Source organism: Lipophrys pholis (assembly GCF_963383615.2).
Source record: "Lipophrys pholis genome assembly, chromosome: 3".
NCBI lineage: Eukaryota > Metazoa > Chordata > Actinopteri > Blenniiformes > Blenniidae > Lipophrys > Lipophrys pholis.
Window position 1 is genome coordinate 3009373 of NC_137627.1, and position 144179 is coordinate 3153551.

A 144179-nucleotide genomic window follows, 5' to 3' on the forward strand; every position below is an offset into this window, starting at 1 on the left:
ACATATTCTGGCACTGGCTACGACAGCCTGTCGAGAGATGATTAGCAGGTTGTCTGGCAAGAAGTGACATTTTCAGCCGAACTAATAAGGCAAATGACATTTCCAGGTGAAGCAGTCGACACATCCGCCCGTGAAGCTGCTGAAGGTTATTAGTAGGATTTGACACCACGTAGCACAGGGCATCTAAAAGAAATGTTCGGTGAAATCGTGAGCAATATTTGACAATGAAAGGATTGGTAGAGTGATTAAAGCCATTCAGTTTCCACACTTAAAAAAAAAAAAAAAAAAAGAAAGAAAGAAAATGAAAGCGCACATTGTCGGAGGAGGAGGAGGATAAAAGATCCCAGAACAGAAGATTTAAGCCATGTGCAGAAGCTTGTTTTATAAAAAGCCTAACAAAAAAAAAAAAAAAAAAAAAAAGAAGCCTTTCTACTTGTGTGCTCTCGAGTTCTGGCGTCTCATTTCTTCCCTATAATGATTCCTCCTGGCTTTTTCTTTCAGCCACATTCCGCACTGTGCACCCCCCTACCACTGAACTCAGTCACCCCAGACAGCAAACTGCACCGCCTCTCTGGCCCCACTGTCTTTGACTTTGACTCGTAAGTAAAAGATAACCTTTAACTTGACGAGCCACAGGGGACTCATCTTATAAAAAAAAAAAAAAAAAAAAAAAAAAGGGGGACTTGGTGTGAGTCTTGCAAAGGAGCAGTCAATACTTGTTTGAGCATTCAGCTCTCTTCCTTGCTATTAAATCTTCCCCCCACTATTTGTTCCCACAAAGCTGAATTTCACACCAAAGATTTACGTGCGAGGGGAGAATAATAAAGCAAAGTAATCCACCTGCATTGAAGTTTACCGAGAAGCACTTGAAAGGCGCCGGTTGAGTTCGAAATGTGCCACTCTGTAGGTTTTTCACCTCCCCCAGCGTCCGGGGGAAAATAAATAGTGGGAGCATTTCTTTACAGTGCACAGCAATGTGGGCCAAGTTTTTGGTGTCAGAGCGAAGTGGAAGGGGGGGTGGGGGGGGCAAAGAGAAACGCTTGTGAGCACATAGCTGAGGAATGTGGGCGTGGACTCCTGCCAAAGGCATATGCTATCCTTATGCTCCCCTGGGCTCCACAAGACAAAATGTGGTTAGATGGCTGGGGCCGTGTCAGGACACAGATGTAGTGTGAGGACGTAGTATTATGCCACTGGGTTCATACTCGCTGCTGCTGCTGCTGCTGCTGCTGCTGCCTTCGTGTTTCCCTATTTTACCTCCCCTGCACCTCCACCAGCCTTCGCTTTTCAACTACTTTTTCCTCTTACTGTTGTTTTGAAGTGAAAAGTAGAAGTTGAAGCAAATTGGAAAAAATAAATGAATGCAGTTAATGCATAGCAGGACTGTTGAGTAGGATCACAGGATTCAGAGATTGAACAATTTTAGCAAATAGTGAAATCTGTCATAAAAGTCACCTTCTGGGACTTGTCACACTCTGGTTACGCATTAATATAAAACATTGACATGCAAGAGAGTGATTTTAATGTGCTGTACTTTTAGTGTAAAGTGCAAATAGTAAATGACTTTTTGTGTCTACTGTACTTTACTACATTTTTTTTTACGAGCTATCGTGCAGGCCTGAGCACGCAGGAGGAGGGTGTGTGTGTGTGTGTGTGTGTGTGTGTGTGTGTGTGTGTGTGTGTGTGTGTGTGTGTGTGTGTGTGTGTGTGTGTGTGTGTGTGTGTGTCCCGAGGGCTTTGTCGGTGACACAAATAAGTCTCAGAGAGACTTTGGACCCAAAAGACTTCCACCAAAGGGGTTTGTATGTAACTAGTGTGGGGCCGATGTGGATGACAGAACCCAGGGGCCACCAGCATCGACAGAGCCTGCCTGACTGCTGCATGCTGGGAATTGACCCTGCACAACTCAACATAATATCACTGTGTCAGGCAGTTCATCAATCCACTTGTTTTAACTCCTGTTGAAAAAAAGTCATTGCTGCAACAAAGCATCACAACCGTAGGAAACTAATTGCACACTTGAAAACGATGCTTGTTATCTAGTTCAGCTGAGTTGTCAAAAAGTACTCATTCTTTGCTTAAAGGTAAAAAATTATGCCCTTTTTTTTGTCTTTTTTCCTTTTTTAACCATCAGAGCTGTGCTATGTAGGGTGTCATCATGAAAAATTTGTAACCTGCTTTGGGCCAAAACACCAAAGAACAAATCTTTACGGCATCACTGACACAGAAGGAATTTTTTAGGTTTGCCCCCGTGTCTTCTTGAATGCAAATGAGCAACATCCCGCGGCAACAAGCAGGTTGTGGAAAGTACGCATTGTCGCAGGACGGCGCGGCCCTACATATTTGACCCCGAGCCAATTATCGCTGCATCCTGAACCGAGGCCCTGTTTAAACGACAACGTGAAAAAGTGAAAACACAAACAGTTTTGGTTTTTTTTTCATTTTGGGGGTCTGTTTACACGACAACGGTGCTCGTAAAAACGATTAAATGATGCATTATCACTTGAAACGTCGTTGTGTAAAAGGTGCCTGAGGTGAAATCTTGATGTCCTGGATTGAACTCACCTGAGTTAGAGGGGCAGTCTGATGCTAATTGTTTGAAACTTCTGCAAATAGGTTTTGTGGTACATGAATGGAGCAATAACGGCAACGCTTAAAATCCAGTTCAGTGAACCAAAGCGTCATGTGCAGTAGCTCCTTTTGCTGTTAAAGCTAAGAGGACTCTGGTTCAGGTCTTTCTTTGGTAACCCCACATTTTCACTCGGCTCCTTGACCTAAATACCCCTCCACCTCCACTCGGTGCCTCGCCAGGAAGTCAGTGTGATTCCAAAGTCTCCCTTCATTTGCCAGGTTGAGCCCGGCTATTATCTGGTCCAAGTACTGGCTTGATCTGGTAGCTGTAGGTGTCACAACGATTCGTCGCTGGGCATACCCACATTTTTCGAGTGCCCTTCTGGTATTCTCAAGTGCTCAATCTGTGTGTGTGCACATGCATCTTTAAACGGCCAAACTACCACCTTTGGTTTGTCACGGGAGGTTTTTCTCTGAGCTCTGGCAGCAACTCCCTGTAATTCCTCATATGGTGAGACCAAGCGTTATCTCAATTACCTACTGAGCGGCGCTTCCTGAAATCCTACGTGTGGTCAGTTGTGTCCACCACTTTCCCATGTGCCTTCCTGGTGTCCCTCGTTTTGACTTAAAATAACCATCTGGTTTGCCTGACGCTCTTTGATTTAGTCATATTCCCCCTTTGGTTCTCTCAAGTGCCAGTTTGGTTGCAAATGTTCTTTTAGTAAGACCAAGAAAGCTTCCAGTTGGCAAAAGCACCCATCTGGTAAGACTAAGTATATGTGTCGTCAGTCATAAACTATTGCCAAAGGCATGCCATAACCTCACCATAAAACTTCCCTTGTGCACTATATTTGTAGGCAATTACCACATTTCTAAAAAAAACAACATGTTCATTCCACTGATCAGTCAGAATACGTTGGACTACACCAAAAGTGGATTATTGGCTGTAATCAATATCAATAGTTGAGTCCTTTGCAGTTTGCCTGACAAAATCAATGGCAATAGATGAAGACTATGGTATTCAAGATGAGGAAAGTGCCACTGATTATTGAAATACGTTTGACACAGAGCTCCATCAAGTAATGTACAGTTCTTGTACTAGTGAGTTAAACAGGGTTGTCAAAGTCATTTCAGTTGGTAACTTATAGTCCAAGTGGGCCAGACAAATGTTATATCATTTATTAGATCAGGTGTTCATGTTGGGCAACAGCGTCCCGAGTGAGCAGCCGATGTCACTGCATGACTTACCGCAGCAGTTTGGTTGTTTTTGAAAAGTGCAGTGTGAAAGAGAACGGATTCAAACGAGGGTGTGAACGTTTTCAACATTCTTTGCCCAGTCGAATCGAGTCCCGCTTATCGACTTGATCTTTTATCTTTGAATGTGGGTGTGAGTGTTGGTCCTGTGATGGACAGAATTCCATCCAGGGAGTACTATTATTGTCTATTGTTAAAGTTGCCTCCAACACAATCCCGGTGTAGAAGGTGGGTGGATGGAATAGCTGCTACTTTTATAGAAAACAGTGAGTTTCTACTTATTGTAGCTGGTTTTCAATAGTCGTCAACCCTGTGGATCTATCTTTTGTCCCAACTCATCTACTTCAGAGTCGCCAGGCAGTGAGTCAGATCCCTTGCATCCAATTTGGTTTTTCAACATCATCGTCTTACTTTTCATAACTTTGACATTAGAAACTCTTCACATGTTTGCATTATTCTGGAAAACCTGGATCATCTTCACATGAACCTGCAGCTTCGCAGCTTCGCTTGGAGCCAGGAAACACCACCAACGAAAGAAAGAGAGAGAGAGAATGAGTAAAATAGAAGCAGATGTAGATCCAGTACTTGGGGTTTGATTTGTGTCCTGACTTGACCTCCCTAGCAGCACTGATAAGACACCCATCAGGCATGTAACACACACACATACAAACACATGCCAATCAGATATATGTAGATCTTTTTCATTTTCTTTTTATCTTTATTGTTTCTGACTGTGCTGCTGACCATCACCATGTAATTTATGCTTTGCTGGGACTGATTATCCCCATATGACTTCAGCTTCCAGGTGAGTTACATTCCACATCAGTCTTTGCTCCGTGCAGCCTTTGTACCGTCACACATCCCGGCCCCAGGAACCACTTATGACATTACTTTAGCATCTGTCATCGCAGCGCTGGATATATATAAATCTAGAGTGCTCCATTAATGTGGTGTGATGTCACCAATCTTGGGAAATAGAGGTGAGATTGTGAGCGTTTTTGTTGGAGGCCAAAGTGTGTCAAAGGCAGTTCGCTGACATCTGAACCGAGGTTCATTAAGGGGGTTTTTCTGTCATTCTGTCAAAGCCTCCACCGCTGCGAGCGAAGACGTGAACATTCAGAGAATTCAAAGCATTCATTTCAGACGGTTCGTGGACTGAACTCCGCGGTCCGGTAATATCTCATGACTAACTCAGCAAAGCACAGAAACAATAAGAGCCCTTTCAACTACAGTGGTACCACAGGCGACGGTTACTACAGTCTGTCTTTGTGTTGCTCAAAGCTGTTACTACATGCAACGGCGAGTCTATTTGTGTCTCCTCACTCAGCCTCGCGAAGGCTCGCCCACAGCCATATTCCATGATTTACATGAAAAATGCCCCTCTCCACCCAGCCTGGTTATGTGGTTAGCTGTAACTGGCACGCGACTCATGGTATTTCCTCCTGAATGATAGTAAGAGAGTCACACACCGGCACTCGCAAGAATAAACATGGTCCTGAAAAGCACACAGGATGTAAACATGAAAGTCTCTATGGTAAAATTACAAGAGGACAAAGAGGGAGGGAAGCAAAAGGCATGGACGGAGTGAAAAACATCAACAGAAAAAAAGAAAGAAAGTGAGGTAAGGCAGGTTTTGTTTGTGTAACCTCTTTCAAACGCAGAAATAATGACTGAATAGACCATCAACACTTTTAAAAGACCAGCAAGCAAAAGATACAAAGCAAAAAAATTTAAATGAAATACAGGCAGAAAAATGTTTAATTAAGTAAAAAAAATTAATCAAAGAATTCTGCACTGACTGTTTAATAGACAGGAAGTCAAGACAATAGAGGGAGATAAAGGTGTTTTTTCATGTCACAAAGTCTGTAAAATCAACACTGCACAAACTCTTCTGAACACTCAACTGTTTCCTCAGACTAGGAAATAGGAACGCTCCAACTTATGAACTGGAAAAATACATCAAACTGCTGTCAAGCAGGGATTTTCCCACTCAGAAAGTTGAATGATTCAGAAAACAGAAAGAAACACTAGTGTTTTATTCTTAAAATGTAAATGGTGACAAACAAACCTAAACAATTCTGAAGTGTGTCAAGTCAATTTTGCGTGAAATTACAAAATGAATGCGATAATGTTGTGATGTTCTCTTGCTATATCTATCGAAGTCAGTGAATCATCCAACTCGCACCAATATGTCCAGCCTTGCAATACGAGTTTGAACCACAAGGTGGTGTATTGAGTCACTCATAGAAGCAGCAGGAGGACTATTAAACACTACACTGCCTGAACCGTTTCACCATCATTCACCAACGGACCAAATCTGCACTTCTGCTACTTCTGAGGAAAAAGAAAGTCCAAGGGACCAAAACTGTATTCGGGTTAGGGTTAGGGTTAAGGTTAGGGTTAGGGGGTTAGGGTTAGGGGTTAGGGTTAGGGTTAGGGGGTAAGGGTTAGGGGGTTAGGGTTAGGGTTAGGGTTAGGGTTAGGGTTAGGGTTAGGGTTAGGGGGTTAGGGTTAGGGGGTTAGGGTTAGGGGGTTAGGGTTAGGGGGTAAGGGTTAGGGGAAGGGTTAGGGTTAGGGGGTTAGGGTGTAAGGGTTAGGGTTAGGGTGAGGGTGAGGTAACACACTAACACCCTAACCCTAACCATATTCTGAGTTCAGTTCATTTGTATTTCTGTCCATGACGTGGAATATAACAGATATGGACCAAATGTTGCAGTTCCATTGATTTACAGATAACAAACATATAACAAACATACAGGGTTTATAATGTAAAATACATAGCATATGTAAGAGTAATAAAGTTTATAATGATCACAACAATTTAGGTGTTTAATGACTATATAATATAGATTTCTATGTGATGCAAATATGAGATTAAATAAGTCATTCTTAAAGGGTTAAAACCTTTTTTATTGTAAAAAAAAAAAAACGGGCAAGACCGGAAAAGTTTTGTACTCAATCGTCAGTTATAAAGGAGGTTTCTCGTTTTGTTTGCATTTCAATTTTGATTTTGTAAATATTTTTGAAATATTGGAAAAATATTTATTGACGAGTGACGAAAATGTCAATTATATGTCTGCTGGGATGATCTAACTTTTGTTCCATGAACACAAAACTACCCCAGTGATTGATAGAAACGTAGGTACTTCCTAATGAAGAGAACTTGACCCAATAAATGTCCCATTTCGACATTAGCTGCCTTACAAAAGAAAAGCTGGATTTTTTTCAGAAATAAATTCTAAATAATTCTAAACAGACAGCAGCTGTCCACCTCTGTGCAGACTAAAATATGAAAACCACAGGATGCTGTAACTGTACTTTCCTTGGTTGTAGCTTGCGGTGCGGTACTATTTATTGGTTTGGAACAATAGTAGATGCTTGCATGTTTGAGTTGTAACTTAATTCCCACAAAACCACAAACATTTTCCTCTCTCCCCCCCCCCCCCCCCCCCCTCCCCTCATGAGGGTTGCGAGTGATAGTTTTCCAGAGAAACAGAGAGAAAAAGTTCATCTATGTTAGTGTTGACTGGCCAATCCAAACATTATCTTTTTAGCTTTGTCGTTTTGCAATCTCTCGTTTAATTCATGTAAAAGCGCCAGGTTTAGTTTTATCTGATTAGCCCATAAGTCATGAGTTTCAATGGCGGTGTGTGTGGCACAAAGCGTGAGCTCATTCAGCCGGCCATGCAAATATTCATCAGTGTATTTGATGCTGTGTCCCCGCCACTCATGCGTGTCATAAGGTGTTTCGGGCTTGTTTACGTTTTATCCAGGAACATATCGTTTACCTGAGCCGCTGCCTAATCATATGCATCCAGGGTACATGTGGGCGAGGACCAAGTATCAGCAGGACATTTGAAAACAACACCATCAACAGCGCTCCGAGCAGCTGACAAAAAAACTGATGGCGCGTTCTACTAAAGCAGTGTGTGTGTTTGGAAAAGTCTGGCTCGGACTTGCGGGTGGAGGCTGCTTGTCGTCGCGGCACTAACCGCAGGTTTTCTCTCATCGCCGGGCTGGTTGAAGATTTTATGTTCTGATAAAAGACTCAACAACATCACATGTCTGGTTTTGGGTTTTGACGGGAGCATTTTAACTCCCGAGTTGTTTTGCATTTAAATATAATACAATTACCCAAAACACAGGAACAAAAGCAGGTTTTATTTCAAATTTCAATCTATTGGTTTTCTTTTTTTGTTTAACATTTCTTAGATGAGCTATAATAAGATAATCCTGTTCTACAGTGGAAAAAAATGTTCGAAGATAATACATTTCAATTGTGTGTCCAAAATATGTGAATGTGGGTAGTTCAGGGTCACAAATAGCCATAAACCTGGTTTGATCGGTGACGACTCTTCCTCTTATCACACGTTTGGCTACTTTCCAATGCTAATATTTAGGCTCATCATAAAACTACGAGACTGTGACTTTGGTTACCTTGTGTAGTTAGTATATATCGACGAGCCACAGTTCTTCAAAGTTATGATACCAGTAGAACTACAGACTCTGCAATGATGCTCTAAAGAGACATTTATCAGTCTTACAGGTGAGAGATGAGTGAGTGAGGCAGGAGAGGAGGGAGTGGTGTTGTAGTGAAGACGCCCTAACAAGAGACCGAGGCAAGAGCAACGCCAGAGCATCCCAAGACCAAGACTGTAAGGGGCCGTCACCACGTCAAGACCATGACCCTGAAATTCTCTCAAGACCGCATGCATTAGTGATGAATAGGTATTTGTAAATTAGCAATACTTGGTTAGTTTTATTTAATATCATAAGCAGTTTTATCAGGAGAGGAACTGTGAAGCAGTCATAACAGAGACTGGAGAAGCTGCGCACGGCGTGAGAAAAAGAGTTAAATGGCTGATTAAGTAATTAAATCCAGCGAGCAGACAAAGATTGATGATGAGTTTTAAATATAATGAAATGAATCCCAAAACAATCATAAAACTGAAATGGATCAGGTGCAGCTCGTGACACAATCAGAAGAATACTCTCAGTATCACATGATCTCCCCGTCAATGTTAGTCTGGTTCCTACATCCTGTATAACACGTGTACGAATGTTGTGTTGTAGCTTTTAAACAAGAGACAAAAATCAAAGTCCTCTCTCAGTCCTTTCTCTCCTGCCTCTAAACGTTGTTATGAGGTTAGTCCTTCGTGGCCAAATGTGTGTGTTCTGAGCTCCTCAGTTATTGACTTAGAGAGTTCAGGGAGGAGCTCGTGTCAATAAGCTGGCCTGCCCCATGCTGGCTGCACCATATGGAGGTCTGGTTGTAATTCGTGGGACAGGCCGGGGCATAGTGCCAGGGAATTAGAGAGGCGGGTGGCAGGAGACATTTTAATTTGTGCTGCCATGTGCAAAGGCATGCACCTCTAGCCTGGGTCGGTTCCTGTGATTAGACTCAGCCAGCGTATTCTTAGAAGAGAGGAGGAGCAGAAAAACACGGGGAAATGAAACAAGACCCAGGAAGTGCTATTGATTGCTTGACATGAGCTTTCTCATTACAACAATGTGATGTGGGCGGAGAGGAGCAAAACAAATACTTTAAATATGTCTTTCTTTTGTTGTGGTCGAGTAATCCGAATGTGTCTTTCTCTTGAACACGTCGGTCACCAAACGTTACGGCTACGAGCCCCGGAACACAACAAAAACCTCTTTTTGCATTTATCCTGCGTTTAAATCATCTCAGTCGTTTATTACAAAGAAGCAACAGTTTTCCATTCAAATTAAGGACGATGTTTGTTTATTCGCCATTTTTTGTTTCGTTCATTCTGGAAATCTACTCTGGTTCCCGCTGGAAATCCTTTAAAGGGATCCCGTCATTGTGAGCAGATTTTCTTTTGACAATTAGCATTTATGATGTTTTTCAAACGTTTGCTTCCACGATATCTATGCATGCTTGTATTTGAGATATTTACTAAGATCCTGTGTGAAGCATGCAGCGATTGTGCTTTCGGTTTGTGTACAAACTGGAGAATTCATACCAGTTTTCTTGCATGCACCAGCCTCTGTTTATATGCGAACGATCTGCTGGGAAAGGGATCGTTTTTGAGCTTGAAAGTTGGTAAAACGAAAAGCAGAAAAGATTTGAAAATTAAGAAGTGGTAGGAAATAATAATAATAATAATAATAATAATAATAATAATAATAATAATACTGTGCAAATAAAAGCCATAGAGGGCCAGGCGAGGAAATGCCTCTCACTACAATAACAGCAGCATCTTTGCTGAAGACTGCGAGTTTTTCACACAGTGTGTGCAGCAATATTACATTTATGTTTTTTTTTTTTTAATATATGCACAGACTTTCATAGATAATTTCTTGATTGCTACGGTAGAATATGCATGGCCCATTTAGACGTGTGTAAGGCTGTTTTACAGTTGATGTATTTTATAATAACAACATTACATTAACAGCGTTGATCATGCAGAAGCTACTGATGTAATTCTGAGTGCGGATTTGGTCCGGTGGGATGTGTTGCTGTCTCTTCAGGCGCTCACCGGTAGGGAGCACCTTCTCATCTCCACGGCTACAAACTCCCAGGAAAGGAGCAGAGCGACACATGAGCCGCTCCAGATGAAGACTTTTCTTTCATTGGAAATAAACTACTTGTCTTCATTTAGTTTTGCTGGAACAATCTTTTTTTACTCGAAGAGACTCGAAGTGACAAATGTGACCAAAAATAAACGAAGGGTTTATTACTGCTTTTAATGTTGGTGATAAATGTTACAGTTTCCAGGCTGCCCTCTAAGATGAATAAATCCAAAGTAAAGAAATGCTTCAAAGAAAAATAAAGAGTTTTATTAGGTGTAGACACACTGGTTTGCTTTCAGTGGTCATGTTGGTTTTGCGGTATGTTTAATTTGGGCGAGAAATTGGCAAAGTAAAAAAGTGAAAACGGATGAATCACCTAAAAAACATTAAAAAAAAACTAAACAAAAAAACCCAACCTAAAGCAGGTAAAAGAACTGAGGCAAATGAAACAGCTCAAACAGCTAAAAGAGACCAATGTGCTAAATAGCGAAAATGGCTAAAACTGATATTCTACGTAGTTAAAATGACTAAAGTAGCTATAACACTTCCTATAATAACCAAAGCATTTAAAACGGATAAAATAGTAAAATGGTGTTCGGTAATAAAATGTGAAATTGCAGTTTTAGGCACCATTTGTGCCACGTTTTTGAGTTTTCGACAACATTTTTGAAATGATGTCTGTTTACAGTTCAACGGCAGAAACGCTGGAAATGGTGTTGTTTTCATGTTGGGCCACTAGTGGGAACTGTTGGTTGCTTTTGCAATGAAACCACACACACAAAGAACAATACGTTATAAATAAGCTTTCCACCGTGACGTGGAGACGGAGCCGGAGCATTTTCAGAAAGTTTCGCTTTACCCCGTTTCCCTGGAGACAAAGTCGGAGCGTTTTCGAAAAGTTCCAACTTGTGAGTCATCTTACAAACGTTGTGTTTTCAGTGACTCTGAGCACCGTTGTCGGGTAAATGGACGCACAGAACACAACTAAATGTTTCCGTTTTTCACATGAAAATGCTGCCGTGTAAACCAGCCCATAGGTTTGGCATTAAATTCAATAAATACAACATAAACTACAGTTTTAGTAAATGTAGCAAAACTCTGTAAGTTAATGTTGAAGGTTAGATGTGTTTTGTGCGTCCAGATGATTTCCATTGGGTCAAAATATCTATTTAGTATGTGAATGTTAGCAGAAGTATTTCATATCATTTGTTCCCAGTATATACCCATTATATATTATAGATCTGCAGCATTGATATGAGTCCGATACTTTAAGGAGAGCTGCTCTGTGATGTTTGTATCCCTCCACTTTGCTGTGAGCTGCGATTCCTCCTCAGTAATCCTGCGTCTCTATCAGATTCACTGGAGATTTATCAGGTATAAAGCCGGAGGAATTCCTCTGTTTCCATGGCGGTGGGATTATGGGATACGACGGTGATGGTGAGGTGGTTTCAGACCTTGGTGTAAGAAATGGCCTTGCTCTCGTTACAGAGCTGGAGGGAGGAGAGCAATTACCACTTTGAGTCCCGCAGGAGGACAGCAGCAACTCTAAAGGGTCTTGTTAGCTGAGTGATAGATACACTGTATGTACTGGTGGCAGCTCGTCGTCACTCCGAGAGACAGAAGGATGACGCTCTCCTTTCCTGGTCCTCAACGTCGCATTAGAAAATCAATAAGTTCAGATAAGATAGGATATAATAAGCTGCATTGATAAGTAATATAATTATTATTGCTAATAATATAGCATAAATAAATTGACAGAGTTGGATGGATATAGAATATAATATTCTCTTTTAAGTTATTAATTAATTAATACAGTATACATACAGGAAATATTAAAGGGCAATGCATTTGACGAATATAAAGTAATACTGTAACGCAGCAGCAAAGTTGCTTTATCATATAAAATAATATATCTTCAAACTTACCTAAATGTCAAAACAGCTCCTGTTAAGTGAAAGGCAATAGTGAGTATTCACATAAATATAGATCAGTAATAATAAAAACAAAGTAATAAATTTGACTATTGATTGTCAGGGAACTTGTCCCTGTATTCCTTCACTGTGGCCCACAAGATAAGATTAAAAATTTTTTTATAAAAAAGCTCAGTTAACCACATCTGAAGCCAAAATCAATTGCGATCACTTGTTGAAAACTGTATAATAAGATAAAATTTACAGTGGAAATCAATAGATGTGTGCAGTATGTTTTGTAAAAATGGATTTAAAGACATTCAATTGGCCTTTTACCTTCAATTTGTATCTCCAACTCTCATAGGTGGTTCAAAAAAATAAAAATAGACGACAATTTGACCCTCTAATAAGCAACAGAATATGTTGATGGTTCCAACCATGATCACAGTTTGTCATCTCTGGACTACAAACTACATTGTGGACAAATTAGGAATAAAGCAAATTAGGCATTCGCTGGAAAAGTCACAGGTGGAAGTGGAGTGAAATTTGTAAATAGAAACATAAATGTGACCTACAGGATGCAAATGCTGAATTAGAGTTGAGTCACTATTAGACACACTCATGTATCATACATCAGTGTTAGTGTTACCCCGGATGAAAAATGTGTGTAGGTTATGTAAGAAAGAGGCTGTGCATGATTTTGTGTGTGTGTGTGTGTGTGTGTGTGTGCGTGTGTGTGTGTGTGTGTGTGTGTGTGTGTGTGTGTGTGTATTCTGTACTAATGACTGCCTTTCCGTGAGCTTAATCAAAGATTTGTACATTTAATTGCTGTCAAGTCAGCGCTCACCACCTGCCACGGCTCGCCGCACGTGTCCAGGCCCTCTCTGGGAGCATTTCCAGCTCCATCTATCATCCTGGGCGGAAGGCTGAGACAACACAGCCTGCTGGGCAACCTGCACTCGGCCGTCCAGCCGGGCCCGGCCAGACCTGCGCAGCGCGGACCCGGAGGGAGGTCCGTCAGCACCTGGGCCCTACAGCTCACAACCATTCCTCACATGATCAAAAACAGACTCGCCTAAAACTAACGCCTATATTTTTGTTGTCTCCTCTCACAAAGACGTTCACATGGCCGTGTTGGAAGTCGGCCATGACACCGGATACATATCGAGGCATGGGAAGTCCTACGAGGGCGCAGTGTGTCTGTAGGCCTCACACTCACTCCCATGCTCGCACTGCCTGTGGGAATCGGTGGTCCGCCTCGTCCCTCAGCGCAGCGCAGCGCAGCGCAGCGCAGCGTGGGTTTCATCTGTTATCAGCCTTTTTTTTCCTTTTTTTTTTTTAACCAGCTGATGCCCGCAGGCGCGTTGTAGCGCAGCCGCACTCAAGCATGACTATCTGTCAGCTAATGCCTCTCACCTTCGGGTTTGCGGGGCCATTACTGTATGCATGACAGACATTATTGGTCCCGGGAGGCTTGAGCCTTCAAGGGCGCCGCCACACAACAGGAGCTCGCGGCATCAAATGGGTTGTGATGGGCAGGGAAGCACAATTATCCAGTTTTAGTAAAGCTTTCATGTTTACATCCCACTCACAACATTCACATCAAGTCATGTTGCTGAGAGAATGTAAATATACACATATTTAACCAACTATTGTAATGAAACAGCCTTAAAACACTCAGCCAAGCTCAGCCAACCCTTAATGTTAGAACTCTTCCCATCTGGAGGTTAGGGGTTCCTCTTTAAGAACCACTAAAGTATCCTCAGATCAGCTAGTTTCCATTTAAATATATATATATATTTTCTGTAGAACACAGTAGTACTAAAAACCAACCTCTTTTCAGTAGAAACCAGAAGCACTATAAAGCTACAAAACAAAAACCAACCAACCAACCCCCTAATAATTACTAGAAACCAACCAGCTAAAACAAAAAAAGACAATCAACCAGCCGACCTACATTTTTTACGAGACCTTTTTTCTTCTTCCCAGAAATCAACCATTTATTATTAGAAACCAACCAACTAACAACCACTCACCACAAACCGACCAACCAACCACTTTTCAGCGACGCTCCCAGGTCCGGACGTGAACTCAGGCCGGCTGTGGCCCGTCGCTCCTTTTCAATCGGCTCTCAGCAAATTGCAAAAGTATAATGGGATAAAATCCACCGCATGAAAACTGCTCTTTGTTGTTCTGAGTTTCGACACTCGATGAAACATGAACAAGAGCTCAGTGGTCGTCGACCTTTTTGAAAGAATAGTTTCTTCCAAGTCTAGTGAGAAACAGGAAGTTAGACACGTCTTTATAACTTCCCGAGTGGCTCAAAGTTCTCAACAAAACAAGGCTGACATGTGAAATTCTGACGGTAGGAAAGAAATGTGGGATAGCACGTGGGCCCAGAAGATTTCAAACCATTTCAGTGATTCACTTCACTTCTATTGAGTGACCCTGCTGTTCTAATAGTTTTTTGTATGTGAAAGAGTTTGGACACCCCTGATCATATATTTGACAATTAAAAAGAAATTATTTGATATATTTTAGATAAGAGTGTAATTTAGAGACTGGTTCAAATCGCTGGAGCAGCAAGACTTTGTCGGAGGAACGTGAAACCGAACCAGACACTCATCACCACCACTGTGGGCCCGAAACCCCAAACTGTCACCTCTGGAACCCACCTTTACACAAGACCATCCCAATGAGGATCATTAAAAGTAAGTAAACTGGGGCAGACTGGGAGAGTGGCAAATATTAGTAACATGTAATAGTGACACATGGTGAGTGAGAGAGGAAAGAAGCTCAGTGTAGACCCTGAACCAGTGTAGACCGTAGACCCTACCCAGTGGATGGTTCCACTGGTTCAGTGTAGACCCTGAACCAGTGGAAGGCATCCAGGAAGAACATCCAAATTCCACATGGGAATAAAGCTCAACTTGAACTGGCTACTCTCCCAATATCAGGCAATGTCAAACTAGAACACCACATCCTACGTTGTACGTTTAGGTTTTTTTCATGTTTTTTCCACACCAGCAATATTCTGGTACTTTCTATTTGGTTGATATGTCATAAAGCTCAGTTTGCTCTCTTTCAGTCTTTTAAAATGAGTGAAATAAAGCTGAGATGTCAGAGGTTGAAACAGTCTCACACACACACGCACGCACGCACGCACGCACGCACGCACGCACGCACACACACACACACACACACACACACACACACACACACACACACACACACACACACACACACACACACACACACACACACACACACTGAAGAGCCGAGGCTCAGGTGTTACAGTGAATCCAATGTTGTACTTATCCTTGAAAGTTTGCTAATTATCCTGTATACTGCTCAGGGCTAGACAGAGGAAAACAGGCCTGACCTGTAAGTTGGGAGTGAATTTGACTGTAAGCCGGCAAGTCTGGACACGGTTTCTCCGCAGCGTGACATCTCCCGGGGCTCCGGCGCTTCATGCAAGGTGCGATCCAGACCTGCTCCCACGGGCGGCTGTGCCAGGGAGCAGGTGGAAGGCTGCGGCTGCCTTTTTGACTCCCAGAGCTCATTAGTGCCGCAGTATTTTCACTGACTGGAGAATGATGGGTCTTGCGACGCCTTCTTATTTCCTGCAAATCATTTTAATCAGGGGATTCTTTTAATGCAGATTCGAGGTTATCAAGAGTTTATGATTGATGGGAAAAGAGGTATGATGGAGCGATTGTTGCTACTTTGAACATTTAATTGCTCGTGAAGTTCCTGATTTTCAAATGATCAAAAGCCTTACCTTTGCATTTTATGAAATTGTTTCCCAATTAACATCTCCTTTGTTTTACTTTAACTATTGAAATAAACTGACTGAGCAAATGTTCCGCTTTCTTAATACGCTGCGATGCATTATTTTAACGTGGTCATCGCTCACTCGTTCATTTTTGAGTTGAACCAGGAGAGAAAATTAAGCAAAGCAAGCACACGTGAGGGTTGACGCAGCATGAAAAAAAAAAGGAGGCTTTGACCATATGGCCTCGCTTCAGGGAATGAAAAAACAAAAAAAACAAAAAAAAAAATACATAAGAGTTCATAATCACTCATATCGTGACAGCAGATGCAATGTGAGTGGTCTAATTCGCTGACTCATGTTCGGGCCACCCACGTATGAGAGCGCCAAGCTAAAATCACACACAGTTTCCACAACAACCATAATTTAAACCTTCAAAACAACTTTTTATTATTATGTTATTATTATTTTTTTTTTATATATATATATATATATATATGACACAGAAGAATGGCATTTAGAAAGTAACGTCTGGACTCAACATGAGCAAACTGGGTTCAGCATAACATCCCTGTTGAGGGTTTTTGAGGTGTTATGAGACGTATGTGATGATTTGGCGCGTTGCTTGTGCAGATGCTGAACTTAGACCGGGGAGAAAAAAAACACAAAACGTCATAAATCACACAGCAGGACGAGTGGAAAAGTGTTTTGTGAAAGCTTGAGCCTCTTCTTGAATTTTATCTGACTTCCTACTGCGATTTCCTATTTCAGGTCAAACGCAGCTTCCGACTTCTTGATCAATCTGGACAATTTGATATGTTGGAGCCAAGATATCACTTAAGAGAAAGTCAAGACCTTTCAGTGCATGAATGGGAGGAAGTGGCTGGAGAGTTTACCCACTAAGCCCAGTCATTCAATCACAACACCCTTTTCTCCGCTTCTGTGCGCTCAGGTTAAATACCAAAGCGTGTTTTTGCTCCGTGTGGATTTGATTTGCTTCTGCGATCCGAAGGTGACCCTCCGCCTCTCCGCCGGGCCCCCGCGGTGAAAACAGGGCCCGATCTGGCCCCGGCCCCAGCGCCCGGCTTGTTGGGACAGCTGCTCTGATGATCGGGGCCCTCGGCAGGTCCCGTGATTCATCCTCTGAGTCAACACCACAGAGTCGAGCTTCCATCTCGATTCGCAGGCGGATTGATGCGTTTAAATGTGTGAATCCTGCATTATTTTCCAAACGTCGAACTTCACCAACATTGTGACTGCCAGTCAGAAAAGTAATGGGATTACTTTACTGGCTGCTGAAAATAGAAAGAGAAAGAAACTTATTTTTAATTCTCTCTCTCTCATTTAGGCCTGTTAGAGTTGTTTTATTGAAGTGCTGCTGTGCCACATTAACTCTTTATAGGGAACACAATGAAATGCCTCCATGGACAATTTCAACCCTGCGCTTTTATGGAAGGATATTTTATAATTTTTCACTTTATTGACTTTGTAAAGTGAGTAATAATGTTATTTTAAGCAAATATTACATCATAAAACTAATTGTAAAGAGTAAAACTGACCAAAATCCCACTTTCAGAATCTACAGCTAAAAAACTAATTGTTGTATGTTTGTGTGGGGACTGACAGCCACAGACAAAACTACTCATGCAGCAAACTATTTGGATTTTATTTAGTATCACAGTGCATAGGAACAAATATTAGTAAAGAAACTGAAGTCCCGTTTACGCGACGTTTCAAGTGAGAATTCATCGTTTTTGTGTTTTCACAGGTCGTTTGCATGCATATGATAATGTTGGGATTGTGTTAGTAAACAGGAGTTTACCGAAATAGTAACAAGTAAGGAAGTGGAAGGGCAGCAGGGGTCAAACACGGTAAATACTTCAGTAACTGTATAATCTTTAAAAAAAAAAAAAAGCGATCAGCTGCAAACAGGTTCTAGTCAAAAGTTGAAATCCTTCGTTTGCTGCGTTTTCTCACAATCAGTCGTGCGTTTGTACCAAATTACTTTACACGGGAAACAATATTCATTATTTCCTTAATTATAAGCGAGCTTCTGTGTGAGCATGCGAGGAGCAGCTGAGTCGGTCCTACAGATGACTCTCATGTGAGCCCGATTACCTCCAAACGGCTCATTTGTCTCTTCGTTTTGTTGTTTTTCTCTTTTTGCCAACGGAGTGGAAATGTTGCTCCTCTGCAGTTTTAGCACAACATCTCTAATAGAAAAAGTGGTTTTCCTTGAATTTTTTTATTTTTATTTTTTCCGACTCATTCATATTACGTGTGCCGCCGAGCCACATCTGGATGTTTCTCGAGCGTTTCTGTATTTGTGGGACCTTGAACCGTTTCTCCAACTCAGTCTCTGGTCGTATGAACAATTAAATCTTTGGAACGAGATAAGCATTGGCCACGTCATATTTCCTAATGACACAAATTGATTTAGATAAACCAAACAAAAAACTGCATTAACATTAACTGCCGTCTTAGTTGATCTTTTTCGCAGCAGCGTCGCCCCTCAACCACTGAGGAGGCTCATGGAAAGGCTCCCCGGGGGGGGGGATTCGATTGGCTGCTATTTATAGGACTTCATCCCTTTATACAGTCTTTCATGCTTCTGGATCGTCCCTCGCTGTGCACCGCTGCAGAAAACATCACATTAAAGTGCCTCCTAAAACGATGTATAATGTGTAAAAAAAATTAATAAATAAAAAAAATCTATGATTCAGTCTTTAATTCTACACTGCTAAATATTATATTTCAAAACCATGGTGACGAATTTAAACTTAACTTGACCGAGAAAAAGAGGAAAATTTAATATTTCTACTTAATCGGTTGGCATTTTGATTCAGAAAAATATATGACGATGATGATGATATCTGAAGTCTACCAATCGTTACAGAGCAAAGAGTACTTTTATGTATTGTTCCATCTCTATTTTTGGAAAAGAGGTTTTCATTTAGCCTCCAGTGGCAGAAATACATCGACACTGCATGAATCAGTCAGTCAAACTTTACGCCACAAAGACCTTCAGAGCGGGTGAGGTATTAAAACATGTTATTAACAGATCCTTTAAGTTACTTCCCTACTTTAATATGTTCACTTTTACTTTACCTCATTTTATTGTCCTTTTCATCCTAAGTGCTCGTATCTTATTCTATTTTTGCTCATTTCAGTTTGACCTTGTTTTTTCTTGTTTAGTAATGGCGTTTCTCTATCTTTATCTTTCCTAAATTTCAAATCAACATCTTTTTAAAAGCAGCGTGTTACGATAGACTATCAGCCATGTTTTTGTCTTTCTTTGCATATTTTGTTTAATGCGTGAATACGAGCACACTGGAAAAATAAAGCAGCCTTCTTCAAAATAAGAGCAAAGCCAAGTTGTCTCGCCTGTATCATTCACACATGAGCTCATGTTGGTTATAAATATACATTTTTGATACCATCTTTTCCATTTTTGTCTGCTATTTTCTTTCTTCCGTCCTTAATTTGTGCTGCGAGCATCGTATTGATCTTTCAGTGAAACAATCTTAAATGTGAGTGAACTCCTTAAAAAGACTAATCTGACCTCGTTTCTGAATGTGTTTGTTTTGGGACACAATTAAACCACAAAGGCCACTGACAGTCGAGGTTAAAGTGGGAGAACGGCCTTTCTGGACATGATAACTTTCTTGCAAACGGCGCTTTAAATCGTCCACAAATACAATTTTCATCATTGAAATCAAGCGTCGGTCTTAAAAGAGTCCGATCCAGCAGGCGTCACAGTTTTGTGAACATAAAGGGAACAAAACAAAAATATTCTTTCATTTTTGAATTCTAAAAAGCTGTTTTGTTTTTTGCATGAAAAAAAACAACTTTAACAGCTTCTGGTCGGCTTGTTCTCCAGTTGAAACTGGTAATAGAGTTTCAGTCCAGAAAACCTTAGTGAAATAATTTTAGAGAAAAGTAATTAAAAATGGAATTTCTACGATGTAAACTGCACGGTGACAAGAAATATAGATGAAAATAAACATTTGAGTTCTCGTGCAATCTGACTGTTTTCAACAAAGTGTGTTGAGTGTTTCATGTCCCATCACGTTATCCAATAACCATAATTATTTTCCACCATAATCAGAAAAACAAGCTTCTGTTACCATTGTTGTGGTTATTAGGTGACACTGCGGACCGCCATGGGGGATGAGGGGGATGATGACATCATCGTTTTACCACAGATCCTCTTTGCCGTGGACACCTCACAGTGTCGGGGTTTTAGAATTTCCCCACTCTGGGACCCCGTGTTAACTTAAACATTTTTTTCCAGGTTTCTAAAACTCCGCCTCGCGTGGATGATTGGCCAAAAACGGCTCGTTTACGTGAGCCGGCGTTCCCGTGTGGACGGTCCCCTAAAATGCTTCAAAGTTCAATCTAGCTAATGTCGTGGTAGATTTTCTTGTCGTGTATTTTGGGCCGAGGTCAAAAATGCGTGTGATGAAACTTTCCGAAGCGGGGCGTCGGCGCTCACGCCCACGTGATGAGCGGACAGAACCAGGTTTCCAGTGTTTGTGACGCGGGTCGTCCTGGTTTCCGCTCTTCGTCGTCTCCCAGCCAGTACTCTCCCTCGCCAGACTGGCGTGCAAAGTGTGTGGGCTGCGACGGATTAATGACGTCAGGCCAGCAGTTGGGTCGCGGCCACTCCCAGCCGGAGCATAAAGCCCGTAATCACAAATCCACCGTCAGCGGGCCGATACCAGTTCACTACTGCTAAACGTTATTGTTGTGAGTTGTAGGGCCGGTGACTCATCCTTTCCGTTGACATCTCGCTCATTCAGCCGCGGCTGATGAGAAGGAGCGGCTTTTTGCTGACACACATTCCCACAGACATTACTCCATCCAACCACGTCCAACTGTCAGTTTGGACTCAGAACTGGCAATGTTTAAATTTAATGAGCTAATTAAAACTATATGATATAAGGTTTAAGAAAGTAAGGTATATTTATAATCTAAAGAAAGTGAAAAGTGGTTGGTTGTTTGGGATAAAAAGTAGTTGAGTGTTTTGTTTTTGTTAAACGTGGTTAGTTTCTGGTGAGAACAGTTTGGCTGATTGGCTGGAAGGTTTCTAATGGAGTGGCTGGTTGGTTGAGTTCTAGTGAAAATAGGCTGATTGGTTGCTGATGAAAACTAGTTTATTGACTTCTTGTTGAGCAATGTTGGATTCTCACGATAAGAGGTTGGTTTATTGGCTGTGATGTGAGAAGTAGTGATTGGTTGGTCACTGATCAAATGCAGTTATTTGATTATTATTCCTGTTAAAAGTAGTTTTCGTGCAATAAGAGGTCAGTTGGTTTCTAATAAAGTGGTCTGTTGATTTAAAGTAAAAAAATATATATGTTGACTAATTTTAGTGAAAAGTGATTGTTTGGTGGGTTCGACTGGAAAATGGATGGTTGGGTGATTTCTAGTGAAAAGTGGGTTGTTTGTTGGTTCTCATAAAATTCAGTTTGTTTCTACTAAAATCTGGTTGGTTGGGCCACGAAATGGTGTAACGACCTTATAGAAGGAAGGTTGTGGTGTTGAATCTGGGGGGAGGGAAACACCCCATTGTTGGTTGGTTTTTATTTAGAAAATGTAGGTGACATAATATTAATAATAGTAATTAAATTTATGTGAAATGTAGAACTCCCTTCGCTGCATCTTTTCTGTATTACTTCCTCACATTATATAGACTTTTTTTCTTTCTATCTTGGTTTTCTCGCTTTCCTTTGAGTGCTTATACATATCGCATAGTCCAACTACTACTCTTGTCCTTCTTTTCTTGACCATGGTCATCATATTGTCTGCGTCGTGAACGAAATATCAAACTCCTCTCTATGTACAAATGAAGTAACTTAATGCGAGCAAACTTCAAGTCTTGCTTTAGAATCCTCTATAAGACGCTTTTACTTTTTGGAGACTTAAGTTTGATAAGATATTCTGGTCAGAAGAAACATGGTCAATTAAAGATTTTTACGAGGTTTTTTTTCCTCCTTTGGACACTGTGAGCAAGGTGACCTGAACACACGCGACCTGACGTGTGACGGCTTGGTGAGATCAATACAGTAAAAATGACACGCTTCACCTTTAAGATGGATCTGCTGTCATAGGAAACTTGTGATTTTCTCCCTGGCTAAACTTTCTTAGTGACTGTGTGTGTGTGTGTGTGTGTGTGTGTGTGTGTGTGTGTGTGTGTGTGTGTGTGTGTGTGTGTGTGTGTGTGTGTGTACACTATGGGGAGTCAGCATACAGGCTCATTTCACGTGGTTCGAAAGGTGAGGGGCTATTAGGGGAAAGGTTGAGCGTGGGACTTCTGCTCCGGGTTACTCAGTAACTATGGGGCTCTGTCCTTCCCTTCTCCGGCCTCTCTACTGCTGCTGGACCCCCCCCCCCCCCCCCCCCCCCCCCCCACCATCACCTTTCTCTCTCTCTCTCTGTAGGACACACACACACACACACACACACACACACACACACACACGCACACGCACACGCACACGCACACAGCAGCTGTATCTGTGTGTTCGCTCCGTCGACGTTTTGGTTTCGGTAAAAAGCGAAATGAAGAAACCGTTTCAGTTCTCAAACTCGTTTCCACGTCGGAAAGCTCAATGGAAAAATTTGCACAAAAACATATCAAAACGTGAAGTTGTTAAAAGTGTTAAAGATACAAAAAGATGCATTATCAGATAAATAAATTGAAATTATGCAAAAAATAAATAAATAAATTCAAATGTACTGCGATTTTGCAGTATTTATGGGCCATTGAAACTTGTGACGTTTTGAATTGCCGCAGCTAAAGATCAAAATCAAACGTGTTTGCGCATTTTAGTGGTCCGGATCGGTATAATAGTACACAGAGTATATACATGATTAAAATGTCGATGATTTAGTGAAACCAAACAATTACTACAGGAACTGACTACAATCTCAACATAAAACCAATTTGAATGAAACCTAAAGAGCCTGAGCTCAGCTGCTTCTCTGTTTGCACGTGTATGTGAGTCTGAAAGTCTTTTCATTATTGATATATACTGTATTATAGGTTGTTTTAAATCATGCATTTTCCTCAAATTGGGAATATTGGTGGGAGACTGCAAAGCAATAACCAACACAGCCGCAACGCTGAGAAGGACATATAGAAGAATCTTTGGAGCGGAGAACAGAGAGGACGATTTAGAAGCAAGAGAAAACCAGATTTCATCAGAGTTGTGCTCTTCAAACCTAGACTGTAATTTCATTTATTTTTAGAAGCATGATACAACTTAATGACTCAGGCACGACTCAAGTTTCATCCGTTTTGTATTCAGGAAAATTTAGGTTACTCAAAGCTGTTGGGAGGTTTTAAGTAACGTGGAAAAACAAAGAAAAAATACCGGAGACCAACTTTTTTTATAAGTCGACTGAACGTAAACAGATTAAAGTGTTAATGGGCAACACATTAATGTAATGAGAATAATTCCTATGTAAAATACATCCACCCCATATTCTGTACATGTCCACACTTATAGGCACCGTGTGCATATTTTTCTATTAAATTGTATTTTTATCTGCTTTTTTTTTTTTTAGTTCCTGCTATGTGTGCTTCTTTCTCTGTATTATCCTGCTGTACCACTGCAAATTTCTCCACATGCGAGATAAATAAAGGATATCTTATCTTATCTTATCTTATCTTATCTAAATGCACTCGATCACTGTGGCATTCACGAGATTTGAGAAGCAAACTGCAGAAAAACAGGAAAATATTCCAGTCCTATTTATGGATAATTCCATTATTGGTTCAAGTTATCACATTTTCAAAATAGTCTTTTTTTTTTAAAGTTATTTCACTGATGTCCCAACTTATTAAATTACTGGCAAATTTTCCATTTAAAAAGATTTTCCATGTTAAAGAGAACAATATATTAAACACTTTCTAGAGCAAAGTGCCGCTCCGTTGGAGGAGTGGTGGTCTCCCAACTGAGAGGTTGCTGGTTCAATTCAAAATCTGCATCTATTCACGCATCAAAGTGTCCCTGAGCAAGACACTGAACCCCAAATTGCTTCCAGTGGATGGATTGAGCACCTTGCATGGCAGCAGCCTCTTGGTGTGGTTAACAGTGTAAAGACTTTTGGGGATTGCTCAAGTGCTGGGGAAAAAAAAAAAAAAAAAAAAGCCTCACTGAGTAAATGTCCCAGTGGAGCTCGTACATCATTGGGAGCCACTTGAGGCTTGATGCATTGCCCAAAGACACTTCAAATCAAACCGCCAAGTTTCGGACTGGAGGACAAACTGTGGGGTTTCAAGAGATTAAAGTCAAGGACCGCAGATGTAAAGCATAGTTGAGCCTGCGTAAATGGGTTGTCAGTAACGTCCAAGTACGTTGAAGCAGCAAGAGAACGATGGACGGGGACGATAAAGACTCCGATGACTGGATGAACCCGCCTGCTTCAATTCTCCACCATCAAAACACAGCAGTGTGTACATGCTGCCACGGCTGCTCCTCACAGCCCTGTTTGTTTACCGTCCCTGAGCACATGAAAGTGGGTCGACTGGCTCTGTGGCCATGACCCCCGTGGCAAGAGCACCCCCCCCCCCCCCCCCCCCCCCACCCACCCCCCCGGTCATTCATGTAATCACTGTCTTCTCCACATAAACACATGCACTATTCCTCCATGCCTTTAGGGGACATCGCACTGACTCACATTCCTTTTCTGTCGACTTTCTCAACCCTCACTCAGCCCAACGCCTAACCTTAGATGTCTCCACCAAACGATGACCCGGGTCCCCACGGGCCAGTGTGCGATCAAGTTGACACGTCCCCTACCAAGAACAAGGCCGGTCCCACTCTCACACGGAGCCTGGCCCAGTTCTGTTGCCTCAGGATGCGAGTCACGGGACCGTGCTTTGAAGAAGCACAGCATGGCCGCATGTGGGCCAGTGAGAGCGAAGACACTGTTCTCTTGTGTGAGTAATGATTGACAGCATGTTGCATTACTCACTGCGGCATTAGTCATGGTAAATTTGTTACATGTCCTTGTTCTCTATTCTGTGAGTGTGAATAGGTCGGTCTGTCTCTCAGGTTCATGGATCTGTTGGAAAAAAACTAAACAACACAAAAAAAACAAACCTGCTGATCTCTAAAGTTCTGGACCAGTGTTTTTCCTCTTTAACACATTCATCTCATTTCATGTCTGTCATGTGAGGAATGTCGGCACGAAGAAACAAAAAGAGAAAATCCAACAATAACAGGGAAAATCCGATCATTAGTGCAGAATCTGGAAATGGCTGAAGGTGCTTGCGTCGAGTCCGGGACTCGGTACAGACTGTTCATACCAGCAAAGCAAACATGTTTCTGCTGGGAGGAAGAGCTTACACAATGAAGTATCGCAGCCACACGCAATACTGTACAAGCATTCTGGGGCACCATCGGGGGGTCCAACCTTTTCTAACAGCGCGAGGGCAAAGCAGCGCCGTCATTGGCTGATCTGGGTCCGGAGCCAGCCAGTCAGCTCTGCGCTCTCCCTCTCACCCCACAACTATCCAAACACGGCGCCGGTTGGCGTCTCTGATATGCTTTGTTTATCGGGCCACCTGGACATGCATCTGGTCAGCCAGGGAGTACGCCTGTCAATAGCAGCGCCAGATGGATGTGCATTAATAACTGTGTGTGTCAGATATCACAAGCGAGCGAAAAGCGCCGACTTCTGTGGGAGTTCTGAAGTTGGTGGAGCCGTGTGATGCCGAGCGCAGTGAATGAAATCCTGATTAGGGTAACGGGGACGGCAGACAATCAGAAAGGAAAATTAATTCCTAATTACTGTGCACTCCAGTTTCAGGTCAGTACTTCACAGTGTTCCCCTTCCTGTGCTAATAGAGAAATTACATAACAGCCTCAAAAGAGAGGACAGTTTTGACATAACGTAAACTCTCAAAATGATGAAAGAAATGCGGAGGAATAATTACGAGCCGTATTGATACGAAGCAGGAGATATTTCAGTTTCATAAAAAGAGGAAGGTCTGTAGCCCCTGTGCTTGAAGTTTGGGCACAATGCATGAAGAGCACGTTACATAACTCATGTCTTTATTCTAATGGGCCTAATAAGAGATGTGAGGAGAGAGCAGGATGGGAGGCTCAATTCGTACCAAGAATTCAGCTGACGTGACGAGATCCAGAAAGAAATCATATTCCAAATATTGAGTGAGATAACGTTGAACATTATAACTGATAAATTACATTTCGGGGTACAAGCTCGTGCCCTCTGGCAGAATATTAGCATTCAAAATCTGAGAGTACGGCACCCAGTGGAAAAAGAAGAACTGAATACAAATAAATGACACATTAACACGAGACAGCTTATAACGCGCTTACCGGGTAGTTTAGCCTCACAAAGTCCATTATCTCACTATGTCACTGATTTCCAAACAGCTTCCTCTCAGATGGGGTGTTATCTGTAGAGATACAGCGGTAGATCGACTAGACGGTCGGTGAAGGTGTGACATCCGTATGGTGGTGTTACACCAAAACAAATATGTCAAAAATAAAGTTGACGTGTTGGTTAAATGGTAGTTAGGATTGTCGCATTGGTTTGATTAAACATATCAGGTTGATGGTGACGATTAAACAAAAAAAATGGAGGATTACTTTTTTATATACGAACTAAATAATCCATCATTCATCACATTTTCAATAAAGTAAAAGAATAAATAAAATACTTCATTCTAATTGTTCAATCAATTAGATATCTTAGTATATCTCATGTTTTATGATGAAGTAGTTGTGTTTATATGTTCAGGTGATTTGATTATGGATTAGGATGAAAACAAAAACCTTTATGGAGATTTAATGAGCGATACTCATACTAAATACTAAATGGATTAGACATATGTTGAGCTTTTGCCCCGATTTAAGAGTCCCTAAAGTACTTTACAGTCTTAATCACATTCACACACCATTGGGAGAAATATTGGTTTCAGTGTCTTGCTCGAGGACGTGTGGAGACGCAGAATCGAACCTGCAACATTCTGATCGAGAGACGAGTTCAGAGAAGTAAAATAAGCTGCAGCTTCTTTTGTCTCAGTTTCTTTTTTCTTTAGTTTTTAAACCTGAATAATTTCACTGTATTATGAAGTCGCAAACGGAAAACAATACAAGTGCACAAGAAGAATTACACAGTTTTGGTTCTCGCATGATTTCTAGAAATTTTTTTTATAGCCGAGGAAATGTTTTCTTTAGCTCCCTGTGGTTATTCAAAGCGGTTCCAGAACTACAGATATTTTGGTCATTAGAATACAAAGTGGAATATTAGCATGAGCGAAACATAATCAGACTTGTACCAGAGGGCAGGACGACCACTTCCAACTTTCTCCCAGAAAGTGTCCGTTCAGTCACAACCTTTTAAAAGCAGTAAGTCAATGCAACGTGCATCATTAACGTCGTCTTTAACTCCAATGGCTTTTCGTCCCGCTCACTCGAGGTCAAGACGTACGCGACCAGCAGGACTCCCTGCATACCAATTTCATACATGAATCAGTCGTTCAGATTCAATAAGACGTGAAAAAACACTCCTCAAGAGATTTTGCAAAAAGTATTGATCAGAGAGCATCTCACTGCCGCTGCAAACCTCCAGCATGTGAATCTCCCTCAAGCGCTCAGCTGGACTCAGATCTTTTGACCGCGGAGGTCGTTCGAGTTCAGAGAATCGATTTTTATACTCAACTCGTCTGAGGTGATTCAAGCTTTGTGGCGCGAGGCTGAATGAAGCCTTTAGAAAGCGGTATGCATTAACCAGAAGCTGTACTTAATGCTGGTTTATACGACTGAAGATAAAGGCTAAAGAATGGAACGTATTTCATGATGGTTTCAGTTCAGGTAGAATGTGGGACTGTGAGATTTGTGTTACTGCAACTCGGCAGAGAGAAAGCGAGCTGTTTTCATGTTGTAATCAGTTACTGTGTTTCTGCTAAAAGTACTGACAATGTAGTAACGAGCTTCTTGATAACACGGTATAATGCTGAGAATTGCATTATGCCTTGAAGACTCTGCGTCTTCCAAATAACAGTGCTCTTTCTCTTGCCCATATTACACACCGACTGTGACCTGTTTATTTCTTCCTTTATTTTAGCAGAACATGAGCGGTTTCCATCAGCAGAGTCACAGAAGAGGAAGTTCGTCATTTTCCAGTTGATTTGCGAGCTTCTGACTTCTGCTCTGAGTCACTCAGGTGTGACATGATCACTTAAACCAGGGGTGTCAAACATAAGGCACGTGGGTCAAATCCAGTCTGCAAGATGCTAAAATCCGGTCCAGAAATACAAACATATTGACATTTTCATCACGTACACTCAGGGCCACAACAAAGACGACCTTTAAAGTTTAAACTTAGAGGTTATTATGGCACTATTTTACAAGTCTGGCCCACTCAAGATGAAACTGGGACGTATGTGGCCCCTGAACTAAAATGTGTTTGACACCTCTGACTTAAACTATTTTAATTAGCTAATCGTATGCTTGGATAATTATTCAGACTTTTCCTTCATATTTCAAATTTTTAATTTACAGACCTTGAATGCAAAATGAATGGAACATAATTTACTGCAGTTCAGTCTGAGAAACGTATTTTCTGCATGTACAATTGTGCAGAACCATTAATTTGTCAGTTAGTTTAAGTACATATCTTGGCAGATATACGTATATCATGAAAAAGACACTTAATGTTTGAAAAAGGTATTTTGGGCCACAGATGTTCACAGATGTTTTATTTTTTTGGGGGAAGCTGCTCTGTTTTGTCTTACGAAGTTGCCAATCATGTAAGAACCTGTTGGAATTTTATTAACCTGAATGAACGGCACTACGTAAATACATAAACCTTTGTTATCACACTGTAGTAATGTAGTAAAGCTCATTTCTTTATCACTAAGAACATTGAATCCAAAGCAAAAAGCAACACTGATTGAGCATTGATAGTCTGCCTACAGATAAAACGTCACAATAACAAGCCAGCAGGTTTTTCAGTATTTGTCCTGAATTGATCCATTTTTAACAGGATCTGATAAAAAAAAATACGGCCTAAAATGCAGTTTACTGGAGCATCAACACGATGACGTGACAGAAAAACCTCACTACGGAGTTACCAACTCTTAATTGCGTTGTTTTTTTTGTGAATGAGGAAGCAGAAAAGGGGATTTCTCAGCCTGGATGTGCTGTAACTTGTGATTTCCAATGTGCCCACAAGTTTCTTTAGGTCCATTTCCTTTCAGAGTTCCTGCTAAGGCAATACCTAAGCCTGAGTTTGTCACCTGTAGTTGTACATTTATCACCGGCCACTGGAGCGCGAGGGGAAGAAAGAAGCCTGAATATTGCCGTTATTATCCTTTAACCTAGATTCCTGCTGGTTTCATGCTTCAGCAGGCAAAAGCTTGTTGTCATATGGAGCGGATGATGGGATGAATGTTTGCCGCCGTGCACACCACTGGCCGCCTCTAAGTGGCGACTCCATCACCTCCCACATCTGCCAACTCATTAATACGGCCTCTGGAAGGACACAGCTTGCACATGCTGACCGGGGCAGGGAACGCGTGCGCTGTGCGTATTCTTACACACAAACAGCGCGTTGTTATTCAGCGATCCCGACTCTGAAACACGGCCGAGTGAAAACACTCGAGAGCCCCGCCTGTGTGCGACCGTAGCCAAGCAGAAACTGGAAGAGAGACTGGGTCTATTTAAAGGCCTTTAAAAACGCTGTCCAGATGCTGAACTTTGTGGTATTCCATTTATTCCCGGTACTCGGTGTCCCGGCCCATGATGTGCAGGGAACATCCGGCGCGCTGGGGAAATCCTGGGACTTTGAGCTGGCACGGCTGCCAAGATCGGGCCCGCTGCCACGAACCTTGATGTCAGATAGCAGAAATGAAATGCTGCCTCTCAGAGCAGAGCGTGTAACAACAGACTGGATCAATATTCACTTATCTGCACTGTTTCACTGGTGTTTTATTAGGAACTGTGTTGGCCGGGTGCTGCCAGATTATCAGTGATATGATATTGTAGTCCTGAGGAAAGAATGAAAACATGTTTAGGATTAACTGTTCTGTGTGTGCCTTGAGAGATAAGTGTGGCTGAGGTTACTTTTACGGTTATTATTATTATTTTTTTACATTTATCTCATTTGGGTCTTTTCAGGTCAGTTCATTTGAGGTTTGTGTGTATTTGAGCTGTTAAAATACTTTATTTCATATCTATTACCCTGAAACCTCAGTAATTCATTCACCATTAATTTAACAGATTTCAACTTAATAAGTCAAAACATTTCTTTTTACATAATGTGAAAAAGTGTAAAAAAACAAAACAACAACCTACTAACTTCTGACTTAGATTCATGTGTTTTTAAACAGACCTCATGCAAAGGTCAAACTCATGGTAAACAACTAAATCCCCCCGCTGTATAGTCTTCCACTTAGTTTACGTGGTCGGTTTTTGTCGTGAAGCCAGCTGAGATGCTCAGACACATTTTCCATTTCATCCCTACAACTCAAAACAGTTTGAGATGAAAATAAACATGACGTTGGTGCCGAAGCTTCTGAGGTTCCCTTTTGGCACAGCGGCTGAATTTCTTTCCTTGACCACTTTTGAAAGTGGAAAAAAGAAAAAAGAAGACCAGCCTTTAAAATTCAGAGTTTCCTTTTGTTTTATATCATTTTCAACATTTCCAACAAAAAAAAGGAAAAGGACTTTGTTTTGTACAATTGTATAACCCAGAAGGGAACATGACATGAAAACAAGCAGAAAGAATGAGACAGATTGTTTCACAAAGAGATGGAGGAAAATAAGTGAGTGCCTGTAGCAACCAGAGCACATGTATCAAATACATGAAGTGTTCTTTGCTCCTGGCAAACATACAGGAGCTCCTCTATACACAGACATGTCTTTCTCCTGGTGTCCCAAATTTCCCCACAGTGAAACCCACTTTTACACTTACTTTTATACACATCGCTCTGCAGAGATTACACGGCCCTTTGAATAAGCTGCAGGCGGTCCGTCGCCGCGGCTCACCTGCCGTCTGCGGCTAAAGTGCCTCTCAGGACAGCAGAGTCTGGACCTGCTGAGGGGATCTGGGCACCAGGTTTTCCGGGTCCTTGTAGGCATTATTGGGGCTGGTCAGAGCGGTGTGAACCTCTTTGTAGGCTCTGCACACCAGCTCTGTGGACTGACGGAAAATCTGCTCCCTGCAAGAAGAGAGGAGTGCTGACTTTCCCCAAAGCACAAGTACACAAGGTGAAGACACTTTCTAAACACATCAATCAGAAAAGCAAAGAGATGTTGTAATGATAGCTTATAAGGAGGTAAAAACAAGTCAGTGTAGGGTGTAGATTTAGCTTATTTTGGCCGAGTGACCACTGCATGCCCCGGCTGTATCAAAACAAAAAGTGACAGGCTGTGGTGCACACTGCCATCTATGGATATGCAGTATAGCATTAAAGCAAAACATACTGATTAAGCATGAGAACAGTAACTCAAATGAATGAATCCACCGCTTTAGAAATATCAGCAACAACTCAAATACGACGCAGGGTTTTTAGTTCCACTTCTGCACAGAATCCTGATCAGCTTCAGTTTCTCATGCAGATCGCTTCGTTTCAGTGCTGCAACAACCGGGCTGATTTATGCACGAGTTAGCAGAAAGAAAATAAACTGGCAGCTATTTTGGTAATTGACTCATTGTGATGCCACACACACGGTGGCTCCAAGTTCTCAAATGTGGTCATTTGCTGTTTAGCTTTGTCTCACATTATAGTAAATTGAATAATTTGGATTTTGAGCTGATGACAGAATGTGTTATCTTCAGATGCGATTTAGACTCTTGGTTACTGTGAAAGTCACTGACTTTAAACATCTAATAAGACATAAGAAAGATAGATAGATAGTAGTAGTAGTAGTAGGAGTCTTTTTGCGTTTACTCTGAAGCCAATTTTTTCACCATCTCAGCGTTGCAGACAACTTTCAAAAAGTAAAGAAAAGTGAGAGACAGCTTGAGTGTGGCTGGGTACAAATGGAGGATGCCACACTTGGAATGACGAGCCCGGTAAGACGCCTCGAGGACACAGTGGGAGCGCCCAGGTTGTATCCCACTCAGGCTCTTGAGGATCCATATTTTTAATTGGTCCATAGAGAACATGGTAGCACAGTGCCGGTGTTATACAACCTTTCTCCTCACCAAGTGCACTAACACAGAATGTGAAACGAATAAGAGTCCAGAATCACATTCCCATTATTTGTGCGCTCCAGGAGAGTTTTCAGAGTGCTGGCGGGTGTTTTTATGTATTTAGGTGAGCGGAGAAGCAGATGTGGGAGAGAGCGAGAAAGAGGGAGAGAAAGACAAAGACGAGGAATGATTTCAGCGAACGAGTGTGAGTGAGAAATGGACCAGAAGCTAATTAATGGCGTCCTGCCCATCAGTCCTCCCATGTCCATTAATAGAGAACATTAACCTGAGGTACAGAGTGCTCCTCAAGGCTGCTGCACTTCCCAGTAAACGTAACTCATAGAGAGAGCTCTCCGATGTTGAGCTAAAAGCATGTGCATTTTCTGATCAGTTAGACAAATACGGGCAGTTCTGCTGACCGTGCTCTCAATGTGTCGCTGGCTTTAGCCATTTAGCATCCAAACTCGGTGTGCATTTACTCGAGTGTTTCGTTTAGAACGCAGTAATGATCGTATTACATCTGGGAAACTAATGAATGTTGAGCACTACTCAGTCAGTGCTATTTTTAATCACTGCGGCCGTGCTCATCAGCCTGGTATTACACCGTGTGATGAAGTAAACATTTAACTTACATGAAGTGTGCGTGCTATTCATTATATGCATCACCAGCGGACAGAAACTCACTTGATGGCTGCACTCAGCAGGAAGTTCAGCTGCGGCATCATGAGCGTGTCGGGTGACGACAGGTATCGATCGAACTGGACCTGTTGTCAGCGTGCCAGAAATGACAGGAGATTATTGACCATTAGGCATGTCACCTCTCTTTATATTTGTAGTGCAACTCACCATCGCTGCTTTCACAGAGGAGCTGTCCATGCTGGGGAGGAGTGACAGAGCACCCTGAGACAAGAAATGTAAAAGAGAAAAAAAAGCATGAAAAGAATCGCTTCTGTTGTGTTTGGTTCAGGGTTATGAGTCTGAACAACGACGACATTCAATCTCAGAAACCAACAAATCTCAGGTAGCCTGGGTTCTTCGCAGCATTAAAAGAAGGTTTCTTTGTGCAATCTGTCCATGTTGACTCATGCAGCTGCTAAAACAGGGACACCGCTCTGTCTGCATGAATGATGCATATAGAAAACAGTGAATTGTTTACAGTGAAGCAAAACAGGATATATGAATCACACTGGGACTAGACAGGATGATATATTCACTGCGTTTGTCACTGTATCAATAAATATTGGATCTCTAAAGCTTTTCATCTCATTCAGATGCTTTAGAACCTGAAAATTACAACAACAAAAAAACCCTTTCAATCTGGAAAACTTAGATCTGATTATTTCAGTGGATAATTTGAGGCAATAAAGTTTTATAGGCATTAAAAATCCACCTGTTTTCATATCACCGAATTTCATCGTGTGTCTCTCGATTTGTGAATGAGATATACGTCCTTCCTAAATCCTGATGTTAACTAGGCAGAGTAAACACAGCACATGTGTTTGTGTATGCAACAGCGGGTATCTTTAAGGCAATTAGCTGTCACTGATTATCCAGAATGGCGACATTAAGTCAAGCTTAAATGCCTAAATTGCCAACATTACAACCAGCAAATACAAGCTGGTGCAAGGTTCAAATCAACGGAGAGAGGTTTTATAGAGATATGGGGCCCATTAACAAACATACTAGGAGCACACAAACTCATCTGCCAGCAGCTAAACCCACGAGCGTGACAGTTTTATTCCCTTTTGTGGCTTCTCACTTCTCCATCTCAAGAGTGAAATATGACAGAGAATCTTACAAAGGCAGCGAAAGTAAACCTGCGAAAGTCTAAACTAAACTGTGGGGATTTCTGTCAGTCATCCACATCTGGCTTTCCGTCAAGTGTGGAGAGCTGCACTTAATCTTTTTTAAACATGAAGACCGAAGACGGGCCACCCGCGGGGAGGGCAGGTCTGCGGGAGAATCCCAGTTTGCGATTGAGGGACAGCAGCAGAAGGGTGTGGTGTGTCCTGAAACGACCCAGCAGTCCAGACTTGCATGCTAAACCTCAAGTGTGGGTCTCAATCAGCTTAGTGGTGTTACAGAGGGGGAGGACGGCTCTCGTGGATCACCTCTCTTATCTGCACAGGCTGCTTTCGAAGAAGTCAATATAGTTTAATGGGCCATGACACAATCTGTCCCTCTCTGCCCTTTTCTCAGGTAAAAATTTCATAGAAATGAAATTATTATGTGTTAAAAAAGAAAAGACAGCGGCCACGTGGTGTGGCTGGGTGCCTTTATGAGTAGGAGTGTTAAGATCTTGTTTGGGTGCTTCCTGTCTGACCTGCTCAGCGCTGTGCTGCTGGACACAGTTGTAAATATAACTCAGTCCGGCTCTGGTCAGCACGTAGGAGGCCTGCTCGTTGATCAGCGTGTCAAGGTGAGCCTCGATCTGAAAAATGTAGGAGAGAGTGGTTTCAAATAGAGTCCGAGCCTGCATTGTGAAACCGGCGGTACTTGTGGTTAATGGAGAATCGCAGTGCTATTGATAACGAAACTTCTGCTGCAGCTCTCATGGAGCTCAATTACAAAAGGTGCGCTAAAAATAGAGGGTTAGATGGAGTGTGTGAGCTGAACAACAATACGTGACGCACTCTCTTTTATGAGGCGGTAAATTAAATCTTTTATTTATTTTTTTTAATAAAAGATTTGGGTAGAATGGGCTTTAATGTAAGGGAACAATGACCTACTTCCCCAAAAAGAATGGAAACTGAGGTTTTACATTAACATTCACAAGAGTTAAAAGACTAAAGTCTGCACGTGAAATACGGTATAAAGATAGATCTAGCAAACTGGATAGACACCTACGTATATTAGAATAATTAATATCTACCTGGAACTCCAGCATCTCAAGCCTCTTGTCGGTGAATTCGAACAGAGCCAGCGTGGTTTTCATGACGTACAGCGAGTTCACCATGTAGGTGGCCATGTCGGCCGTGCCCAGGTTACTGGCTGACACCGTACACAGCTGAAGGAGAGGATCCAAGATGCAAGAAAGCACCTGAGACAGAAAAAGTATGGAAAAACATTATTTAAAAAAAAAAATACCACATAAAATATAAGCAGTTCTCGTCAGGAAAAAGGTCTGAAAAACTCAGTGTGCTATATAGTCTTTACTGTTCCACAGACGGGGTCATTATGGTATAATATTGTTATAAAAGTTACCTGAATAACCACCTCCAGTATGTCGTAATCAATGAGACTGAATCAGACAGTAAAAAAGAAACCTGTGGTGTTCCACAGGGTTCGGTTTTGGGACCAAAATTATTTATACTTCATTTAAATGATAGGGTTATCTTTACAATATCAAATAACTTAAAATGTGTTACATTTGCTAATGGCATAAATGTATTTTGTTCAGGAAATTATATGAAAGAGTTAGTTAGTTATTCCAGAATGAACGATTTTATATTGATATAATGGAATATAGAGGGTATGAAACTAAGTTGTTATGAAGGGTGGTAGATGAAAAACTGTGTTGGAAGCTACACATAGTTTATTAAACAAAACTTATTTTCTTGGTCATTTAAAGTGAACAGTATTTTTTGGTTGTGGTTGTTTTTAAAATGTTTTGAACTATCACCAAAAGAAATACGAAAAAAATCACTCAAAATAATTAGCTCACATGCACAGAGCTGAGGTCTAATCTAATGACACGACAGAAACACGTTGTAATGTAATCCTCACACAAAGTCTTACTATTAAGCCCATTTGATATTCAGACTAACGCAGCGCATACGTTTAACCCTCACATAGTCTTCATAATTTAAACCTTTACAGAATTCTTTAGTGTAAGGGTGTATAACAAATCCCGGATTTCAGATCTACTAAGAATGAAGATGTAGTCTATTCAACATTCATAAAAGATTTATTAACCCATGAAATGCCATCACTGCCATGACAGAAGTCAATTCTAATGATCGATATGGTCTCAGCAGCTCTCTCTCTTTAACCTCTGATTCCTCAGCGTTTCACTCATTTCTCCCTCTCAGAGTGTTAATCAGAGCTTTCTTCCTGCTCTTACTGGTCCTCTAAATCAGCTTCCTCATCCAGATCTGATCAAGAGTCTCTTGCACACCAAGCATCGCTTGTGTGAACAAAATGGCAGCTCCTCCGTCACCTTACAGCCCAAAGTGACTGAAACTTGTGTTGTGTGAACTCATCGCTCATGTGGTCTGTAACAAGCCATTCTCTGACCGCTGAATGACCTCCGTTCTCTATGTGAACACCTTATTTACCCTCCGGTACTGTTGCACTATCTCACTGTCTGAGGATAGTTCTCGACAGTTCTACTTAACTCTCCTATAAAAATACACACATATGTTACCTGTACACAGTTTCAGGATAACCTTAAAAGACAAACACGTTTTATTATTTTCACATAAACAGAATGATACTTGGTGTATTTATATCCTGATCGAAAGTCAAAAGAGGTCAATTCAGTATGTAAAGGTTAACAGAAACAGGTTTTACAACAACAACAACAACAACAACAACAACAAAAATTGTAAAAATTTACATTAATTCTCCCTCTGCTCTCATTCTACAAATGTGTGTTTACCTGAGCAAAGTCTGCCTGCCGGGCATCCAGGGGAACGACAGAGGAGTCGTGTGAAACCAGCACCTCCCTGAGGAGGGAGAGTGTCTGAGTGAGGGAGGCGGTGGGACCCAGGTCGGCGGGCGGGAGTTCCACCTGCTCGGACGGGAGGAAAAGATACACAAACAAGCAGAGTTACAACCCGCAGAAGTTAGTCTGCAGCCTTCACAAATAATATCATCGGAGCAGACATCCCCCCCCAATGAGCAGCATACAATTAATTAAATATCCAACTACTGCTTGCCATCACCCTGAGCCTCAGTTGGGAGAGCTTTAGTAATGAAGAAGGTTTTGATTTCATTGGCCTCAGGACACGCCACACCGAAGTGAGCGCAGCCACCTTTGTCCACCTAATCGAGCAAATTATGAGGAGGCTGTGCTCCTGGCATTAGCTGGAATTGACACCAAAACCTCAGAGGGCCTCCAATCTGATTAACACCGAGCTGCAGGGATAATTCTTGTAACTGCTATTGATCAGGTCACAGCCGGCGCGTAATGTGGAAGGGCTCGCACTCGTGCCGAGGTATATTTGGATGCCAATCTAACTGCACGATAAAGACTCTGGTGTTTTCTTGGCGGCTCGCGTCATTTTGATGCTGCGGTCAGCAAACTGTTTACAAGTAGAAGTGCTTCAGAAATAGCCTTGTTGTCTTTGAGGGTTTAAACTGAGGCCTGAAATACACAATATGTGTTCCCAGGGTGCAATGCTGAACCTCGCTGCACTGTCATTTAAGCGTTTTGATGAAAGAACATTGCGGACCGTCTTTACTTTAAAAACAAGGCGCTTTCCATTCTCCCCCCGCCTCAGTTAAGGGTGTTGTTTTTCCAGCAGTCACTTCCTCACATCTGCACGGGAGGAAACAAATGTGCAGCCACTGAATAGAAATAACGCGACTCATTAAGCACCTTGTCCATGAGTCTGCTAGCGTGAAGGCTCAGGCTGTTGAAGAACATCTTCTTGCTGAGGAGGTGCATTTCCTCGATAGTGATGAGCAAGGACGCGACACTGGTTCCAATGATGGAGCTGCACACAAATCAAAACAGTGGGCATGTCAATGAGGAGGCTCTGTGCACATGATCCAAACAGGAAGCTATTAAGAAACACAAAAAGTAGTTTTCCCCTTCTTGAGCTGTTGTTCACCTGATGGTGTGATGATAGAACTTGAGCAGGTTGGACAGCTTGTAAAGCAGCACCGCACCCGGCTCTGCGACGATGACCTGTTCGATCCGAACCTAAAGGACAGATTGACAAACACAGAGAGATCAGAACACGATACGACACATTATGCAGTGCAAAAGCAGCGGATCGGCTGCTTTTTATTTTTTTAAAAAGTGTAAGTTCTCACTTTCAGAGGCCTGCAGACTCCTTCTGTGATGTGTCCAACCACCTCCTGAATGTTTTCCTCCACACCTGGCACAAAAAAAAATAAAAAGAAAGAAAGAAAAAACACACAGCGGGGTACAATTAGGGATATAATCTGACATTTTCTGATGATTGTCAATAACGTGAGCGAATTAAGGACGGCACAATCTTTCATCAATTGACATATTATACATATGTTTATTCATTTGTCATTAATTATTTCTTATTATCATTTCTTGTGATGCACTTGAGAAAATGTTACGGTCAGGTAGATCTTTGCAGTCATTCTGCAGTTGTCACATGAGGGCGTAGGAGCGACATCACTATTAAATGTGCCATTTTATTAGAGCCGACTTGTCTTCCGTTGCATTTCTTTGTCACCTCTCAGATGTTACATGTCAGATGCACGCACCAACACAGCGCCGTGTGTATCTCACCTTGCAGGGTGACTTGTTTCAGCAGGGCTTCGAGGTGTTCTTTCTCCGAGGCGGTGGCTTGGTGCAGCCATGCCAGCATGTCTCCAACATACCTGAAAGAGTGAGGGAAAAAAAGAAAAAAAAGAAAAAAGATTTTACTTCACTGTGCGTCACCGTGAGGCCAGGTGAGTGTTAGTCCTGCATCCACGGCCACACAGAGACGCAGGGTCATCGTGTTTCAGTCCTCTCACGTGGGAACAACACATATGACTTTTGGTGTTACGTAAAGGTCTAAAACGGCGAGGTTGGGCTTCAATTATCGTGTGTGTACATGTTTATCAGTCAGTGTGAGGACAGTGTGAGAAAAGAACTTGATGTTCTCAGAACTGCTGATGCCTCCTACAAAGTGGAGGTGATTTGGTGTTCCACACACATTGGCTGGTGTTCTGAGAAAGTCTCCTATTTGGCTCCTGGGCACAGGAGGAAGAGGTGAGGAGAACACGACACACCGGCAATCTGTGATCTCCCCGAATTGGGTTTTAAAGTTAAAAGGACTCGGGAAACTAAATTAGATTCATATCCACCTGGGGGATCACAACATGGCCGAGCACAGATGTCACAGTCACACTTTAGAATACCTAACACTCGTGTTTTGAAGATACAGCTGTGTTTTACAGACATTATTTAAGGCTGCGTGTCACGCATGGTGCAAAACGATACTGAAAATGTCTTTTCCAAGTCAAAACTGAGTCGATTGTCAGTTATATAATCTTCGTGAGGAGGAAGGTGGTTGTGTTAGAGACCAACCCAGAATAAGACCAGGACGTCGCTCAATGCTAAAGTTATTGATTGTTAATTCAGGGCACATCAGCCAGTGGCTCACAACTAGTCGGCTTTTTGTTGTTGATGGTGTGAGAGGTATTAGGAATCGCTTTATTTTAGTGGGACGCTAGATTTGTTTTTCATTGAGTTGTCCACAAGAAGCCAGGTCTCTGATGGATGTGAGAATACAGTCTTTTAACTATGGTGGAAATGTGTTTAGAATTTCAAAACAAATGTGCATGGTATATAGAAATAAGTTAAATAGTCTTGTTATTTTATTCGAAATTATGTTTTTGTAAATAAATCTTCTTGTAACTAAGCTTCACCTGTATAATTTGATGTCATAATTACTATATTTCGAATTGTTTTATGACATTTGTGGCAAAGCTTTATGTCTAGATCATATTTGTGTTGTTATTGCAGTGAAATAGTGACAGATTTGTTTCACACTGTTAGAGGCACCCAGAACTGAATCCTAGCTGTCATTGTCACTACTGCTTGATGAATCGGAGCTTTCAATCAATGTTTTCTTTTTTTGGATAAACCATTTGAGATGTATCACTTCTTGAAATTAAAATGAATGTAGAGAGAGAGAGAGAGAGAGAGAGAGAGAGAGAGAGAGAGATGAATGAAATATAAATGACAAGTCATAGTTAAGTCAAGACAAATAATAAATGTGACATTTCTACATGAGAAAGAATGAGGTTGGGGGGAAAAAAAACCTCGATATGTGATTGGCTTATCTATTGTTAAACTGGTTTATTGTTAAAGAAAACAAACCAAAAAAAAAGACAGATGATACAATCCCCTGATTTTAGCACCATCATGTCGAACCCTGAGGCAAAAGTCTAAATCAAAAGAGAAACTGCTGCAAGATTACCAACAAGTCCGAAACATCCTACTGGGTAGAGACCTTGAAGAACCACTATCAAGTGATGTTTCAGTGCTGAAAGGTTTGTAAACCCTCCTATGCTCCGTTTGTATTCAACAGCTTCAGTTGTGGGAACATTTGAAAGAGAAGCAGGTTTAGGTTTTGACAAGTTGAGGATGGAAAAGGAGTATAAAAGTAAAAGTGTTGACTTGATAATAGCAGAATTTACTACTGGACTTGGGTGAACTTGCCACTCTTCCTGAGAGTTTTCTATTTTTAAAAAGATAATTCAGCTCTCATCAATGAACTTAACCACATTGGAGGAGTCATGACAGAAACATCCACGAGATAATTCATTTTGGTGATTTGGAGATTTTGGTTTTACACGATTTGAAAAAAGAAAAAAGAAAAAAAAGTCAACATGAGATTAGAGAATGAAAGCAGTGTGTTACATTAGGATTAGAGATCTACCTCATGGGGTCATGTGAATGCATCTCGATGGGGCGGGGAGTTCCTCCCGGTCCGCCTCGGGTCAGGGCGTCGATGAAACCTCGGACCACAGCGCACCTGCGTGCGCTGCCAAACTCATCCAGGGTGTACCTGACCAAACAAAGGAGGAGGGAGACCACATTCAGCACCCAGAAGCCCGTGGGAAAAGGGAGAGGGAGGCCGCAGTGTTGTTGTGTTGGCTGTGTATTGTGGTCAGTTGCTGGGATCAACAATGGAGGCAGCTTTTCCAAAAGGGAAGAGTCTGAGGTTGTTCAGATGGCGGCAGGCACCGCGACAGACTAAACAGGAGATAGTGCTGATTTAAGCCTGCAGGAATGCTGGTGTGCTCTCCCAGCCTCAACACACGCAGCCAGAACTCGACCTTGGACACCACGAGGAGAGAAACAGGTGCATTTCCAAGAAAAGGACACCGCTCTTTATTTAAATGCATACGATCGTGTGAAACTGCCATTTGTGCTTTTTGACAGAAAGGAAGAGTTGCTATGCAATTATTGGTTCTGGAGAAGAAAAAAGTCCTTTTTCTGTACATAAAAGTATTTGCACATTCAGTGCTTTCAAAAATGTTGAAAGTTCTCCTTTTTCAGTAACAGATGAATAATACCCGAGTACTGGAAATCAATGTTAATGACTCCTACAGTCCAGACTCAGTGTATGGATGGCCTTTGTGTTTCCACAGTTTGTTAAATTGCACAATACAGTTTCCTAATCTTATGTTTTTAACTTAACTAACCTGGCGGTGTTGGAGGGGTCTATTGGTCTATTACTTTATTTTGATTATTGCTGGTGGAAACTGCAGCTTATCGATATCATGATTTTCAATTCATTGAGCAGAATTGAATGAAACTTACAGCTTTTAAGCGTCTGTGTGAATCATTTAGATTTAAAATGTCATAAAAGAATTCTGCCGGTCTGTGTTATGTGTACTTTTTTATTTTTATCCCGTTATTTATTTACTTTCTTCTGACAGCACGGTCACTTCAGGCTGTTCAATAAATCAGACAGCATCTTCGTTTCTTCGTCTCCAGGAATAAAGAGGCACAAGTACGATAACAAGTTCATTTTTTAACCATAGTTTCAATCACACTGACAAACTTATGCGTAGTTTAGATTTATTACGTGTTTTAACGAGTGTGATTTTGGAATAAGCTTGATATTTCATGAGAAACAGGTTGTACCTTCGCTGTTCAAGCTTAATTCCTTCTAGCTTTAGCTTTTGAGTCATAAAAATCTAAAATATAACATCTTAAAGTATTGGAAATATTTCTAAATTCTGAGGTATTTTTTAAGATAAGTTAATAAAAAATTTATTGCATTTCAAAAACAAAATAAATGAAATAATTTACTTTTTAATAACATCCCACTGACTTGAAACCCTTGTCATTATTACTCAACTTTGAATTTAATGCACATCTGCTTGTGAAGTGGCATTTTATAGATGAAAAAGAAAAAAAGAGACTCGAAATAAAAAGAAATATATTTTTTCCCATTTAGATGAATGCGTTTCTGTTTGTGGATTGAGGTTTTTAGGCATTACTTGTAAAGGACGGGTCGATCTTGTAAGGCCTCCATGGCTTTGGTCAACACGGGGCTGATGTCACACGCCTCCTGAGTCAGTCCTCTGCCTTCATCTAGAAACGAACAAATACAGTAACAGAGGTGTTACATCATCAGCTTTTCTTGTCACGCGGCTAAAACGTTTTGAACTATGACATCTGCTGCAAGTGTGCCAGAACATTCTTCAATCAAAGATTCCCACAAGCAACAAGTCCCAGTTTGTTTACAACACAAACAATAGATACACAGCTCCAGGTCTTCCTGACGGTGACTATGATTAGCAAACACACTTTGCTGTTGTTGAACTTACTGTTTATGTTGGGTACATATAATTCAAGTATGACAAGGCCTAATCACTGTTCTTTTTTTTAAGTAAGATTAAACACTCCTTCTCAACATGCATTTTCTTTCCTTGCATGAGGAAAAATTACCCAAACAATGATGTGAAATAACTCCTCTTCTGTCCAAGCAGACAGGAAGTGGCGTTTGTTCTACTCATAACATTAAGTCAAAGTCTGTTTATGACATCTAGAAATTTCTAAAACTAAAGGAAAGCACACAAGCTGAAGGTTGTCACAGATCTGTGACTTGATCTTGTCAAAAAACACACAGTAACATGTTTGCACAGAGAAAACTCCTTCCTTTAATTTTCCTATTTATTTGTTCACTGTACTCCCACCATATAACTTGTGACTTTACTTAAAATCACGTGCATGTATTTCACTTTTGTTTCGTCACTGAACCATACTTGACTGTATTGTTCCGTTTTTAATCGAAAGAGAAAACAAAACTGAAACTTGTGATAAAACCATACAATGACATATAATAACGAAAAGGAGAAGAAAGGCTCTCTCACTGGACCTCGGGAACAGTTCTAAAAAAATATAGATCCAAGTGTCCGAGTCCTAAATGTCTTAAAAAGCTTAGATTTTTTTACTGTTACCATACAAATTTAAACAGATGAAGGTTGTTACTGCTTAATTACACAAATCACTCCGATCTGAACAGCTTATTTTCATTTTGATCTCCGTGACAAAACAGGGAAAGTTCAGTTTTCAGGCATTCTTTGGTGAAAGACGGTCTAAAGATGTTGCTCACATGGATCCATACATATATCCCATATAATAAATTTCTCGGACATGACAGAGCAAAGCTTTGTATTTATTTAAAGAAATAAAGCAACTTTTAAATCATAATTAAAGATAAAAAAAAACAACCCGACAACACACAGAGCTTTCATGAGGGAGGTACATTTCTCCTCACATATCTGGATGTCATGCACTGATACAAAGAGCTGCACTGTGAGGCCCCCGTGTACTCGTGATGGTGTACTGTACTCACTCTGAGCCCAGCGGTAGAGCTGCTCATATGATGTCTCTTGTAACACTGCCATCTGCTCCATGATCTCTAACCTGGGAACATGCACACGAGTCAAGACCGCACATTACATACTCATGACCTGCTGCATAGTGTCAGAGCCCCGCGAGTCACATTAATAACAAACATCCAGGGGTTTTTCTTCCCCAGCTTAGTTATTTTAGGTCAGGGGCCACGCCGGTAAAATAACTACACAACAACCTTTAAATAAGAAAAACTTCGAATACTCCTATTTGATTCTGTGAGACGCAATCATTCTTAAAAAATGCATATTCATAGTAAACCATTTTTAAGGGGGGAAAAAAAGGAGCAATTTCAACTCTATGTCATGTTTAAGGACGCGTTCTACAGCAAAATACTGTGAAATATTCAAAACTCATGTCCTCCACTTGTGGGTTGTGTTTTTTTCTTTTAATTTTCCTGCATTTAGCCATCCAACTACAATTTTTTCTGACGATATAGTGTTTCTCGTCAGGTCGATATTGGCAAACAGCCTGTTGTTTCCTCAGGCTGCACAGAATGCATGAATACATGCATGCATGTTCACCCTCAGGTTATGGCTTTTATGGTCATGCTATCTCGCTAGTCATAAGGCAATTAGTTCTCAGCAACGACTTCTCGTACTTATTTCACTAAAACAGTGAGTTCCCCAATAAATGTATTAGAAGTAGAAGTAAATTCTATTTTAAGAACACTCACATCATACACTGATCCACAGTCGCCTCGTGGGCTAATGTAGAAACTCTGACGGGCTGGTATTGACCCACGGGCTTTATATTTAAAAACCCTGCTTTAATAGGAAGTAGTGCCGTACGCCATATTGCATCTTACCCTGCAGTTTGCTGGTTGGTTCGCAGGAGGATTTTTACATCTTCATGGATGTGCTTCACCCGGCTGAGCGCTTTGAAGAAATCCTTGCAGGACAGGAGGTCACACAAATTAAAGTATTAGGAACAATGTCGAGGTTTTCATGTGACCAACCTCAGTGTTCCTAAGAGATCCGAAGAGCCATACCTGACACAACTACTGTGAAATGCCTTTTCACATAATATAATTACTCGCCATAACAATGCAAGAAGCTTTACCTCATATACTTTAATATTACAAGAAAGAAGGAAGAATCACATCATTCAGATAATATCTTTAATCATGTATTGTATGATTGAAGCTCGTCCCCACCCCACCCACCCCAAAAAACACCCCCAAAAAACTTAAGGTAACCAAATCAGCAAGATTGTAATCAGCACCCGATCCATCCTCCCACTCTACGTGTCAATGGGACCGTTCTTGGAGTGAGTTATTACATAATAATGACAGCGATTACCTCAGTAATGGGCGCATCCCGAGCTGCTCGGAGTGTGGCCATCTCCTCATTAGAAAGCTGGAACTTGGCAAGGAAGGCCTGAGCAACCTGAGCTCTCACCTCCAGACGCTGACTGTCGGAGGAAAGACAGAGACGCTGCAATTCCCTTCACTCCGACACACTTTCAAACAGATTGCAGTTTTCTTAAGTAAATATGTTTGTATTTGGCTTCTGCTCAGCCCAGAATTTGTTTATTCTATCTAAAAGCCCAGGTGGATCTTCAACCCGCACTGCATTTATGTTATTCTTTATTCCTTCATCACTCAGTATTATGGCTGAAGATGTTATAAGAAAAAAAAGTATAAAAAAAACGGTGGAAAATTGAAACAGCCTCATATTAAATGCATGTATTTGATGATTTTAAAATATTACACAAGCTGTCAACAATATGTAATGCTCCCAGTTGTGCAGCAGATGGCAGTCACACTCCTCACATGCTGACCTGAGAATGAGAGCAAGGTGGGACTGACTGGAGATATCATGTGCAGCAGTCAGAGAATAAATATCAGGGTGAGACAAAGAGAGCCGGATAGCGGCCAGGTTTTGTCACTATGAATAACAGCGGCGTGATCACTATCGGTGTCACTGTAAGTGTCCCGACACAATGGTGGCCATGGCAACCGGCCGGGTCAAACAGGGAACTTGGTCACAGGATAGCAGAGCGACAAAGAGTCCTCCCTCTGTCCACATCCCTCCATCCACACCGCCTCATCTATATTCTCCCCCTCCCGGCGGAGACGAGGCCAGATCAGTAAATCACCGGGTTGTTGGGGGAGAGAAAAGGAACCGAGCATTATCTGACAATTGTCTCTCACATGGCTATTACAAGTGTTCGGCCAGCTGAGAGTAAACGGTTATAAAAGTGTTACACGAGTCTATGATTCAGTATTTCTGAGCACAAGCGAGCTTGGCCTCACACGCAGGTCCTGAAGGCTTTTTTTCTCTCCCAATTGGCCAAGTGTGTGCTGTGATTTTGTTGCAACAGGAAACGACAACGGAAAAGCTTGTTGGATTGCATATTTTACAAGATGATATCACAAAAGAGCGGCGTAATCAAAAGTGTAGGTCGGAATAACGATGAAAGTCTTGTAAGTCTGGAGATTCTTGGGAGACAGAAATGCCTTTTGAAGTCCAACCTGCCAGACAATTAACACAACCGCATGCAGGGGGTTTGCATGTTCTTCCTTTGAATCCCCCCCAACAAATCCTACCCTCTAGTCAAACCAGGGTTTGAATCCCACAATCTGTCTGTCCTGTCCTTGTCTCTCTCTCTATCCACTAACCCTGACTGGAACAGTAGAAAGTCCTCACCTCTGAGCCTGGTTCTCAGGGCCAACTGGTCATTTAGGACAGGCTGAGCGCCACCTGGTGTCACCAGAAAGGACTGCAGGCAAAGTATGTTAGAAATTTTTTAAGATTATCTAAAGAAAAATTTTGTCAGTGAATAAAGCCTCCTTCTAAATTGTTATAAATTTTCAGCTTCAGGCTATGTTTTCCTCTGATCCTCTGATGGTTCCTTGGATGGGGCTGGCCCCTCTCTCACAGTGCAGTGTGTATTGCATACAGTAACCTATAAGTGTGTATAATCAGGCTGTGGCTGCATTCATTGAAATCACAGGATTTTTATGTCTAGAGGGGCTTTCAGCCCGAAGACCCACTGAGAGCATCATTTTGAAGCTCAGAGCTGATTGACTGGAGTCAATGTAGACGGTGCGTGACAGAAACGGAGAGAGTCGTAACAAATGCCAGCTTCTGCTGCTCAACCTTTTTATTGGCGCCTATATGGTGTATATGGTATATATCATGTTGCGGCTAAAAAGATATGCACATACTTTACGTTTGATTCAGTGGTGTTGAACTCTGCTGTCACTAGCCCTGAAATAAAGTCTTGCCCCACCAAGTGTTTACATACAGAAATGCCACTGCGAGTTCTGTAGAAAACCTCCACCTCTGAGTCTGGTTCTGCAGGTTTCTTCCTGTTAAAAGATATTTTTTCCTTTCCACCACTGCCTATTCTTGCTAATGTGGAATTGTTGGTTCCCTCTGTAAAGGTGCTTTGAGTTGACTGTGTTGTATTTGGCGCAATGCAAATAAAACTGAATAGAACTGAACTGTACTTGCATGGGTTTCCACCAGGTATGTCATAAGATATGCTTTTAAGGATAACTAGAGGCTCTAACTTGGATAAAAAAGGTATAATTAGTAGATTTTTTTTTTAACTGCCTCAAAAGCACCTTACATTATTAGTCACAATCACACGTGCAGTCACCGAGCAACGAATAGACCAAACTACTGTAAGGAGTTTGCATGTTCCTCCTTTTTGTGTGGGTTTCTCTCTGGTCCTCTAAAACATGTATATCAAAAGCGTTAACTGAGCATAGCATGATCTATACAGTTCACCCCTCCATATGCAGGTTAAAAACACCCAAAACGCATCACGTTACAAAGCCAACCAATACAGAACGACTGACATCCTCCTATAACCACAAGGGCATCTGTAAAATTAATAGGCTATGCTAATGAGGACATTAACTAAAATGTACGACGCATAAATTAAGGAAACAATTTCCACGTGAGCATGCTTGTCTTCACACAACAGATGAGCAATATTAATACCAAATCGGTAAGCCCTCGCTGAGCGAGCAGCCGTGCCGACTCAAGAAAAACGGTTTTATAAGCGGCGCATTTATGCAGCAAGCTCTTAGAAACAGGTAATTGGATCATCTGTTCTACAGTCAAATGGTGGTATAAACATGGACTTTCTATCGTTAGAGGCTGCTGAGTTATTGTCTTCACGAGAGGAGATGAGAGGAGAAGAGAAAGAGGCAACACAAAATCCAAGGCAGCAACAAATGAAATCATAAAAGGGAAGAAGAACAGAGGGATCTAATGAGTTCAACATGAAGGCAGTGCTTGTTTCCAGTGCATGGAATACGTTGAACTTTATTTGGGAGCACGTGGAGATTAAACCTGACTGGCACGTCAAACACACAACACATTCACCTCTGCAAGATAAGAAATGCCCTCAATTTCTCAGATCCGGGCCAAGATTGGCAGACCTGTTTCCCCAGGATGTAAATCACAGCAGAGAGACGAGTCGCACACGCGGCGAGGATCGTAAAGAGAAGGGGGACGTGGGAGCTCCATCGCAGAACAAGGGAGAGCCCGGGAACAGTGCAGCGGCGGGATCGCTTTCCACAGCGCTGTCAGGACATGACACATTCTCCTCCACACTGCAATCACCGAATACCACAGAGAGACAAAATACTCCAGCGAACGCTGCTGTAAAGGCGGGCATGAAGAGAGTGCAGGCAAATAGTTTAGAGGGAAATAAAGTCAGTTATGTAAGCTTTTCATGAATAATCTCCAACAAAAGCTAAATAAAATTAGACTCGGGTTACGTGACGGGATGAAAACAAGCCACGGTGTGTGTGTGTGTGTGTGTGTGTGTGTGTGTGTGTGTGTGTGTGTGTGTGCTCAGATTTCCCAAACAGGCCAATTGATTTTGTCTGTTCAAGCACAGAAATCGTTTAGGCAATATAACACAGCGCAGGCTCATAAACAGCTCTGTCTAACTGAAACACTGAAATTACCCGCGCCTACTTAATTACCTCGCAGAGCAGCGCAAAGTTTATAAAAAGCTGCAAGCTTGTTCACACAGGAGCAGTCGCCACCTTAACTCATTCTGCAGGAAGTTTATTGATCCTCATTATGAAATTCTGAGCAATAAATCCATGAAATCGAAGATTTTTAATATGAAGGCTGAAACAGTTGTGTAGTGGATAGCACTTATGGAACATAAAATATTTGTCAAGTTTGGGAGATTCTAGGTGACATAGGTAAATAGTTTCTGACATTTTAAAACCAAATAAGAAATAAGAAAAGTAGAGTATAAGAGTCACTGCCTCATGAAGAAAGATTAGAGTCCAACCACCAACCAATCATTTCATCAGTTGTAAACCATTACAATCTATTAGGGCCCATTTGGAAGGACTGAAAGCAGATCTGACACAGACTAAGCCACAAGCCGGTGATCATAGAGACCATTCAGTTGTATCAAACATCCACACAAAGGCAAACTCGCAGCCGTATCCTCATTAGCAGCAAGTCGAGCCTTAATAATGCTCAAGTGTCATTTTATCCGGGTTGTCTTTTACACTCTGATGTCCCTGATTGAGCTTTCAAGGATCTCCCCATTATCGTTTTATTCATGTTCTACCGAGAGGCCTCACTGAGTGCTCAAGCCGTTTTATTCTTTACAAAAGCCAGCTAAGTGACACATAAACCTCCATGCTTGATGATTTATTACACAAGTGTCAAAAATGTGGCCTGGGGCCCAAATCTGGCCTGTCGGGGATTTGAATGTGGCCTGGAAGACGACCTTCAGTGGATTTAAATTTGTCCACTGAAGGCAGGGGTGAAACTAAAATGGAGTTTATATCCATGCAGCTTTAAAATTTATCTGCCTTGCTGCTAGAAAAATAGAACTAGTTTAATGAAGCCATGCACAACGAGCTCCTGAAAGCATGTAAACTAAAGAAACTGTGAGGTCTGGGAACCAACAGAATTTAAACCGACTGAAGTCTGAAGAGAATTGTGTTAAATTGGATTTTAGAAAGCTGCTATTTTAAGAAATGTCAAACTTTTCATATTCTATATTCTCATTGTACTTGCATTTCTCAGATTTCTTTTTTTGCATAGGTCAAAAATACCTTCTACAATTTAGCGCAAACTTGACAAATTTAAATTTTTTCATTTGCATTCAATTTGAAGGCTCCTGTTATGTGTGTGTGTGTGTGTGTGTGTGTGTGTGTGTGTGTGTGTGTGTGTGTGTGTGTGTGTGTGTGTGTGTGTGTGTGTGTGTGTGTGTGTGTGTGTGTGTGTGTGTGTGTGTGTGACTGAGAGCATTTGGCATTATTATAGTGTTTTAGCAGATCCAAGATCAGAGATGACGGCCACAGCTTTTCTAGAGGTAATCTGATGAGGGGGCTAAAAAAAAGAGAGTAGTTAAAGGAAACGCAGGTAAATCTTTGTGGTGATGATTTAAAGTGTCTCTAATCCACTTCGGTATGCACCAAGACATTTCTACAGTGGCTCTTGAGCACTTCAGTAACGGCTGGAAAACTCCCCCTTGAGCTCCATCAGGTTTTAAAGTCACGGCGTCAGTGTCAACATCCGTTAGTGTGCGACGCCTCGACTTGTTCAGCAAGACGACATGTCATGCTAATGCAATGATCACACAGAGGAGGACAGGTGCGGGGCATTACATTTCAATTTGGAACAACACACAAGGCTTATAAAGGCAGCAGTGCTCTTGCTGACAGGACCAGCCTCAAAACAAAAGCCTGCAGACAGAGCGGCCGTGTGCACTCTGCACCTAACCCGCTCCACCTCCGCTTCTGCACGCTGTGAGCAAATCGGCTGCCGCTCTCCGTTTCATTACAGTTGACAAATGACACGCCGCTATTGTCAGATAAGACAGCAGTGAGCAGAGGACGGACCGCCACTGTGGAAGGAAAAAGAAACCGGGAGCTTTTGCGGAGCTTTAAAAAACAGGCTGCACAGCCTGAGCAGAGATGCCCTATAAACACAACACGTGAGACCGTCCTGCAAAAGTAGTACGGGTATAATAAGAGCCAAGAAAGGAAAGAAAATTTGAGAGTCTTGGGACTGCAGAGGCTCCAGTGACCTGAAATAGACCTGACCAAAAAGCCCCGGGTGGGGAGGTGTGGTGGGCCGACTGGTCGGTGGCTGAAGGAGGACAGCTTGACTGCACGCTTCCCTTGGCAGCTCTTCTGAGACAAAATTGGTACGGACAAGGTCAAAGCCCAGCGTGCACACACTTCCCAATCTGGCCATGGGGTCATTGTGGTCCTGTGCATGAAAATGTCACACAGACGGACAGCAGGTCTCGACGGGACGTGTGTGCGAGGCCGGTCGGCGGGGCCTTCATAAAAGACCACTTTCCTTCACCCCAAAGCATAAAGCCACATTGTTTTAATACATCGCCGGCACGCGCTCACTGCCGGTCTAATTCCCTGCTCTCACATTCACAGCTCATCTCCTTCCTCTTCAATCTCGCTGCGTGGTCGCCCATGTCACCGTTTTGTCACGGGGGTCCTGAAGCTGAGCCAGAGGACCACACAATTACCGCTGTACATCACAGCTGTCAGCGGCGCCATTCGCCAGAAATCTACATTATCTATATCCTTTATGTCGACTCACAAGGTCACAGAGCACAGAGGTCACATCTGTTACAAATGCTAATCAACCCCTCCCGATCCCATGCCACAACTGGAGCGGGTGTTTCCCTTTCATATTGCTGTCACATCGCGGTGGTCGAATTCATAGATTAACACGACTGATTTTATTGGAAGGACATCAACCGAAAAATATCCACCAGTGCTCCAGAAGCTGTAGATGTCTGTCTACTCTTTGACTCCACACGTCATGGCGAGCTGCATATATCAGCTTTGCATATCGGAAGACTCATTATTGGTGTTGTCAGCACATTTTTAGTGCACACGCTCAAACACGGTGTTACTCCCATTGCCAAACGCTCTCCAGCTGCGAGGTGAGAGAGCGCTGCAGTGTAAATAGGAACTACTTTGATGCATATCATCCCATGGCCAAACAGCGGAGAACACAGCAAATAACACAAATACAGGTCTGTCAATGATGGCTGCCGCCCTCAATCTGCAAATAGACAACCGCAGGAGAAATATTAATCAACCTCATGAATCATTCATCCCTCATCATCAGAAATAAAGATGTACTTTGCCAGCTCCCTCTGCCCCGCGCTAAATCTCTCAAACTTTTATGGACGGGGAGAGCAAGCTTCAAATCATGAGCGCTTTCAATTAAAAGGCTGTTTCAGTTTGTAAAAATGCCTTCGATGATCAGTGGAGCCTTTTTTTTTTTTTTAAAGTTTAACAAGTCAATTGGTTCTATAAATGGGAAATCCCACTTGAGAGATAACTAGAAGAGGCCTGGAGAGCGAGGAAGTGCTACAATACTGAGGGCAGACTGTTTTTCTCAACAACATGTGAGCAATAAATGCTTATCACTCACAAAGAGGGCTTTCTTATTCCCGCGGCAAAGTTTTATTCAAGTGCCGATTGACTGGAAACCTGCCTCATTCTAAAAGGACCAACTTGTGTGGAAATGAGATATGAGCCAGAGATGGTTTCCAGCTTTGTACTGATTAAGATGCTTATCAGTGGCAGGTTTCCAAAATGATTTGTAGCTTGAGAGGAGATAAGAAAAAGCAATAAAGGCTTCCGATTTCTTTTAAATTTTGGGGCGATAATTGAGAACCGAGAGTCTCCGCGAACTTCCTGACATTTCAAAATGTCCATTTAAAGCCTGAACATCTCAGTCTGATCTTATGGTCACCCTTTATATTTCTGTTAAATCAAATCAATCAATTAAATCTGGAATATGACACTTCTAACCCTCTTATGACTGTAATTATAGTGTGAGTGTTTGAATTTAATTTGATTTAATGGCTGTCAAATGGTCAAAGAATGTGTAACGAGTATGCGCCTCAATCACTTTTGCCAAGATAATATTCCTAATCTGGCAAAGATTCAATTTTACTGTGTTTTTGGTCACATGGTGTAAATGTGTGACACTGGTGAGTTTTTTCCCCCTATAATTGAACAATCTCAGGCACCACAGTTAGTGCTCTTGCCTCACAGTGAGAAGGCCCGGGTTCAAATACCAGCCGGGGCTTTCTGCGTGGAGTTTGCATGTTCTTCCTGTGTGTGTGTGGATTTCCTTCTGGTACTTCAGTTTTCTCCTACAGTCAAAAAACATGCACTTGAGATTAATTGGTGACCCTCCATTGCCCCTGTGTGGTTGTCTGTCTCTCAGAGTTTGACGGACTGAAGACCTGTCCAGGGATGGACCGATGGACGTACGGATGGATCTACAGAGGAACCGTGGGTATTGTAACGACTAGTCTACGCAGGACAAAACTGGTTTTGTCTGCATTCTGAGAGTTTCTAGGTTTTCTAGTTATAATAAACAACCTAAGAGTTATACAATAGTTAATGAAGCAACAGGAAAAAGAATTAAAGGGTTAAGAAAATGAAGATGGCAAAACGTCCTTCAACACACATGATCAAGTCCAGTCGAACTGATTCAAAAGCTTTGAGACAAATGACCAAACTAATATCTGAAGTTACAGTCGAGCTTCATCTACTCGTTATTCTACACCACAGTCAATAAAATATCAGCTTTCCAAAACCCACATGTGATTACTGAGTATGTTAGATTGCAGGGACTTTATGTTTAGAAGACATTGTAAGTGCATTAATACACATTCTACATATCTTATAAGGTAACATATTGATCTGACTCTAAGTTGAATATCCAAATACACACAGGATCCTGCGCGACCGTAACACATACATGTCAAGTTAAAACACTTATATATAAACAATAAGAAACAATCACGAATGTTTAGTCAATAACGATCTACTCACTTTTCTCCCTGCAGCTTGTTGGTTTTCACAATAAGGTCTTGGGTTTGTTCTTTTGCAGCCTGGAGATGAAAGGTCACCATTTTTAGGGTATTATGGGGACATTGTATTCTCTGACTAAAATAAAGCATACAACCATCACATTAAATGTGGAGTTAATGTTGATACATTTAGCTCTGTTGAATTGCAGCTCGATTCAGGTTTATTACACGTGCATATTTTTTGCAAACAACAAAAGTTATACCTTCAATCTGTTAGTCATTTCATCACAACATGTGCTCATGGCTTGGACATCTTCATGGACACTTTCCAGCTCCTGTCGAACACGAAATCAGTGTTATAATAGCACCAGGGCTGACAAACTCCAGTTCACAGATAAAAACGGCAATACAGAGGCTACAACAGTGCAGCGTGAAATCAGTGCAGTGTTATGGAAATCATGTTGGTTTGAGTCTTTACGAGCTAACCTTATGTTGGGGTATGATTTAAAAGAGGAAAATTACTCGGAGGAGTGTATTACTGATGATCAAATAAAATACGGACAAAACTTGCTTCCAGGTTGTGAGAGTATAAATATCCCTGCAAAGTACCTGGAAAATATGAAAGACCTCTCATGAGAGAAGATGCATCTCGCTCAATGTTTTACTTACAGAAAAACACAACCAGGAATAGACTTAATGCCCCACAACAAGAAGAGGTCTGGATTCTGTACAAGAAATTCATTTGGTTGATAAATCAACCTAAACTAAAAAGCTATAATAGAATGCATTCTTTCAAAGGTTTAGAAAACTGAAGGAGGATTTGACAAGTGACACCAATTGAGTGAGACACTAAGACCCAAACTGACTTATCTGTGGTTCTGCCATAACAGATAGATATCATTGCTGGCCAACTGGCCTCAAAGCCATGCTGTCAGGGTAAGTTTGTAAAAACATACACACTGCAAGACCTACAGGAGAAGTTGTTGGACATTTGACTGTATTTTGAAAATTAAAAATTAAAAATTGGCTTCATGTTGAGATTGTCATAATTTATCTGGAGTAATTGTTTAGTTTTATGAAAATTCTGACATTGTTATCATGTATACTCCGTGCCACAAGAAAGAAAAAACGTGTGAGTGTTATGTAATTTTTTGAGCCCTGTCAAAGACAAATTTCTGACACCCGTGGGTCAGACAATGAAAATTATATCTATCTATCTATCTATCTATTTATCTATCTATCCTTCTTAAGTAAAGCACTAATTTACCAGTTCAATAAGTTTCCAGAAAACAATTTGTTTGTGTAAGTGATTTTTGTTTATAAAGTGTTTTGTGGGTTTGTAATGTATATCCTTTCATGTTGGGTTTATATATATATATATATATATAAAATCAATAAAAGTTGAAGTTCAATAAGAAGGAAATACTTCTTCATAATGAAGCCACAACGGACTGTTGGTATCACCAACCACTACAGTCTTTCTTTCAAGTTGTACCTCTTTGACTTCTTTAAACATCTGTGCAAACTCCTCGTTGATGGCCAGACTTCTTCTCTCGATGTCACCTCGGAGATTTCTCCTGGTTCGTAAACTGTTCTCAGTGAAGAACTCCGACAGAGCCTTCAGAGCCTCCAGCATATCCTGCAAACACACGTCAGACACAAACAGTCAAGACGAGGTGCTTTCAGAAGAAAACAGGTCACATACACTTGTCACTCACTGTGAATAAACAGGTCACCTTGGATGATCCCCCCCCCACCAAAAAGAATGATGAAAGATGTTCAGCGTCTCAGAAGCAGAAACTATTCTGAGCGCTGACACTGACAGTCCATCACCATAAACTATACGCTACATGCTAACTGTCAAGGAATTACACACTTGATACTGAACCGCTAATTATTTTAATCTAACCGAGCACACTACTGTATCTATATCTTCACCCCATATTCACCCCAGCGAGCGCACAAAGTCAAATTTGCAGGAAACATCTTTATATCTTGTTATTTTCTCTGATCGCCAGTTAGCACGAAGCTAGCCGCTTCCAGCTCACCTTGTCATTGTCAAGTCTCGTCTCCAGGATTTTATTGAGTTTTCTCGACAGCGGATTGTTGGGCTGAGGAGCAGCATTGGAGCTCTGTAAAACAGCAGAGCTGTCAGCGGGATTTTCCACTTTATTGTCAGACATCGTAATAAAAACAAAACGTCCACGTCGACTCTCCCGGAGATGTTGTGGTCCGGGTGGAATTAATGTCCGATCTGATACGAGCAGGTGAACGTCAAATGGTTCCGCTGTGTTGGGTATTTATGTATTTATTGATTTCTAAGCTTTGCTTCAATGAAAACATGTTATTTTACTGTATTGTAAAAGAGTGCACTGTTTCCAAATACTGATGACCATGGTGGTGGAAACATAAAACAAAAATAAATAAACATTTCACGCGCAATCCGGCAAGCGCCTGCTCCAAAGTCTAAATATTTTTTTATTTATTATTTTTGTGATTGTCATTGTACGCTGATATATTTTATGAAGTACTCAAATAGCAATAGCACACCATAAAACATGTTAAAGATAAATTGATCTAAAATGCAACTTTTCCTATGTTATTAGCGCAGTAGATTAACCAGTAGATTATCAGAGGATGATGTTAGAGCCTGATATGTAACAACGGCCCAAAATTTAACAATGATGCAAATTGATATTAAAAAAATATGTAATAAAACCTGAAATGTAACTTATCAATGTTGTAACAAGATGTGGAGCCCAAAACATAAAAAGTTGTTTCATTTTTGGGGATTATTATCACATTATGTTGCAGGCAAAATATTTTTCCCCTAATAGTGTAATAATCAATTTTTATTTTTATTCACATTTGGGTCTCAGCATTTCTGTTACATTATCAACCAGTTATTATAATTTGGGTTGTTGTTACATATCAGGCTCTCACAGATGATAACCTATGTCCTTCAGCTTTCACTCTCATAAGAAATATTCAACGATCCATGAGGAAGAGCAATGCTGCCTTCAAGTGCTATTGGAAATATTCCTTTTTCATTTAAATGGATGGTGACACTGCAAATATCTGATGAGTTTCCATGCTTGCTCATTCAAACCACATATGCATCCCGAATTCATTTATCCCTCGCCTCCTCTACCAACGATCTCCATGTCCTCCTTCACCATCTCGGAGGTCTTCCTCTTCACTTCAAGCCTGCAGCTCCATCTCCAGCATCCTTTCTCCAATGTAACAACTATTTCTCCTCAGCACGTGTTCAAAACATCTAAAGCTGGCTTCTCTAACTTCACCTACAAACTTTTCACCCTTATTTGGCCCTCTAATCTGTTCAGTTCTCATCTTGTCCTCATTTAAACACAAAACCTTTTTGTTGGTAAGGACTTCCAGGGATTCTACTGTGCTCTGCCACATACGCACGTTTGAGTTATTGGTTTGGCATGAGGCCTGGAATAAAGCAGATATGTTTTCTCATTCTTATAAGACTATATATATAATTTTTTTCCTGAAATATAGGGTCTGAAAGAGTTACATAACTCCTTTTGTGAACAGTGTTTTCTGTAAATTTGATTCTTCCATGTGTCACCATTCCCCCCTGTATCTATTAATATTTAGTATTACTTATTCAATTTTTATTTTGTCTTACTGATTTAAATTTTTTTAGCTTCTCTTCGAATTCATTCTATGTGTTGTATTCTGTCCAAAAACAGTCCAAAGAAACATGCACCGCGGGTCCCTGAGCAAGACCCTCGGCCCCCCCAGCTCCTCAGGACACACTTGTGAAAGAGATTATTAATCTCAATGCGGTTCTCCTGAGTAAATAAAGGCTAAACAATAATAATAATAATAATAATAATTCCGTGTGGAGCAACGCTACATATAATTTCTATATGGAATTAATGAAGTATTTACATTATTTTCTATTCTATTCTATTGTATTGAGGTGTAGCGCAGACATGAGGAAGTTTTGATTTTCCGAGCTGTCTCTGAACGCGTCGTGCGTCTATGGGAATGATAGTGGAGGAGTCCGGCCTCTGGGTGGGATCAGTGTGATTGATGGTAACCCCCCCGGGAGTGTTTCGCCTCCTCCCCGCCCCTCTCTCTCTCTCTCGCTCTCTCTCTCTCTCTCCCTCCCTCAGAGGGCAGGAATGTGGAAACCAGAGTCCGCTCCTTCAGCCCTTCAGAGCCGCTCGTTTCTGGGGAGAAATAACCGACCTGGAGCTCCGGTAGACGCGCCGCTGAGGTGGGAGCGATCTGTGGACGCGCACTTTTCTGGATTTACTATCTCGGGTCGATCCTGCTTTTCTTTTCTTTTCATTTTTCCCCCCACTTTCTGCGACTGAGGAAAAGTTTGCACCGAGGCCAAACACAGCTGGAGTCCGCGGATGGAAGCCGCCGCCGCCGTCTCCCAGCATGTAAGCTCCCTGCGCCCGCTCTGTGAAGCGCGTTCCCCGGCCACACTCAGCCAGGACGCCCGGTGCGCTCCTGGAGGAGACTGCTGCTGCTGCTGCTGCTGCTGCTGCAGCAGGGAAACAGTCCCCATTAAATTACACCCTATTTCATGCTCTATAACAAAACACCGCTAGTGGTGTGTGGAGTTTTTATACGATCACGAGCTTATTCTACTTGAAGAATTCTAATAAGAGACTGTCTTCAGAATTAAAGTGAATCGTCTGGAACTGTGCGCAATTATCCACATTTTTCCAACTTGTCGGATTGGTTGTCATTATGTGCACGCATCCCTGTGTTCTTTTAAGTCGTCTTAGTATAATTCTTTAGTATTACTTATGAAATTACTAATTAAGTAGAAGTGACACACAAATGCTTGCTTTACAGTAACGAAGTATTTAAGTATTTACTTGGACTCGCGTGAATGTTTATCCAGGATGAAATGTTCTTGAGTGACGGGGTGGGCTATTAGTTTTCCAGAGGGGCCACATGAGAAATCGGGGTTGCTTCACTTCTGCTCCATATGATCATGTTACTGTATTTTAAAAAAAAAAGTGGTTTTACTATGTTTTAAGATTCCATCTAAGCACTCGTCCTTTTTCTTTAACTTCAGTGGATAAACATTAAAATGTTCTGCAGGGTGATGATTGCGAACTCTGCACATCACCATGAACTTTACAGATGCACGTCTGTACTGAATACAGTCCCAGTTTACATATGCACCATTTTTGATCTGGATTTCTGCAGAATCCATGCTATTAACAGAAAAAAATACACAGCGATTGTTTATATTTCTTTAAGAGTAAATTCACTTTATCAATTTGTCTGAGAAATGTGTTGTTTAAATGTAGATATTTCCAAACAGCTGAAGTGAATGGAAATCCTTCAGTTACAATGGAATTGCATTTCAGCAGTAATAAACTGTCAGTAGTCTTTGAGGAGAGTACTTTTACTTGAGTACATTTACTTGTAATTGAGTCCAATTTCTAAATCTCTTTAATATGTTTCCAGCTCATTGGACTTAAATTGATTATTTTACTTTATTCTGACTGTATTTTGCTAATATTGATGGTCATCATTTATTAACAGTGGTATGAAATGGATTCTCATAAATCCTGCAGATTATTAAATATTCCAAATATCATTATATTTTTATGTTAAGAGACTCAAGGGAAATACATGGAATTAATCATCAGTCCCTAATCATGAACTTTGATTCTTTTGTTTGTACATAACAAATTAAACATGGTTAAAACCTTTCTACTAGATCGAGTTATTACAGAGGGCGTGTCATTGAGTAATACTTTGTTCCTGCATTGTGTTATCTGTCGTTCTCATTGGTGTGTTGGTAGCAGAGGTTGCAAAGTGTAAAAAGAAGTTGTACTCGAGTACGACAAACGTAAAAGTGCAAGTTAAGAGAACTGTCGCTTGAAAATAGTTAAGTAAAAGCACCAGAGCAAGTATTAATGACCTTTTAACAACATTTATTTGGACTTTCAATAGCAGGTATTTGAATTTTTGTACCTGTATGGCAGGGGTGTCAAACACATTTTGCTTCTTGTTCCACATACTGACCAATTTCATCTTTAGTGGGCCGGACTGGTAAAATAGTGCCATAATAAGCTTTCAATTTAAACTTTGAAGGTTAAAGTAGTTAAAGAATATCTACAGTGTTTGAAGCACATTTACAATGAAGTATAAAAAAAAAATACCTCAAATACAAGTGAAAGTAGAAAAAGTAAAAGGTAAAGCTATTGGCTACTGGGGGCATCCGCAGGAGGAACTTATGATTATATAAGTAATGGGAGTGTTTGTAATCCATTACTTCCACCCCCTGGCTAAAGGTGAATACACAGTGACAAAGTGAGATCTTTCGTTCGCGTGTATCTTGTTTTTTTCTTCCCCTGCTTGTTTTAATGTGCGTCTGTTTGCTCTCCTGCTGACAGGGACCCTGAGATACGACGGAGGTGAAGACTGCTGGTGTTAAATGCTCCCCGCCAGGTCTCCTGCAACACAGCAACTGCTCCCATAAACTGCCCTCCAGTTCAGCGACCGTGTGAAACCTCTCCGCAGACTGTTGACTATGGCGTCCAGTCTGACGTGTGCGGGCGTAGTCTGGGCCCTGCTGTCCCTGCTGTGCGCCGCTGCCTCTTGCGTTGGCTTCTTCATGCCCTACTGGCTGCTGGGAACGCAGATGGACAAGCCGGTGTCCTTTGGCACGTTTCGCCGCTGCTCCTACCCGGTGAGGGACGAGGAGCGGCAGGCCACCGTCATGCTGGAGCAGTGCGGCCGCTACGCCTCCTTCCACGGCATCCCGAGCCTGGAGTGGAGGATCTGCACGGTGGTCACGGGGGTGGGCTGCGGCCTCCTCCTGCTGGTGGCGCTCACGGCTCTCATGGGCTGCTGCATCTCCGACCTCATCTCGCGCACCATCGGGCGCGTGGCGGGTGGCATCCAGTTCGTTGGAGGTGAGGGGTTGTTTTTATTTTTATTTTTTTGTCTGTGGCTTGAGAATCTGGACTTTTCAACAGTCGGGTCACTTACTACGATTATGGTTTTTATCCAAAGACCTCACATTCTCTGAAATTCCTCTGATGTTTATAGAGATTACGGGTGTCTGGATGGCTTTAATTAACGTCTCATCAAATTTGTTTCCAGCTCGTGTTCTAACAAAACATTAAAGTAAATTACACAGCAGGGGAAACGAGGAGGGACACGGATCCCGATTCTTATCTTGGTCAACAAACCTGCTGTCAAGCCATTGCTGCCTTTGGTACCGCACAGGAAATGAACCGTCTCCCATTGAGACCTCGCTCGCGACACTTTATACCGTTGGAGTTTAAACCTGTCATTACGAGGAATTTATTCAGATTTAATGACATTAGGATCGTCAGACAATGTGCAACAAGTGTGAGCCTCTGCTTCGTCTTGCAGGATGACGTCACCCTTCAGTTTTGAACCTTTCTGTGTGCGATGGTGTTTAGACGCTCATGTTGGTACATCTGTCTGTGATTTGACGGTGGTACTGTGGGAAGTCCTGGGGGCCGCTGTAATGACTAGGTGCAAACAGGAACGTCCCTCCTTATGTGTATCGATAAATATGGGACAATGCTGTGACTCCACAGCCACACTGAGGGAAACTATTAAAAGCAACATCTTCCTCTATAACCACTTAGTCTGAGTATCAACAGTAGAAACTGTAATCAAGTACTCGGGTTAAGGGAGAGGGGTTTGTTGTGCCAAAGGGAGCCTCATAAATTACTTTTCCTCTGGGACTCCCGTGGTCAGCGGCAGCCTGCCTGCAAAACTCCATTTCTCCGCTTTTATTTTATTTATTTATTTATTTTTAATATTCTCACATCCTAAACCAAGGATGAGCAACTTAATTAATACGAACATCACAAAAGTTTGATCCAAATTATGACCGAGCACTTCTAACACAAGCATGCATCAGGATTAGGGCTCCTAATTCAATAGAAGTTTTGATTTATTACTGTAATTACAGGTTATTTACTATATAAATGATGTTGAAATGTGGTTGTATGGCTTTACTCTTTACACAACCAATAGGAAAATAACTTTTGGCTGGCGGACTGCAGTGGATAGGAATGGGGGCTGATGGTGGGCTGCGGGACGCCAGTTTTCCCATGTTTTCATAACCCATTGAGGAGTTGTGGTGCTGAAGGTTCTGTCAGCGGTTAGAAGAAACATTCACAGCAACGTGCTGGCATCGTGACCTCAGTCTGAAAAAGTAAAGTGTCTCTGTGTGGAGGTTGCATGTTCTCCCTATGGATGTGCTTTTTTTTTTTGTTTTTCTCACCGAGCTACTCCAGTTTCCTCCCACAGTCCACAAACTTCAGCGTTAATTAGTGACTGTAAAGTGGCCTGTGTGAGCATGTGTGTGTTTCTTTGTGTGGGCCATGTGATGCTGCTCCAGCCCCCCCCTGTGACCTTAAGCCGGGTAAAGTGGTTATAAAAAGTGGATGAAAGTGTCCATGTTGTCAATATTTCATGCACGTGGCTTTGTCGTGTGTGGCTCGGGTTCCAAAAGTTTAAGATTGGGCTCATGTATTGTAAATACGTATAAAGGGACATATAATTTGATGAGGGAAAAACAACCTTCAGTGCAAAGCCGAGTCTTATAATACTTTTCCTGTATTTTTGCTCCGACCAGTAATTTTCTTTGCCCGCTCTCGTACGGGCAGCAGACGTCTGGCCTCCATTCATATTCTTTTGTTTGGGGTTTGACTGGTGAGATGATGGAAATGGAAGAAAAAATAAATAATTTGTGCTTATGAACACACCCACAATACACATTCAGAAAGGAACTCACTTTTTTTCCCCTCTTTTTAACGCGGGTTCCGTTCACTCTGCAGCTCAAAACATCTTTTCTTGTTTGTTTGTTTGATGACAGTGAGTGGACTCGCCGCCCAGCACGAGCGTTGTTTACGTGCGCTGTTGGTTTTTTTGCACATGTGCGCACACACACACACACACACACACACACACACACACACACACACACACACACACACACACACACACACACACACACACACACACACACACACACACACACACACACACACACACACACACAGAGGACGTGAGGTCTGAGAAGAGGCTTCATTTGAAGCTGCGAGTTTCTCTGCCCTAGTTTGAGGAGCTGCGGCGCTCCAGCCTCTCATTAACTCAAAGGCCATTGGTTGCGTAGTGTAGCTCACCACTTCGCACTTTACGGTCCTTGTCACTCCAATAACAGCGACGTGACGGAGAAACCGTCTGCAGGCACATTTTTTTTTTTTTTTTAGGAATTATGACAGTGGACCATCACAACATGCCAGGTCTTGGGTGGAAAAGGCTTTAGCAGCACAGGAACATCAGTATTAATGATGTATGCTATGCAGGATGATTACGGTGAAGGCTGGCTGCTTTATTCAGAAATGTGCACTTTCATGTAAGGAAAGCTTCTTTTAATCTCACAGCAACCTCACGCACACAGCTTTACAGCAAGCTGCTATTTTTGGTGATAGGATTAAAAAATAAATAAAAAATTCCTGTCTGTCTTTTTTTTTTTTTTTTTTTTTTTTGAGATTTGTCTCTTTCTTGGAGTCACAAATCCAGGCGTGCAGGAGTTTAAAGGAGAAGGAGGAGGTGGGAGTCAGAGGAGGCAGCGTACAATACAGGGGATGAGATCTTTTTAAGTTGCAGAGCCAAAGGGCAGAGGCGTCTCTGAAGGGCTCGTTGGAAGCAAAGTGGAACGAGCCGTTCAGCGTATTGTCTTCTATCACCTACAACCCAGCGATGCACAATGGAGCAGAAGTAGAGGGAGAAAACCAAAGAAACCAAGGATGCAAATGCTCTTTAATCCCCAAAACTCCCTGTTTCTTTTGACTGATAACCAATAAAACGTATTTCTAGTAAACAAAGATAAAATTGGCACGATAACTCGGAATTAATCAATTACTACAACCGACCTCAATCTTATGACAACAAAAACCCTCAAAGCTTATAATTAATGAAACTTTACAACTGTTTCAGCATTGCTAGGAACGTTGTTTTCAACATGTGAAACTGTTCCAAAATGAAAACATAAAAACGATGTGTTTTCACATTTAAATGGGGTCTTAACTTGGACAATATTGAATATTTGACAGAATTAAAACGGAAAATTAAAGTGGTTCAGTCACGATGCAAAAAAAATAAATAAATCACAGAATGAAAATGCAAAGTAAAGTGCATCACTGTTAATGCAAAAAAAAAAAAAAAAAAAAATATTGTGGGTACTGATTAGAATTAGTGAGGGTTAGTTGTGTTTTTACCTGTTTTGACCTGCAGATGAACTTTATTTCACACTGCAGTCACTTTGTCTTCACCCTCAACTCTAATTTCAACCGTACGTCGCTAACAGAGTGAAACTAAAAATCATCAAAACGACTGTGGTTTATTATAATAGGTAAAAATGTTCATTATTGGACAGGACAACTCATTTGTAGTTGTGTTTGTGTTCGTTTATGGTCATAGCAAGTGTCACATGACTCATTTTTAGGAAGTACGAGAGAAAGAACAACAATTCTAACATTTCTTATAAAAAGAACTATAGAAATTTGAGAAAATGGTCCTTAAGATCAGCGTTTGTTTGACTGAAGCAGAGGAGGAAAAGTGGCGGACAGTTTTTCCAACCTCATGATTTGCCGGCGATGTCGGCGTCGTGCTCCCTTTTTTGTGTGCTTTTGTCTGCTCCTGTTGAAAGCCGCTAATGAAGAGCATCTTGCCAGAGAGGCCAGGGGCATCGGGGCTTCTACTACTTTATATCTTCCTGTAATTTATCTCACTCTCCTGAAACAGATTAAGGCTGAAAGGATTTATCCGTGCTTTATCTCATTAGCTGCAGCCCCGACTGAAAGAGTTTTAACAATAGCTATTATTGTTGACTGTGTTGCTGTTTACCTCTTATAATGCCGTTTTAGTCCCAGTTCACTAAAGGCAAGGTTGTTCCAGAGTTTGTTAATTGCTAATGGCGCAAGCCCAAATTTCCTTGAGGACAAAGAGTTTTTCCGGGTCTCGGTATGAGAGTATGAGACCGTTCTGGCTCATAAATCAAAGCTCTGAGAGCTTCTGCGTCTGCTTACATTCAACAACTGCCTTCGCGGTGGTTTTCTTGTCTTAGTTATGCAGGAGTGCGGCTGCTAAACGGTTGTGGCACAGACGAGAGGTTCAGACATTAAAAGATTCTTGACTTGGATTTGGTTGTTAGGGATTTTGTTTCCTCCCCCCCCTGCAGAGCTTCTCCTTGTCTTTTTGGGGGTTTCAAGCGGAGCTATACGCTGCAGGAGGAAAGCTATTTAACATTTGTTTTCAGCAGACATTTGGTACATTTCCACTTTGCATAATAATTTCCCTCCGAAAAAAGGCGTTTTGAGTTGTCGGACATTTTGATATGTGATTGTCTTGACGGCTGACAGTTTGACGGGCGCTGTGATTGGATCTGGTGCAACAATTCAATCCTGGGGTTTTAGTGAGTTTTTAATGGGGTTTATTTCCAAATGAGATGCTCAGTAGTAGTTTGGGTTAGTGTGTGTGTGTGTGTGTGTGTGTGTGCGTGTGTGTGTTGGGGGGTTGGGGTAAAACGGAGGCAGCTCGAGAGCTTCTGGGATTGCTTGGAAAATCATTGGCACATCACATCACACACTCACAAGACGAGAAAAAAAGAGACAATAAGGGATAGAGGTCAGTTTTCAAAGAGAGTGAGTCTCTTTAGATTGCACGGGCTGCGCCTTCTACAAAGACTGCGGGGATGACATACAAACCTCTCTCAAGATTGCCATAAGTGGGCCGCACACTGCTTAATGCTCTAATTATATGCATTTCATTTAAAGGATAAAACCCACCAGATGTCAACGACTGTAACGACCTCGCAGTGCTCCTGGTGCAGCCTGGGTGAGGCGCACTGATCATGTGAGGCGCACTGAGACTGCTGAAGTGGTTAAAAAAACAGTGTGCCACAAAAGCAATGTCTATTTACTATTTACACATTTTCTGGCACTTTTTTCCAACTCACTCCCCTCCAAATGGGACTTGTGTGTCGCAACCACTTCCCAAAGAACTTCAAATATGTTTTAAAATCTGGAGATATTTGAAAGCGCTCCATCACGGGCTCAGACTGCCTCTCAGGCCAGATCGAATTCAGAGATTTCTGTGATGGCCATGTGCTCTGAATTGGCCCAGAGATTTAGTCTCAGATCTCAAAAAACCCTGTCTGAGACAGTCTAATTCACGCTCTGTGTGACCGGCTTTAAAGGATTACCAGGCTCGGGCTATTTCCCGATGCCAAATGAAACCTTAGCTTACAAGTGAAATCTGAAAATCATTTGAAAACTGGCAGGAAACAAAGCAAATTTGCATGCAAATGTGAAATAGTGTGACCTAGTTTTCTTCACACCTGATGAGAAAGCTTGGCGCTCTGTTTTCTATCATAACAAAGACTAATTAGGTACCGCTGCTGTTTGTGAAATAAGAAAAGATAAAAGGGGGATATGTTGCTATATTATCAACAAAAGCTCAATTACAGCTGGAAAATGTAAGAGATATGCTCTTGGATTCGTGTTCGACACAATATTAATTCAGAAAGATGCACAATAGTAGTTTGAAAGTTTATAATGCTCTTTTTGCTTTGTTTGAGGATGTCAGATCAAATAATAGTGATTTTCCTTCACAAGTCTCCTGAAGGTTTGAAAAGGCAGTGAGGAGCATCTCTGAAGTTGCAGTGTTGGGATCAGTTGTGGATTGATGAAGCGTTGCTCCACGATGACCTCGAGTCTCTGAAAACGTTGGCTTGACCTGCAGTGGATGTCACCCGGACTCGTTTCGTCTCTTGATAAAAAAATGCCAGGAGGTATAGCGACTCAAGGCCGGCGAGGGCGAGCGATATTTCACTGAGAATGCGCTGAACCTCTGCGTCCTTAAAAGTGAAGGTGAAGTTAGAAGACAGGCAATATGATGCATGAGCAGGCAGCGCGTGGAACTCTTCGTGGAGTTTGTTAGGGGCAAGTCTGCAATGTGCAAACGAAGGACTTCTCACGGGCTTCAGACGAGAGGTGGACCTGCGAGGCCCGCCGTGTCCCACAGGGATGGAAGACGGGTTCGGAATTGCTCCACGCAGCGTTTTCACAGCCCCGAGGGAAGGTTGTGGCCAGCAGGTAATCTATACAGTCTAATTTTGTCTGTCATTGTTGGGGGGGGGTTGAATCTCAGAAAACTCTTGCCATCACTGCAAGATGGGCTAAAAGCATTTATTATTGATTAGAGACATTAAATGTCTATTACATTAAATATTAGCCCTGGGTTCTGACAGCTCTTTGATGGAATGAGATCAGAAAAATGTGGGTTTTCACACAGATCTCTGCTTTCTGCTCCCTTGTGAGGTCTTTCAGAGCGAGATGACAAACTTGTAATTTATTTGACATACATTTATCTTTTGACCACTTGCCAAAGTTTGGGGGTTTTATTTTCTTTTTTTTCTTCCTCAAAGCAAAATTGGAGGAATGAGTTGAGCTTCAAATGGACTGGAAGTACAAACAGAATTCAATAGAAGCAGATGAAACCATATTAGGCGAGTTTGTCTGAGCAAAAAGGGGTTTTGTGTGTGTGTGTGTGTGTGTGTGTGTGTGTGTGTGTGTGTGTGTGTGTGTGTGTGTGTGTGTGTGTGTGTGTGTGTGTGTGTGTGTGTGTGTGTGTGTGTGTGTGTGTGTGTTTGTGTGTGTGTTGATGGAGGGAACAATAGGGGGGACGTACTGGCACTCGCGTTGTTTAAAGTTTGTACAGACTTACTGGCCGTGCTGGTTGAATACTTCCCACAGTAGTGCCCACCCAATCTGCAGCTGATCTGAAATATGGAATATTTGGCCGTGCGGCCTTCTGGGAAGGCTTCTCCGTTTCGTTTTCTAGTTGATTGGCCGTGTTTACACCTCTTTGCCTGCTCATTTGCCCACACTGGTGTGGCAAGTTTTCACCATCGCTACGAGTGTGTCGCTTTCTGGATCGGTCCTGCTTTGCTTTGCTTTGCAGTGTTGACCAATCACAAACACACGATCCTGGTCAAGTTGCGTCCAAGACGGTTGATCGATCGCGGGTCTGTCTGCACTTCCTCCGTGGCTCAAGGGGTTTATCAAGGGCATGAGCACCACTGACAAATTTAAAGGCATGTAAATAAATTACAGATGGGCGGCCTTTGTGGCTTCCACAATGTTGCCAAAGGCTATTTGGCACGGTGGCGTGTTGTCCTGTTTGGGAGCCATACCAGCACAGCCAGGAGCTTTGTCCTTGTGTCGGCTCCACCGGCTCCTGCCAGCTGGATCCTGCCCAGTCCCAGACTGTGTGTTTCCACTCCCCTCTCAGCAACGCCACTCGTTTTCAAGAGGTACAACAGAATGAAATCACATCCTCATGAGCTGGGTGAGCTGGGACCCGGGGATGAAGAGCTCATCTTTCCAGTGGGGGGGGGGGGGGGGGGGGGGGGGTGGACGTCTTCTCTGGAACGCTGTCTCGCACTCGACACCCTTTGTTTTATGGTGTCGGTTCACGAGACGTTTCCGGGGTGACGGGTACATATTTCCCGACGTGCCGCGTTATCCTTTTCACTTCCCGAACTTATCAGTATTCCTTCCTCCGCATAGTTCTGCCAGTTAGGTGTGATGATGATGGACTACACTGTCTCGTCTGTCACGTCGGCGTTGCATAAAACTAATGAGATAGCACCGGGCCATATGTTTGAGGAGAAAACGCCAGGACTTCTCACTGTGGACAAGAGCCTTGTGTAATGATGTTTGGAGCAGTGTTTTGCTCCTCGTTGCTTTACGTTTCCAGCCTCTGATGGTTATAAAGTGCTTGTCTCTTCCGTGGGGTTGATTGATCACCTAAAGCACAGACCACTCTCGCACTGTAATACGCTTATTCCGCCTGGAAGCTACATACAGTTCTCGAAACATCCGCTAACACCACCACAAGGGTGTTTGGAGTCGGAGAGCAGTGAAACGTAGCCTGTGTGGACACCATATTCAGTCCATTCGCTTCACTCTTTGCTCTTTCCTCAGGAGGAACTCACTCCTCCCATACTGACTTGCCCCCATTTTCTCATATTTTCTCCAGTGCTCTCTGTATTTAACTCTCTATTTCAAGCTGTTTCACCTTTTCCCCCAACTCTGCTTCATGACCACCCGTCCGTGTCCTCGCCCTCTGTTTTTTACCCCCCATCTCGTCCTCCGCCTCATGGTTACTGTACCCTGCAAGCTGAGAAAAAAATAGATTAGGCCAGCACTCAGTGACCCGAAGAGTGGTCCCGGGCTTTGCTAGAAAGACTGGAAAAAAAAAGAAATGATCTAAAAAAAAAAAAAAAAAAAAGAGTGAGACAGAAACAGAGAGAAAGGGGCGGAAAGCCTAGCATCAACAGGGATTTAGTTCTGTCAAACAGGAAGTCTGGGAAACCAAAGGATAGACGGAAGGGTTATTTCAGCCTATTCCTCCGTTAAGTCGTTGTTTTCGCTGCCATAGTCGCAGTCGTGCTGCACGTCGGGTTGTTGTTTTGTCACAGATTCCCCGTGTCTGCAGTCGCCCACTGAGGACATCACCAACAATCAGGCTTTTATTCGGTTGAGATCAAACTGTTGGTTAATTGGATGATTATAGTGATTTTAAATTATTCTCATAAATTGCTCATTAGTTGATGAGGAATTAAAGGATCAAACCACTTTTCTTTAATTTAATTTAATTTAGCCTTTATCTAACTAGGTAAATCCCATTAAGATCATGACTGATGTCTGTTTGACCAAACGAGTAGCAGCAAAGCCTCACAATGTCTTTTGTGATACGTTAGAATAGAATTACATTTGGGTCACAATAAACGCTGGTCTCTCTTTTTCTTCAGGGGTCATGCAGAAGCCTGGTCTTGTTTTAAAGAAGTTATTTGAATGTATCATGATTAAAAAAAACAAAAAAACTCAACAAAAACATTGAGATCTAATAGAAACACAAACACTCATGCATGAATCTTATTCATTACAGTATATACATTCTTTATTTAGCGTGATTTCTCTTTGAAATGAGTCAAAGACCAGTCTCATGTCAATGTCTGTATTAAAGGATGAAAGAGTTAAATCAGAGCGTGTAGGACACAGAAAAGCTTTGAACTACTTTCTATTATTAGCATGTTGACATGTACACACATGCTAATAATGTTTACGATATTTACCATCTTAGTGTGTCAATATGCAGAAATGTGCTTATTAGCAATTATTATGCAGTGCATATATATATATATATATAAACATATTTTAATGTGTGATGGAACTAGTGGTACTTTTGTGAAATAAACACATAGAATAATTGCTGCAGATCCATTCAGAGGTCATGTTTTCCATCATTTATTGATTTATTTGGCAATGGCAGGGAACAATTGGAAAGCTGTCAGTCGTTTTGACAGATTAGTTAAGGCAGCTTGTTTTTATTGTCACTTACATCTTCGTCCTGCTAATAAAGTGTCAGTATATTGCTCCATTTCAGTGCAACTGAACAGGTCTGTGGCATCATCATAACATGATTTACTAATTACGACAGGGGATCTTCTTCTCCTTCACCTCCTATTCTTCACTGATTATTTTACACTAAAAGGATACCTTTCAATTTGTTTTGATTCAGTAGCAGCGAAATGAATCTATAAACTCTCCTATTTATGAAATATAGACAAAATGTTCTTTCATAACTGAGCCATGACGAACTGGATCCAGCTACAAGCTGTCTGGGTTAAGGAACCTCTTGAGACTTCCTCTATCGAGCAACGTAAGGAATATTGAGTTATTGATGATATGTATAGATTATTTGATAATAATGAAACAAAGAAATCCTGTTCTGGTACTGCTTCTGCATTAACCCTTTACCCTCCTTTCGGAGTAAAAAGACAAAGATTATTTTTCAAACCAGAAATAATGTCTTTGAGTAAAAACACAGATTTTATTTTTAATTCCACAATTTGTGAATTGTCTTTAGTTTAACGCAGAATGTACTGTATATTCATTCTGCATTCTTTGACTTAAACTTACACTCGCACACCTTGCTCTCGAATTCAAACAGTGATAGTTGACCTCGGCCTTCTGTAGCAAGAAGATATCTTTATCCTTTTCCAACAAATCATTGAGTAAGTCCTTAACGTAGACTTTTAATAGTAGAAAAGGCTTCTTTTTCATCGCTATCTCAACTGTGCAGCAGATGTAAGAAACACAAAGTAGAAATGTAGGAGGAGGTGTGTCACGTCATTTTGAACGTGCTAAAGTTTTACTCTTTGAACTACACCGAAGTTTAAAGTACTTTAAATTACTTTATTGGTAATTAAAATTTTAGGATCAGACCGAGTTTCTGAAAAAATACAACTTTTCAAGGGAAAACCCATCTTTTTTGCATTTAACTTTCAGAAAAGTTTTGTGTTTACATGGCAAAGATTTGAAAATGATGTCCGTTTCCACACAAATAGCAGAAACGCTAAAAACAATGCAGTCATCATGCCAGGCCACGAGTTGGTGCTGTTAAATGTTTTTGTAATGAAACCCTGCACACACGCATGCACATCCAGAAGAACTCTTTACTTCGGTTGTGGTGGACCTGCACAGTTGCAGCGAGTCTGAGCGTTTTCAAAAAGTTCCACCTTGGGAGCCCCTTTCAAAAAGTTGCGTTTTAGTGACTCTGATCCTCCAAAATAAAAGTTTAACTTTTTCACGTTGTGAAAACAGGGCCCCAGACTATTTTTTATGAAACTGTCACAAAATCTATCTGGGTTCTTTAAATAGAAGAAAGGTGGATCCGGATTCTTCAAACGGACCTTAAACACCAGACTCGTGGACTAAAGTCTTTGGACCTGATCTGACCCTCTTTGAACTACACCAGGACTCTTTAATCCAGACCCAGACTCTTTCAAATGAACCAGAATTCTTTGAACCAGCAAGACAAACAGCCTGTTAACAGAAGAGGAGCAGCAGACAGAGGAGTCAACACTTATCACATCTTTGCTACTGACACTTAAAACAATGTATAGGTGTAAATGCATGAATCAGTGTTTGGACAGATGCTGAACAGATGGTAGAGGCTCCGCTTTTCTGTGTTACTTGTGACACACCTTGTGGAGGGCGTGTTTGATGTCGGCGCCCTTGCCTGAACAAATACTGAGCAACGCTTTAGTCACGGGAACAAGAATAAGCTCCATCCAGCAGGGATACGTGTGGGAAAAAGGTAAGGAACGGGAAAAAACTAAACAGAACCTGTATCACTACATGTTATGTCAAATTAGGATTGAAGAAGACAGAAAGCCCACGTTTGACCTGTTAGACATCTCTCAGTGAGTCAGAGGCCATGAGTCGCCTGAATAAATGAATAAGTATGGATTGGATGGATTGGGTCTGAGCCCTGTGGGATGAAGCAGTTTGCTCAGTATTCATGCCCTGTTTTACAGTCTCAGAGGCACTGTGCCTTTAACACTACACTTAATTATACCCTGTTCTTCCTAGTGAGGGGAATGTGAGGTCAATTCTTCTTTTGTGCTGCTTTCCCATAGGTCAAACAGCACTCTGCTGAAAAAATAGAATAGATGTATTGAGACAGATTTACAACTAAAACGGCAAGAGCGAGAACGCTGTTTCTGTCAAAGAAATCCTCACTGATTGCCTGTCTTTTGTGTCTTTCCTCCAAAGCACAGGCAGATAGATACATTAGATTGTAAAGTTCTTCATCCAACGAGACAATGCAAACACTCACTTAGGAGCCAATCATTCTGTCCTCTGAGTTGTGGATGTCTCGCTGAATTTGACTGGCTGCTTGCTTTAAAAAAGCCAGGAACCGCACAAAGTGCAGCACGGGAGCGGCAGAGCTCTCGTGGTAGATAATGTGTTGGAAGAGAGCCGCCTCTGTCTCCGCGAGAATTAGATCAGGGTCAGCGTGCTGCTCCGGGAGGAGCCCCCAGCCGGCTGGGAACCGGGGACAGGTGGAGGTGGTGTAAAAAGGCAGCTGCAGATTAGATCAGACGAGAACAAGGGGAGGGCACCTGTGAACTGACATTTGTCTGTCAAGAGTGGTCTGCACTCTGTTCAGGACCTGGTGACAGGAGTAACATGTCAGAAAAAGACTCTTTCTAAGTGTGAATGTGTTGCTTGGTGTATCTCTGTGGGTTTTCCGGAGAGTGCCTCCAGATTAGTCTGGATGTGGCTGAGTGTATTAATGTCCTGTCTGCTGAGGCCCGGCTCTGGCTTTGCTGTCTGCCTTGAGGAATGCTGGGAATCTGGGGTAAATATATTCTCCTGCCCACTCCCACCGTGTCACAATTTTAGTATGAGTGACTTTTAATGAACATACAGGGTTTGAATTGCATAGCCGGTCAAAATCTATATTTACTGTGTGATTGTGAATGATAACAGAGTAAAAGCAGTCTTCCATTGCCTTTTTAGCTTTTATAAATTAAAGGCGACAGGACCGTTGAGTGCTGTTTTTGTTCAGTGATCAATACAAACAACTTTGAAGTGGGAAAAAAATGTGCAATGTGAGCTTTTCTGAAGCCTTTTAAAGAAAAAAATAATCCATCAAGGGCACCTTGGTGTAGTAATAAGCAAAATGTCACTCCTATCATTACCATAAAATGACAACCCTGTAATTGTGCCACAAAAAATCATGTCTCAGGGAATAAAAATGTGCACGCCTCAGTTTTTATAAGGCTGACACAAGCTGAAGAATAATCCCCGTTTTGTGGCCCACAGCTGTACTTGTGTAGCATACTGGGGAGGGTTTAGTGTTTGGGTGGAAGTTAGCTTTGCTTTGACTTCCCAGACTCTCATTCCAGCTGGTCGGCAGCAGTTGGGTGGGCTTTTCTCATTACAGGATCTGGTTTCCACAGCAGCAGGGGGTGCAGAGCCGTCAGGAGAGAGGGAACGAGGGAACAGGGGGAGGGAGAGAGGGTCAACATTTGGAGAAATCTCTGGAGTCTTGTGGCGGCAAGGGGTCCGTTGCTTAAGATAAACAGGCTAAGCTACAAGTTGTTTTCACATTCAAGAAGCCATGCACCACTGTTCTAATGATAGCTTGGCTCCCAAAGTCTATTTTTGCCCTCCTCAGGCTGATTGTCGTCAAGCCTCCACGGTTAAACGGCACCTTGTTCACTGGCCTTCAGGTGAACCCGAAAGAGAGAGGAACAGAAAGAAATCAGCCACAGCAGTGAAGCACAAAACCCAGCATGAAAGAGGTTCACGTCACCCATTTATCCTATCTACCTATCAGATAGAAGCTTCGAGAGTGCTCCTGAAAAATAGCCCCCAAGACAGGAAGTCCATTCATGTCACCGTGCGACAAAGTGGCTGGTTGTGTTTCCAGTCCAAGATGTAACCTTGTAAAAGCAAAACACAAAGTCCGAGGAATGCCCAAAGTAAGCTCCATGTCAGAGGGAGAGTTAGAGGAGGCTATAAACAGGACCGGAGGCTGCTGCAGCCATATTTGTATCTGTTCATGAACGTGAGCCAGAGCTGATGGCCATACATGGGGTTGTCGGGGCAGAGAGACACTGTGCAATTTTGACCGTCCAACATGAAAGACGGACAATTGTGGAAGCGTCTCTTGTCGTGGCTTAAAATCTCGAGTTTCTGGTCCAGTGAGAGGGGATCACAGTGTGGGAAATACTGTGACCTCCTCCTATGACGCACACTATGAGCTCCATCTTCCAACAACCAATAGAAAAGGAGAAGAAAATGACAAGACAATCTGAGCAATTTTCACTCGGAACCAAAACAATATTTAGCAGATTCCTAAGGAGCAAAAATGTTGAACCACGTCAAAAACTTTCCATCTTCTTCCATCCTGAACTTTTTAACTGTTCATGAATGATGGAACAACAGCTCTATAATACACTGGACTTCACCTATATGGCATGTTGAATTCTCAAAGTTCTTCACACTTCATTCACACTCACACACCATGTGGTAATGATATGAATTGAAATAAATTGACTTCTACTTTTGGTGTCTTTGAGATCTCATGTTTAGTCCATCAAATGTTGCTGCATTGCAGAAGCAGTACTGTTCGTTGACTTTGTCATTTTTCTTTGATTTTGTACTTTTAACATCTGCCCTGTGGCCACCAGGTATGAATATTTAAGGCTATCAATACATCGAAATTTTCCAAATAAGCTCAAATTTTGTGATGTAATTGTGATCAGACTCACTTCAAAACCAAAGAAGATGTGTCATTGTGAATACACACAGCATGAATGCAAGCAGAATCTACCTCAGTATGTTTACCTTCACAACATGCACCATATATGTATTTGGTGTTACTTCTACGATTAAAAATTATAGATTTGAGATATATTGTGCAACGATACTTAACAGGAAGTAGCAATAACAATAAAAAAAAAATATACCACACAGTTTCTGTAAGTCTTAAGCTATTATATATTACACAGAGAAAGTTGTTGGAGTAAACTTAACATTAGGAAGATAAATCCAGGACTTGCTTTGACTCGCTGGGTCAGGTGCAGTTTACTAATAGCTGTGTGGTTGTTGGTGGATTCCAATATCAGCAGTGACACCTTATCTCTTCCCTCACCTGTTACAAGAGCTGAGAACATTAGCGAGACAATCTGCCCTCAGTGCCCACTCACTCCTCCTCCTCCTCTTCCTCCTCTCCTGCCCTTTCCATGCACTTTATTACCATTAGTCACATATTCTCTCCTCACTTCCTCCTTCACTCATGTGTATGAATAGAAACAAAATGCCACCAAATGGAAAGGGAAAGTTGAGAGTTCTGCTTCTTTCCAAAGGCATCGTGGGAACAAAGTCAGTGTTTGATCGAGCGGAGGGACTTTAATGTCTGCTCCAGTTCTGGCTCCGGACCGTTCGGATTCCCCTCGGTGTTCCCAGGGCTGACACACCATCTACACCCAGACTCCTATCGCTACCTGAGATTATTACAGGAAGTCTTTTCTTTGGCGTGATATAACATCATCCTGCAATTGAACTCAAAGCTTTTTCATCAAGTATTGGCGCTTTTGCTGGAGCTGGCTCGCGAGTTGATGTCTGTAGCGGGAGGTGGTGTCGATGAATAGAATGATTAAATATGAGTTATTCTCAAGCTTTACACACTCACCAACATAATAAAAAACACCAATCTTCACTGAATAGCTAGCGTCGAGATAATGCAAACACTGACCGTCTGCTTTTGGTTGTGCTTCTCATTTTAAATAAAGCCTCGCACGATGAAGTAATCACAATCCATTCAGAAGCAAAAATGGGATCTGATTTATATTTTTTCTGGCAGTCTGAGCGGCTGTAATATCCAACATCTGTGCAATGTATTGATTCCTCTGACTGCACACCCTAGTGTTGCAGCCCCACGACCTGTATTTCACCATGATTATGTTTGCAAATTGGAAGGGAAGCAGAAAGCTTTTAAGTGAGACAACTAAACACACGGGTGTCACCTGTTAAGGGGAAGCAGAAGGAACCATTTGTAAATATATAAACATCATATGTGCAGCCAAGCCCCTGGGAGGTGGACCTTATTGCTCCTTTTCCAGCAGTATCACTCACATCTACTTATCTCCAGCGCCTCCAGCTAAGACTTGATTATTACTGAATGTGTCACTATCATGACTGTCCTGATAGTGCGACTCTGATGCCAATCCTTTGTTGGTATTTCCCTCAGGGCAACTTCCTTTTCTGCCATCTGTCTCCACACAGGAACATGTGAGTGTAGCATTGAAAAGAAAACTCCACTTGGCTTGTTCACAAAGCACACGTTTGGAGTGCTTATTGTTTTGGGGGGGATTACACAAATTTGAAAAGATTTGGTCGATTGCTTGTCCTCACAGCACTGTTTCAGGGACTGGCCGGACCGATCTGACAGAGGGGCAGCAGGTTCTAGGTCCCTGTTATTTTTCCTAACATCACTGAATCTCTGAGAGCTGCTGGCTCAGGAGGCAAAATCCTCCAAAGCTGTTCTGCTCAACAAGCTTCAGCCTGACCGTGATGTGCTTCACCATCTGACATTTGAAGATAACCACAGAGTAAGCAGCTGGACGGACTGTGGGCGTCTTTTGTGTGTGTGTGTGTTGTTGTTTTTTTTTTACCAGCCTCGTTCATGACCGATACCGAATTGCTCATCATGTGCAAAAAGGGAGATAATAGAAGTCGAGACGTTACAAATGCTTGTGCTTGCTGATAGCACGGGGCAGCCTGTCAGTCACAGTCTGGAGTGGACAAAGTGTCGGTTGTAAGTTTTGATTGATATCCGTCTCTTTGATCTTCCTGCCACAGCAGACAGTCGATCCATGCTTTTCCCATTCCTCCATCACTGTGTTGGCGCTCCACTGTGACCTGGCAATGGTGAGTGTGACCTCAGTCATTCAGTGCTTTGCACTGAGCATCACACAAACACCGTAGTGACACCAAGGTTAGACGGAGAGACATCAGCTTAAGTGACTCCGGCTGCATGCGCAGGCTGTCAATAAAAGCAGAGATGGCTGTGTAGTGTGCAAAGACCCCACAACACCCCGCTGGGTTGCTGCCTGTAAATGTCGATCTCGAGCCTCCGACGGGTCTGAAGCGCTGTGATCAGTTAGTGTCAACTTTCCCAGCCAGAGCGTTTGAAAAGCTCTAGATATACACGGAGTGATTTTATGCTGTCCCTGGCATGAGATGGACAGACGTAGCAGCGAAAAATGAAATGTGCCTGTTCTCATCTGGAGTCTATCTTGTATTTGATTATCTCCGTCAATGTTTTTGTCAAAATATATAATTCAGTATTTTCTCTCACTGTAAAATGCAAATAAATGTCTTGAGCACTTTCAGGCGTTTTTATGTGTCTACAAACAACAGACCTACAGCTGTGCTGGGCTGCCCCGACGTACTGCAGCTCAAACTGGGAGTGTTTGTGAAGCACATTTAGTGAAGAACTGCTGCTACCACTGAAGGCTTCTTACCAGCCAATAGGAATACAGATAAAAAAAACATGCAATGAACAACAGGATATTCACATGACACCCAAATGATTTACAGATGCTGCTGGAAGCAAAATGCAAAATTTCATTGGCATTCTCAGTCTTCGCTTTTTCCATACACATTCATTCTATGAGCACAACTGCTCCATTCCTGGGTCGCCTAAGTTGTTTAACTCCTAACGGCTTGAATGGGGTACATGGATCACAATGTTTTTACCTGAAATTCAATGGAAGTCGACATCATGTGGTCAAATTTGATGTTGCACCCTCGATGTACAAGATCCAGATGTGGCATGTGTTCAACTCATGGGATTACCACAATCGCAGAGTCTGTGCAAAGCTTGAGACATTACTCAACCAGTTCGGAACAACTCAGCACCTGCATGCAGTTCCATTCAATTCTCTTTCTGCATGCACATAAATCCTTCACGTGATTCTTGTACCTCACGACGTCTCCGTGTTGAACATGGATGTTGTACAGGATGTTGTTAATATTCTAGTCGATGCAGTCATCACCTCCAGTTCAGTGGAGTTTGAAACCCACATTTATGAGTTCCACTGTGACATCTGTTAAACGTATGAGATTTCTCAAACTACACTGTCTGTAGAAGACTCACTTCATAATTTGTCCTGTAAGAAAGAGCTAAAAAAACAAAACAATGGAAAAACATGCATACCTACTGGCTGCTGATCTGTGCTGAGCATTTCCTCTTAGATGCAGCAGAACTGTATTTTATATCCTGAAAGATTGGGCCAACTTTTGGATTGAACTGCAGTTCTTGATGAAAGTCAAGACCACTTTCCTGAAGAAATACACGCCACGTTCTTCACTGAATTGGATACGTCTTGGATGTCTGTCTGTTATCTTACTTTCATTTGCAAAAACCTAAAAACAGCGTGGATGTTTACGTCACAAAAAATGTTTAATTAACATCACAACCCTGAATGTATGGATTTTAACATGTTGTTTGTTGGTCTTCTTCAGAAATGAAACGAAAAACCACCGAACCTGCTTGGAATTAACTTTTTTTTTTTTTTTTTAAACTGCTTACATGATTTCTTAGTGCAATTTCCTTTTAAAAGTCGACTTTATAGTCGCAGTGAGTTTTCATGAAAACAGGACTTAAAATGTGTGATTTGCCACGACAGGAAGAACTGTAGAGACAAACAGTGCGAAATGAAATGTCAAAAGGTTTTCTGAGGGAAAACTGACAGCTTATTATTATTTTAAAGAATTGCATTTCCCGTGGGCACGAAGCTTTCATGTACTGGTGTGAATCCCACACTCCCTGTCTCTTCTTCAACCCGGAGGAAAGCTCAGGAAAGACGACAAATGTGTGGCTACTGGCTGATCTGCAGCTTTGTTCTCTCTGTTGCAGAGACACTTACTGGGTGATACTTATTCCAGAGCAGTTTGTTGGTCGGCTACTGGAAACGATGTATAGAGCTCCCCTGGCGACGTACTGTTCGCTTAGCTTGTAAGAAGATGTGTTTATGCTGCACATATGCCACTTTATACATCAAATAAATACACTCTGCGCTTTGCTGATATGTGATGGTAGTGCATAGCCTCCAAAATAAAAGTTCTGGGTATTATAAGCCACAAAGATACATAAAAAAAACAATGTACCACTAGTTGTTATAAACTCATTGGAGCAAGAGTTTTTGATTTTCTCTTGCAGACAAGAAAGAGCTTCCTATCTAGTCAGCAGCTCCGGTGAGGTTTTCACAAACATCCTTTTTCTCAGAAGGCGTCTGAACAAAGCAGCGCTTCAAAAGTCGTACAGACGTATCCGGGTTTTTTTTAAGAGGTTTAAAGTTTTGTTGTCACCCAAGACAAAGCATTCACACGCTCATCCTTCCTCCTGCTTAGCGATGGGCTCTCGGCAGGGTGCTGCTGAGTCAGGGAGACACCTGCCCTGGACCACGGCAATCTGTAATCATGATCAAAGCTCAGCTCCGTCAGCTGGGAGCCTTCCAGTGTCCTTGCTTTGAGCTTTGTTGTTTCCCGCTCGTTCTTCGCCCCCTCAGCGTGCCCTGTGGGCAGTTATGCGCTGGGGCGAGCGGGAGAGGCAGTCGAAACACCGGAGGGTGGAGAAACAAGCAGGCACCAGACCCGGGCGTGTGACAGCATGTCTGCAACACTTATTGATCTGTGTAAGGAGATCTACATTCTCTCCTCAGCTAACAGCCGATCAACGTTTGACGGCGGTGAGCCGGGTTCTGTGTACTCCAAATCTCTCAGACATTTTGGATCTATATTCCTCACATGCAGCACATTGTCTGTCTCTCTAACAGATATTGACCTTCATTTTTGTCTTCTGTCATCTAAAAATCCACCAAAATGATGGATCTTGCAACATGCATTCAGCCACTAAAGCCCCTCGTCCCCACCACTCCCTCTAAACATATCATTCCCTTCTGTCTGAGCTCTTTGTGATAATTACTCCTGTTGTTAGACCTTGAGCTTGAGAAGTAACACCCGACCAAGGGCAAAGCGTTGTGTGCAGAACAGGACTGTGATTCATTGGCATGTATATGGCCGGTTATATATCTTCAAGGAAGAAGTAATAGGTGGGGGTGGTGAAGCGAGCATGGGAAAATGGGCTGCTGTCACTTGAGTGGACGCTAATGTGGTCCGCGCAGCAACGATATGAAGCACTTGGGAACGCGATATGTTATTATTTATGTCCTAATGGCCTAAGCAGTCTTTGTGAAAATCGTCTAGCCTTATGGAGGGGTTTCATAATCAATAAAAGCATATATTAGGGTATACCTTGTTTGCTTCAGCTTTATTGAATGTTGAAGATGAGCTGAGAAAAGTACCTGCAATACAAAAAAGGTGGCATCTTTAGTTTTATACAACGAGGTTAATCATGGTTAATTATTTAGCCAGCGACGGATGCATGTCTCGTTTTTATGACTTCATTGAATTGTTATGAGCTGCTCGGACACCAAATCACACACACTGGCTGCTCCACTTTAAAACAGAGAAAAAACACTCCACCCTCTCCACTTTGTCCGCCATCCAATTGCTTTCTGCAGTTGCATGTCAACTGCGATCCAGACCTAATCTACCAGCCCAATAGTGAGGGACCCACAGGGAGCCCGGGGGGGCCCCGGGCCCGGCACCACTGCCTCATTCGTCTTCGAGACAGGCTACAGGCAGAGACCGGCCCCACGCCGATCCTGCCGTGCTTGCATATGCAGAGGTATGAGGAGATACCGAGGCCCCGAAGCCTTCATCTGGTCACCAGGTGGGCAGCGGAGCGGCGGCCTGTCGCTTCCACCCCACACTCCGCTGACCTGCATGGATATGGAAGTCAGTGAAGATGGCTCTCTTTTTATTTCCCCTTGCGGCATGGCTCCAGGCTCCAGGGAAGGGGCAAGAAGGCGTGACGGTGCTGCTCGCACACTGAGGCGGCGATGAGCAAATAGCTGGGGAAGTTGGTTTTTGCCGGTCTGCGCCGTGTGAGCAGTCTCCCGTCTTCACGTCCGCCTCCAGTTTGGTTTGTAAGCTGCTCACATATCGCCCATAAATGTTTGCTGGAACAACATTTGATATTTTTGTTTCACCCCTGTCGTAAATTTCAGTCATAGTTTGGTCACGTTTGCTGGTTCGAGCAAACAATCAGTTTCACATTTATGCAAACCCATGCAGAGATGCTCTCCACCAGGGTGTTTGCTCTCCATTACATGAAGATTTTAGGAGGACAAAGAACTGTTTGCAAGTCATTTGGGTGCTTGTTTGCTTGTGTTTTGTCGCACAATGCTCTCATTGGACTGTAGTTTAGTGGCTTTCTAGTCTGTTATTGCAGCATTGTGCGACTCAAAATCTTTAGAAGGCACTTTTGCATGGAGCTGGCGCACATTCAAACGAAAGATTTAATTTTTAAAAATTCAAAATGCATTGACGACGAAAGCTTACCGTAAATAGTTTTCCAATTTTCCATTTCAAAGTAAAGCAAATAGAGGGAACGCAGTTCAAACAGCACAATCTTGCTGCTGTTTGTTTGCTGAGACTTTGTGTCTTGCAGCATTCAAGTTCCACCACGCTTGCAGAAGACAGACGGCTGGCCTCATAGTGTGTTGTTTACTCTGGCACTTACTCTCAGAAAGTCTTGCAATTGTGGCAAAATGAATGACATGTTGCCCCCCGACAAACCTGCTGGAGGCAAACTTTGTCCTGTCTTTGCTTCCTCGCAAAGGAAGTCAAACACAGCTTTAACAAACACGACGCTGCACTAAAGGAGACAAACCGTTTAACTCAGATGCTGATTAATCATCTGATCACAAATGAACCAATTTCGACTTTAATTCTGCAGAAAAATAACCCATGAAATAAGCCATTTAAGATAGCAGCTCCTTTTTAAACCCTCCCCTCGCTCATCCCTCCCCACTGAGTAAAGAATACATTAGGGGGGTAATGAAATAAAGGCCTTTAAAGAAAGATTTGAATTGAGTGTCAGTCATGGGGAGACGATCACATTACCGGTTGTCCATTACAATGACTTTCCTTCCCATTAGGAAGTATTATCATCTCTGAAATGTAATTATATTGGAAATGGGCTCACGTCTGTGCTGCTGAGACGGTCAGAAAACGTAAAGAGCTTATTTTGTCTTTCATTTTTGCTGTTTGGGACGGTTGCATGTCGGCATTCAGAGACTTCATCAGATCAGAAAAATACTTCTTTTTTTTTTTTTTTTTTTTGCAGCTCGGCTGTCCTGCCCCACATTTTCTGTGGAGTGCATTTACATGAAAGGAAATTGCCACCTACACTTGCTACCTTTGTGGATATAAATTCTTGAAAACCCCACTGAACATTTCTATATTGAGGGGTAAGTAGAGTCAGATATTGAAGTCAGAGGGTAAAGAGGGTTTTTAATGTGCCTCTTCCTCTCCTCAGCTCTGCTACCTCCACTCATTTCCTCTGCTTTTCAGGGGCTGCTGAAGGTTGTTGGAAGCTGAGGCTGGGGGATGGTTGAGGAAGGGAAAGGGGCTCTGGAGGCCGCCTGTGGAATCTTTGCATACCGCCAGAGAAAGTGGGAGGGATTAAATATTTTTTTTCACCCCCCCCTTCCCCTTTTTTCCCCAGCGAGCATCATAAACTGTGCGGCAGCAGCTGGTGTCAGAGAGAAAGACGGAGTGAGAGGAGCGACGCCCTGCTATCTCACTTACCATCTTCTTTAAATAAAAGCCAGTAAGCACAGAGGGCGGGGGATGACACACACACACACACACACACACACACACACACACACACACACACACACACACACACACACACACACGAGCGGAAGATGTGGCACCCATCCCTACAGCAAATCACCAGATGGAGCAGATCTAAATCAAGTTGCTTCTGCTATAAATACAATGGAAAAACAAGCAGACATGGGGAATAATAAGCAGCAGCATATGCCGTGGTCAACCTCTGTGGCTAGAAAGTAGTGCTGCTCTGCCATGCTTTACATTTCTCCCCTGAATTCATCCACGGAGGCGCTCAGTTTAGCACGCACCGCAGCAGAAGTACCCCGGGCAGCAGGACATGCCAATCAGACCGGCGGCCCCACAAAGAATACAAGTCACATCCAACCAGGTGACAAAACCCCGCATTTATCTTCATGCTCCAGCAACCTGCTCGTATATACTACAAAGGCCTCGGCGCCTTTTTGTTGTGTAATTACATCTTGAACAAGGGGCTAGTTTGCTTAAAAGCTGCTGTGATCACTTAGTTCTCCTCCCACCTCCTACTGGGTATCGTAATCCTGAGATTGGGTGGAGGAGGGTTTTTATTTGTTGGCCCATGAGGATCAATTAAGCCATCAGGAGGAAGAGACAGTAATAAGACATGTAATGGAAGGTCCCTCTTCTTCAGGGAACGCTGTTGAATTCATCACAGACTCATGTTCGCACATTCATCACTGGCACATTACAACTTGTAATCATTCACAGACGTCGGGGACGGAGCTGATATTCTATCACTTCCCGGCATCTCGACACCCGTATCAGTTACACCACAAAGCATTCAATGTACGTTTTGTAAACTGTGCAGCTTGAAGAGATGAGGACAGAACATTTGTCAAATTGCAACATAAAAGCCTCTTTTACATGACGATGTTTCCAGTAACAACGTGAAGTTTTTGCGTTTTCATTTCAGAAAAGTTTCACGTTTACACGGCACTGTTTTGTGAACGATGACAGAAATGGCAGAAATGCTATAAATTATGTAGTTGGCATGTGGTTGGCGCTGGAAACAATTCAGCTATGCAAGATCATATTTGCAAACATCGCCACAAGTAAGCAGCGATTTGCTGGGAGGATGAACCCCTCCCCCCCCTCTCTCTGCCCCCCACTCCTGCTGAATTATTTTATCACAGGGGCTATAAAATCTATCTTCTGCTCACAGTAATTACAGCTACTTCACCAGCAGATCAAACACCAAATAAATGCATAGGCTATCAAAATCCAATTAAAGCGGAGCTGCCAACTCTCTCGTTATGGCGGTGAAACTCAACCCGTTCACGCTCAGCTCTCTTGTTGATGGTTGTTGGCATTCATGGGTAAGACAACCATTATACCAGGCATTAAATTCATCCTAACAAGGTGCAAAGCACCGGTTTCTCCCTCATACGTTAGTTCAGCGAGCCAGAAAATTTGGAAGAATAACATGTTTAATCTATTTCAATTACACATTTTGCACCATTTCTGATCATTTTAGATATTTATAAATTATGTGACTTCCCTCCACAAACCATGAGAGGGAGTTTCCACCATATCACAGTATTGAAATGAATTAGGCTTCTTCTTTGAGGTACAGGAGGTGTCTCATCACAAACGCATCATTTCAGGAAAGTTTCGTTACTTTTCTTCTTCTACTATAACCACGCTGCATTCAGTTCTAATAAGTAGTTTATTAAAAAAACAAAATTTTGGTTTTAAACTGCACATATTCCTCTGAACCGAGCCATTGGTTTATTCCACCCGTTTTACGATGTGACGCTTTTCCATCTGAGTTCAGCCTGCAGTGGAGAGAGGGTGGCACACCGGATGCGTGAAAGTGTGATCATGGGCCACAAACGCTTCATCTTCATATTATAACACATATTCCACATGCCTGTCTGGCCAGCAGGGTTGGGTAAATCTATTTGCAGCTTTCTCCCCAGAGTCGGTTTCATACTTCCTTCCACAAGCTGGTTTCAATCTCACACCGCTGCCACCAAACAGGCACAAAGCTGTGTGTCGCAATGAACTAAAAAGAGAAAGAGATGAAGGTGTTTGATGTTATCACTCAATCCAACTGATAATACACAGCCCAACACCCTGGGTTAAGGTGCTAATGAGCACGTGTGCATGTTGTGTTGCCAAAGTGACGTGCGGTAACAGTTTCATACGAACAGACAAAATACAGTTGCAGTGCACCTTCCAGTTTTTCACTGTTTTGGAATAAATGGTCTGCTGCAGACGCCAAACCGCAGCTTTCACTCTGCTGGCTGCGGCCTGGCGACAATTTGAGCAACTGTGTATAAGAGTTGACAGACAAGTGATTTCCCTCACTCGTGTGTCATTATAAAGCCTCACTGCACCTGACTGGACCACAACGCTCACATGGCCGCCAGCTACTCTCTTCTTTTAATTACAACTTCATCGGCCGTAAACTGGCAGCTTTCTCATGACTCGTACTTCGAAACTGGACAGAAATGAAACTTGTCACAACATGTTCTCACATTGTTTTCCATCAATTAAACACTCATGTCGGTTGGTATATATATATATATATATATATATAAAGACATTAAGACACTAACACTGTCCAATAGACAGCGTGGTTCATGCCATCACAAGTAATATGACAAAAATACCAACTATCTAAATAATTAGCACACCTTATTTCCAAAGAACTGAGAAATGTACAAGTTACCAAGCATGGTCTCTTGTCCATTAACGTAGTGAACATGGCAAAACTGAAACCAAAATAGCACGTTGCAAAGCAACATCACACTGATAGATGTAGGAGCAACTTTTCTCTATTTCAATTCCCTTTTGTGCTTTTAAAAAAAACAACTCTTCCCAATATAGAAAACCAATGTGTCCACTTACATACATGTTCTTCTCTGTGCATAATGTGCATCATTTCCATCTATTAATAAATATGCATTGCTATACAGTGTACATTGACATAGTCCTAGCCTTCACAAACCTGAGAGTACTCATATTATTTATATATTGCTTGATAACATTTTGGTATATTACTGCCTGCGGTACCGCTTAAAAAATTTCTGGTTGGATGCAATCGGCATTTGGCCGATTTTCACATGTGGCAAAGATAACATAATAAATATATATTTGTCAAACAAGGGAAATAAATAGGTCTTGCTAAAGTTAAGAACTATATTAATACATTTACTTTAATTAATAATCAATGCAGCTCTTCGAAAATCTGATGAAATGTTCAATGAATATGCCGTCTTTTCTGTAAGAGATACAGTATATTCTGTTAATCCTGGACACCACATTATCTCTGAGGCCTTAAAGGCAAGCCTGTAGCTTGTAAACATAAGCTCTTTATAATAACACCATTATGCACCAACACGTGTAGGCATGTTAATGAGCGGCTTCTAAGTGTGAAGATTTCCAATAGCCTAATGTATTTTGTTTTTGATGCAATATTTAGACTTTTTTGAGTACTTGTGTCATCTCAGAGGAATTATAACACTCATTGTCTTAATAAACTATCTAACTACCAGTGGTTTGCATGGATCTTTTTACGTGCAAACTATCCTGGAGCCACGTCAATGAACCGACTCTCATGACCTGCAGTCAAATTGTTTACAAAGTAGAAAATATCTGTTTTAAATAGGTTCATGTGTCAAATTTCACTCCAGTATCTTGGTTCAGGAGAAAAAAAGTTGGTTTATTGGTTTGTATACGCCTTCGATTTCAGTGATTTGACCATTTTTAATGTTGATTGCTTGGTATTGTGCTGAGATATTATGGTGACCATTTATTTAAAATTAGGTTTTTAACGGCAAGCCTTCCTCAAGTCACATGTATTCACCACCTATATATCTATAAACACTCACATCAGTTTTTGTCTCTGTTCCTGCCTCACTGGGCTCATGTATCCTTTGCGATGGAGTGTCTTTGGTATCAATCCTCAGGAGGGCGCTGCTCTCAATTAATATCCTAGCCAAACACCAAAGGTGAAGGAAAGGAAAAGCCATCGTAACTAACCTATCAACCACAGCAGGTCGTACTACTGTTCATAATGAGGGACACAATTAGAGGCAACGTTGCTAAACTTCTATTTCTTATCAGCTTTTAATCGCAACGCTGCTTCTACAGTTCCTGGTCGTACTCCACTGTTTGATCCGTACAATTCCAGGATTCAGACTGATGGCTCTTTGCATATCTATATCTAACATAGGGCATAAATGATGCATTTCCATAGTCTGTCCTGCGAAGTGATATCACGAGCAGTGATTTTCCTACCCGGGAGCCTTCAGATTGCACGTATGTCATCCATCAACAGCATCTTTATTTTCGTAATACCTTTCCGTCATCGTCTTGTATATTAATTAGTGGTTACTTGAATTCCTGAAACAGTAATAAGTCCCTATGGTATAACAGATCCCTGAATGGAAACATGGAGAAGCTGGTAGACTCTCGCCGAGCGCTTCCTTCCTCATTGGCCTTGCCATATGGTGTTGGCGGGGGAGTCGGTGCCTGGGGAGGCTGCAGCCGTATGGCAGCAGGAAATACACAGACACAGCAGTAAAGCCAAACAAGACAGTAGAGGAATGCAAGTCTCTGCGCAGCGATTCACACTGCAGACGTGAGTACAGTGTGACAGAGATGAATGATTGAAAGCACGAGAATGGAAAAGGTCAGGAATGACCTTCAGACTGAATTAAGACGAGTGCATCAATTCATTTGCTCTCTGGGAGGACTGACGTCGCCAAACGTCTCTCTCCAGCTGCATCTTTCTCCCCTTTGCCTCCCGATGTCGTAAACATCTTCACAAAGAGCTCAGTGAAGATATGTTTTCCTCTGAAGCTCCGCACGCTGCTCACTGAATTCGGCCTTTTGCCACAATCTCATCAGTGACACTGCGAGTCAGGTCTGCAGTCGTTTGACATTTTAAAGGCATTTCTGTTCCTGTCTCTGTTCAACGCTTGAAAAGAATGATTGTGGGGCATTCAGAGGATTGATGAGGAGCTAAAAGCCCCGGCACGAGCTCGGCTGAGGAATCTGTTAGCGGGAGTGAATGGATGGGTGAGTATGTGGAGGTGGCTCTCCTGTATTCTGTGTGACCTTTTTCAAACAGCTCGGAGGATTTTGGTGCCATCTGTGCCCTCTGGGTACCACTAATCCCATCGCTGCGACACTCAGCAGTAATGGGTACCTTAAACCTTTGCAGCATGCCCCCGATGGCTGGTACACAAACACACACAGGAACACGCTCTTTCCTTTGTAGCTGTTTTCACTGAAATACATGTTATCCATCAACTTTTGCATTTTTCACCACTTCTTGCAGTTCTGCCACGTAGTTCGGGTCAGTTAATGCTCACTCCCTTTTTCTCATGGATGAATTTTGCTGAACGCACAAATTAATTTGCCACAACTGATGCAATGAGTTCTCTGTACTGTATTTTTTACTGTTAAAATTCTAAATTGATGCACAATTGTACTCGGAATGCCATGACTACAATTTAGGCATTTTATATACATTTCTCAAATGAGGTTGAATGCAACCGGCAATGTACAGTATTTATAGTAGTGATGAGCAATACCTTCAATTTAATTTCATGTCTTCTTTAATATAATAGCTGATATCATGCGGACTGATATGATACTGATACAATAATGATAAAACATCAACACAATGATTTAGATGAGATAATTATAAGTTACTGATGCAACAAACAACACAAATACGGTAATGATCCAATACAGTACAAAACTGGTCAAATAATATGACAATGCAAAGGGGACAACAATATAATACAGTTATGATGGCAGAATGATCCCAATATGATAAAGATGAGATACAATAACAATATCTATAGGATACAGTTAAAGAAATATGATAAAGACACGATACCAATACTGAGTCATTAAACCACTAACATACTGTACGATCAAAACGTTGATATTACCAGAAGAGAATCGATCTTAAACAGAAACATTACATATCGGCACGACCAATATTTCCAATATTTAACAATCCTCTCTGATTTCTTGTTGCTGCTTTAACAATTGTCTCTCTGCATCTCATTTCCAGCCAACTCAGATTCTCCAGTATTCTGTTTTTGACTCCGTGGGCTGAACTTTGAAGTACTACCTCCTTCCTAAATAAAAGAGCACTGCCTGAGTTGATCATTTGTTTATTGACTCAGGGATCCCGTCACGTTTATGCCGTGCAGAGGCTCTGAGAGGAATGAGGCCCTTTTCTGTCACGCAGTACTTTGATCCTCGCTGAGAGAAAGCCTATTTTAGCTCTGGCTTTGTGACTTAGAAAAAAAAATAAAATTGAACACGCTGCACAAAAGGCTTTCAATCCCACATTGGACAAAAGAGTCACCACTAACGATTTATGAATTAATCCTCACATGTGCACTGATACCTCGGAAGCCCGCTCACACCCACACCTCACCTCTGCTTTCAAAAGTCAGCACTATTCTTGCTGTTGGTGATCTATCCTTGGCATTCTCGGTCTGGCAACTTAATTTCCACTCTTGTCGTGACAATCCGGAGAGCGAGCCATGTGTCAGAAGGCTTTAGCAATTTGTTTTGTTTGACACTTGCTTCAGCAGCTTAGTTTCCTGCTAAGGTTGCTGCAGCTTCTGGAGGTTTACTGCCTTCTTTTTCTTTTTCTCTCTGACTGTTCAGCTCATTTTGCTCTACTCTGCATTCCCTTGTGTGAAATACTCCAACTCCTTTGCCCGGACTCTGTTTTCCTCTCCTCGTGGTGAGGGAGATACAGTGGATGATCAAAGTTTTTCTTTCGCATTTTGGTGCAGAAAAACAGAAAGACGTTTGGGGACATGGCATACATTTCTCTCAGGGACGTATACTGTGGACTAACAGAGCCGTTCATGTCTGAACGGTAATTAGTTTTACACCTTAAATCTGGCGTAGGCTTGAAAATCTTTACCCAGCCATCGAGAGACCAGTTGAAGTGAAACAGAAGCATAAACCGCGGCGTCACAGCCGGGGGGAAGAGTTCATACCTCCGTTTAGATAATTCTCTCGTAATCTGAAATCATTTTCAGAGATAGCAGATCATGACGAGCAGCTTCGTATTCATGCTGGAAGTCAGAACGATAGCAGGAAGATGAAAGTAAACAAACGAGATTGACAGTCCAGCGAAGGGGGGGGGGGGGGGGGGGGGGCAAAACGGCACTAGATTTTTGCAGCAAAGCCCAAAGTATCGCTTGTGATTTATTATCGTGGCGGTTTTCACATGGTACAGGTTTTTTGGTGTGTTTTTTTTTTTTTTTTTTTTTTTATTATTAAACTGGCTGAAGTGTGTAAGTGCTTCCCTGAGGAATGATTCATCACTTGGTTGCTGGGACGCAACCAAGGCTCACCTCTTTAATGTATGAAGCAGCGGAGCAGGCGGAAGAGTTTGTCTACGCAGTGTCCCCCTGCTTCCCCCTGTTCATTCATCTCAACATCGATTCTAATGGTTGGGGAGTGGGGGTAGAGGGGATAACTTTGAGGGATAGATGGTCTTCAGGCGACAGAGTCCAATCTCATTTATATTTCTTTTTATGGCTTACAAGGAGAAACACTACATTACAACGCAGAACAACACTTCCTCCTGCATGATGAATTGAGGGGGATTGCCTTTGGGGGACAATCACGGCAAAAGTCAAGACTCATCTCCATTTTTTTTTCTTCTTTTTTCCCCCCTCGGTGCAGATCTTTGCATGCTGGCAACAACTCAGCATGTGCAAATAAAGATCTTAACACCCCTCCTTCCTCCTCAATTGCGGTGTGATCACCAGATCAGTAGCAGAGCGAGGACACACTGACCTTCAGGTTGGGGGGATGGGGTGTTTTCTCTCTGTAGGGACGCACCCAGAGGGCTGAACTCAACCTCTCCTCCATCAAGAGTTCCCATGTTCCCAGACATTGTGCGATTGTGTCTTAATGAATTCACTGAATACTAATCAGGCAAGCCTAAGTCCAGGGGGTGGGGCAGGGCTTGACATAGACAAGGTCCTGTATGAATATGCAGAGGAAATTTTTCTCCCCGCCGTCATCACATTCCTTTCTCCGTTGAAAAAGAAAAAACGAAGAAAAAAAATTAAGCACTTGTTTTGCCCCATTATGGACAGTTCAGTTTCCATCCAGCTCATGTCAGAGGAGGAAGCCGTGTAATTGTTTCTTTCTCACAGGCTTCAAATCACCTCAATTCAAGCATGTTTGTAAATTTCACAGTTTATATAAATCTTTCTGCACCACTGGCCAGAGGTTACATCCTCCGACATCAATCAACACTCAACAGACTCCTAATCTTTTATCCGGGTCCTGTTCCCCTCACTGGACAAACTCTTTATGGCTCAATCAATCAGACTGACTGGCTCTGAAATGTCCAGTGGTACATTCTCGACAGCCCCTCGGCAGGCAATTCACTGGAGGACAGCATGCCGTAGCAGTGCTACCGTAATCAACATTCAAGAAGAAGAAGAAAAAAAAAAAAAGAATACCAGCATGACCATACATGACCTATGATCTTGGACAATTCAGGCGTAATTCAGGAGCAGAACAAGCTCCTCTTACAGGCACTCCAGCTGATTCAATCTGAGGGTGTTTGGTGGGCGGACTCTTCGAGAGCCTTTGTGGACACGTTACCGAGGCAAACTTTTCTGCCTCATCACTGAGCGCCCTGTAATGACACAAAGTTCATTTTTCACAGTTTCATCCTACAAAGCCGATCTCTAATACATCGTCGGTGCAGCAGACCCAAGTTTTATCTCTACGTTTTAAGCTTCTGAGGAGAGGCGTTCATGTTCATGAATACTGATGGAACTTTATAATGAAACTTCATGAAGCTCTATTTGTACTGAACTAATTTAACCTGAGGTACGAAAGTAACTTCTATAATTGGAGAAGATGGTTGAGGATTTTAATGCCAACATGAAACGTGGTCGAGATTTAATCCTTTGTCCTGCGATCCGACGGATACAGACACACAGACAAGCAGACAGACACTGAAGGCAATGGAAATTCCTAGCACTTCAACAACAAACAAAACGATGATGAGGATGGTCTTTCCCTTTCTCCCTTCAGGGTCACTACATCACGATCAATCAGAATTGGTTTTGCACAGGGTGTCTTTTTGCTGACATAACCCTCAGTGGGATTACTGGGGCGGTGGGATTTGAGACCTGACCTTCCAGTAACAAGCTGTGCAAACCCCTCAGCCACCACTGCCCTGATTTTATTAAAGATTAACAAATATAATACAAATATATATAAGACAGAAACATAAGATATATAAATCTAGAATAAATACACTACGATACTCAAATACATTTAAAATACTAAAAATGAATAAAAACCATGGCTTACCCTGGAGGTGTGCATGAGTATTTAGCTCCATGGTTATCTGCACCCACAGAAATAGTCAGTGTTAGTATCATGTGCCCATCTGCCACTAGTTGGCGCTGCAGCACCATCAGTTAGCAGTACCCGAGTAGAATGGTACCAGTACATAAAAACCGAGCTATTGTCGCTCTAAACTAGTGCAGTTTCTCAAAATATTCATTTGTGAAATAATATTGCACACAGGCTTGAATATATAAAAAAAATGTACATCCCTACAATGCGCCCCTAACCTAACCTGCAACGAACAGTGGGTGCTACTGCTCGTAGTGCTTTTTTGCCCCGCTAAAGCTAATTTGACATTGTTTGACTTTTTATCTCCTACATTCCCTAAATTCTGCTTTCATATATTGCAGTTGAAGGTACATGTACTGAGATACTTACTGGAATATATAGAGCCTGAATACACAGTCACAAACAAAACAGAAGTCTGTCCCTATAAACTAAGGCAGTTTCAATATTTCTTGTATTTTTATGTGTCTGATGATTCTTGTAAACAAAACAGTGTCTCAGAATCACCCTCAAATCTGGCCCCTATTCCATCCAGTTATTTTATAAGTTGTTTGAATTTCTTGATTCTACGAATCCTATGTTTTTGATTGTGCCTGTTACAAATATGTGACACACGGTGAAAGTCCTGGGGACCATCGTAATGACTAATATGCAGACAAAAGCTCTATTTCTCTGCTTTCTGGTACTTTTGGAATTTGATCGGAAAACAATCTGGGAGTTACGATTGTAAGAAGTTCCAAATCCCGTCATCTGTTACAGGACAGGGATACAATAAAGGAACGTGAACGGAGAAAAAAAAAAAAGTGAAATCTGGATTCAATCCATATTCTTTTCTGTAAACCTGCTAAAAACATTTGCACAAAACCTGACCTGAGTTTCGTGTCCAAGAGGTAAGGAGCTTATTTCTTCATTATTCGACGCAGAAAGAATACTTTTTCTCTGGAGGTGGGTTAATTTGGCTTAAGGCTGTGGGGACAGTAACGAACTCACATCCAGTATAACTGCTGGAATAAACCCCTGGAGCTTGAAGGACGTTGTTCCAACACTCCACAGCATCTGTTTGCATTCAGATTTTCCTTTTCCTTGAAAAAGCTCAGCGAACTGCAGTTTTGGAAGGACTCGCAGGACAATTGATTTTCACTCGTTCCTGCTCCTCTGCTGTAATCTGTGGAGTCATAGTGTGCGATCCTCTGACTCAGAGGCCATGAGTACTTGCTGCTTGATTGAAGCCATGTGTTTGTGGGAGGCAGGAGTGTTTTAGAAGTATTACATTCAAACTAGGAAAAAAAGAAAGAAAGGGGGTTTCATCAGGGCTGCATGAATAACTGCTCCATTGTTCCTCCTGCGTTACGTCATGGTTTTTTACCTTTTCTCTAAGTGGATGCAGGCTGCGGGAGAAGTGAAGCCGAGGATTTATTTCACATAATTGCAAGTGTTTTTCTGTATAGCCTGTAATTAACCACATATACTGCTTCATTTTCAGCCCACCTGCTCGCGCTCAGCCCGTTGGGTTTTAATTTAGTCAGTGGTTCATACTCGTGGAGCTGGTTGTGTTTCTTTTTCCTTAACCGTTTTTGATTAAGTTTGCCTAAGGGCTTAACTGACAAAAAACAGACTATTCATCAAGATGAACGTTTAATGAATGTGCCTGTCAAAACAGGAATCTAGTCATCACGTTTAACCAGTACTCAGACCGAGAAGGGAAATATAAACACCGGTTTGGGAAAAGCCTGTTGGCGCTCTGTATATAATTCAGCGTGTTTTACCATATCTGTCATTTTAAAGTGAAACAATTGTCATTTTTCCTTTTGCACAGACATGATGACAAGAAAATCTTGATTTTATATTAACCATGAGTCCAAGCCAATAACTTTAAAAGATAAACCTTTGGCGGAAGGCTGTAGTTGAGTGACATTCTTCTCAAAGAATCTGCTTCAGAATACTTTGGTTTCTCTTTTTGTCCTGTGATGGATGGACTGACAACGTAGAAATGTATGGTAATAGTAAATCTTATAATGAAATGGAATCGGTAGCCCTTTCTTGACATCTGTTTGGCTTCAATCTGAGGATTCATCAGGGCAGAAATAGCATTTCATCCTTGAGCGGACAGGACAAAGCAGATATTACATGATTATAGGATCACAGCACCCAATTCAATATCATACAAAATGTCATGTGCACACACAGTCGAGCACAAACTGATCTGTGCCTCTCCATTGTATTGCCCTATTGTATTGCTCACAGATTACTTGACATGTTACACAACGAGCTCTCATTTTTCTGCTACGCTCTTTCTCAGGGGCTTTGAAATGTCAGGACAACAGTACACCATGAAAGACGAGCCACTTGGGCTTCATTGTATAACCTCTCGCAATCAATGCATGACTTTTAAAAAAGACACCTTCCTGTGTTTGGATAGGTGTGAAGGTTTGCATCATAGCCAGAGAGATTTTGTGAAACCTTTCTTTTTTTGCAGATATTTTAAGGACAAGGTACTCTGTTGCAGAGCTCAATAGGATAAACACAACAGTGGCGAGAAATACACGGACGTTCGTTTTGGACAGACGACAAAGTTGAAAAACTATGACGGGTGACTCAACCATAGAACTAGCAGCATTTCTTCCGTCTACCCTGAAAACGTTGTTTAGTAAACGAGAACAAAGAGACCATATAAACGCCGGTACTGTTTTCTCAGTACAAAAAGCAAAGATACTTTTGAAATTTGAGTATATTTTTGCGACAGTTGAATTTGTGATGTTTACCCGGCGTCCAGGATGCTTGTTCCACATTTATTTTCTGAAAATGTTGTGTCTGCCATTCACGACACCCATAAAAAACTGCAGTTTCCGTTTTTTTAACATTACACATTCACAAAACGAGTCCAGGGAGTCACAGTGGCCAGTTAAGCCGGGAGGATATTTGATTTTGGGGAGTGTGTGGAGAGGCTGCTTAAACTCAATCCAGCTCAGTCCCGAGGGGTAATAAGATAGCCTGGTGTGTGTCCCAGAAGACAGCGTGAATGCAGTGGGCCGGGACTTTAAACACAGGCTGTGCAGTACTTTGTACACTTGGCAGTGGGAGTCAGTTTTTCCTCGATCCCTGAAGCGTTGCATTGTCTTTCGAAAGGAGCCTCTTTGTGTTTGTGGTATGGAGCCGCTCACATGATGAGCCCCAGTACTGTCAGAGAGGCATTTTGATGTCTGGTTGTGTGTGTGTGTGTGTGTGTGTGTGTGTGTGTGTGTGTGTGTGTGTGTGTGTGTGTGTGTGTGTGTGTGTGTGTGTGTGTGTGTGTGTGTGTGTGTGTGTGTGTAAGATACTAAAACATTCATTGCATATTTGGATGCTATTAACATGAATATTACAGCGTAGATTGCTGCGTCTTTGATTTCCCTCTCCCCAGAAGGCCTTGCGTTAGCACACTTACTGCTCATTATAAAGGCTAATTAAGAATCACGAACGCTTTGCTGTAGGTGTTTGCTGACTTCTGGACACGTGGCCCACTGTCATGCTTCTCCGTCAGTGGGAGGAGGGGGCTGCTCAGCACATCAGACGTGACCCAGTTAGAGGAGCTACTCTTGTACGACCCTGTAAAGTCGATCTCACCCCCGAGGAGGATTCCCGTACCCTCTGGCTTCACCTTTCCCCATCACACGGTTTTGTTTCTCCGATTGATAAAACAGTGGAAGGGTTTTTCAGCTGAAGGTCCGGAGCACCACATCAGCATGTTCTACTTGTACTATTTTGCTCAAATAACCTGATTTCAACAAGCCTCGACACGTACAGTTGTATTTAATTGCATCTCTGTGTCATGTAAAGTAACTGCAGCTCTGCCCCTGAGCCCCAATCTGGTGATAAATCCTTCTTTTGGCTTTGGTGATGCCAGTACAAAGTAACAGCTGCTTTTTCGCAGGTTTTCTAATAAACTTGCACACCCCGTCCTCAAAGTTTTTCACTGTTTCCCTGCTTCTGTTTTCAGTAGCAGCTTAGCACATTAGTGGCAAGATTTACAGTAGAAAGGTCAAGGAATGCGATGCATTTCGGAAAAGCTAAAAGAAGAATTTCTCTCGGATGCTGCTGAATTCTTCCCCTTGTTTTTGCATGCCTCGTTTCTGACCTTCTCCCTTAACAGAATGCGGGGGGGGGGGGGGGGGGGGGGGGGGGGGGGGGGGGTTGTCCAATGAGATCAGAGGAGACATGGTTTGCGTTTGCAGCGAGGCACGGGTTTGTCGCTGGAACGAATGAGACGCACTGAAAGATATCTACGCCCTGGTGTGAAAAGCTCCTTCTCCGCTGGCATCCAGGAGATGTTCTCTATTGAAAGTTCTTTAGCACACCCCGGTCTCCAGCTTTCTGTGCGGCTCTCACGGACTGTGCGCCTAATAGTGTTTTGACCGCGGCTTAATGAAGCAGAAGTTCATTTTGCTCTTGTAATTGGTGTGTTTATTAATTACTGGTGGGTAGTCAGAAACTGTGTGACAAATGAAGTGTGTGATTAGATAAGACCAGCCCTTGACAGAATGCCTGTAGCAAAAGCAGTGAAACCGATCAATAAGACACAAACTGCTCTTTCCGCCCAGTGCCGGTGATGGTGACTGATGGCTGGGCGTGGAAAGGCAGCTGGGCTGTGTTTGGGCTTATTTTAGGAGCGTTCTTTGGGAAGATGTGATAAAAAAAAAAAAAAAGGTTTTCATTGCTGAATACGGTAGTTTTACTATAACACCACTTCTGTCATACCCTGACCTCTCAGTACTTTTCAGAGGAATTCAAATTAGCCACATCATTGGTTTTTAAATGGCCTCTAAACCACTGCATAGAGACATCTTTAATAACCTTTTAGTGCTTGTGATTGAGTTTATGGAAGCAAGCTTATACAGTAACCTTAAGGCTCAGGCCCTGTTTACAGAGTTTCTGTTTCTGTTTACACAATAACTACATCATTTTCAGCAGCATCGCTTTCAAAACGTTACCGTGTAAATGGGAAACTTCTCTGAAACTAAAACACACAAAAAAAGTGTTTTCACTTCAAACAATGGCGTTTAAACGGTGGTTTGAGTCACAATGCCAATGAGTCCACCCTGTGTGTCCCCAGCATGCAGATCACATGATTAGCTGTGGCGACCCTGGATGGAAGGCGCCCCCACGTTACCACTTGTAACACCAGTTGTTCTTGCATCACAATAGTCCTCCGTAATCCGGTAACTACAAAACAGCTCCAACAGCGCTAATTGGGAGTTTATGAGGTTTTAGCTGGCTGTTTGGAAATAACACACTGTGCCAACAGAGCCTCATCAGACTCAGCCCATAAAAATCCAAACCCTAATTATCATTAATTATCATCATACTTTCTGTTTTCTGCTTCGTCTCATCTCTATCCATGGATACTAAGAATTGATACACTCTGTCCCAAAAATACTGAAAGTTTGTTCACTAGATAATTGTTTGTAATCTTTCCAGCTTACTTTTCCTGCACTGGATTAAATTTGTGTTCCGTGTTTCTCTTGAAAACATCACAGACGCAGCTCGATTTCTTGAAACTTTCTCTCTAATGAATCAACACCACAGCTTCCGAAAACAGCACATTTGATGTACCTTGAGAATTAGCCTTGAATTGTCAGCCGTGTGTAACTGTGAATGTTGTATAAAGAGCATTCCTTCAACCATTGACAAAATCCATAGACGCAAAGCAACAGAAACCTTCATTCAGCCAGCGTCACTACGACAACAGGGCCACCACCTGCACTTTGTAACCGATCACAACCGTTTAATCCAGGGCTGTCAAACATAAGGCCCGTGGGCCAGAACTGGGCCGCAAGAGGTTCCAATCCAGCCAAACCACCAAGGAAATTTCAGACATTTCAAATAATTATTACACATTTCTTTTTAAACAAATTTCTCAAGAGTAACAGACACACCACTGAGACCTGAGCTGAGATATTGGTGAGGCGACCATGAAAGATGGCAGCCTGACAGCCATGCAATCAGGGTGAGTTTGGAAAATCTTGTATACTGCAACAGATATAGGAGAGGTTTTTTCTGTACATTTCACTGTATTTTGTACCAGAATGTTTCATTACAATTGGCGTTATGTTGTGATTGTAGTAATCTTTGGCGGTAATTATTTTGATTTTGCAAAATTATAGACATTTTCATCATATGTACTGTATACTCCGCGCCACAACAAAGAAAAACGTATAAGTTTAAATTTAAAGGTTATTATGGCACTATTTTACCAGTTTGGCCCGCTCCAGATGAAATTGAGGCGCATGTGGCTCCTGAACTAAAATGTTCAGGAGCTGCTCTGAGATAAAACAAGCACATTTAAAATCAAGAAGATATACAGACTCAGAAGATATTACTTAGTAATAGTTAAAACTCTCCTGCAGTCTATTAATGAATAGTATTCATTAGTGGGTGAGATATGCTACTTCATGTTTTATCACCTTAAACTAGAGGTTGCGCTATATTTTTTCCGTTGTCTGTGATTTTGTGATTAGTGATCGCAGACGTCGCCCGCAACAATCAACTCTGCCCAAATGAAAGACAATTTTCCAAATTTTCAGTCATTGCTAAAGTAAATGTGTCCTCAGTGGGATTAAATATTTGGTTTGCCTTAAACATAACGAATGACTTTGCTGTAAACAGAATGAATTTCTCCTTGTGTGAAACACGATGTGTATCTTTGAAAGCCCTCAAATGATCATTGTGCATTTAAATTGTTTAACACATAATAAGTGACTCGGTGCAGCAGAGCTCTCACATCATCGGTTGTTGACGTTTGTCCGTTAGCACCTTTAGATTGGGAGAAAAATCAGGTGTTGGGCTGTGAAGACGGGGCAGGGTGAAGTTGGCAGTGCTTTATGAGGTAAATTCCCACTGCACTCCGTGAACATGATTTTGCTTCCTGACTTCTCTGTCACGTCAACTTTTCATCAGCGGCGGTTTGCTGGGAACAAAACAAATACTCCAGAGATGTTGCATCATCCTTCCTGTCTTTTGCTTGTGTTTTAATTGACAGACATTGGCGGAAATGTACGAATTTAGCTACTCGTATAAGACGAGGAAAGAATTGTTCGCATTTTCGGGTTTTCTGCAAAAGGGGAGCTGAGGTTTGAAAACAGCATCAGGTGCACTGTGATATCAGTTTTGTGTTTCGGCGTAAGTTCTCGCCGGTTTTTACTCTTGTTTGAGGCATTTGCAGCCACTTTAAGCAGCAATGTGTGACAAATAACAAGCAGGATGACATCTAAATGCAACCCTGCAAACCTTGAGTGATCTCATAATGTGGCCTTGTATGTGTTTGACCTTTTCTTTGGCCTGGAGTGGTGAATACCAGAGGGAAGAGAGAAAGAGAGAACGAGAGAGAGAGAGAGGTGGGGGGTGTTTCATGGGGATGACGGTCACACTCTGAATGAACAGTCAGCGTTTGTTTGCGCTGAAGCTTTTATCTCACCACGGCCTTCTCAGTAATTCACTTCCCCGTGTTGGACATGCAGGTTTCAGTCCCTGTTCATGCGACAAAGTTTTCAAGTAAAAACGCAATCGTTTTTTTTTTCACTTATTGTTTCAGAAAAGTTCCGCATTTACACGGCAATGTTTTGCAAACGATGTCCATTTCAATGGAATACAGCAGAAACAGTGAAAAGCGTTTTCATTTTGGGCCACTCGTTGGTCGTGTTGTTTGTTTTTGTAATGGAGCCACACACACCTGCTGTGTGTGCAGAGGACTGGAAGTCATGACACTCTGGAGTCGCGCATGTGCAGAACAACTATTCACCACAGCCGTGGTGCGCATGCGCAGTAGCAGTGTTTCTGATAAGTTGTGTTTTCCCCCCCTCAAGTCATAGCATTTTCAAAATGTTCCACATTGAGGGCAGTTTTCAAACTGCTGCGTTCTCGGTGGCTGTGAGCACCGTTGTTGTGTAAACGGACACACAAAACACAACCAACTTTGGCGTTTTCGCCTGAAAACGCGTCAACGGTGTCTAATTCACTTCCCTGTGTTGGACGTGAAACTTTTAAAGCAACAAAAGACTTGATTTTGTGAAAACATTAAAGTGGCCCAGCCACTTTAATGTTTCAAGTCTCCAATAGTAATTGCGTCGGTGAGTGAATTAAATAGAAACTCCTAACAAGCTTGATGTGATGCCTTTGTGAGCGAGTACAAAACTAATGAGTAGACCAGTGGCCGAATGACGCTCAGTGCCAGTCATTGGCAGCAGCAGGTATTTATATGCTTCACTGCGCACATCACATATCGCACATACTTCACATACTCTGTTTAAATCCCCCCTTTCTCTGCATCTCCCTCATCCTCCATCATGCCCATCTCTCACTGCTCCTTTCAGCTGAATCTCTAGATTCCTTCGCTTGTGCTTGCACAAAAATACCAGCTTCACCATCAAAAAAAAAAAATGCACAGAGGAGTAAAGCCTTTCTGAAAGCAGCTGCGTTTGCGTTAATCCGACTCGAACGACGGAAAGAGACGAGATGCGATAAGGCAACGGCGGGTGTACGTGTTGATGTGTGCCTTGTGTTTCTCGTGCAGGAGGAAACATGCCTCGACATGCAGGGATCAGTCTTTGGACACATTAGTCACATGCACTGTTTAGACTGATGTGACACTGCGAAGCTTGTTGCAGTTTTTGATTAAAGCGACGACAAGGAAAGCGTGCAAGCTTAGTTTCCCCGTGGATTTATTTGACCCCAATGCTGATGTGTTATCTTTCTTCTTCTGGAAAATAAGGCGCATAAAGATGAGTATGTTCAGGCCTGCCTTACCAGGTACGGTAGCTGCATTTCCCTGCCTGTTGGAAGAGAAGGGAATGTCTTACATTAAGCCAACTCACTCAGGCACATCCCCGCTCCAACTCCCTGGCCACCAAAACTCTCTCCAGCTTCAGCAATCCCCCCCCCCCCCACTTGTCCTCTTTGGCCTCTTGAATGATAACCTTGAATGGTATTGTCTCGGAGCATGAAGGAGGGCAAAGAAATTCCTTGGGTCTTGACAGAGAGCAGGAAGGCTGGACAAAAGGCATCAGCAATCCCTAAATACAAGAGAATGTAGGGGGATATGAAAAGGGGGCAGTTTTTCATTCAGGTAAAAAGCGCTGAAAGAGAAAGGAGGAGGAACAATAGCTCAGCGCTGGAATAAAACACTTCTCTGTGTGCTTTTGAAATCAGCCAAAATGCGATTTCAGAAGTGAGCTCAAGTATGCTGATGAAACCCGAGGCAAGGAGACACAGAAGAAGGATTGCTATATTAGAGCAGATTTTATGGATTCAACACTGATATGTGGGACTGATTGTATTTTGTGGAGTCCATTTAACCCCGCTCCTTCCCAGTTCATAGGAGAGTCTTTCAGAGGAGCCATTAGGCCTGAGATCATTCTGATAATGACTACATGGAGATCAATTGAAACTCGATCTGTGAATAAGTTGCCTAGTTTCTTCTCCTCCTGCACACTCTGGCCAATCCTTTCCCCTCCGCTTCCTCCACCACTGAAAACTGTCAGGTACAATCTCGCAGCCAGAGCAGCTGAAACAAAGCCCCAAAATGGCCCAAGGTTTTACAAATAAAGCTTGTTGGCAAAGAAAAATCAGCAAGGTAAACACACGGGCCTCCAAAGCTTGTGTGGATAAGGCGGCAATCGAACATCTTCCGATTTCGCAGAAAGCTGAGGGCATCTCAAAGTCTGACCTGAGGACATGATGGATGCTGCAGAAGGAAAATTGGCTATTTGGATGCTTAATAACTCCTGTGGAGGGCACACAGAGCTCCTGCGAGTGCTGCTGGTGGCAGATTTCTCACATCTTTGATTTTTTTATCTTTTTATTTTTTTTCTGTCCATGAGCGCTGTGAGTGTTAACGTAGATGCTGTAGAGCCTCTGTAAAAAAAGCCTTCTGGTGTATTCCACCTACTATCCTCATGGCAGCTTGGCGAAATCGTGCAATGATTTCATCATGAGACAGCCATCTGCTCAGAGCGAAATGAAGTTGTTCATGTTGTCTGGGAGTGAAGATTTCCTCTTTGTGCTTTGGGGTACATCTCTTATGTAATAAAGATCTTATTAATTACAGCTGAAATTAAAGGTTTGGAAATTATCTAAAAGATATTTCTGCTTGCAGCAGATTTCAGGTCTTCAATCATAAGTTTCATACCAGTCCCTGACCATTAGTACTTGTTCAGAATTGCTTGTCACTTCTTTAAAAAGTAGTACTCAATGAGATGTTGACATTTTCAATTAATTTGTCCTTTATTCTTACTGTTTCTAGATGGAAACACATTCATAAACTTTTGATGACAAGTAGAAGCAGCATTGAACCAGGTTATGGGCTCCAACGCGTGTGTTAACAAGAAGCACTGATTCTCCAGTAAACAGATGTTTAGTGCAATGGTAACCTTTAACACAATGGCTTTGACTAACAGTGAGGCACCATTTACACAACAATGTTTCTAGTGAAAACGCATCATGTTTTCAGTTCAGAAAGGTTTTGGGTTTATACTGAAACGCTGAAAACTATCTAGTTTTCATGTCAGGCCACTAGTGGGTGCTGTTGGTGGTTTTTGTAATGAAGCCACACACACACATGCCTGGAGAGAACAAACAACTAACAATGGTAAGTACACAGACATTCATATGGACAGATGACCAAGTGTGTTCACTCTGCAGCAGCAGCCGACACACCGACAACGATGTAGTCAGTATGCCGGGCCACGGGAGGGCGCTGTTGCTTGATTTTGTAATGAAAGCACACAGACAGAGAACAATACGCTATGAACGCGAAGAAAGTAGAGAGAACCCGACATCCGTATGGACTGATGATGCATCGGATGCTATCAGGGGTGAGTCTCAACTATAAAACTAAAAAGAAGAGAAAAATGGAAAAAGAAAGAAAGAAAAAAAGGAAAAAAAATTTGAAAGAAAGAAAAAAACCTCGAAAACTACCAAGTCCCAGGAGAATACGAACTGGGAGTCATGACACTCTGGAGGCAAACATTGTTGTTAGTGTCCATCTACTGAGCATGTGCAGAAAAAGTATTTACTACAGCCGTGGTACACATGCGCAGTGGCAGTGTTTTAGTGGCTCCGAGCACCGTTGTCGTGTAAACAGACACCCTAAACACAACTGAAGTACTCTTTTATCACTTAAACGTCGTCGTGTACACAGGGCCTGAGACAGCAGCTCCCCGACTCCTTTTCACATCAGACAAAAATAACTGAAACTTCACTACTTGTAAATGAATCACTAATATAATGGTAATCAGTAACTTGTGTGTTAATGCCAAAACCACATTACTATGTATTGATTTATTCCCCAACACGTGAAATCACCCCCTCCTCTCCATACATCCAAACCATGTTTATTTATTGGATGTCATGTAGTTAATAAGTTCCCGTACATTCTTGCTTTTTTGTTTTCTGCTACAGCGAGCCCGTTCCTCCCAGAGGGGATCATTAGGTTTGTCTTATGTAGTCTAGTATGCAGCGCAGTTGGTTGTGTTTGTAGTGTTCATGAGGTCAAGAAATCTAAGAGAATTCACAAAATGATTCACACAGGAACAGAATTTCATTTAAAAAAAAAAAATCCTGCTTCGTATGCAGTGCATGATGGGAGGTCACAAGAAGGATTTGCTTCAGTTTTAAGAGGTCACAAGGCAAAAAGTTTGAGGAGAGCTGCGGCAGCTGACAGCCACATGCTAAATGACACAAATCCCCAAGTGTCTATTTGTGCAGATCAGGATGTATCTGTGTCAGCTTAGGAAGCAGGGACGGAAAGTATCTGTCGACAACAGCCTGCATGCAGAATCAGAGCCCGAGGTAGTCGAGTCTCACCACTCCACACTTCTTTCTCACAGCTCTGCTCATAAACACTTTGTGAAAGAACATTTTATTTTATTTTTTCATATATTCTTAAGAATCTTTTCCCCACATCCCAGTCCCCAGCCTTCTACTTCCAGTTTTCAATAACCGACATAGTAAGTGTGGAGGATGGGATTTGACGGAATTAACCGTCGTGAGAAAGAAAATAAATAAATAAATCAAATAAATGAAAGCCGAAAGAGAAATGTGGGATCACGTTTGACACGCGACTGAATTACACCTCAGCAACATGGTCATATTCATGTATTCATCTGCTCCCCTGGTGCTTTTTGTTCTGCGGTATGTTTTAATAGTATCACAGTAACATATGTGTGCCTGCACTGATTCCACCCACTGCAGAGTCGCAGCAGGCTCAGTGAGTTTATCCTCACAAACAACACAGCAACAGAAATTCACAGGGAAACCTGGGATTTCTTTTTTTAATGGACGTCAGCTCTTGTCTTGGTTAAGGTCATAATTTCCCTCCTGCCTGCAGCCGTCGAGTGATTTTAACCAGTCACAGTCATCGTCATAATCTGACCTGATGTGGAAACTATGCACTGAAGTCTTTCTTTTCCTACGCCTGCTGCAACTATGCACTCTCCCTTCTCTCTGGTGTCTGCTGCAGAGCGGAGCAGCTTCGGGCTGTGGATTGTTTTAACAAATGTGTTAATCAAATCGTGATCGGGAATCCCCATGAATCTTAATTTTTTAAAAGTGGAAATATTACTCCAAGCTGGACAGAATAACAATATCGTTTAGAGACAAAAGCAACATTTTGCCTTTTTCTTTCTCCTTCTATTTCGCTGCGAGGAAATTCACTTTGATTACATGCTGCTGCATCTCTGCATTGCACAACACTTGAAAGGGAATTTTAGATTTTGTTTAATATTAATCATGAATACATTATCATCCTGGCATCCTTTACAATCTTTACTGTTACAAATTTGTCTCAAAACATTTCTGATAGCATTATATAACTGAGGGCTGTTCACGCCGCACGTGTTTGCTCCAGAATGCATTCCTCCACCTTGCAGAGGACTGGCGTTATAGGTTCATCAGGGGTCCGTGGTGAATGCTCGAGCAGGAATTTACATCAAATGCTGCTGTTTTCAGTGCTGCTCGGCTAAAGGTAGCAAATTTGGGTCTGAAGCGGAAACTCGTCTGAAGTTCTCTTAAGGGTCTGAGGGAGAAACGGCTGAGTTGTTATGAAAATCCCCGGATCCCCTCTGATCCTGAGCTGTAATGACACAGCCTCGGTCAGAGCCTTTTTATATCCCTTCATTCTCATCAACGTGCCAGAGTTTCACTGAATTGATTTTCTACCGCCGGTGCCACACTCGGTCGGTCTGTTCTCCCTCTCCGAACTGCACCACTGACATTCGTCGTCCTGTTGGCTGTGGCTGGGGTTGAAAAAAAAAACCCCAACAACAACAACAACAACAACAGCACAGATGTCGTTTTCACTTTTCCTCCTCCACCTCAAATGTTAGCCAGTTTGTCAAGCCCATCTGCATTAGCACTTGGATTAATTCCTGCCTGTTATCTAGAGTAGATGTAATAAGGCCGTCCTGGATGGCGAAGGGGTAATCAGGTTGGAGGGCGGCGCTTTCTTTGCTTCCAATGCTCCGCTTCCATCCTCGCATCCCAAAACTGATAGCAGGCAGACACATTGGAGGGGATTAAGCTAATGTGATGGCAGAGCCACCTACCAAGGGGCCCCACGGGGTAATTTTAAGAGACAGGCCTTGACACACAGGGAATAACTTGTCAAGACCTGGCTGCAAGCAAATATTGAGGATATTAATCCTTAATGTAATGGCCTTGACTAGATTTTACTCTTGTCTCAGTGTACAGCTTTAAGCACAGTCATAAGTCTCTTTAATCACTGACATAAAGCAGTCCCTCAAGGATTTTCCAGAGTTTTACAGTAATTATTGCGTTCCAAAAAAAATGCTTGTTTTTTTTTTCCTCTCCTTGTTGTAGCCTCTGTGAGAAATTGCCAAGCTAAATTTGCATATGTCCGCTGCTCATTTGCAGTGTTTTTTATGAGCTGCTGGCAGATGAGTGCTCTGTTTTGTCGCATTAAAAAATGTGATGAAGTGGTTAAAAATCACCCTCCGTGTCATCTTACAGAGGAATGTGAGGCTTGTGTCGAGATGAAACCGCTGGAACAGGTCAGAGCCACGTCTCTGTCGCTGTCTGCTGGAAAGCGGCGATAAGGTGGAGGGGAGAAAGACGAGGTCACACGTATCACTCCCACGGAAAAACAGCAGCTCATTGTCTCTTACATATAACGTAAACCGGGGAATCAACTCAGCCAGGCTTTAAATTTAGTTCCTCTGTCCTGGCTATCAAAGAAGGGTAAACAAAAACGCTGCTTTGCATTCTCATTCACCTTAATGAAAAGATTGCTAAATTATGAAAAGCCACAAAGGCAAGGTTTCTCCAAAACAATCATTCCTCTAGGAGCTGAGCGAGCACCTTGGCGGTGAGAGTTTGTCCTTGCTGCAGGTTTCCTCTCACAAAGTGTCTTGTCTTGTCTGCCTGTGGTAATATCTTGTGATATTTTTGAACCCCCCCCCCCCCCCCCCCCCGCCAGTGATCAGTCACATTACTGCAATTTAGCGTGATCACAGGCCTGACTGTTCCTCTCTCTTCATCTCCTTCCCAGGTCTGCTCATAGGATCAGGCTGTGCGCTCTATCCGCTGGGATGGGACAGTGAGGAAGTACAACAGACCTGCAACAACAGCTCAGACCAGTTCCAGTTAGGTAAGATGTCTGCAGTGACAATCCAACACACACACACACACAATCTGAAAACACTTCTTATTGTATTGAAGCAGGTGTGGAAGACTGACATTTGCACTCGTGCACCACTACTACTGTGATATCTGATCCCTGCTGGATAGGAAGACAGTCCATCATGAGGCAAACACAGAGACAATCTCACACTTATAATCACGAGCAATAGAGTCGCCAGTTGATCCCAAACCTTCGTAGCAAACCAGAGAAAACTTGAGGATGAACAGGAAGAACATGTAAACTTCACACAGAAAGTCTGTTCATGACTTAAGCCCTGTTTATACGACATTTTCAAGTGACAACGGTGCTCAGAGCCACTGAAAACACAACTTTCCGAAAACGCCACTCAAGGTGGAACTTTTGGAAAATGCTCCGACTCCATTTCTGTGTGGACGGAGGAAACGCTGCGAGCCCACCACAGCAGCAGCAAATAGTTCTTCTGATGGACAATAACAACAATGGTGGCCTACAGAGTGTGATGGCTCCCAGTCCATATTCTCCAGGGACTTGGTCGTTCTATTGTTGAAAGTTAATGTGAGAAGATAACGGCGCTCCATCCCAACAATAACCTCACAAGAAATGTTTCCACTTAACTTTGTTCAAGCTTCAGGAACTTAATGGAATACGGTCGAGTCTGAATACTCATGTTTTCATTTAGTCGACAGAAACAGCCCGTAGTCTGGAACTTGCTGAACGTTCTTGGTCCCAGAACAGACGAATCAATGATAAAGTGTGAAACTGTAAGCACAGACTTTTTATATCAGACTCTTTTTTTTTTTTTTTTTGCCACTGTCATATACCGAAGAGATATGATTTTTTTGGTGTTTAAAATGCATGATAAGAATTCAACAGAACCTTCAGTAGCCAACGATTTCCGAAGTGTTTTATAGCTATAAATACGGTATGTGCTGAGAATAAGCTGAAGCTGGATTTGTGCTCTGTATGCAGCTGGCATTATCAGTACTATCTTGCAGACAGTAATATGCTACTTCATCAGACACTGGGGAGGCGGAAGAGCATTTCATACTGCCGCCTCTTTTATTTGGTGTGAGTCGAATACTGTTTGATTGTTTGCCTAATGTAAAATATGGACTTGAATTAAAATCATTAAGAGAACAAAGAAGATTTAGTATCACTTTGGGTGACTATAACAGAAACGTCATTCTCATGTTTCTCCTCACTCTGGATGATTTTCATTTTTGTACAGCGCTGACATTTCGACCCGAGGGTGGCACAAGCAGAAAACTCATTTAGTGTTCAAAATGAAAAGACTTGTCCTTATTGAGGCATGACTTTTTATCAGGGAATGTCTTCCTATCAATTCAATCTAATGGAAAATGACAATTCTACCTTGATGGTGGTTTATACCCGGTGTCAACAGGGTCAGAGAACAATAAATTCAGACTACATAGATCAGGAATGTGCAGAAAATGTAAAATTCTTTGGGTGTATAACTTATACAGCACAGCACCAAAAAGAACACAACAAAACTAAATATAGACCAAATAAATCAACTATCCCATATGAGCAGCAGAAAAAAAAGCTTTTAACAGGAAAAAGAACCTCTCGGGAGCCAGACTCTGAGGTGGCGGCCATCTGTCTCTACCGGTTGGGGTTGCCGGATTGTATGAAGGGAAAAAAAGAGGGAATGAGAAATACCAAAGAGAAAAATAGTTAAAGTGAAGCAAACTGAAGGGACCAGGACCCACAGATTAGGAACATTTAGCTCCACTGACTCTAGGAGCTACAGGAAGCAGATACATAAAATGTGTAGAGCAAGCTGGTCATACTCTGTCTGAGCCCCGTTTACACGACCTTTCTAGTCGAAACGCATCAGGTTTGCAGTTTTGGTTCAGAAAAGTTAAATGTTCAGACGGCAACATTTTGAAAACGATGTCTGTTTACACGGTTTTTGCAATGAAACCACACAAATGTGAACAATACACTATAAACATTAATGGTGGCGAGTACACGGACATTCGTATGAACAGATGTTGGACTGTTTTCATGGTGACGCTCAACTTTAAAACCACCAAGTCTCAGAAGAATATGGACTGGGAGTCATGACGCTCTGGAGGCAGCATTTATTGTTATTGTCCATCTATTTGCACATGTGCAGAAGAATTATTTACTACGACTATGCTAATTATGAAACTTATATATATCAACTTTCCTTTGTTTTAGTGCAAGGTGTGGCAGTAGATTTAATGCTCTCTGTGCAAAATGTATGAGCAACAACTTTCTTTGCTGTAAAGTGTAATTCTTTGCAATCTAATGTTGAATAATCTCTGAATCTAAACCTACAGCAGCTCAACTAATGTGACCTGAGCCGGATGACGATAAGTCTCATCACTGTGTGAGCCAGTGTGTGTTTCCGCTGATCGCCTATCCCACTTTATCCAACTTTGGGCTGTGCTTTGCTGATTCCAGCAGTCTGCGGGCTGAAACAGGGTGAATGTTTAATGGACTGTACCTACATCGTGCATCTTTACTGCTTCATCGGTCTCATGGTACTTCACACTGTAAGTCACCTTGCTTGGCAATGGCTGCCATACTTGGTGCTCCATCTCCATTGGGAGCATTGCGGGGTTCAGTGTCTTGCCCTCGGAACCACATGAGCATGCAGTCTGTTTAAAAAAAAAAGAGAAAAAGGCCCACAAGCCTGTAATCCAATTGTCGCTGCCAGGAGGAAGTCCTAACCACCATACGGGTCTAATCCCATGACATTTTGGTCGTTGGCTCAAGCATTTTAGGCCCCGTTTACACAGCAACTTTATCAAGTGAAAACGCAAGAATTTCATTGCGTTTCGGTGCTCGGAGCCACAGAAAACACAACTTTTTCAAAATGGCTCCCAGTGTGGAACTTTTCGAAAACGTCGGGGCTCCATCTCCGTGTAGAAGGTGGAAGCACTGCTTCTGTGCATGAGCACTGCGCCCGAAGTAAATAGTTCTTCTGCACATGTACCAGTAGAGGGACAATAACAAGAATGGTGGATTCCAGAGTGGCATGACTCCCAGTTCTTATTCTCCTGGAACTTGGTAGTTTAGTAGTTGAGAGCCACGGGTAATAACAATCCAGCTCGGTCGTCTGTCCATACGAATGTCTTTGTACTCGCCATTGTTAATGTTTATATCGTATTGTTCTCTGCGTGTGTGTGTATGTGGTTTCATTACAAAAAGAAACAACAGCATCAACTAGTAGCCCTATGTGCTAACTTGAACATTTTGACGGTTTTTGCCGTTTCTGTTTAAATAGACTTCATTTTGTGCAAACGCAGAATTTTTGTGAAACGAAAATATAAAAACGATGGACTTGAAACATGGCCTCATAGTGTAACTCTCACCGATTACTCAGAAATACCAACATAGTTCACCTTTTTTGAAATGATTGCCATCTAGACCAGAATAATAATCATGCTGTTGTTGGAGGTTGGTGAAGAAAAACAAGTCTAGTAATTGTAAACAGTCAAGTGTGTTAAAATTGGGATCAATTCACTGGTTTAAAGAACAAAACAAAACTACACAAAACACTGCAACGCTAAAGTACATGTATATGCACTTTCCAGAGTCACACATTCAGGCTCTAATTACAGATCGATGTGTGAACGTTTAAAGCATCAATTTCAACTGTAAAGTGTCTGTGTGCATTCAAAAGGACGTTATTCTGACTGACTTAAACATCACCTCAATCATTAAAATTTCGAGAGTGCATCATCAGCAAGACCTATGGATCTCCAGTTTTCGTTGTCTTTTCCTATTTGCGTGAACAAGCTTTAGGGAAATTATTATTATTACCAAGCCTCTTCGCATTCTGTACTAATGATGCATTAAATGTGCTTGTTGAAAACTGCAATTATTTCAATTTCTCCTCGTAGATGGTCACACCAACAAGGAGTTTCACTCAAATGATGGGTTCTTCTTCGCTAATTTGTCTCTCTCGCCTTTTATTCATGCGGAGTGTCGTCAGTACCCCATCATTGCATAATTTAATAACTGCATGTATGTTCAAAATGGAAATGATCAAGGTCCTCAGAATGAAAGCATGAAAAAAAAAAAAAACCCATGTTAGCAATTTGATGGTGACTATATGACATCATATAAAAGGTTCATTTTGCATAATTAGTTCATAAATATTCCACAAGATGCAAAGCTAGTTTTTCATTAACTCAGATACAAAGAAAAATTGCAAGAGGAAAATTAGTCGGGACAAAGAAGCATTTTCAGGCATTTAATATCATGTGTTAATGTGACGCGTCGTCGTTTGGCCACCCGGGCTGTTAATTAGATAACTTGTATTCAGGCCGAATATTTGATGCCTATAATGAGAAGTCGGGATGTCCATCACGATGTTTTCAAAAACTGTCATGTCCTGTTTAATAATGTGCATAATCCTCTCAGAGGATGAAAGGAAATGTGTATATTTTAGTTTCCTTTGAACGGGTGCTACATTTTTTAAAAGTCTGCACTGTGCATACGCCACCTACCAGCCTGTTAGAGAGAGAGAGAGAGAGGGTTTGACTGTGCTTGGTGCATTTGTTGTGACGATGGTAACTGTTTTTCACAAGAGGAAGGGAAATGTCAAAGCCAGAACAGAAATGTTGAGCATCTTGGAACAATCTGTGCTCGGCTGTGATGTCGGATCAAAGGCAGATACGGACCCATGGAATCAGTTTTCACCCGTTTTTGTCACGGGTTTTTAACCGAAATCTTTTATAGGGTTCTTACGCCAACCCTGTATACACCGCTTATACTGTCCAACTATCGGATGTGTTTTTGCAATAAAAAAAAAAACCATAAAAACTACTCTAATTGTTACTCTAAAGGTTTATTGATTATCTAGCAAAACATAGGTTAGGTTAGTAGGTTAATAGCGCCATCTCCAGACACATGCAATCATAATTAAGCTGCTCTATTAAAACATTTTGGTAAGGAGCTGCGTTACCTACTAAACTAACTCTTTATTGTGTGATGGGAGATTTACAATGTAAAGAAAAACTTCATATTCACTCTTGTTAAACCAGGCTGTAAGCGGTTTCGTGGCCAAAGCCTCATCCGTCCAAGTTTTATTCAAATCCATCCACTGGCTTTTGAAGATTTCGTGACGGATAGACGGATAAGAATAGAAGTGTGAAAAAGGCAGTTGCCTAAATCCTGCTCTGCTTCCCGCTTCCCTTTGCAGGTTCGTGCCAGATCGGCTGGGCGTATTACTGCACCGGCGCGGGAGCGGCGGCGGCCATGCTGCTGTGCACCTGGCTGTCCTGCTTTGCAGGGAAGAAGCAGAAGCAGTACCCGTACTGACCAGGGGAGGGCGTCAGAGAGACGACGGGGACGGACGGAGACCTCATGCGGTGCGTCAAAAGGGACAGGACTCGGGACTCTGTGGACTCACATCAGTACAGCACACCAGGCACCAAAGACACCAAGTCATTACGGTGCTCTGCGCATCATGGGACACTACTCATCTGACAACTGCAGGGACTGTTTCATAATGCAGCACACACACATGGCTTTGAAAACTGGTACTTCTCTTAAAAGCTGTTCTTAAATGAAAAATGTATGGACCAATCCTATTTGTAAAATTGTTACATAACTATTTCTTTAATGAAAAGCGTTTTCTCTCCTTTTTTTTTGTCTTCCCCTTCTTCTTCTTCACTCATTGATGTTTATGTGATAACGTGCCCTGTGACGAACAGAAAAGTGATCTTGCCTCATTGTTACGTGAAGTGTTTCCGTCTCCTCTTCATGTCTCATTCTTGCCTTAAACACAAACTGAAATGCAATAATCCCTCTAACGTAAAGCAATCCAACACTGGCTGCCTGCTCCCCAACCTCAGCCTTCTCAGATTCCCCCACAAAAAAAAAAAAGAAGAAGCTAAACAGAGTTTATTTAACACATTCATAAGATATACATTGTGTATGGTATTGTATTTTATCATAATATCACGTTTTATATTCACTCTCAAACTATTCTTTGTCATTATATTTGTTTTGTAAATAAATGTTTATTGAACTTTTGTAGTCCGTAGTGTTATTTTAGTCTGGGATTTTGGGCCTGAAGCCAGACAAGGAGCATACACTTGAATTCCTGAACAGCTTTTTCCCATGGCTTCAAGATCTTGATAGAGTTCCCTGCATGTGGGTTAGGGTTAGGACATACAGTGCTGTGAATTTAACTTTTCCCTGTTATCGACGAGGTAAATCTCCTAACCTCCGGTCACAGTTTTCGCCTCGGATCCGGTTTTGTAACTTTAAAGACGCAGAGTCTTTCCTGACGAAGCCTGCGATGGAATCACACCCTGGGAAATCGAGTTGCCGTGCATCCATTACGATGTCAAAGGGTGCATGCAAGCTCGCAGACCTGGCTTCTTAGTGTGAATAACAATAACGGTAACCTTTTCTTAGCAATTACCACACTGGTATGTGTGTCATCAGACGCTGAGCTGCACCCAGTTTTTCAATTACTATTTTTAGGCACGTCTTCCTCTCTTGTTTTCCCTCGTTTGATTAACAAACACAACATCCCAGCCCCGAGTGTACAAAGCAAGCCCATTTACGACGCAGCTGTTCGCCACGTGTTTGGCCCTCATTAGCTTGGCCATTTTCTCACAACGCTCAGCATCCCCCTGATAATGGCAACGCCCCCTCCTCTCAGTCTTCACTCGAGTAATATCTCCCGCACTCGCTCTGTTCAATACATTAGCGGGGCTCCTCTGCATTCTGCTCTCTCGCCCGTCTGATCTGCTGAGCTGATTGATATCAGCGCTGATTGTTACGGGGTGTCAACCAGAAGCCTCGTCGGCACAGACGGACACATTGGGGTCAAGCTGGAGCACTCCCTGCCTTTCTAACACCGCCCGTATCTCAGACTGACAGCGAGCACCCGTCACTCTGAGGTCTTGTTGCATGGAGGTGGGTGATTGTCTTAAAACATGCAAACGTGCGGCCACTGCTCTGATAGGCTGCCGGGTAAAAAAGGTATTTTTAACTGATGTCAATTTAGACTGACGAGAAGCTGAGCCGCATCATAAACGCTGAGTTCTTCTGAGCTTCTTTGCACTTGGATAAACTCTGAGATGTCTGACAGATAAACCTGGAAGTCTACAGAAACTTAGAAACCTAAAACTAGAAATAAAATATCAGAAAAGCCCAGCACCTTTGAGCAATAATCTTAATTTATTCCATACAACTTCAGAATTTGTTAGAGACTCTGAGGGTTTTTATAAAGCATCTCACCGCCGCCACGATGCAATTTACCAGTTACACATATTGTAAAGTGAAATGATGACAAGGTGGAAGAAAAACATTACTATATATCTAGAATTTAAACAAATGTATAATAATAATAATAATAATAAAAATGTACCCAAGTAAACATGCTGTGGATTGTAAGCAGTGTCTAAATACACATATACGCATATGTATACATGCTGTGGGTCGTTAAGTATGCATGCTAACATATACTCACATTAAGGCTGCATAATAAATTGCAATATAAGAATCACAAAAGAAAAACTGAACTGCGATAACTGATAGTTTTGTGCATCAACGCTCTCCGAATTCAATATTAAGAAATTTTAAATACGAAAGAAAAGAGCAATTCATTGACAAAAATGTATAATAATATGAAGAAAGAATTTAAATCAGTTGACTTTTTTATCATTTAATACCTGGTGGAAGTCAGAAGCACAGAAATCTAGGAAAAGGACCAAAAACACAGACCACTCACAACTGGTGAAAACGGGGCAAGAGAAAGAGCACTGTTGTGTGTGTGTTTTATATTGTAAGAACAAATTAGAAAATACAAAACATTAACATGATCTATTCAAGTGTTTGCATTTGTCGCATCATTATCACAGCACTCAACATGATGGCATGTTTTCCTAATATGGTGCAGCAGTAGTACCATGTGTACTACTACTGTGGATTCACTGAGATTCACCTCTGGAGAGTTCAACCGAGGCCGCCCGATGGACACATCCGCATCAATTAAATCTTTGTAATTATTATTTGCCCGCCCTGATAGCAACACCAGTGGGATAATTGCTGCCCTTAAGAGCAACTCCACTCACAAAGGTTTTGTGCTGCTGTAACACCAATCTCCATAAAGAGATGGTTTAATAGATACTGCTGCAGGATGTCAAGATAGCAAGGCACGACTGCAAGCGGAGAGTCTCTATAGGAGGAGGGCTATATTGTCGTGTAGGAGCTGAACAAACAGGCCCGGAAACAAATACCAGCCTTATTATTAATAAAGCATCTGTAGCATGATAAGAAGGACCTCAATGTATACGATGCAAACTAACCCAGAAAGTCACGTAGGTTGAAATCTTAGACGTTACTTCATCCTATTGATTTTAAATAAAATCCCTCTTCAGACATTGTGTTCTTTGTTTCATCAAGCGCCTCCCGAGTCCCTCTCCACTGAAAGAAAACTGCCAATTAGCAGCCCAACTTTTAGAAAGCTGCCAATTATCACGTTACTATGGACGGGGGAGCCCAGGGAATTCCCGATAACATACAGCGGACAAACGGCATCGGCAGAGAGGATCAGGGGCTGTAATGCCAAGATGGACGGATTACAGCCCAGGGTCACTGGTTCACCGGCAGGGATGTGGGAGGGAGGGCTGCGGTTGAAAGCGACTCTAAATTAGCAGTTTGCTTGAACTTGGAAAAGGTAGCGCTTGCTCTGAGAGGGCGTATTTAAGAAGGGCAAGATGTCTGCTCAGAATTAATGCCGCCACTGTTTACCTTTTAGGACTTTGGACACACACACACACACACACACACACACACACACACACACACACACACACACACACACACACACACACACACACACACACACACACACACGCTGTGTTTTTTGATTCTGACTGATGTCAAGTCGAGAACAAGGCAGATGAAATTCAGACTTTATCCATTTATCCAGCTTTAATACTGGGTTTGTACTGACAAGGGGGCCAGCAGGACACCCAGATAGGCGTCACAGGTTTAGCCGGTCATCTAACCTCTCTGTGTGAGGGGTTAGTAAAAAACATGTGAGAGAGTGAAGAGAGACGATAAGTCTCAGTCGGCCTCTCTGGACTTTCCCTTTAAGGATGTTGGTCTGATGGTCCTTTTTTTATTTATTTTTTATTTTTTAGGTTACTTTCTTTGTTTGTTGCTCGTTCACTCTGACTTCTGTATTTTCAACTAATTATTTTCATTAATCATTTCTTACGTGACTTGCATTTGGTTTCAGTGTACTTTGTACACTGTGGTAGTACTTATTGTTTTGGGACAGTTTTGTGTGAAAAAAGCACCGAACACACTCTGAACATAATCAAACAGAACAGAAGTCCTCATAAATAATTTTTACGTATTCACAAATGAAATCCATATAAGTATGACCCTGAACTCCTTTTCAATTTATGTTCATGCTTCGAAACTATTGACTGCAAATTTATTCATGTGACGTTTTTGCCTGTGGGTCTATTTGATTAGTTTGAGACAAAATACTGGAATCAAAGCAAGAAAAACCCACATGGCAAGAGGGAATTATCTTTATTAAGGAACCAAAAAATCATCATCGTTGTCATACACACTGAGGTATATTTACTCAACAGCTCCTTTTCTAAGTTCTTCAGAAAATTGATAATTTTTCACAAAGTCAAAATACCCTTGGAACTCTGCAAACAACATGAATACTCATGAGTTTCCCTTTTCCAAGTATTTGTGTGTGAGCAAAGGCAAATAGAAATAAACTCACTCTGTCATGTACAACCTTATACAGGCCGTGTGAAAAATATCTCCATGATGCATTTTTTATCAGCGCTTCAACAGCTGTCTGAACACATTAAAGACATATTCTTCTTCTGGAAGAGTAACTGCTCATTCATTTCTCTTTATATCTTTTTCAGCAGCTTATCTGATATGGACATCAAATCACACAGGACAGAAGATGTTTCTTTTGCGAAGCTTCAACCGAGCTGCTCTTCAGGCCACACCCATAATCATCCCTCGGCTGCTGTTTTTTCTATTCGCTCTCAAAACCAATTTTACCTCCTCTGACTCCAGCAATAACACAAACCTGTGGGCTATCTGTCCACACCACTCCATCAATAACGCGCCAATTTCTCACGGCGAGATAAACATTCAAATCTCGGGTGGCCTTCACGTTGTCTACACTCCTCCTCTCAAGCGCTTTATTTCATCATCATCTCCACTAAATTATTTCCTAGTGAGAAGAGACTGCCGCGGAAAGTTGCGAGGAAAGCAGTAAAACAGCTTTGGTTTTCCTCTGACAGATGTCTTCCCTGTGTGCAGTTAGCATCAATGAAAAAGAGAAGAAGAAGTAAAAAAAAAAAAAAAGCATAGGCTGCCGGCTGGCGTCGCCTTTTAAGCTCGCTCTCAGGCGGAGGCTGGATTTCCAAACCTGAGCGATACCTGCCACTTTTTAGTTTCCTCGGATCGGAAATACTCCACTGGCAGATATCCAGAGATTTAAATCGTATCAGGAAGCAATGCGAAAGCACGCCGTTTTCATCAACTGCTGTATGGCGTGCTGTTGTGCTATTTATTGTGCGAAATAATAATAAATAAAACAACTTCACAGCCTTCCCGTCGCTCGGGGAAAAGAACTCCCTGCAGAAACGGAACCCAACAGGCGTAAGCCTGTAAGAATTCCCAGAGCCTATAGAAAACCTGCTATAACGCCAGATATATGCAGAGAGGATGCAAGAGCAGAACTCTCCCAGCTCCTATCTAATAATTGTCACAGCACCGAGGTTCTGTTCAGTGTAATCAACTCTGCTATCAAGCCTCTGCAGCACAGACGTCTCCTGTGGGAGAAACACGCAGATTCTTTTATCTTTCAGCAAAAAGCTGGTGAGCGCTGGCCTCCAAATCTGCCGCCTGTTTGATGCGCCTTTAAATCACTTTAAACCAGTTTTTTGTATTTTTTTTTTTCATGTCTTTTCAAAGATGTTTGTCAGATTAAGTGTTTCGGCTGTCCCCAGAACTCCGTCCCAAATGAGCTCTCCCAGGTGGTCTTTGATAAAGTGAATCCAAGCATGTTATCAGTAATAAATGCTTCTGTGACCACGACTATTTAAAGCAAATAAAAAAACGCAGCTCATCTTAAATCCTCCGTTCAATAAATTGGATAATTTCTTGGCATTTCTTCCAATCTAACAAAAGTAAGTTAATGAAAATACATGACTGAACACATGGGCTGCACGTTATTCAAAGGTGTCGCTTGTGTTTGTAAAGCTATGCCACTTGTGTTTAATAATACTGCCCCTTCAGACATGTCAATTAAATCACAATCTAAGGCGAGTTATTACGACAAGACATCGAGTGAAAACGCATAATTTTTTCGTTTTTGTTTAGGAAAAGTTTCTAGTTATCATGGTAACGTTTTAGAAACAACGTACGTTTAAACAGAAACGGCAGAAACGCTGAAAAGAACCTTGTTTTTAGACAATAAAATCGGATTGCCATTCTTTGTGACTCTCAACTATAAAACTCCCCGGAGAATATGGACTTGGAGTCGTGACACTATGGAGGAAAACGTTGTTATTGTCCATCTCCTTGTGCATGTGCAGAAGAACTACTTACTATGGAAGAGGTGTGCATGTGCAGAAGCGGCGTCTCGGCCCGTGGTGTCAAACACATTATAGTTCAGGGCCATATACAGTCTGATGATGACGACAAAAATGTCTATATTTTCATAAAGTCAACAATTACTACTGACAGTGACTACAGTTGCAACATATAGACAATTTTAATTAAACCTCCTGGTGCAAAATACACTGAAATAAAAAATAAAAATAAAATAAAATCCTCTCTTGCAATATGCATGTTTTTACAAACTCACCCTGACAGCATGGCTTTGTGACGTCAGTTTTATGTGGTGTCCTCTACTCTTTGCTTGGTGGTTTGGACGGCAGATTGAAGCCTCTTGCAGGTTTGACACCCCTGTATTAAATGACATTAGCCCCAAAATGTACACACCAAGTGTAAAGGTACATGGTCCAGCGCTCCAGTTACCTTGGTATCTTCAGTGTTGACAATGTGACTGGCCACTTTTCTTGACCGTAGCTCCGTCAGCTTCCTCTGAAAACAGACTTTATTTCTGCCCTCCTGTGGCAGTAACACACGGTGGGAGCGGAACAGAGAAAGAATCCTTCAACCTAAAGTAATACTAATCAAACTAACTCGGCTCTCGCCTCATTAAAGACTCGTCCCGTCACAAAGTGTAGGTATCCTCTGAAAAATTGATGCCCCGAGTAATCCCGAAGTTAGCTAAGGACGTGATTATAGTTATTTATCCTAGTTTATGTTTTCTGATGCTGCGGCCATCAGCAGAAATGACAGAAGACACAAAGAGGGTCTGGAATGCACCCCCCCCCCCCCCCTTTGCGGGACAAAAACAACAATTGCTCCCCACAATATATCATTACACGAATCTATATAATTTAAAAGTTTAGAATGATAGAAAGCAGCTGAGCTGAGAGTGAACACATATGAATATATTTGTAAAGCCATAAAACCAAATGGATCTATTCTCCTAAACTGCTCTCTGAAAAATCTTTTGGTTCATTTTCCTTCCCAACAATCAGGGATTTAAGGCCCCTGGGATGGGAACCCTTAAAGTTTTCTGGCGCCCCCCAGAGGAGGGGGACGAAGTCACTTCCCAAAGAATGTTATGTTTAAAAAGTCTCAAGAGCAAAAACTATCTTAATGCGCACACTATACCGGGTTAACAACGCAGCTCTGATCCTTTAAAATAAGTGGAGCCCAAAATGTTAAAGTCTTTAGTAACAGCACAGATATGCAGCGTTAAAGAGACCTGAAGTAGTTCTAGTGCATAATAGAGAATGTTTTACTCACTTTAGATGATCATTGCTCCAGAAATTAATTATCAACTGTGTCTGAATTGGCGACATGCTTCATCGCCGTAATTAATGAAAAGCAGTATTCATAGTGATTTACTTAAAGAAGCAAATTCACAGACTTATCACAAACCGGCCCTGGAGTAAATGTCCGACACGATGTGGAAACAGCTGAACGTACGCAAGCGGCAGTGGTTCCCCTCAGTTCTGAAGTAACATCCTGTCGTTTATTCTGCAGTAAAATTGTTCTTTGGTATGTTTGTGGTACGCAGAGTGTCCAAAAATACTGCACACATCTCCGAAGGCTGGAATAGTACTCAGGAAAAAATGAGGCGGCAGCAATAATCCTTTTTAGTTTAGGTTTTTTGTTTTTGGTTTGTTTCTCCTGTCTCCAGTTGCCAGATTTCATGAATGCAGCTTTAAGGTATGTCTAACTTTAGAAGTGTGTGTGAGTGTGTGTGCATTTATCACTGTTGGTGGGACTTGTCGCCAATATGGGAACAACTCTGTCGTGAAGTCTTGTTTTAAAGTTACACGTCGGTAATTTAAAGGTAGGGTGAGATTAGTTGCAGCTAACTTCAGAGTGAGGAAATGGATTTGGATCAAAGCAAAAAGATCCTGAAAAAACATGGAAATACAGCATGTGTGTGATTCAGCTAACCTGCCAGCCATGGCTTCATATAATCTTGTTAGGTTTTCTCAAATGTGTTACAGTCTAAAAAAAAAGGTTTTTTGCTTTTAAGGAGTTGAGTTACTATACTGGCGGTTCATGGTGTCGTACCTGCTCAGACTGCATGAGAGCCTCGGTATGACGCTGTCGTCCCAAAATGGAGAAAAAAAAGACTTATAGGTGACGCGTCCTTCTTGCTTCAGCTTACACAGCGTGAGGATCTAAGGTCACGAACATATGTGATGAAAATGTTCAGAAAACAAAGAAATTACTACAATCTCAACATAAAGCCAATTTTAATGATGTCTGGATGCAAAATACAGTGAAATATCCAAAAAAAACTCAATTTTAAGTCCAAAAATTAATGTTTGTTTACAAAATTGACAGTTTGGCTCGATTGCTGCTTTTTGCAGGCTGGTGTTGACGTGGTTGAAAGGTTTATTTAAATATTCATTTTAAAAATCAATTGGTATTTATTAGAACTTTCCTTGCATTTCTTCCCTAAAAACAACTTTTAATATATATTTTTATATCTTTGTATGTTACTTTTCAAAATCAGTTCTACTTTTCCTCTAATCATAATTTTATGGTAGAATCTTTTGTTGTAAATCCTGATCTGGTTTTTAACATCAGCTTTACCTTGTTTTTGTCATTTTAATATTTCATCTCATTAAGTTGTCTTCTTAAACAGTACTTTCCATCCATTCAACGATATTAAATAATCACTCAGTTTAGCCCCCCATGTCCGTCCCATATTTCCTTCCTCGATCTTTTTGTGCCATTATCACTGCATCAATCTTCCTGTGAAGCACTTCGACTTGTTCCAACCTGCAAAGTGTTGTATAAACCAAGTTTGATTGATTTAAATGAAATGCCTACTTTAGGAGCACTCAGAGGCGTAAGCATGTTGACTGAACCTGATTGGTCGACTTGCATCATATTGTTATGTCTTGTTTACTTCCTGTAGGTCTGACGTGTGCCGTTCCTGCGGCTGCAGCAGCAAGTCTCAGCCATTAACGTCCACAATGCTCACATCACCCTGAATGCTGACGTGCTCTGCTGTTATACAATATGGAGTTCTCCTTTAAATCATTTAACAGCAGCTGTATTCCAGATGTAGCCAGTACTAAAGGACATTGACTCACATACTTGAGTACAATGTGGAAGTTGTTATGGTTTGCTCAGAGGAGGACTCGGGACGCTCGACACCCCTGTTGTTGGACCAGAGGCTCGTTTTAGTGGAAAAGGAAAAAAAACCAAGTGCCTAAAATCCAAATGACTAAAATCAAAGTCCTCGACATCACAGGAGAAAAGGATGAGACACTGCAAAGTCCAATCAGAGAGAACACAGACTGAGACATTTGAGAGCAAGAAACACAGATGAACCAACAAACCAGAACACTTCATTTACAAGGACGCGCGTATCCACCTGGTTCAGAGCTGCTATGAGCAGCCAGACCTGTAGGGGGCAGTGTAGCAAGAAGCATGAAGTCATCAGACTCAAGGAAAAAAATACGACGTCACGAATTGCGACGTAAATCTCCACCTACCCCCCTTTAGATGCAACCGGAGACACAGAATTGATCCAGATCTCCACTGTGGCCGGAGTTTTCAAGAATCATCGTTTGTGGTGAGTCGGAGCTGCGTTTATGTGTGAATGCAAACGCAGAAAAATATCACCGTTTTTTTCGAATACCCAGGTACGTGTAAACGTGGCCTGAAGCCAGAGTCAGAATCTCAAGCACAACACGAAACGAAGCGTGAACCATGACAGCACTTCTAAATAATGATGTTGATTCTTAAAATTTCCATAATACTTCAGATATTTTTCCCCATGTGTCAATATCTGAAGTAGATTTACTATACCTTCCTCGGAGGTACAAACCTCTTCTGTCTTGACAAAATATTCATCAAAACCACACACACCAAAAAGCACCGGGCTGATTGTGTTGGGAGATGGACCGTCGCGTCGACAACTCTTGGCGTCACTTTGCATGAACTTAGCACCTTTTTCCTTCGCTTGGCATCGTTATCCACCCCTTCGTTTACAAATACAAGCTCAGATCGTCAATCCAGACCAGTTCAGTGCATAATTCCATGCCTGCATTATCTTAAAATAATATTCGGATGGCTGATGTCACACCTCCTGGGTGGTCCACAAGCAGCTAAGCTAATCTGCTGAAAGTCAAGCTTCAGGTATTTGATGCAGATGGGATCAATCTTGTACCGGCTGAAAGTGAATTAGAACTTTTTCTAAATTGAAAATGAATCTATTGTTTTGAATGTAAAATCAAAACTCTATTTCTGCATTTGAAAACATCAGCTTCCAAATTCATTCTCTCTTTTCAGTTTCACTTCTCTCGGTTCAAATTCAGTTTTTCAATTACATTCATTGCGCCACACATCCGGGACCTGGTGTCAGGCCAAACTAGTCAAACACAGAAGGGAAGAAGTCGGTTTATGCTCTTTACCTAATTGTAAGCACTTCTGATAGAAATAATTATCGGAAACACAGCGTGCCCAGTGGTGTACTGTCTTAAAGAAATGGACTTAAATAAATGTGGACGTGTGTTCAACCTCATTCATCATGTCATGATGCTTCAGGTTTTTAATGAGACTCTTTGCCGGGGCCTTAAGTTTGGGAACGAAACTCTACAAAATAACTGTTAAATTGATGAATTACAACCCCCAAGACATGTATCTTTTTAACTTTTATTCTATTTGACTGCTAATGCATCTGTACTTTTGTCCTGCAGCAGCTTTGAATGCTCAGCATGCACCTGGGACTACCACTGGATTTTTTTTTGGGGGGGGGAGATCAAGTTTTGGCTTCGCTTCTATTCCAGCATGAAATCTGTTTGTTTGTTCCAAATCCAAAATCTGCGAGGGATAAACCAATGAACAACAAGGTGGAGGACAATGAGCTGAGAGGGAGAGCTCACAATATCCAAGGGAAACGCAATGAGCTGCAGCCTCCTGGTCTGAAGGTCAGGACGGTGGTAAAAATCACTGGTTATGCTTCTCAAATGGACCTTAAAATTCAGGTAAACGTTCAGTGGTCGAACAAAGTGACCTTCACACTTCACACAGCAGCTTTATCAACACGGCGCAGACAGTCCCATTGTGTGTTTCATGCCTGATTATGACTGAAATCATCCATTTCGTTTGATCTCGGTTCACTTATACATTCTGATTGAACTGATTCAAAATGTGCTGATGCAGCTTTAACGTTTCCTCTATAAAGTGGATCATATCAATAAATACCAAAAAGTCATGCTTATCCTCATTCATTTTATAATACCGCATGTGCATGTGATCTGTACTTAGAAGTTGTTTTTTTATAAAGCATGGTACAAATCGTAGTTAATAAAAAAAAAAAAATTCCATTTTCTATCCATTTAATTGCCATATTTTGATCATGACACCACAATTTTTTTAATTGAATCAGCATTTTTTTTTCTTTTTTTAATACACATGAAGATTTCATAGTTTTTTTATTGTGATTGGGGGTTAACAGCAGCATTTGTGAATTTGTGCTCTAACACTCCATTATCCTGTCTGTTTAAGATGCACACCTATGAAACAGGAGATTAAATATTATGTATTGATTCATATTTCTACTCTAACTGAATTTTAATCAAGGTCAGTCGTGCATTTATCCCTTTAGACGCCATTCGTTGATGTAGGTGTCACTAAAGTATTCCTCTGGGTTAACGTCTCTTTTCCAAATATGGAAGTGTGACATCACAGAGGTAAAAAGATGTCTGGGTGAAAATCTAACTCGCGGGCTACTTAATGAAGCCAAGACATCAGAAAATAAATGTCTTTTTACCTTAATATAAGCTTTATTAGATTTACAATATTTCATGTTGCAGTCCGGACTTGGTGTATACCTTCATGTCACCTGGGTGAGTAAGTGCTGTTATAGTATGCCGCTATGGTTATTTTTTATTATTTAGGCGCTCAATATTGCATGTTTTTCTGTGTTTCAACACCTCCCCGACTGTTTTAATTATTCATCTTCTCATCCAGAATACTTTCACTCATCCCTTCGACCGGCTATTTGATGGCTGTTAATAAAATGTAAGCTTCTCTTAGAAATGACATTGGCCAGGCATCAACATTTGAGGCATGATTCATTTTGACGACTCTGGAGAAAGACAGATTTTATGGCAGAGAGAACTGCCATTTAAACTATATTACATTCAATCATCGTCCCATATGCAAAATTACTAGCTTCTTTAGTCTCTCTCCTTTGACTCTGGTTTTCAGGCGAGAAAATTAAGAAGGTTGCGAATGTGAAAATAAGACTTTCACCGTCGTCGTCCATATATCACGCCGGTCCACGGGGAGCCGATTACTGGAGTGAGAGACCTCCAACTTAGAGGATATTAATGTCATTCATTTTGATATTTTCATTGCACCACAGTTGCTGCATGCGAGTCATCTGTCATTTATGAAGCAACACAAACTAGACGAGTCACAGCGTCTGACTGATGGCGTGATGCTGGATTTCAATGTCCTCGCAGCACTGCAAACACCTACAGACGAGCTGTTTGAAACATGATCTGATATCATCTGACTGAAAAAGAAAACCAAATTCAGACCCTCCAGTCCAGCAGTCAGAATGCAGCTTTGGTTCACCCAAACTGTGTGCAGTCAAGACCCTATTTGACCAAATATAAAACTCTCCAACAGGTTATGTTAGATACCATTGTAATTCTAAGCTGTTTATCATCGAAAACCTCAAGTCCTTTTGCCAACACAAAATGCTGCATTTAAACAGATTAGACCAGACTCAAACCAGGGTCATTCTCAATATGAGGTGAGTCTTAACCACTACATACAGGGTACTACTGTTAGTACAGTACTATCAAATACATGTGACCATACCAGTACAGCCTTGATTTGATCTTCCAGTTATCTGATGATTTGCATCAGTATATTTGGCTGCCGCTTCGGTGGAGCGTCCAGTCCAAAATGAAGCTTTTCATCCCGTGCAACCAGAACACGTGCCTGTGTTAAAAAAAAATAACGGGCAAATATTTGAAATAATGTGAATTAATCTGTGTGTAGATCAGTTGGTTTATATTGGAAGAGATGAGAGGGGAATTTTTCTAAACATGAACAAGCCTTAGTGGTATATTTTCATGTTTCAGGTCTTTAACTTCAAACCAAACACACTTTAATTTGTGCTGATCATTTACTGGTTGACAGTTCCATTTCATTATTTGCTGCTTATGAAAATCTATTTGCAGACTTTAGAAAATGACTGGAATTGGGTGATCCATCACAATTTATATCAAGTCTGGACTATTTGTCTTTCATTATTTTTGCTGGGATCCAGCGAGGAGTGAGGATTGGTTTGTGATTTCTGCACATTATTACCGTGGGATGAATTTAAAAACTCACAACAATGAATGAAAAACAAGTGGATGAATGACACTTTACTGGAACCACATTAAGTAGGTAACATGCCTTGTTTTGTTTCTAAATTTGAGCTTTTATAATGAAACCAGTCACAAGAACTGAAAATACTTAACAGTAAGTATTCCAACATCCATTAGCCATTCCTATTACTGACCTAATGTCAAAATCATTTCATTAGAAAACATTTTTCTAAAGTGGTTTGCAGCCACTATTTACACAATCCTGGGCAATTTAGAAATTGATGTTATTGGTTTTCATGGCAGAAAACCCAGCCGAGATTATTTCAATCAAAGCGCCCCACAACCACACAAACCTTAACAGGGCTCAAGGGTTGAACTAATGTAATCAGATTGCTTCTCCACAAATGTAACTGAGACAGAGTCGGGGCAGTTTCAAAAAGTTCCACCTTGGGATTAAGTTTCAGAAAGATGCTTTGCACCATTGTCGTGTAAACGGACACCCAAAACACAACAGAAGTTTTCCGTTTCCACTTGAAAACCGTGTCACGTAAATGCGGCCTTCCAAACAGTGAGGGGCCTTTTCACATTGAGTAGTCCGGGACTTGGTTTGGGGGGGGATTTTCACACCTTCATTTGGATCGGGTGGCGTCCAAAATGTCACGCAATTACACCAGCTGCTAGTTTGGGGGCGCTGTCGCCTGACACAAACACTGACCAGAGAGGGAGTAAAGAAGAGACACGGCTCATTGATTGGTCCAGACCGAAACAGGAAGTCCCGCCGCTTTAGCCCGTGGTGGCTAGGCTAGTTAGCCCGTGGCTAATGGGTCGCCACAAACAATTGCCACATATAGTCTTCAGACCAGATATCAATAAGTGCTTTTATACCGGCTACATGACACCAGCATCACTGCTGAAGACCATTTTTAATATTCTTGTTTGAAAGAGTCTCTGAAAATGATGATTTGAGCTGCTGTTCAGTGACGGGTGAATGCAAGAGGCCGAGCTCTGTCACTACGCAGCTTGTTTGTGGGTTGAGGATGTTCAGACGTTCTGATGGAGGCTGTTTGACTTCTACTTCATTCCGGATGTAAAGCTTTGAGGAGGATGTTGGAGAGATTCCCGTCATACCAGGCCTGACTAAAACTCTCGCCCGAACAGGGACTTGAACCCTGGACCCTCAGATTAAAAGTCTGATGCTCTACCGACTGAGCTATCCGGGCTCTGGCAGACCGGCCCTCTGGCAGTGTTTTGTTTGAACTGATAACAATGCGTGTTCAAGGGTCAGTGGCTCAGGTGTTCATCACATGAAGACGTTGAGGTTTTTGACGGGAGCTTAATCATTCCCCTTCATGCAGAAATTAATAACACTGCTCTATGAAGTTATTTTTGTTTCCATAAGTTCATGGCGAGCCAGAAAGGCTAGCCGAGGTCTTGAAGGACTTCAACCCTCAGTTTACAACTTTGACAGAATCTCATGGCAGAAAATCACAAGCTGAACTTGTACAGTGTAATTCAAGGTTGATGTTTTTTGTGTTATAATAAACTTGGTTTTACTGATATTTTTGTTCCCAGATATTCATACACAAACATTCCATGTACAACTTATAACAGAGATTATGAGCGGACAATTTATGAAAAATACATTGAATAAAGTCATTTGGTTCATCAGCATTTAGTTTATAAAACTTGTCTATGAACATGTGCGAGCAGATTCGGTGCTACTTTGAATATAATAGGACATCTTTATCGTGTTAGTACACTGTATAATGACATACTAAAGTGTTTATGAAAAACAAATAGAAATCTGAAAACATTTTGTCTTCAGGTTTGTTTGTTTTTAAAGCATACCTGGCCAGAGTGCTCTCTATCACCGGCGTTCAGCTTTCGACATTGACGAGGTCTGAAATCAAGCAGAAAAAGGGTTTCAAGATGGTTTACACTGGGTTTCTCTTTTAAATATTGTTGCTGAGTTGGTTTCATAGGGAAGTTGCCTCAGTGACACATTTAGCATGTCTTGTTGTGGATTTTCTGATTGTCACGCTGGTTGTTCACCTGGAAGCAACTTCTTAATTTTAACAGTTAAAATTCTTCCGCCCGAACAGGGACTTGAACCCTGGACCCTCAGATTAAAAGTCTGATGCTCTACCGACTGAGCTATCCGGGCTCTTCCTGCTCGGCCGTGAGGCCACTTTTTGTTTGAGCGACTCCACACACTCGGTCTTCCCCTCCTTCCCTCCGCTCAGGCAGGAAGCTGCAGAGCAGCGAGAGCAGGAGCGCCACACACAGGAACAGTCTGTTAAGTCGCGATCCCACCAAGCAGTATGCGCCGGGACAGGACACGTTCTTGTGCGTCCCTACTGCCAAAGTTGTGGATGATTACGGTACCGAAAGAACCGTAACCAATGGTTACCATTAGAGAAGGGGCCGATCTGATCAAGTATTGGCATTGGCGTAAATCGTTTGCAGCCAGCGAGCAGGCTAACGTAGCAGCACTGTGCTATCCAACTTTTCATGACAACATGTCGCCGTTTGGACGTATTTTACGATCAAAACACCACAACGCAACACATCGTGGATGTTTGCGAAGCCGTTGTACAGCGAGGCGGCCGCTCTGCCACCAGATGTCACCGTTTTAAAACGCCAGCTCGCCGGCTTCATTAGTTCACACTTTTACATTGACCTCAAGGCTGCACGGTGGAGCGGCGTTCAGCGCTCTCGCCTCACAGCAACAATGTCATGGGTGCAAATACCAGCTGGGCCTGTCTTTGTGGCCTTTGCATGTCCGTCTCCCTGTGTGTGTGGGTTTCCTTCAGGTACTCTGGTTTCCTCCAACGGTCCAAAAACATGCGGCTGATGACTCCAGATTACCGCTAGATGTGAAAGTGAGTGTATGAAGTTGTCTGTCTTTGTGTGTTTGCTCTGCGATGGACTGGGGACCCGTCCAGGGTGTGTCCTGTCTCCGCCCAATGTGAGCTTAAGTTGGCTCCAATGCCCTGCAAACCTGAACAAGCAAAATTACAGAAGATGGATGGACACTGACGTGAGATTGGTGCTGTACATACCTGTAAGAATGCGTGTTTTCACCTAATTAATATGTGTGTGAATCTTTTAATCTCTACATTATCTGAGGAATGTTATTAAATGCATCCTTAAAAAAAAAGTATCTCTGAAGGCCGGTGTGGAAGAATATAGAGGTTTTATAATATAAGCTGCTCAGTGAAAAAGTGGGTGGATGGAAAATAGGTTACACCTCTTAGCTTTCTTACCAACGAGCTGCATAGTTTAGCAGTTTATTCACAATGAAACACACAATACAAACTAAATACTTTTTGTTTGAGAGTGTATAACAAAATGTTTTAAACCAAACAATCCTGTAATTACGAAGAAAAAAAATCATCCAGTAACTTACTGCCTTAATCCTAATTTATAACGTTCTAACTAGATGGTTGATAATGCATTAACTATCACTTAAATGTACATTACAGTCAAACACACACACACACACACACACACACACACACACACACACACACACACACACATACACACACTCCTTGCACATAAAAGATATCCAACAACTTAGTCTCACTCACGGGTTTGTGTGGTGGTCCTGAAGAAAAAGAAAGTAAGTCCAAAAGATGGCAAAAGGTAGAAAAGGTGAACGAATCAAAACCCAGGTGTGAGGTTTAGGCGTGGCGGACCCTCGGCACGCGTCTACCTCGTGCTACCTGAGACTTCTGCGCATGTGTAATCGTCCGGCAACTCGGCAAACCACCAGCGAAAGTTAAACAATCAAAAGTCGGAAGCAGCACTTCTCTGCTTCTTGCTCCGGCTTTCACTGAAGATAATGTCTCACTATAAAATTCTCTTTTTCACTGTTACTTTTCCAACTCTCTTTTAGTGTTAGGACGTTACCTTCTTCCTGTCTCTCCAGTTGACCCCACCCACTACGTCTTGCCTTTCATTCAAGCCAATCACAACCACTGACTATGACAGACACCAATTAAAATTAAACACTGAATCAAAATGTCACCGAATTTTTAGATAAACCTGAATGCACTTCTTACTAATCTTCAATTTACTATGAACAGATTCCTTATCTCATCTGAATGTATTACATTCACAAAATTAGGAAATGCTTAAACGTGCATAATCAAACACAATCAAAACTCAAATTGTTTTCTTTCACAAACACTCTTATATTGCCTACAAGTACAGGTAAATGCTTATATAGCATCTAGAGGATAAAATGATCCTAGAAAAGTGTTCCTATGACATGAAACGTGCCTGTGAATAAGACACAGAAAGGTTTAGTATATGAACCCAATTCAGGCGCCATGTTTGTTTTGGTTACATGAAATGACCAGGAGTAAAACAGCGCCATCTACCGACACTTACGAATAACCGACACCGACAAGCCTCAAAGGTTTATTTTATCACATTTTACAAAGGTTAATAATCCTCCTTCTACAACAGCACGACAGTCTAAGGAATTTCCTGTGTCTGGCTGCACCATTGTGGGTGTTAGTGTTGATCAATTCACGAATTTAGAGAATTTACTTTACTTTTCTCCGCTAAAATGAAGTAAAAATGTGTTAATTTGATGCGTATTTTAACTTGTGAACATTTATAGTTCGTTTCCGAAAAAATTCTATCGCCCGAACAGGGACTTGAACCCTGGACCCTCAGATTAAAAGTCTGATGCTCTACCGACTGAGCTATCCGGGCTCTGGTAGCGTGGGGACCATGGCGTGATTAATATACCCAAAATCACATTTATAGGCTCGAATCCAGCTTTTGACGGGTCATCTCTGTGAGTCCCTAAACAAGTCCCATGGCGCCCCAGCAGCTCCCTGCTGCGCCTCATTTGACCATGTCGTTTCCATTTATTTCTGTTATTGCAGTAAATTCAGGCGAACGGCCACTAAGAATAGTTTGTCGTCTGCTGCCATCTGGCGGCCGCGTTGCATAATGCTGTGTTACGCATCCCCTACGTCATACAATAACACGGAAGTAGCTCACAAACAGGTCCAGGTGGCGGACGATCTGGAGACTCTTAGATTTCCTGTGTTTGACATGTCATTGTCAATCTCTGTGCTTCACGAACAGGCCAAATGGAGAACTATGCCCTCCCAAAGACCATCGGGGAAGGCTCATTCAAACGCGTCGCGCTGGTCTGGTGTAAAAGCAGCAAGGAACATTATGTGATGAAAGAAATCCAGCTGCCTAAAGTGAGTGCAAACTGCACACCCTCGTGTGTGGTGGAATAAGATTTAAAGCACCATTGCAAACCCTGGGGGGGTGGGGGGGCTTACCTTACCATACCTTAATAAAACCTTGGAATAAGTATGCAGAATCCGCAGGGCTGTCCTTACAACACATGGAGAAACGAACACGATACAGATTATTTGTTTCCAGATTGTTGTGGTCGCCTGCGGCCTGGGATATGAGAATGTTATTTGCACCTTGCTGATAACCTACCAGACTGCTGCCTACATTAAGACATGGAGGCTGTTTGTTTTGCATAATAGAGAATGCCTCCATGCTTGTATTTGCATATTTATAGAATCAGAACCAAATTGGAGAATTCAAAGAGGGACGCCATCCTGCTGTCCACAATGAAGCATCCGCACATTTTGGCCTCCAGGGAGGCATTTGGAGGTAATTGCACCCCATCTCCACACACGTACTCAAACAAATCACCCTTTAAAAGTTATTACAAGATATTTGGGAGGATACAGTTGTGATTGTTTGGATTGCAGGATAGGAAATGTGACTGTGTTTGTTCAGCTGAGTACTGCAGCGGAGATCAGAAAAACACCCAGTTCGATGTGGATAATGTATTCGCTGATGACCTGCAGCTATTTTCACAATTATCCCTCATTGTTTGGCTGCTTTCTGTACTTTTTCTTCTACCAGATATTCTCTCATTCTCACACAAAATACTTTCCTGACAGATCATGGGACAGTCAAGCTCAGAGATTCTGGCTCTGCGTGCATCAGAACAGGTAACAGGAAAAATTCTATTTAATTCCTCGTGTTTCTTTATTTCTCGGTGTGTTTTTTAATAGCTCAAACGCTCGTGTTCCCACATACGATGGAGCCACACATTACTAGGCACTACCAGATATCCAGTACAACAAGAGGTAAGCTGCCACAACTGTTTTTATATGAGATTTTGTAAAAATGGATGAAAACAACAGTGATCAGTGTGTGACTGTGGGGAAAGTTGCATCGCAGCACTGAGCATTGTTGTGCAATGGTGGGACGGCGTATCGCCAGCCAGTTTGTTGTCTCAGGGATTCTGGCGTCTCTCCCTCCAGGTTCTGATGGTGTGTCGGCGTGCACCACCACTTGTTCTAGCAGATGTTTAACCCCAACAACAGGCCGTCCATGCACACAGTCCTGACCTCTCACCAGGGTTTCTCAACGACGGCGGACGTATCTTCAGATTAAAAAAAAAAAGAAAACAGCTTCCTGCTCGCTGACAGTTAGTCTGTTGAACCCGAGCAGATTTTATGGCCGTCCATTCATCAGGACGACCCGCCGTTGTGACGACACGCAAACTCTTACACAACTTCCCCAGCTTGTAGTGCCCTCGTGTGGAGTCTGACCTTTGACAAGCTGCTGTTGCTTCAGATGGCGGCGCTGCGCTCGTGTTTGATTCACGGCATTGGCCTGGGAGGCGGACGAAGCGATGGAGCAGGGAAGAGAGGGAGAAGGTGCTCAGTCGAAAGACAGCAACACTTGAAGGAAACGAGAGCAACGTGATTACCAAAAGCTGCGAAACATGGAACGAGGTGTGAGAGGTGCTGCTGAACATTCTGAGTCTTCACCCTGCACGCAGGGGCAGAATTTCCACAAAGCAGCTTACAATTTGTGGGATGAGCAGAGGAGCTGATAATCCGTCAACTGACAAAAATGTATTGAAATGTTTGGAATGTCGGCAGGAAATACTGCAGATGAGAACGTTGCAACTAGAACTAAAATGTTTTGTTTTCCCTGTGAAGGCCTTACTTCTTGTCTATAAAGCTTTGAACGGCCTCGGGGTCTAAAATCACCTCAGAAAGACAAAACACGAGACATCCAGCGTCGTGAGGTCGTCGGGAAGAGGGTCACGGAGTTTCCCCGGAGTCAGAAGTTCCAGGTTGACGTCATCCTTGGATTCAGCCTCATCAAACCTGGCAAACAGAAAACAGTTTCTGTGTTTTCGTTTCACAAAACATGTCGCGTGTTTGAATAGATGCAGTTTTTTTCTCTTAAATACTTGGTGTGTTCCTTCACTACTTTGGTTTGTTTGTGTACATTTCTTTTTTGTTTTGCTTTATCTGGTTTTTATAAGAATATACGTTTAAAAACAATGTGTGAATAGTAGTTTATATTTCGTCCTGATTCGGGATGTTTTTTTTTTCTTCCTTTTGTTTATGTAGAGGTTCTCTTTGTTGATCCGTTTCCTGTTTGGTCACATTCTGGGGGGAAAAAAAACAAAAAAAAACATGTTTAACCTCTAAAATGAAGCGAACAACTCAAATATATACAGTTTATATACAGTTCTAAATGCAAAAACTACTTGATTTTACATTTCATCACTCCAACTCAGAATAGAAGACATTTTAGTTAATTTTACTTTCTTTTAATTGTGACAGAGCTTTCAACATAACCTTTGGTTTCAGAGCACATCTCAAAGCTTCAGGTTAAGCAGCAGCTTGTCAGTGAACGTAAATAAGTGAAACTCTATTTTACTCCCGGGACTTTACTTTATTCCCAGCTGAAGTATCAGATCATAGAACGAAGGTCTAGCACGAAGATCGGGAAGTGAAGTTTCTTCATGTGGTGGAGAGATTTCAAGAAACATGAATGTCTTTCAGTTCAAAGTCACCGTTTAATCCAATGCACTCAAAATGTATTTAATATTAATTTATTCTATGGCAAACAAAGTACATTTTGGAAGACACCTCGTCACATTTTCAGATACTGAACTGCAGAAATCTTGTGTTGTGTACAAACAAAGATGACAGTCGGGGGAGAAGACAGATTTAACCCTGCAGTTTATCGGAGATCACAGCTAATGTTTGCTTCAGGCGGGTTTTCTTCTCTTTTAAGTGGGATTCCAGATTCCGAGCCTCTGTCAGAAGACTCTCCAGCTCCCTCATCTGGCAGGTATCTGCTGCAGCTTTCTCACTGGGGCAGAAGGACAGACGGAAGACGTCAAGGGAGACGTTCTCTGGAAGATTCTCAGCACAGACGGCTGCTCTTTGTCCGATAGGAAGCGGGGCTTTAGCGAGCTTAGCAGACACAACACTGAGGCAAGAAAGTGAACAGCAGGGAGTCCAGAACGCTTGGAAGAAACTGGGGAAGCACCGACATTGTCCGATAATGCACCAAAAAAAAAAAGGTCCCTGATACAACGTGGTGAGTACTACGTGACGTCATGCTTTAGATTTATGAGCATGGCAGAAGTAACGCAGAGCAATAGCATTATTTTTCTTATTATTATTATTATACGTATCAAAAACAAAACGGGAACTGGAGGGGAGGGGGAGTTGTTAACAATGTGGGCACATCAATGGAAACGCAGCGGCTCAGAGTTGAAGAGACTTGATTAGACCTCATGATGAAGGAAACTCTGCCCCCTGCTGGAGAAATTGTGGAAATGCAAATGGAAATCATTGGTTTTTATTGATGGACTGCCATAAGAAGGGAATACATAAAGTAGTGCAAGACACTTTTGGAAGTTACCTGCCTCTGGAAAGCTTTTTTTAGGGGGGGGGGGGTTTGATAGCCAAAGAGAGACAAATACTTTTTCAGTATTTTGCTGGTGGCAGGAAAAAAAACTTTCTGAACTTACAGGATTGTTTATACTGTTTTTGTAACGAGACGTCGAATCATAACTCAACACATTCTGATTGTAATTCCATTTCAAACATCACTCCAACCTTTTTGTAATCTGGATTGTACACGTTTGTGTAAAATGTTCGATTTGGTCTGGTACTGCAGTCTCGCCATCAATAAATACTCACTGAATAATCTACAGTATATGCCTGTGTTATGACTATGCACACTATAACATTATTTCAATGAGCGAAGCATAGTTTCCATTATTTTCCACACAAAAACTTCATTCACATTCAACACCTTCAAACAATCTCTGCCTGTTCCAAGTGTTAAAATGAGCTTGTCTGAATACCTTAGCCTTCCTGCGAATGCTGACACCAGCATGCCGAGCTCGGTACTGGCACCTGCGACAGGAAGGAAACAAACGGAAGAAAGCCTCAGGCCCCGTTTCCATGGCAACTTCTCAAATGCAAATGCATCGTTTTTGTCTCTTCGTTTCAGAAAAGTTTCGCGTCGACATGAAAACTGCAGAAACACTGAAATCAACGTGGTTTTCGTGTCGGGCCACTAGTGGGTGCTGTTGGTTGTTTATGGAATGAAACCGCACACACACACACACATGCATGCAGAGAATAATACGTTCTAAACATTAACAATATGAGGACACGGGCATTCGTAAGGACAGAGGACAAAGCTGGATTAGTATTACGGTGACGGTCAACTATAAAACTAACAGGTCTTCTCACCACATTGCAACTTCCCAACCTATAGAGGACTCTCTTCTCTCCTGTTTTAAAATGTAAAGTAATCTTACCACACAACTGTGTGCATACCTGCAGCTGTAGCCTCAAAAGTGTGAGCCGAGTCCTCGGTGGATGGTTCAGACGCGGGTCTTTTCTTCTTTGGTGGGGATTTACCGGGATTTGCAGGCGACCTTTCCATCTGATACAGGAGAGAAGACCGGCTGCAACATTTCCACACTGAACATTCAAACACTTCAGAAGAAATGAGTACAGACGACCAAAACCGACCCGAGACGGCTCGCAGATTTAACTCAAAGTGACAAAAGGTGACTTTGTGAGGGCTGCGCGAGAAACGCTGAACATGCAAAACACCATATTGATGTTGAGAAATGCGACAACATTCGTGAAGAATAAAAACACTTTGGGCTCATTTGCACGGCAAAGATTTAAAGTGAAAACGCAAAACTTTCGTGGTATTTTGGGAGTAAAGTCCTCCCGGATCCACTGAGAAGTTATACTAATGAGTTCTAACTCTGCTGATCCAACTGGTGATTAAGTTGCTGGAGTTGTACAAACTGGTTTTTTTTGTCTCCTCTTGATATTTTGGCAGAACATAATTTATATTCTGTCTTACTTTCGTCAAATTTTAAGCAATCTCCAAATTACAGACATCACTCAATCTATCTACCTGCTGCTGATGTCACGTAATACTTGTCAGGTTGAATCAGGAATCCGTTATGAGTACGAGTACTCTGTGCAGTTTCGGATCCAATACCAGCATCGATACTGGTATTGGTATTGATACTGGTATCGGACCCGATACCTAATAATGGTATCGATACCGGTATTGGTATCAGAACGGATACCCAATATTTGTATCGATACTAGTATCGATATCGGAACCGATACCTAATACCGGTATTGATACTGGTATTGGACCCGATACCCAATACCGGTATCGATACCGGTATCGGACCCAATACTGGTATCGATACCGGTATCGGACCCAATACGGGTATCGATATTGGTATTGGACCTGATACCCAATAATGGTATCTTTACTTCCCTACAACAGTTGGGCAACATTTCTCCCAGACAATACAATGTGTGGTGACCTTGTCGATGTGTGTACCTTGTTGGCGGGGGACGCTCGGGGCTCATTGTTGCTCCTCGCTGTCCTCCTGTGAGGCCCTGCCGGCGGCTCTTTGTCTCCAGTCCCCGTTGCTTCATTCATTGTGATGGACGAACACTGCCAACGCAGAATCAGCCATATGTCTTTCGTGAAAGTCTAATAAAAATTTCGCCAATCATTTAATCAGATTATCAGTCAAATAAAGAGATAATCAGATTAGCAGTCAGCTAAAGATTTAATCGGATGAGCACGACCTTCGCGTTAGCAGGCCAACAGAGCTAAAACCTTTTGGGAGGTCAATGAGCCAAAGCGTCGCCAAAGTGTCGATAGGAGCGTTTGTGAAAGAAACGCCGTCTCACCCGGGACCTTTAGCGATTGCAGATTCCGTGAAAAGCACTAAAATGTTCTCAATAAGCTGCGGAATGTCGGTTGTTCAACCACGAAGGAGCTGAACGTGATGCTAACTGCTCGCGCTAACGCTGCGTTCACGGTCATCAGGGAAACGACAGGCACGTTTGGATTACCCGAAAAATCAGTTCATCATTTTTAATTTACCACGTTTCTAAGACGTTATGGACAAACCGTGAGAATAAACAAGATGTAGTTCTTTTTTTATATATATAATCGATGATTGCAGGGAAAGAAATATGAATAATTTCCCTGCAACGCATTTCACTTTTAAAGATTTTTCACACTGAATTGTGATTGAGATGAAATATTATCCCGAAGCTGTGACGTGTAACAACAAAAATAAATAAAAACATACAAGTTTTATAAACAATTTAGTTTTTTTCTTAACAAGTGAAAATGCATGGTTTATATGTTTATCTATCTATCTATCCATCTAACCGTCCATCCATCCATCCATCCATCCATCCATCTATCTATCTAATTACATCCATAACAAAAAATTAAAAAACACACTGGACAGCACCCGTGGTTCAATCCCTCGACTGAGGGAAGAACTGAGGATCATTGAGAGAATGAAGTGTCAGAGGAAGTAACCACTGAGCTAAACCAGTGCGAGCACCCAGGGAGAAAAGCTGTTATATGAAGGCAGACGATCAGGACGTTTCAGTCACACTGATATGAAAAATCACTGCATGTTTTTGTGCAAAAATACTCCTGATTCAATATCATCGAATTTAACAGTGTTTTCATTTTCACTTGTATTTTTCACACTGTCATCACATCTAAAGGATTTTTTGTTATTCAGCTCAGATTCTGGTAATGCAGCTCGAAAAATGTCCTGACAGACTTGTGGTTGAGATGAAATATTATCTTGGAGCTGTAACGTATAACAACAAAAAGAAAGCAAAACATACAACTTTAATAAACAATTTACTTTTTTTCTTAACCCCTCCCCCCCCCCCCCCCCCCCCCCCCCCCCACACACACACACACACATACAAATTTGACAATGTATAAAACCGTACCAGATATTTAAAATGTAAAACTTTTATCCATCACAAGAAGATGATCACTTTTTATTATTACTTTCAGGTCGTGTATATATGACAATATTTCAAGTGAAAATGCATGGTTTATACGTTAATCTATCTATCCATCTATCCATCTATCGATCTATCTATCTATTATCTATCTATCCATCCATCCATCCATCGATCTATCTATCTATTATCTATCCATCCATCCATCCATCCATCCATAACAAAAAAAAGAGAAAACACACTGGACAGCACCCGTGGTTCAATCCCTCGACTGAGGATCATTGAGAGAATGAAGTATCAGAGGAAGTAACCACTGAGCTAAACCAGTGCGAGCACCCAGGGAGAAAAGCTGTTATATGAAGACCAGACGATCAGGACGTTTCAGTCACACTAATATGAAAAATCACTGCATGTTTTTGTTATTCAGCTCAGATTCTGGTAATGCAGCTCGAAAAATGTCCTGATAGACTGAAATGTTTTTTCTGAAAAACTAATTTATTAAAATTTATTATTTTCATCAATCATTTTTTATGTTGTTGTTTTTTTAAGCTGATATAAAAATGAAAATTCTTTCGTCAAATACAACTGACATCCAGGTAATGTAATGCACAAAGACACCACAGGGTGGTGCTGTGGTTTCGCTGGTCAACATACCTGTCTGGTAAAAAGGTGGTCCTGGGTTCAAATCCCTGCGGTGCCTTAATATGTTGTTACATTTGGAAAGTTTCTGTGGTGCTTTTAACCAAAATTATATAAAGGCTAATGTTAGTCTTTCAAATCATGAAGTTGTGATCTTTACACATGCAATTCATTCACATTGATTTTACTATCTTGGGTCCTTTTTTTTTAAAACTGTCATCAAGTGTTTTTACGGTGGCCCAGAAGGGCCAACAACACAACACAACAACAAAGAGCCACAACACAACAACATAAGTTCTTCAAAGCTCTCCGACTGCAGCGTCCTTCTGTTGTGGCGTTTTGTTGTTGTGTTGTTGCGTTTTGTTGTTGTGTTGTGTTGTTGGGCCACCTTATGTTTTACATTACAGCCGACACCAAAGTAATGCAGCATTAACACTGACCAAAAGGAGGCGCTGTGGCTTGGATGGTCAAAAGGCCTGTCTAGTAAACAGAAGATCCTGTTGTTTTTTATGTTTGTAAATTGTAAAGTGTCAGGTGTTGTAATCCAGGTGAAAGCTGAATTAAGAAGACGTAACACTGTGCAGAACATTTTTTAGCAAAACGTGGACAAAGTGAACTCAAATCTTTTTTTTTGACGATTTGAGATTATTGTAGGTTATTTTCTTTCTCCTGGGGATTTTGCTTCATAATTAAGCTCTGAACTCCTTTCATTTCATTTCATTTTGTTTTATTTTGAACATCAAAATCAAATATCAAATATCATGACGTGACGCAACGAAACAGAAAAAGGGAAGTACGACCACACCTGGGTTGTATGTGACGTCATTGGCAGGAGGAAGACAGATCTGTCACAGACAGCGTCAGTTTAACTTCCTCAAGTGGATGATGTACTTTTCTGAGAGAGGAGCTTCTGAAGCACTTGTCTGCCAAATCTGGTGCTTTTATGGTGAAATGAAAGATCGTTTCAACAATCTGCTCCACAAGTGAGTTTTATTTTGTAAGAACCAGCATCAGACATCACATTACTCCAATACTTACCTCTCTTCGTTGGCTCCCTGTTAAATCTAGAATAGAATTTGAAATCCTCCTTCTAACCTATAAAGCTCTTAACAACCAGACTCCATCATATCTTATAGAACTACTAGTCCCATGTCTGCCTTGAATAGAATAGAATTCTACTGGATTCATGGTTTCTGAAGAGTCTGCTCTGGATGTCTTTGCCACAGTAGGTAGTAGAAATGAGCCGTCCCACAGCAACCTCCTCGTCTTTTGGTGACTTCTTCCTTCCCTGGATCGAGTCTTTTGTTGTCTTGGAATTCTTTGACCTCTGAAACCTTCTTGGCCTCTCCCACTGTCTCTCTGGCCTTCTTCTCACTGCCGCCATTGTTCAGTACTTCTTGAAGAGTCGCCTCCAGAAGCTTCTTTTCTTCTTCTTCTTCGCCTGGAGTTCCTCCTCTACAACCTGGTTGGCCTCCTCTGGCCTGACGACGTCATTGTGGAGGCTCTCCTTCTTAGCCAGCACTGTAGTGTACTGACCGTGGAGGCTCTCCTTCTTAGCCAGCACTGTAGTGTACTGACCGTGGAGGCTCTCCTTCTCAGCCAGTACTGTCGTGTACTGACTGTGGAGGCTCTCCTTCTCAGAGAGCAGCCTGTCTCTCTCCTCTTCCACCTGCTGGAGCCTCTCCTCCAGACCTCTGGACTTCACCCTCCTCTTGTCCTCACCTTTCGGTCTTTATGTCATTCAGCTCTTGACAGGAGAGCTGGTACATTGCAAATTTTTCCTGGAGTTTAGTGTTGTGTTGTTGACTCTCGTCTTTTGGTGACTTCTTCCTTCCCTGGATCGACTCTTTTGTTGTCTTGGAATTCTTTGACCTCTGAAACCTTCTTGGCCTCTCCCACTGTCTCTCTGGCCTTCTTCTCTCTGCCGCCATTGTTCAGTGCTTCTTGAAGAGTCGCCTCCAGAAGCTGCTTTTCTTCTTCTTCTTCGCCTGGAGTTCCTCCTCCACAACCTGGTTGGCCTCCTCTGGCCTGACGACGTCATCGTGGAGGCTCTCCTTCTCAGCCACTACTGTAGTGGACTGAGTGTGGAGGCTCTCCTTCTCAGCCAGCAATGTCGTGTTCTGACTGCGGAGGCTCTGCTTCTCAGCCAGTAATGTCGTGTACTGACTGTGGAGGCTCACATTCTCAGCCAGCTCTGTCATGTACTGACCGTGGAGGCTCTCCTTCTTAGCCAGCACTGTAGTGTACTGACCGTGGAGGCTCTCCTTCTCAGCCAGCACTGTAGTGTACTGACCGCGGAGGCTCTCCTTCTCAGCCAGTACTGTCGTGTACTGACTGCGGAGGCTCTCCTTCTCAGCCACCACTGTCGCGTACTGACCGCGGAGGCTCTCCTTCTCAGCCACCACTGTAGCGTACTGACCGCGGAGGCTCTCCTTCTCAGCCACCACTGTCGCGTACTGACCGCGGTGGCTCTCCTTCTCAGCCAGTACTGTAGCGTACTGACCACGGAGGCTCTCCTTCTCAGCCAGTACTGTCGTGTACTTACTCTGGAGGCTCTCCTTATCAGTCACTACTGTAGTGTACTGACCGCGGAGGCTCTCCTTCTCAGCCAGTACTGTCGTGTACTGACCGCGGAGGCTCTCCTTCTTAGCCAGCACTGTAGTGTACTGACCGTGGAGGCTCTCCTTCTCAGCCAGCACTGTAGTGTACTGACTGCGGAGGCTCTCCTTCTCAGCCAGTACTGTCGTGTACTGACTGCGGAGGCTCTCCTTCTCAGCCACCACTGTCGCGTACTGACCGCGGAGGCTCTCCTTCTCAGCCACCACTGTAGCGTACTGACAACGGAGGCTCTCCTTCTCAGCCACCACTGTCGCGTACTGACCGCGGTGGCTCTCCTTCTCAGCCAGTACTGTAGTGTACTGACCACGGAGGCTCTCCTTCTCAGCCAGTACTGTCGTGTACTTACTCTGGAGGCTCTCCTTATCAGTCACTACTGTAGTGTACTGACCGCGGAGGCTCTCCTTCTCAGCCACCACTGTCGTGTACTGACCGCGGAGGCTCTCCTTCTCAGCCAGTACTGTCGTGTACTTACTTTGGAGGCTCTCCTTATCAGTCACTACTGTAGTGTACTGACCGCGGAGGCTCTCCTTCTCAGCCAGTACTGTCGTGTACTCACCGCAGAGGCTCTCCATCTCAGCCAGTACTGTTGTGTACTTACTCTGGAGGCTCTCCTTATCAGTCACTACTGTCGTGTACTGACCGCGGAGGCTCTCCTTCTCAGCCAGTACTGTCGTGTACTCACCGCGGAGGCTCTCCTTCTCAGCCAGTACTGTTGTGTACTTACTCTGGAGGCTCTCCTTATCAGTCACTACTGTAGTGTACTTACTCTGGAGGCTCTCCTTATCAGTCACTACTGTAGTGTACTGACCACGGAGGCTCTCCTTCTCAGCCAGTACTGTCGTGTACTGACCGCAGATGCTCTCCTTCTCAGCCAGTACTGTCGTGTACTGACCGCGGAGGCTCTCCTTCTCAGCCAGTACTGTCGTGTACTGACCGCGGAGGCTCTCCTTCTCAGCCAGTACTGTCGTGTACTTACTCTGGAGGCTCTCCTTATCAGTCACTACTGTTGTGTACTGACCGCGGAGGCTCTCCTTCTCAGCCAGTACTGTCGTGTACTGACCGCGGAGGCTCTCCTTCTCAGCCAGTACTGTCGTGTACTGACCGCGGAGGCTCTCCTTCTCAGCCAGTACTGTCGTGTACTGACCGCGGAGGCTCTCCTTCTCAGCCAGTACTGTCGTGTACTTACTCTGGAGGCTCTCCTTATCAGTCACTACTGTTGTGTACTGACCGCGGAGGCTCTCCTTCTCAGCCAGTACTGTCGTGTACTGAGTGTGGAGGCTCTCCTTATCAGCCAGTACTGCAGTGTACTGACTGTGGAGGTTCTCCTTCTCAGAGAGCAGCCTGTCTCTCTCCTCCTCCACCTGCTGGAGCCTCTCCTCCAGACCTCTGGACTTCACCCTCCTCTTGTCCTCATCTTTTGGTCTTTTTATGTCATTCAGCTCTTGACAGGAGGGCTGGTACATTGCAAATTTCTCCTGGAGTTTAGTGTTGTGTTGTTGACTGCGAGCGAGCTGCTCCTTCAGCTGGACCACTTCTTCATTGAAGTCTTCCTTTGTCCTTTGAGCTGAGTGTCTTTCAGAGGACGCCTCAGTCTTCTTCCATATGTCTCCATCCAACCCTTTAAGGTTAGGGTTAGTGAATCTGGAGAGGGTTAGAGACTGGAGAATCTTCAATCTGGATTGTGTTTCCTTCAGCGCCTCGTTGATTTTCTGGAATTCCGGGCAGTTGGAAGCATTTTCCACCTCCAGTATTTTCTTCCTTGACTTCATGAGTTCATTGACACGACATTTTAGCACCGCAATCTCACGATTAATCCTCGGGTAAGAATCACAGGGAGGGCCCTGTTTGAAACCTTCTCCGTCTCTGAGATTGTACCTTTGTGCCATTTCTAAAATGTGTTTTAAATAAAACTATCAGTGTTTTTTAAAGAAGACTATCAGTGTTTTAAATAAGACTATCAGTGTGGTAGCTTCTGTGCCAGCAAGTACTATGTCTTTGCAGGTGAACAATTGAGATGTGTTCGCTGATCCAACGTGGTCTCTTGTTTGGACACACTATATCATGCATTGCTCTTGAGGACATCATGCTTTGATCTTGACGACATCACTGATGTTGCCACGCTTTCATCTTGGGATCAAAGCCATCAGATCAAAGTCACTCCCTGTGATGTCATACCCAGCGTTTTTCTTTAACGTGAATGTTTCAGAAATCGTCCATAATATCAATTTATTGTTCTTTGTTAAAGATACAGTGACTCAGGTCCTGTGTAGAGTGTATGCATTGAAGAGGAGGTTTGTTACAAAGTAAGCATGTATGTATGCTCTTTGATGGCCAGTTCTGTTTTAATAAATGAAAAATACCACTCAAATATGTGTCATTTGTGTATTTGAATATGTGTTGAAGCCGGAAAAGGTGTAGACACATTTTTATTGACATGTCTCGTTCTTTGCTGAATTTCAGCATCACATCAGTAACCCACTGAGCAAAAAGTCCAAAACATGTGATAAAGACGTAATCTCTATACATCTCGAGGACGTCCTCAGAGAGGTCAGAATGAAAGTTTTTTATACGTCTTTCTCGGACATTGTATGGACGTCAGTAAAAATACTTTTCAACAGGACAGGTCATCATTCTTCCACAGGACACACAGACAGTCAATTAAACATTACATTTTACATGCAATTTTGTGGAATGTGAGAGGAAACCAGAGAACCATGAGGATCCATCCAGGTAAAACAGCAGTTAAAAGCACCTGGTGGGGGCACTGTGGATTAGCTAGTCAAAATACCTTTCTTGTCAACAGGAGATCCTGGATTCAAATCCCTGCAGCACCAGACTGCTTTTTACTTTGGAAAGTTTCTGCAGCAACCAGTCTGTCTGTCTAACTATAAAATATTTCCATATTTCTTCACAACAACTTCTTGTAACCATTAAGTTCCTCAAAAAGCATTTCAA

At 42.2% G+C, this 144179-nt stretch overlaps 3 protein-coding genes and 1 long non-coding RNA gene across 7 annotated transcripts; 2 read left to right on the plus strand and 2 right to left on the minus strand.

Moving 5' to 3' along the window:
• Positions 1-28766: 28766 nt before the first annotated feature.
• Positions 28767-55857, minus strand: cog6 (component of oligomeric golgi complex 6). 3 transcript variants are annotated; one of them, XR_013935256.1, is made up of 20 exons: positions 55651-55852; positions 55098-55241; positions 53866-53937; positions 53625-53683; positions 45097-45208; positions 44604-44686; positions 43737-43807; positions 42376-42469; positions 40803-40931; positions 38660-38751; positions 38206-38270; positions 38001-38092; positions 37766-37883; positions 36824-36955; positions 35096-35263; positions 34547-34654; positions 33070-33123; positions 32908-32987; positions 31000-31246; positions 28767-30073 (listed from the first exon to the last, which is right to left on the minus strand). XR_013935256.1 is itself a non-coding variant. In XM_080460457.1 (19 exons), exons 1-19 carry the CDS (start codon positions 55783-55785, stop codon positions 31099-31101), a joined length of 1956 nt encoding a protein of 651 aa, XP_080316583.1. In that variant the 5' UTR covers positions 55786-55857; the 3' UTR covers positions 30687-31098. The 3 variants fall into 3 exon arrangements, 2 of the variants coding, with proteins under 2 accessions (XP_080316583.1, XP_080316584.1); XM_080460457.1 differs by lacking the exon at positions 28767-30073 and having other exon boundaries at positions 30687-31246; positions 55651-55857; XM_080460458.1 differs by lacking the exons at positions 28767-30073; positions 34547-34654 and having other exon boundaries at positions 30955-31246; positions 55651-55832.
• Positions 55858-57610: 1753 nt separating this feature from the next.
• LOC308107677 (LHFPL tetraspan subfamily member 6 protein) lies at positions 57611-112885 on the plus strand. Its single transcript, XM_080460144.1, has 4 exons — positions 57611-58026; positions 60007-60528; positions 106739-106837; positions 112050-112885. Exons 2-4 carry the CDS (start codon positions 60144-60146, stop codon positions 112166-112168), a joined length of 603 nt encoding a protein of 200 aa, XP_080316270.1. The 5' UTR covers positions 57611-58026; positions 60007-60143; the 3' UTR covers positions 112169-112885.
• A 17917-nt stretch (positions 112886-130802) lies between these two features.
• LOC308107036 lies at positions 130803-133158 on the plus strand. The gene is made up of 5 exons (XR_013935185.1): positions 130803-131036; positions 131372-131466; positions 131763-131813; positions 131877-131951; positions 132129-133158. It is a non-coding gene; the product is annotated as an uncharacterized lncRNA (long non-coding RNA).
• Positions 131955-137011, minus strand: tex12 (testis expressed 12). Of its 2 annotated transcripts, none has more exons than XM_080459134.1 (5): positions 136516-137011; positions 135474-135582; positions 134993-135044; positions 132867-133274; positions 131955-132551 (listed from the first exon to the last, which is right to left on the minus strand). In XM_080459134.1, the coding sequence occupies exons 1-4, from the start codon at positions 136615-136617 to the stop codon at positions 133268-133270; spliced, it is 270 nt and encodes an 89-aa protein (XP_080315260.1). In that variant the 5' UTR covers positions 136618-137011; the 3' UTR covers positions 131955-132551; positions 132867-133267. The 2 variants fall into 2 exon arrangements, with proteins under 2 accessions (XP_080315260.1, XP_080315259.1); XM_080459133.1 differs by having other exon boundaries at positions 132867-133986.
• Between the last annotated feature and the right edge of the window lie 7168 nt (positions 137012-144179).

What these genes read in the sequence shown, in the direction of transcription:
- tex12 (XM_080459133.1), bottom strand. Translation starts at nt 136,617, where the DNA reads ATGAATGAAGCAACGGGGACTGGAGACAAAGAGCCGCCGGCAGGGCCT. An exon ending in GAGCGTCCCCCGCCAACAAG is followed by an intron (nt 135,583 to 136,515) that starts GTACACACATCG and finishes CTCCTGTATCAG; the next exon opens with ATGGAAAGGTCGCCTGCAAA. An exon ending in GCATTCGCAGGAAGGCTAAG is followed by an intron (nt 133,987 to 134,992) that starts GTATTCAGACAA and finishes CTTCTGCCCCAG; the next exon opens with TGAGAAAGCTGCAGCAGATA.
- LOC308107677 (XM_080460144.1), top strand. Translation starts at nt 60,144, where the DNA reads ATGGCGTCCAGTCTGACGTGTGCGGGCGTAGTCTGGGCCCTGCTGTCC. An exon ending in TGGCATCCAGTTCGTTGGAG is followed by an intron (nt 60,529 to 106,738) that starts GTGAGGGGTTGT and finishes TCTCCTTCCCAG; the next exon opens with GTCTGCTCATAGGATCAGGC. An exon ending in CTCAGACCAGTTCCAGTTAG is followed by an intron (nt 106,838 to 112,049) that starts GTAAGATGTCTG and finishes TTCCCTTTGCAG; the next exon opens with GTTCGTGCCAGATCGGCTGG.
- cog6 (XM_080460457.1), bottom strand. Translation starts at nt 55,785, where the DNA reads ATGTCTGACAATAAAGTGGAAAATCCCGCTGACAGCTCTGCTGTTTTA. An exon ending in GAAACAAGTCACCCTGCAAG is followed by an intron (nt 38,271 to 38,659) that starts GTGAGATACACA and finishes TTTTTGTGCCAG; the next exon opens with GTGTGGAGGAAAACATTCAG. An exon ending in CTGCTGAGTGCAGCCATCAA is followed by an intron (nt 31,247 to 32,907) that starts GTGAGTTTCTGT and finishes CTCTTCTTGCAG; the next exon opens with GGAGCAGATTTTCCGTCAGT.